Raw genomic sequence first — 144,179 nt, 5'->3', positions numbered from 1 at the left:
GAGAGAGTGGGGGGAGAGTGGGGGGAGAGAGTGGGGGAGGGAGAGTGTTAGGGAGGGAGGGAGAAAGAGGGAGCAAATTAGGTGACAGAGTGGGGGAGGGAGTTAGTGAAGAGAGAGGGGAGAGAGAGAGAGATAGCGTAGAGAGGGGGGTGAGAGAAAGGTGTAGAGAGGGGTTGAGAGAGACGGTAGAGAGAGAGGGAGAGAGGGGGAGAGAGAGGGCGAGAGAGGGATGTGGAGAGAGGGTGGAGCGAGAACGAGTCATGGAGAGAGGGGGAAGAGAGAGGAGGTAGACCGAGATAGAGACAGGGGAAGAGAGATGGGGAGAGGGGAGGGGGGAGAGTGAGGGGGAGAGAGAAGGGGAGAGAAGGGGAGAGAGGGGGAGAAAGAGAGGGGGTGGAAGGAGGGAAGTGTAGAGGGTGAGTGTGGGTGTGAGCGAGGGGAGTGAGAGAGTGAGAGGTAGAGAGGGGGTGAGAGAGAGAGAGGTGTAGAGAGAGGGGTTGAGAAAGAGATGGTAGGGAGAGAGAGTGGGAGAGAGGAGGGGAAAGATGGTGAGAGAGGGGGCGAGAGAGGGGTAAGTAGAGAGCGGGGAGTGAGAGAGAGAGTCGTAGAGAGAGGGGGAAGAGAGAGGTGGTAGAGCGAGATAGATACTGGGGAAGAGAGATAGGGAGAGGGGAGAGGGGGGACAGAGAGGAGGAGAGAGGGTGAAGAGAGAGGGGGAGAGAGGGGAGAAAGAGAGGGGGTGGAGGGAAGGAAATGGAGAGGGGGAGTGTGGGTGTGAGAGAGGGGGAGAGAGAGGGGAGTGAGTGGAGGAAATAGAGGATCGTGAGTGACAGGGTGAGAGAGAGAGGGAGGAAGAGAGGGAGGGAGTGAGAAAGGGGGGCAGAGTGAGGTGACAGAGTGAGGGGAGAGAGAGAAGACAGAGAGAGGTGCAGAGAGAGGGGCGAGAGAGGAAGGGTGAAAGAAGGGATGGAGATGAGGCAAGGGAGAAGGCGCAAGGGAGAGGGGAAAGAGAGTCAAAGAGAGAGGGGGAGAGAGACAAGCGACAGAGAGGGGGCAAGGGAGGGGGAGAGAGGGGAGACGGGAGGTGGTAGAGAGAGATGGGGAGATGGAGAGAGGCATTAGAGAGTGAGAGGGGGAGAGGCGGGCAGAGAGCGGGCGAGAAAGAGGGGGAAGAGAAATGGGGAGAGTGAGGGGGAGAGTGAGGGGTGTGAGAGAGCGGAGGTGAGAGAGCTGGGGAGAGTGAGGGGATGAGAGAGAAGGGGAGAGTGAGGGGTGAGAGAGAGAGGGGGAGAGAGTGGGGAGAAAGGGGGGGAGAAAAACTGGGAGAAATAGGGGGAGATGGGGGAGATAGAGTGGGAGAGGGGGCAGAGAACTGGATGAGAAAGAGAGGAAGAGAGTGAGGGGAAGAGAGTGAGGGGTAGAGAGGGATGGGGAGAGAGGGATGGGGAGAGAGGGAAGGGGAGAGAGGGAAGGGGAGAGAGGTGGGGAGAGAGGTGGGGAGTGAGATGGGGAGATATATGGGGAGATAGACGGGGAGAGAGATGGGGAGAGAGATGGGGAGAGAGTTGGGGAGAGTGGGGAGAGAGTGGGGAAAGAGAATGGGGAGAGAGAGTGGGGAGAGAAAGTGGGGAGAGAAAGTAGGGGGAGAAAGTGGGGGGATAGAGATTGTGGAGAGAGAGTGGGGGAGAGTGTGGCTGGTGAGAGTGGGGGGGAGAGAGTGGGGAGGGAGAGGGTTAGGGACGGAGGGAGTGAGACAGAGAGAGGGGAGACAGTTAGGTGACAGGGTGTGGGAGAGAGTTAGTGAAGAGAAAGAGAGGGGAGAGAGAGTGAGGGGTAGAGAGACGGGGTGAGAGAGACAGTATAGAGAGATGGGGAAAGAGGCGGTGAGAGAAGGAGAGAGGGAGAAAAGGGTAGAGAGGGGGACAGAGGGGGAGAGCGATGGGGAGATTGAAGGGGAGAGAGAAGAGCGAGAGAGGGTAGAGGGAGAGAAGTAAAGAGACGGGGGAGTGTGTGTTTGAGAAAGGGGAGAGAGAGGGGGCAGTGAGTGGGGGAGAGGAATGATAGTGAATGACAGGGTGAGAGAGGGAGGAAGGGAGAGAGGGAGGGAGTGAGAGAGGGAAGGAAAGTGAGGTGACAGAGTGAGGTGAGAGGGAGGGGCAGAGAGAGGGTCAGAGAGAGAGGCGAAAGGGAGGAGGGAGAGGAGGCAAGAGAGAAGGGGAGTGAGGGAAGAGGGAGGTGGAGAGAGAGGGAGGGGGGAGACAGAGGGGTGAAAGAGAGTGGGGAGAGAGGGGGAGAGTGTGCAGGAGAGAGGGGGCAGAGAGCGGGGGAGAAAGAGGGGGAGAGAGAGGTGGAAAGTTTGGGGGAGAGTGAGGGGGAGAGTGAGGGGGGCTGAGAGAGAGAGGGAGAGAGTGGGGAGAGAGGGGGAGACAGACTGGGAGAAAGAGGGGGAGGGGGGAGATAGAGTGGGAGGGGGGCAGAGAACGGGGCGAGAAAGAGGGGTAGAGAGTGAGGGGGGAAAGAGAGTGAGGGGAGAGAGAGGGGGAGAGAGAGGGGGGAGAGGGGGGAGAGAGTAAGGGGGAGACAGAGAGGGGGAGAGAGTGAGGGAGAGAGAGAGGCGAGAGGGGGAGAAAGAGAGGGGGAAAGAGAGGGGGGCAGAGAGAGTGGGAGAGAGAGGGGAGAGAGAGAGGGGAGAGAGAGAGAGGGAGAGAGAGAGGGGGAATGAGAGAGGGGGAGATAGAGTGGGAGAGAGAGAGGGGGAGAGATAGAGGGGAGAGAGGGGGGAGACGGGGGAGTGAGAGGAGAGGGTGAGGAAGGGGGAGACGGTGTGGGGAGAGAGGGGGAAAGAAAGGGGGTGAGGGAAAGAGAGCGGGAAGAGAGAGAGGGAGAGCGGGGGGTCAAGTGAGAGGGTCCAGTGAGGGGGTTAGATTGAGTGGGTTTGAATGAGAGGGTTCAAGAGGGGGAGAGAGAGGAGGAGAAAGAGGAGGAGTGAGAGGAGGAGAGAGACGGGGAGAGAGGGGGAGAGAGGAGTGAGAGAGGGGGAGAGGGACAGAGGGGGAGAGAATGGGGAGAGAGAGGGGCAGAGTAGGGTAGATTGGGGGAGAGAGTAGGGTAGAGGAGGGAGAGAATGGGAGAGAGGGGAGAGTGGGGAGAGAGGCGGGAGAGACGCGGGAGAGAGAGTGTATAGACAATGGGATATCGAGAGAGTGGGTCGAGTGAGGGGGGGGGCAAGTGAGATGCGGTTGAGTGAGGGGTTCGAGTGAAGGGCTCGAGTGAGTGGGGTAGAGTGAGGGGGGTCGAGTGAGGGAACTGAGAGTGGAGTCAAGGGAGGGGGTTTGAGAGAGGGGGAAAGAGGTGGAGAGAGGGGATTAAGAGAGGGGGAAAGAGAGGGGGAGAGAGGGGATCATGTGAGAGAGAGGTGGAGAGCAGGGGAGAGAGAGGGGTTTCAAGTGAGGCGGTTCGAGTGAAGGGGTCGTGAGGTGGGGTCGAAAGAGGCGGGTCGTGAGAGGGTGTCGAGAGATGGTGTAAAGTGAGGGGGTTTGAAAGAGGGGAGGTCGAGAGAGGGGTATCAAGAGAGAGGGATGTCAAGTGAGAGGGAGAGAGGGGGAAAGAGGGAGGGGGAGAGAAAGGGGGAGAGAGGGGAGGAGAGAGACGGGGAGAGCGACGGGGGTGAGAGAGGGAGAGACAGGATTAGTGAGAGGGGGAGGGTGAGGAAGGGGAGAGGGAGTATGGAGAGAGGGGAACAGAAAGGGGGTGAGTGGGGAGAGAGAGTGCTTTCTGAGAGGGGGAAGAGAGAAGTAGAGAGAGGGGTGAGAGAGGGAGTCGAGAGAGGGGGTGGAGTGAGGGGATCGAGTGAGGGGGTCGAGTGAGGGGGTTGAGAGAGGGGGGAGGGGGAGAGATGGGGAGAGAGGGATGAGAGAGAGGGAGTCGAGAGAGGGGGTAGAGTGAGGGGGTTGAGAGAGGGGGAGAGAGGGAGGAGGGGGAAAGGGGGTGGAGGGGGGATAGAGGGGTTGGGAGAGTGAGAGGGAGTCGAGAGAGGGTGTCGAGAGAGGGAGTTGAGAGAGGGGTAGAGTGAGGGGTTTGAGAGGGGGAGAGATGGGGAGGGGTGAGAGAGAGAGTGGGGAGAGAGGGGGTGGAGAAAGGTGGGTAGAGAGAGAAGGGTTGAGAGCGCGGGGTCGAGAGAGGGGCTCGAGTGAAGGGGTCAAGTGAGGGGGTCGAGAGAGTGGATCGAGAAAGTGGGGGAGAGAGAGGGAGAGAGGGGTGAGAGAGAGGGGTGAGGTGGGGAGAGAGAGAGGAAAGAGAGGGGGGTCGAGAGAAGGGGTCGAGAGAGGGAGGTCGAGAAAGGGGGTCGAGAGAGGGTGTGACAGAGGGTGTCACAGAGGGGGTGAGAGAGGGGTGAGAGAGGGGTGAGAGAGAGGTGTGAGAGAGGGGTGAGAGAATGGGTAAGGCGGGGAGAGAAAGGGGAGAAAATGGGGAGAGAGGGCGGAGAGAGAGTGGGCAGAGAGAGGGGGAGAAAGTGATGGAGAAGGGAGAGAGAGTGAAGGGAGAAAGAGGGAGAGAGCGAGGTGTGAGCAAGAGAGACGGGCGAGAGATGGGGCGAGCGAGAAAAAGAGAGAGTGAGTGAGTGGACAGAATGCGAGAGAGAGTCTGGGAGATCGAGAGAGCGAGAACGATAAGGGATTGAGAGAGAGAAAGAGAAAGAGAGTAAGATAGAAAGAGGGGAGAGCGAAATAGGGAGAGATACAGGGCGGGCCAGTGAGAAAGGGACATAAGGGAGAGGCACGCGAGGGAGAGAGAGAGAGGTGCAAGTGTGAGTGAGCGAGGGGACGAAAATGAGAGACAGACTGAGAGATCGAGAGAGAGCATGAAGAGGGGACAAGAGAGAGAAAGAGAAAGAGAGTAAGATAGAAAAAGGGGGAGAGCGAGCTAGGGAGAGATACATGGTGAGCCAGAGAGAGAGGGATGTGAGGGAGAGGCACGTGAGGGAGAGAGAGAGAGTTCGGTGAGAGACAGGAATGAGGTGGAGAGTGAGTGAGGGGGTGGGAGCAAGAGTGAGTGAGAGGGTGAGAGAGAGAGAATGAGTGAGGGGAAGAGATTTGGAGAGAGAGGGTGAGAGGGGGTGAGAGAGAGAATGAGAGTGGGTGGGTGAGAGAGGGGATAGAGAAAAAGAGACAGAAAGTCAGAGAGATATGTCTCAGGGAGGACCAGTCCAGCAGAGGTGAAAGCAGGTCCCTCACAAGATGATGTGAATGAAGCCTAGAATGTAGCTGTACCTTACCCAGCTCTGTGTCTATGTCCTGTCTTCCAGGTCTGAATACAGAAGCTCACTAACTCCTCCCTGAGCTGTTTACTGTGAGTGGTCTTACCGGCTGCAGGATTTACTGAAGGCTCCAGATCTCCCTCTCCATGTCTCTCTGACTGACTAAGCGTCTTTGATGTGGTTATGGCCGAGACAGGAGTTAGGAATTCGGCTGAGACAAGAACATCCTGATGACCTACAGGAGACAGAGAAACAGACAGAATGGGAAATTAGACTGATGCAGTGAGGGTTACACAGAATCCCACAGAGATCTGGAAAATCCCAGGCTCCATCCCTGGCCTGTGCTACTGCGTCTCTCTGGAATGGGGAATTCCATTGGCTCAGGATCTAGAGAAGCTGCAAGTGTGAGGGACACTGACAGAGACAGCAATTAGACCCACACAGTGAGGGATACCACATGGAGAGAGACTGAGTGATATCACCAGAGTGCAGGAAGGTATCAGGATCACACAATGGTCATGATGAAAGGGTTGGGATTCATGGTGCACGGGGATCCGTACTCAGTGACAGGTGAGCTACGAGTGGGACAGGTGATGGCCTCGTACTATTCTCACCCGACTGTTCATCCAGATGTTAATGCCGGCGTCCAGTATAACCCATCTAACTGCTTAATATCCTTTTAGGAAGGAAATCTATTATAGACAGCTGGTCTGGTCTACACATGATCCAGACCCAGAGCGATGGGGTTGACTCTAAACAGCTCTCTGTAATGATCCAGCAAGGCACTCAGCTCAAGGGCAGCTCGGGGTGGGCATGCGATGCTGACCAGCCAGAGACAGCAACATCCCATGAGTGAATTAAACACAACACTGCTGGGAGCAGTGTCCTAGACAACCATGTCGGTAAGCTCATGGGCAGGACTTTAAACTGACAGAGAGGATGCAGGGCCAGGGTTCAGGTGAAAGGAGCTTTCCAAATCCAAAGAGAAATGGCAATGTAGCTGAAGACAAGCAGAAAGGAACAGGAAGAGACAGAGTTTAACTGAAACTGTACATCAGTGAATTGGACTGTGACAAGAAATTGTGGAAAGAGTCAATCGTAATGTTCTTTTTTGGAATGGACAAAGTCTCTGCAATAAGGTGGATGGACTGGGGCACAGAGATAAATGAGATTTAGTGGTGACAGGGTGAACAAAAGGTGGAACATGAATATTTTATTGTCCACCTCCTTGAGGGGTGTCAGGGAGTGCAGGATGGGTAACCCTGACAGTAATGGGTAACAAAGTCATTACAGAGAAAGCATTTGGCCTCAGATGATGAAGCTGAATCAGTCTGAATGCAGATTCTGGGTAACGTGTGTCAAAAACACAAGCAGGAGAACATTTTAGAGGCTGCCTAACAGCATTTCATTGCTCAGACCCTGTTACACATTCCAATGTATTCCTGTGTAATACAAAGGCACTGTGATAATTCTGGGAGACTTCAGTCTTTGTATAATCTGGGACAGTCACATCGGCAAAAGGGATGTTCTCCGAACTCCTCTTTGGATGTTTCTGTCAGTGTTTCTTTGAATAACACGTTGTGCAAACGGCCAGGGAGGTGACTATCTCAGATCGACCGTTGGGTGATGACGCTGAGGGAAGGAGTAATGTCACACTGAGATATCCTCTGGGAAATTGTAGTGTAGTGGAATTCAGCGAGATGATGGATTTTTAAAGTGACCATAAAGCACACCCTACAATCACAACCAAAGCCATTGACATGTGTTTGAGAGGAGAACTGACCAAGGTAAACAGGGGAAACAGTGAAGTGTTTGGCTGGAAATGGACAGTACAAAACATTTACAGTCAGAGAGATGTCCGGCACAGAAACAGGGCCTTCGGTCCAACTCATCCACACCACCCACATATCCTAACATAATCTCATCACATTTGCCAGCACTTGGCCCAAATCCCTCTCAACCCTTCCTGTTCGTATACCCATCCAGATGCCTTTTAAATGCAGTAATTGTACCAGTCTCCACCACTTCATCTGGCAGGTCATTCCATACACGCAACACCCTCCACATCAAAACGTCCTTTACGCTCCTTTTATATCTTTCCCCTCTCATCCTGAACCTAGGCCCTCCAGTTCTGGACTACCCCACCCCAGGGAAAAGACCTTGTCTGTTAAACCTAACCATGCCTCTCATGGTTTTATAAACCTCCATATGGGTTACCCCTCGGCCTCAGACATTCCAGGGAAAACATCCCCAGCCCATTGAACCTCTCCCTTTTGCTCAAATCCTGCAATCCTGTCAGCGTCTTTGCAAATCTTTTCTGAACCCTTTCACTTTACACAACATCATTCCGATAGGGAGGAGACAAGAATTGCACGCAATATGCCAAAACTGGCTTATCCAATGTCCTGTACAGCCACAACATGACCTCCCAACTCCTCTACTCAATGCACTGATCAGTAAACACAAGCATACCAAACACCTTCTTCACTATCCTATCAACCTACAATTCTCCTTTCAAGGAACAATGAACCTGCACTCCAAGGTCTCTTTGTTCAGAAACACTCCCTGGGACCTTAACATGAAGTGTATCAGTCCTGCGAAGAGTTGCTTTCCCAAAATGCAGCCCCTCCCATTTATCTAAATTAAACTCCATCTCCCACCCCTCAGCCCATTGGCCCATCAGTTCACTATCCCATTGTAATGTGAAGTAACATTCTTCACTGTCCACTACACCTCCAATTTTGGTGTCATCTGCAAACTTACTAACTATATCTGCTGTGTTCACATTGAAATCATTTATACAATCAATGGAAAGTAGTGGACACAGCACTGATCCTTGTGGCACTCCACTGGTCACAGGTCTCCAGTCTGAAAAAACCACCCTCCACAACCACCCTCTGTCTTCTACCTTCGTGCCAGTTCTGTATCCAAATGGCTGGTTTTCCCTGTATTCCATGAGATCTATCCTTGCTCTCCACTCTCCCATGTGGAAACATTTCGAATACCTTACTGAAGTCTATACCACTCACATCCACCGCGCTGCCCTCATCAATCCTTTTGTTACTTCTTCAAAAAACTCACTATCTTGAGCCATGACTTCCCACGTACAAAGCAATGCTGACTATCCCCAATTTGACATTGCCTTTGTAAACACATGTAATTCCTGTCCCTCATGTATCCGTCTCTCAACGTGTCCACGACTGATGTCAGGTGAACCAGTCTGTAGTTCCCTGACTTGTCCTTACCGCCTTTCTTAAACAGTGGCACCATGTTAGCCCAACCTCCAGTCTACTGGCACCTCACCTGTGAATATCGATGATACAAATATCTCAGTAAGAGGCCCAGCAATCACTTCTCTAGCTTCCCACAGAGATCGAGAGTACACCTGATAAGGTCCTGGGGATTTATCCACCTTTAACCATTTCAAGACATCCAGCACCTTCTCCTCTGTAATGTGGACATTTTGCAAGATGACACCATCTATTTCCCAATGCTATTTCCCAAACCATCATTCTATTCTTTATCTTCCTGGTCCTCCTCTACAGGAAATGTTTGTTCAGTTTCTCCCCCATCTCCTGCAGCTCCACGTGCAGGCTGCCATGATAATTGAGGGGCCTTATTCTCTCCCCAGTGACCCTTTTGTCCTTTATGGATTTATAAAAACATTTTGGATTCGCCTTAAATCTCTTTGCCAAAGCAATCTCATGTCCCCTTTTTGCCCTCCTGATTTCCCTCTATCCCTACACAACACTACACTAATCCCCTCCCTGACTGATCCCTACCCAACACAGCAATCACCCCCTCCCTGACTGATCCCTACCCAATACTGCAATCTCCCCCCTCCCTGACTGATCCCAACCCAACTCTGCAATCACCCCCTCCCTGACTGATCCCTACCCAATACTGCAATCTCCCCCTCCCTGACTGATCCCAACCCAACTCTGCAATCACCCCCTCCCTGACTGATCCCTACCCAATACTGCAATCTCCCCCTCCCTGACTGATCCCAACCCAACTCTGCAATCACCCCCTCCCTGACTGATCCCAACCCAACTCTGCAATCACCCCCTCCCTGACTGATCCCTACCCAACACTGCACTCACCCCCTCCCTGACTGATCCCTACCCAACACTGCAATCTCTCCCTCCCTGACTGATCCCTACACAACACTGCAATCTCCCCCTCCCAAGGAAAAAAATAATAACTAGAGAGAAAATAGGACCCTTCAAGGACCAAAGTGGACATGTGTTGCAGAATCGCAGGAGTTATTTCCCCTCTGTGTTGACTGTGGAGAAGGACATGAAGGCCTGGGAACTTGGGAAAGTTAGTGATGATCTCTTGGGGTCAGACCATATCACAGGAGAGGATGTGTTGAATGCATTAGAATGTATGAAGGTGGATAAATCTCCTGGACCTGACCAAACATATCCAACAGCACCTCAAGAGGCGAGGGAAGTACTTGTGGGGTCCCTGCTGATCTTTTTGCCTCACCTTTAGCCACGGGTGAGGTCCCGGAAGACTGGAGGACAGCATATGTTGCGCCCTTATTCAAGAATGGCTGCAAAGATAAACCTGGGAACTATAGATCAGTAAACCTAACATCCGTGGTAAGTAAGTTACTTGAGAAGATGCTGAGAGATTAGATAGACATGCATTTGGAAATACATTTGATTGGGAGTAGTCAGCAAAGCCTTGTGCATGGGAGACCATGCCTCACAAATTTGTCAGCGTTCTTTATTGAAGTGATCAGGAAGTTTGACGAGGGCAGGCCAGTACATGTAGACTCTACAGATTTCAGGAAGGCCTTTGATAAGGTTCCACATGGTACCTTGCTCTGGAAGGTTACATCGCATGGAATCCAGGGGGCGTTGGCAAGCTGAGTACACAATTGGCTTGATGGTAGGAAGCAGAGGGTAACAGTCTGACTGCAGGCCTGTGACTAATGGTGTGCGTCAGCGGTCATAGAATCATAGAATCCCTCCTCTGTGGAAACAGGCCCTTCGGCCCAACAAGTCTACTGGTCCTCTGATGATTATTCCACCTAAACCCATTCCCCTACTTTATTACTCTACATTTACCCCTGAGTAATGCAACTTACTTACATATCCATGAACATTTTCGGCAATTGAGCATGGCCAATTTACTTGACCTGCACATCTTTGGATTGTAGGAGGAAACCGGTGCACCCAGACAAAACCCACGCAGACATCGGGAGAACGTACAAACTCAGTTGGGGTGGCATGGTGGCTCAGCGGTTGGCACTGCTGCCTCACAGCGCCAGGGACCCGGGTTTGACCACAGCCTCGGGTGACTGTGTGGAGTTTGCACATTCTCCCTGTGTCTGCGCGGGTTTCCTTTGGGTGCTCTGGTTTCCTCCCTATTCCAAAAATGTGCAGGTCAGATGAATTGACCAGGCTAAATTGCCCATAATGCTAGGTGCATTCGTTAAGGGTAAATGTTGGGTTGGGAGAATGGATCTGGGTGGGTTACTCTTCAGCAGGTCGGTGTGGTTTGTTGGGCCAAATGGCCTGATTCCATACTGTAGGAAATCTAACCCTAACAGGATCTAACCCACACAGACCATCCTGTGAGGTTGGAATTGAACCCAGATCGAGAGTGCTATAAGGCAGCAGTGCTAACCACTGGGCCATTGTGCCGCTGAGCTGGTTAGTGCTCGGCCCATTGCTGTTTGTTATCTATATCAATAATTTGGATGCGGGTGTTTAAGGGATGATTAGAAAGTTTGCAGATTACACTAAAATAAGTGAGGAAGGTTCTCAGCAATTGCAACAGGGCCTTGATCAGCTGGGGAATTGGGCTGAGAAACGGCAAATGGAGTTTAATACAGACAAGGGCGAGATCTAGCATTTTGGAAAGTCACATCAAGAGAGAGGTTTCATGGTGAATGGTAGGGCCTGAAGGAGTGTAGTGGAACAGAGGGACCTTGGATTCCAGGAGCACGGCTCTCTGAACTCAGGGAGACAGGGCAGTGAAGAAGGGTTTTGGCACAATGAGCCCTTCACCAGTCAGGGCATGGAATATCGAAGTTAGGAAGTTCTGTTGTAGTTGTGCAGGATGTTAGTGAGGCCGCACTTGGAGTATTGTGTTCAGTTTTACCCACCTTGCTATAGGACGGATGTTATTAAACTGGGAAGAGTACAGAAGGATGTTGCCAGAACTCAACTAGACAGATATAGAGAGAGGTTGGACAAGAAAGGACATTTTCTTTCGTGTGTAGGAGACTGAGGGGTATCCTTATAGAGGTGTATAAGATCATGGGAGACATGGATAGGGTGAATGCACTCAGTCTTTATCCAAGGCTTGGGGAATCAAGGACGAAAGGGCATCAGTTTAAGGTGAAAGTTGAATGATTAAAGGGAACCTGAGGGACAATGCTTTTACCCAGAGGGTGTTACACATACGGAATGAACTACTAGTGCAAGTGGTCAAGGAGGATACATTTAATAACATTTAAAATGCACTTGGACAAATACATGGAGAGGAACGTATTGGAAGGATATGGGCCAAGTGCAGGGAAACGGGGTTAGTGTGGATGGACCAGTTTGGGCCAAAGAGCCTGTCTCCATGCTGTAGAACTCTATGACTCTATGAGTATACCCAGGTGTCCCATAATATAGAAGCGACCAAAGCAATAGGAACACGAGCAGGGACAAATGTGGAACAGTCCTGCAGAATTTGGCAGGAAGCCAGCCTGGCCTTGCAGCGAAGGATTCCTGGTACAGGAGCTATGGTGAGATGCCCATAGAGAACTGGGGAAGGAAGCTGGAAAGCTCACTCCATTGCCGATAGCCTGGAGGACCCCCAGCTGGGATAAGGCAGCTGGGATCCGGTCACCCCAGGGAAAACTACAGGCTGTGACAGAGCTAGGTCTCCGATACAATGAGCAGGACAGAACGTTGTCGGAAAATCTCACCCAAATGGGACTACTCCAGTTCCAATTGGGAAGAGCCCAATCCAGTGAAAGGAGGGTCTCTGGGGATGGGGAGGCAGCCTCAGGTTACATTGACAATCTGGAAGGACAGTGTATGAGTTCCAAACAGCTGCATGGATCCTGTACACCTGCAACACGGAGCAACACACATCAGGCCCTAGTAGGGGGTGTCAGGAGCAAATACAATCCCTAGGGAACTAGGACCCCTCCCAGAATGGGATAATGTGTGCCTTTGGGGTTCTACCTCCCCAGGGAGATAATGACAGGCTCCACACTGACACATCCACACCCTCTCACAGATGGGGACTCCCACTGCCTGTCTCCCAGGTAACTGCACCTTTTGCCCCCAGCCCTGACCCACAGACGGACCCAGATTCCATGAATCCTGTGGTTACCAAGAGTCAAACAGCTGATGGTCTCACTCCATACACAACAGCCGTTCCAGGCACCCAGCTGGTGGGCAGCACCAAAAAGGCCACTCTGTTTGATCCTGTCTCAAACCCAGATACATTTTTGGTTGAGACAGACTGACAGTCTGTCATACACGGACTGGATGCTGACAAACAAATTAAATCAATCACCATGTGACTTTGTCCACCAGGCCATTCATCCCTCCCTGAGGGACAACAGTGAGGGGGGGGGCATCCATTATGAAATGAAGGCAGCAGTCCTCACTGCTCGAGAGAAGTCCCATCCCGGATTAGTGACAAACAGCGGAAATATTTGTTCCAGGAGAACACCCACACTAACATGTCTTACTGTCAGTTACAGCAGCTCACCAAGGGCTGGGTTAATGACAGCTGTAAGGACACTTTCGGTGGGGCACTGGGCTTGGTGCGAGGGATTCCAGTTATCCCAAGTGACAATGTTAGGATGGGGATCTTTGAAGTCGAAAGTATCGGAATTACATTAAAGAAGGTATTTGGATGGGTTATCATGATTCCCTCCCACATGCTGTGGAGATAGAGGGGACATTGACAAGGACCACACTTACGTAAATGTGAAGGATCAGGCCATACCATGGCATTCCCATCGCCTGTCATGAACGAATTCGGCTCCTCTCACATCAAGCTGTGGTCCTAACCGCACTCACCTTGATATATCTCGGGATACCGGTGGTTAGGATTGCAGGCTGTAACAGATGGGTACGATCATGGTGAATAATGCCCGGATACACCCCCAGGGACTGGAAGGTAGATGGAACTCCCCGGGTGATCACCTTAGTTTCATTCATTTGCAGTGTTTGAGTGTTCCTGTCTGGGCCCAGTATTGATTGCCTGTCCGTAGCTGCTCGGGAGCTGGTTTTGGTGGTGAGCTGCACATTGAACTGTTGCAGGTGATAGACCCACAATGTCCTTAGGAAGGGAATTCCTGGAGTTTGAGCCAGGAGGTCTCATTCACTTGCATTTATTCTGCTCACTGGATGTTGGCTCTGCATCACTATTCTCTATGGATTCTCAGAACGGAATGTGTTTTGTTGAAACAGTTTGGAGAGCCACAGTCACTCAGTGGTTAGCACTGTTACCTCACAGCGCCAGAGACCTGGGTTTGATTCCACTCCTGAGCGACTGTCTGTGTGGAGTTTGTACATTCTCCCTACATCTGTATGGGTTTTCTCCCACTGTTCAATGGTGGGCATTTTTGACAGATTGCCGGTAGTGCCGAGGGATATTCAGGTTAGCTGGAATAGCCATGGGAAATGCAGGGTTTCAGAGATATCATCAGGGGATAGATCTGAGTTGGATTCTCTTCAGAGGGTCATTGTGGTCTCGATGGGCTGAAGGGCCTGTTTCTGCTCTGTAGGGATTCTATGATATCACTTATCAGCCATATGACAATCGGTTTGACCAATGTACAAAATGGTTTTCGCTCAAACAGCAGGCTACTCTGACAACAAACATAACCAGCTTTTAAAATTAGGTTTGTAATTCATTGTATAAGCTTCTTTCTATTCAAAAGACTGGGTGGGGGAGGGGGAATGGGTGAAATGTTGCTGCCTCCTTGCTAAAACACAGATAGACAGCTAAGAGATGCTGGGTATATTGGACAAGTTATACTCCCAAATCACAAAAGCCAGACAGCAGCCAGATGGTTATCCCATCAGCATAATGTAAAAGGCAACAGTTCCCCAGGGCAGACACGTCCCTAATAACGTCTCCACCAAACAAAGGAGGGCCCAGACAGGAAGGTACCGGGTCCTGCTACACAAAGAAACTGACAGGAACAAGCCATCCAAATGATTAGCAACGCTTCAAACTATTAACTGATTCTTTGAATTGGCCAGAAGTATCGAAAGTTCTGGGAAACCATCCAGAAATGAACAAAACCAGGGATCACCTGCAGACTGATCTCTTGAATTTTCTGGAGGCTTTCTGAGGTGACCAACATGGCAAGGGACAGAGACCAGCTCACCATCCAGAGAGAGGGAGAGAGAGAGGGAGAGAGAGACAAGCTGAAGGAAACCCCAGGAGCATGGGAGAGAGGGAGTGTGAAAAACCATTGAGAGAGAGAGAGCTGGAACCAACTGGAATACTGAGTGTCACCCCTCCAGTCTGTCCATGCTTTAACGCCTGTTTGTCTCAGTCTGACTTCCCCTTCTCTCTTTGTCCTTCTCTCTCCCTGTCTGTCTCTTTCTCTCAATCTGCCTTTCTCTCACACCCTCCCTCTCACTGTCTGTCTCTGCCCCATCTTTCTCTCATCCCCCTTCTCCATCCCCACTCGCTCTACCTCTCTCTCTTTTTCTCATCCTCCCTTTCTCTTTTTCTTTATTTCAGACCTGAAAGTGCTCACCCAATTTTGACCCCGCTAAAAACATTTGCCCCTCATTTTAACTCTCCTCCCAAATTTATTCCCTTCCCCAAATACCTTCCCTCCCAAATACCTACCTTACCAACTGTGCCCCCCTCAAATATTTCGCTGCCCCCCCAACATTGCTGTGAGCCCCACTCCCTGAGGCAGAGGGATTTGAGTGGAAAAGTGTGGAGCTGGAAAAGCCCAGCAGGTCAGGCCTGACCCATCGACTCTCCTGGCTGACCTGCTGTGCTTCTCCAGCTCCACACTTTGTAACTCTGACTTTCCAGCATCTGCAGTCCTCACTTTCTCACACCAGTAAGCGAATCTGGGTTGACTGACTCGCCTGAGAGGATTTTAATGTACAGCATGATCCCAGTCCGAGAATTACAGAAGGTTTGCATCACAGATGGAGTCCTTTCTGCCCATCATCCCCCCTCACCCATTAAATGATCCTGGACCGGTTCAGGATCCTCAGGATTGGCCCCTGAATGGCCTCATTGACTATCCTTCCTCTGGAGACCTCTTCACAACCCTGTCTCAGATTTTGCATCACATGTTATCCCTCCCTCCATCTCTCTCTGACAACAGCCCCTCCTTTCTCCACCAACCCCAAAACTCCATCAAACCCTCCCCCTGTCTCTGGCTGTCCCACTCTCTCCTTGTCTCCCACTCTCCCCCTTCCCATGCAGACTCACAGTCCCTGGGCTGGAGGACATAGTGCAGAGACTAACTCACCTTTTGACTGACTGCAGTAATGCACAACAAGATCCCACTCTGAAACTATCGCCAAGTACACACACTGTCCATCTCCCTAAATATATGCCCTTCTCACTCTCTCTCTCTCTCCCTGTCTCTCTCACTCTGTCCTTTTCTCACTCCACCTCCTTGACTCTTACTGCCCATTTCTCTCTCTCCACTTTCTCCATCTCCACTCTCTCCATGTCTCTCTCTCTTTTTATCACTCTCCCTTTCTCTTTCTCTTTTTCTCTATTTCAGACACACTCAGAAAAGTACTTCATGTTCCTTCCACTCACCCCCTCCCCTACAGTGGGGGTAAAACCTAGGAGAGACCAGGCACTGAGGCAAGCTCTTCCCAATGCCCCTTCCCCCAGTCGCTAGGACAGAGCAGAGGGGTCCAGGGAGAAAGAGGGAGAGCAACTACACGAGAGAAAGAGAGATGGATGGACAGACAGTGAGAGGGAGGGAGAGAACAAGAGAAAGACAGGCAGGCAGAGGGGGGTAGAGGAAGTGAGAAGAACTGAGAGAGAGCAGACAGAGACAGACAGAGAGAGAGAGAGAGTGAAACTCCAGGAAGAGAAATACAATGTCAGACAGATACAAGGAGAAAATGGGATGAGAAAGACAGGGAGAGTTCAGGCAGACAGCAAGACAGAAATCCCAGGGAGAGATATAGGACAGAGAGAGAGAGGAGTTACAACAGCAGAGAGATAGAGCTGAGAGAGTGGGGTGGTAGTGGGGGCTATGATGTTGCTAGAGTGATGTACAGACAGGAATAGCAAGATCCCACAGAGCTGAGAGACAGATGCAGAGAGAGATGAGCAAGGTGTTAGTTTTGTGAAAGACTGAATGATTAAGCATTCCTGAAAAACCAGGTGAGGTGACAAAGGGGGAAGGGAATCTACTGGGAAATGTAAACAGGACAGAGATGTGAAGGATGGTGAGAGATAGGGATTGAAGGAAAGATGTGGGAGAGAGAACTGGGAAAAACAAAAACAGACATGAGAGCTGCAGAGAGAGAGGGAAGGAGTGAAATCTGTGGGATCAGATCCCTCTCCAGCATTATGCTCCTTTGTCTCTCCCCGTTCCCACAGACGGCCTGAATCCCACAATTTGTGTGTGTGTGTGTGTGTGTGTGTGTGTGTGTGTGTGTGTGCTCTCGTCTGATAATTCCGTATTGCAGAATAATTTGATTCTCTGTCTCTGTACTGTCCAGGTTTCAGCTCCCAAATCAATACTAAATCATTCACGATTCTATTGGATAGTAGAGCAGGCTCGAGGGGCAGAATGGTCTCCTCCTGTTCCTATTTCGGATGGTCTTATGTCCTTAACACTACCTCCCAGCTCTTGGCCCCCACACTGGAGGTTATGACTCCACAAGGCCCTGATCTGTAGAGTGCTGCACTCTTCCGTGAGTCTCGGAGGGAACCAGCCTGATTTGGATTGGAGTTGCAGCCTCTCAGTGAGAAGTGAAATCTCCTCGAGATTCCCCTCAGTCTCTCATTGTAAGGTGGAGCAGGACAGTCTCGGGGAAGCAAACAGCAGGCCAGGTCTGCCCTGTCCTCCAGCTCCATTTCAGAAGGCCACATGGGAGGGGCTTGGTTCCTTCATCAGCTTCCCGTGCTCTCCCTTCTGGGTTAGGGTGGGGGCCGAATGGCCTTGCTCCTGGCTCTTATTGAGGTGCAGGCTGGCTATGATTGGGTTATACAGGACATGCCCGTGGAGTGAGGTTGGTTACCTGAGTTGGCTGGTCAGTTAGCTTACCACACTAGCTAAAGTTACTCTGAAGGACTCTCCTTCCCAACCTCTCCCCTCAGCTGGGCCATGGTGACCCTCTGATTAAATCCCCACCAGACCCCACTCTGTAATTAGGAGCTGTCCCATGCTCTGGTAAGACTATGGTGACATTACATTGGTTTGTACCTGGAGCTCTGTGTGCAGGACTAGTCACTGCATTACCAGAGGGGTGTTAGTGTGTGGGGAAGGTTTACTGGATGAATCCCCACTGGAATGAACAGCACTCTCCCCCAGTTAAGCCACCCTGACAGGTTTTGTGTCTTTGGAGACACAAGGACCAATTCACCTGAACCAGCAGCTGGATTTTATATTCATGGGCACCTGATAGATTGGCTAGTTTACACACACACACACACACACACACACTCTCTCTCTCTCTCTCACAGACACTCACTCTCTCAAACATACACACACTCTCACTCCCTCAAACACATACACACACACTCTCTCACAAACACACACTCAGACAGACACGTACAAAAACACATAATCCCTCTCTCACACACACAGACACACAGAGATACACACACATGGACTCTCACACACACGGACAGACACTCGCTTTCTGTGTCTCTCTCTCACAGAGATAAACACACAAAACCACGGTTACTGTACAAACGTGGAGGGTACAAACGTGGAGGAAGGTTCAATGGAGAGATCACTTTCCTAGGACTGAACCCTGATCTCGCATGATGACTGCTCTAGGGAGACAGACAGCAACTGTAAATGACTTGTTGGATCTTCCTGTGCACCGCATCTTGCATCGACAGCATTGGTTTGTTTGGGTGCCTGCTTTTCTAGAGAGTCTCCAAGCATCAAGTGACCATACATTGACAACAGTTTTTCTCCAATCCATGTTTAAGACACATGGTGATGTGATTTTTCACTGATTGTTTAAAAAGATCTGAATCTTCTAAAATGGACGTGGCCTCCATCCCAAACCATTTCCACAAGCCATGCTGACCATCCCTAATCAATCCTTGCTTTTCGAAATGCATGTAAATTTTCACTCAGAATGCCCTCCAACAGCTTACCCCCCACTGCCATCAGGCTCACAGCTCCATAGTTCAATGGCTGTTCCTTGCAGCCTTACTTCAATAATGGCCCATCATTAATCACCCTCCAGTCTTCAGGCACCTCACCCGTTGTTACTGATCGGTCCATCTGACAAGGTCATCTCCATCGTTCTGTAATCTAAGGCTATCCTCCTCAGTATTTATCACGCAACCAATCTTCATATCATTCATGAACCCAATGATTAACCATCCACCATTCAAACCTAAATCTTTTCTATCAACCACATCAGTAAGACCCCAACAGTGAGACATGAATAGACAGAGATTTCTAATTGGGCCATCACTGTCTACTTCCTGCCACTCAGCATTCTGCGCCAAATTCCTTGGATCTTGAGTTTTTATGTTCACTATCAGTTTCCAGTATGGATCCTGATAAAAGCCTTACTGACCTCCAAGCAGGCGACAGGAAAATATTGCCCTTGTTTACACACGGGGTCACATCCTTAAAAAGTGCAATCCCATTGGTCAGACCTGACCTCTCCTTAACATAACAATTCTGACTGGTCTTCATGAACTCCAGTCTCTTTAAATGCTGATTAATTCTATCTCCCAAAATTGCTTCCAACAGACGTCCCACCCACGATATTAGCCTGACTGGCCTGTAGCTGCCTGGTATATCCCATGCTCCTTCTTGAATAACAGTACCACATGGTCAGTCCGACGACACCTCTCCTGTGGCCAGAGGGGATTTGAAAATGTTTGCAAGTGTACCTGCTACTTCCTCCATCACCTCATTCGGTAAACTGAGATACATTTCCACCGTCTTTGGAGATTTATTGGGTTGTACGAAGGCCACACCACTCAGAACCATCTCTCTCTATATATATGCTCATTCATTTAATTGTATCACAGAGCATCTTCACAATTTCATATCAACACTGTGCCAATGAGCATTGACAAAATGAATCCATTCACTGTAGCCTCTGGGTCCATGCACAAATTCGCACTGTGTTCCACAACCTACTCTTTCTATCATTATCAATTCACCCTTAATGTCACTGTAAAGTCATTTCAGATATTTATTTCCTCTCTTCGCACTCCTCTCTCCCAGGCAATTAGCCTGCGATACGATTTGGAGGAGTGTGGATTTGCAGTGGGAAGCTCAGAAATAAGGAATACCTGAGTGTGGGGCAGTGGGATTCATTTGGGATAAGCACATGGAAGCTGAGGAATAAACCTCAGTCCTGCAGCATGAAAATATCCCTTTGAGCTGGCAGGTCAGTCACACGAAACGAAAACTCCAACACTGGGAAAAGAGGGTGGTAACCAAATGAAGACGGTCTGTTTGAACACAGTCTCTGGAATCTGGACGTGGGAATCATTGCTGAGCAGGGTATGTAGGAAGCAGATGCAGAAATGTACTGAACAATTTCAGATATTCCTCTTAGGCCACAAGCTATGGGAGCAGAAATTAGGCCATTCAGCCCATCTGATAGTGTGGAACTCACTCAGTGCTGACTCTCTCACAATGCAGGTATCCCCCAAACTGATGCGCTGACAGTGCAGCACTGCCTCAGTAATGATCCTCTGACAGTGCAGCACTCACTCAGTACTGACTCTCTGACAGTGCAGCACTCCCTCAGTACTGACATTCTCACAGTGCAGCACTGCCCCCAGATTGACCCTCTGACATTGCGGCAATCCCCCATTACTGACCCCCTGATAGCGCAGCACTCCCTCAGGAATGACCCTCTGACAGTGCAGCATTTCCACAGTACTGACCCTCCGACAGTACGGCTCTCCCGCAGTGCTGACTCTCTGACAGTGCAGCCCTCCCTCAAACTGACCCTCTGACAGTGCAGCAGTCCCTCAGTACTGACCCTCTGACAGTGTGGCACTCCCTCAGTAATGACCCTCTGACAGTGCAGCATTTCCTCAGTACTGACCCTCTGATAGTGCAGCACTCCCTCAGTACTGACCCTCTCACAGTGTAGCAATCCCTGAGTACTGACCCTCTGACATTGCGGCGCTCCCACAGTATAGACCCTCTGATAGTGCAGCACTCCCTCAGTACTGACCCTCTGACAGTGCAGCACTCCCTCAGTACTGACCCTCTGACAGTGCAGCACTCCCTCAGTACTGACCCTCTGATAGTGCAGCACTCCCTCAGTACTGATCCTCTGACAGTGCAGCACTCCCTCAGTACTGACCCTCTGACAGTGCAGCACTCCCTCAGTACTGACCCTCTGACAGTGTGGCACTCCCTCAGTAATGACCCTCTGACAGTGCAGCATTTCCTCAGTACTGACCCTCTGATAGTGCAGCACTCCCTCAGTACTGACCCTCTCACAGTGTAGCAATCCCTGAGTACTGACCCTCTCACAGTGCGGCGCTCCCACAGTACAGACCCTCTGTTAGTGCAGCATTCCCTCAGTACTGACCCTTTCACAGTGCGGCGCTCCCACAGTATAGACCCTCTGATAGTGCAGCACTCCCTCATTACTGACCCTCTCACAGTGTAGCAATCCCTGAGTACTGACCCTCTCAAAGTCCGGCACTCCCACAGTATAGACTCTCTGATAGTACAGCACTCCCTCAGTACTGACCCTCTGACAGTGCAGCACTCCCTCAGTACTGACCCTCTCACAGTGCAGCACTCCCTCAGTACTGACCCTCTCACAGTGCAGCACTCCCTCAGTACTGACCCTCTGACAGTGCAGCACTCCCTCAGTACAAACCCTCTGACAGTGCAGCACTCCCTCAGTACAGACCCTCTGACAGTGCAGCACTCCCTCAGTACTGACCCTCTGACAGTGCAGCACTCCCTCAGTACGCTTCCTATGACACTGCAGTACTCCCTCAGAACTGACCCTCTGACACTGCAACAGCTCCTTGGCCCTGCGCCCCTGACGGCGCTGCAATCCCTCAGTACTGTCCCTCTGACAGTGCAGCACTCCCTCAGTACTGACCCTCTGACAGTGCAGCACTCCATCAGTACTGACCCTCTGACAGTGCAGCACTCCCTCAGTACTGACCCTCTGACAGTGCAGCACTCCCTCAGTGCTGACCCTCTGACAGTGCAGCACTCCCTCAGCACTGCTCCTTTGACACTGCAGCACACCCTCAGAAATGACGCTCTGACACAATAGCATTCCCTCAGTACTGACACTGACTCTGCAGCACTCTCTTTACACTGACATTTCTACAGTGCAGCATTTCCTCTGTACTGATACTCATACAGTGTGGCATTCCCTCAATACTGACCATCCGACAATGTAGCCCTCCATCAATATAGATGCGCTTCCAGTGCAGCACTCCTTCGGTACTGACCCTCCGATAACGTGGCATTTTCTCAGTACTGACTCTCCGACAGAGCAGAACTCCCTCAGTACTGACACTCTGACAGTGCAGCACTGCCTCAGTCCTGCACTTCTGATAGTCCAGCACCCCCTCAGTATTGACCCTTTGGCAGTGCAGCTCTCCCTCAGTACTGACCCTTTGGCAGTGCAGCTCTCCCTCAGTACTGACCCTCTGTAACAAGACTCACTCAGAACTTACACCCTGACCGTGTAGGGCTCCCTCAGTAATGACCCTTTGAGTGTGCATCACTCTCTCAGTACTGACCCTCTGGCAATGCAGCAATCACTCAGTACTGACTGTCCGACACATAGTGTGGAGCTCCCTCAGTACTGAACCCCTCACAGTGCAGTCATCCCTCAGTACTGACCCCCTCACATCGCGGTGATCCCTCAGTACTGATCCCCTCACAGCACGGTGATCCCTCAGAACTAATCCCCTCAGAGTGTGGTGCTCCCTCAGTACTGACCCCCTCACAGCGCAGTGATCCCTCAGTACTAATCCCCTCAGAGTGTGGTGCTTCCTCAGTACTGATCCCCTCACAGCGCGGTGATCCCTCAGTACTAATACCCTCAGAGTGTGGTGCTTCCTCAGTACTGACCCCCTCACAGCGCGGTGATCGCTCAGTACTGACCCCCTCACAGCGCGGTGATCCCTCAGTACTGACCCCCTCACAGTGCGGTGATCCCTCAGTACTGACCCCCTCATAGCGCGGTGATCCCTCAGTACTGACCCCCTCACATCGCGGTGATCCTTCAGAAGTAATCCCCTCAGAGTGTGGTGCTCCCTCAGTACTGACCCCCCTCACAGCGCGGTGATCGCTCAGTACTAATCCCCTCAGAGTGTGGTGCTTCCTCAGTACTGATCCCCTCACAGCGCGGTGATCCCTCAGAAGTAATCCCCTCAGAGTGTGGTGCTCCCTCAGTACTGACCCCCTCACAGCGTGGTGATCGCTCAGTACTAATCCCCTCAGAGTGTGGTGCTCCCTCAGTACTGACCCCCTCACAGTGCGGTGATCCCTCAGTACTGACCCCCTCATAGCGCGGTGATCCCTCAGTACTGACCCCCTCACATCGCGGTGATCCTTCAGAAGTAATCCCCTCAGAGTGTGGTGCTCCCTCAGTACTGACCCCCCTCACAGCGCGGTGATCGCTCAGTACTAATCCCCTCAGAGTGTGGTGCTTCCTCAGTACTGATCCCCTCACAGCGCGGTGATCCCTCAGAAGTAATCCCCTCAGAGTGTGGTGCTCCCTCAGTACTGACCCCCTCACAGCGTGGTGATCGCTCAGTACTAATCCCCTCAGAGTGTGGTGCTCCCTCAGTACTGACCCCCTAACAGCGCGGTGATCCCTCAGTACTAATCCCCTCAGAGTGTGGTGCTCCCTCAGTACTGACCCCCTCACAGCGCGGTGATCCCTCAGTACTAATCCCCTCAGAGTGTGGTGCTCCCTCAGTACTGATCCCCTCACAGCGCGGTGATCGCTCAGTACTAATCCCCTCAGAGTGTGGTGCTCCCTCAGTACTGACCCCCTCACAGCGCGGTGATCCCTCAGTACTAATCCCCTCAGAGTGTGGTGCTCCCTCAGTACTGACCCCCTCACAGCGCTGTGGTCCCTCTGTACTAATCCCCTCAGAGTGCGATGATCCCTCAGTACTGACACCCTCACATCGCGGTGGTCCCTCAGTACTAATCCCTTCAGACTGCGGTGCTCCCTCATTTCTAACCCTTTCACAGTGCAGTGCTCCCTCAGTAGTAACCCTCTCACAGTGCGACACTCTGACAGCATGGCCATCCATTAGAACTAACCGTCAGAGAGTGCGCACTTCATCATTACTGACCCTCTCACTGCACAGCAATCCCTCCATCTGACTCACTGACAATGCAGCACTCCCTCCACACTGATCCTCTGACAATGCTGCACTCCCTCCATACTGACCCTCTGACAATGCTGCACTCCCTCCACACTGATCCTCTGACAATGCTGCACTCCCTCCACACTGATCCTCTGACAATGCTGCACTCCCTCCATACTGATCCTCTGACAATGCTGCACTCCCTCCACACTGACCCTCTGACAATTCTGCACTCCCTCCACACTGACCCTCTGACAATGCTGCACTCCCTCCACACTGATCCTCTGACAATGCTGCACTCCCTCCACACTGATCCTCTGACAATGCTACACTCCCTCCATACTGATCCTCTGATAATGCTGCACTCCCTCCACACTGACCCTCAGACAATACAGCACTCCCTCCATACTGACCCTCTGATAGTGATGCACTCACTCAGTACTAACCCTCTGACAGTGCAGCACTCCCTCAGTACTGACCCTCTGACAGTGCAGCACTCCCTCAGTACTGACCCTCCGACAGTGCAGCACTCCCTCAGTACTGACCCTCTGACAGTGCAGCACTCCCTCAGTACTGACCATCTGACAGTGCAGCACTCCCTCAGTCATGACCGTCTGACAGTGCAGCACTCCCTCAGTACTGACCCTCTGACAGTGCAGCACTCCCTCAGTGTTGACCTTCCGACAGTGCAGCACTCCCTCAGCACTGACCTACTTTTTTTCTTTTTCACAGAGTCTTGTGGAAATTTGGAGACATAGGGTTTGCAGATTCTGAGGAAGCATGAGAGAGACACACAAACCAAACCCTGTCTGAAACTCTCTGCAATAGACTATTCAGAGGCACAGAGTCACAGAGATGCACAGCTTGGAAATGGACACTCCTGTCCAAGTTGTCCATACCAACCAGATATTCTCATCTCATTTCATTCCATTTGCTAGCACTTGGCTGATATCCCTCTAAACCCTTCCTATTCACATACTCATCCTGATACCTTTTAAATGTCGCAATTATCCCAGCCCCCATCACTTCCTCTGGCAGCTACCTGCATGCCCTTGAATAAGTGCTCAAACATTCATACTGTCGATACAAACTCTAATAAACACCAACCTACGAAAGGATATCATTGTCATTTTCAACCGACCCTTAGCTTCTTCATTACGCTGATTTCAACAGAGGTAAAGAAACAGAGTTAGTGACCATCCACCGTGACCCTGTTATAAAACTTATTTCCAAATGTGGCTTGTGTGTGATTCCCACCCCCTCTAATAGTTGCCTGGAAGGTGGGGGTGGGGTGTACTCTCTTGCTGCAGTCCTTGGGTGTCCCACAGTGATGTTAGGGAGGGAGCTCCAGGAGTTTGACCTGAACCATGTAAAGAGCTCTCTTACTGGAGTGCCCTTTTTAAAGTTGGGAAGTTATTATAGACCAGGAGGACCCGAGAGCTGCTGTCTTGTCAGAGAGAGAGGACTGGTGGGTCACACACCTCAGGTGAGGGGAGAGGTTGAGAAGCTGGGGTCTTCATGGTCATTTCAGACATGATAGAGATTGAACTAACAATGTTGGCATCACGAACCTGTTAGCTGTGGTAACTGACCGCCCTTTGTAGCTGAGGGATTCAATCCCTTTAATAGAGTAAGCTTGAGAATTCAACACTAAAATCAATCTGTACGGACGCACTAGAGACCTGAAACATCAATACAGAGATTGCTGAAGAAGCTAAACATGTCCGGCAGCATCTCTGAAGGGAGAGGGAGAAAGAGACAGAGAGAGAGTTCACCTTTCAATCCAGTGATTTCTGCGGGAAAGTTCCTTCAGAACAGACCGTTTTGAGGAAGAGTCACTTGGAATGTGAATTGTTCCTCTCTCTCTTCACCGTTGCTACCTGCTGAATTGTGCTGAATTACCCCACCATCTGTTGACTTGAGAACTTCACCTGATCCAAGTGTCACTGAGTAATTCAGTCTGTGTTCAATGCCCTGAGGCTGCTTCTGCTGAAAGTTGACAAACAGGTTTAAGGCTGTGTAAGGTATTGTATTCGGAGGGCGGGCTACATGGGAGAACAGATACAGAACAAAGGCACACTGAAATGTTAGGTCTGAGCTGTTCCTTCTGAACTAACATCACAAAGTTACATTGATCAGGATTTTTGTGAAGTGCCTTTGTCAAGTGACCCTTCCTCAAAACGGTCTGTTCTGAAGGAACTATCCCGCAGAAATCACTGGATTGAAAGGTGAACTCTCTCTTTCAGGTCAAACTCCTGGAGCTCCCTCCCTAACATCACTGTGGGACACCCAAGGACTGCAGCAGGAGAGTACACCTCACCCCCACCTTCCAGGCAACTATTAGAGGCTGTGGGAATCACATACAAGCCACATTTGAAAATAAGTTTTATAACAGGGTGACGGTGGATGGTCACTAACTCTGTTTCTTTACCTCTGTTCAAATCAGCGTAATGAAGAAGCTCAGGGTCAGTTGAAAATGACAGAGGGTCAGTACTGAGGGAGCACCATACTGTCAGAGGGTCAGCACAGAGGGAGCGCCATACTGTCAGAGGGTCAGCACAGAGGGAGTGCCACACTGTCAGAGGGTCAGCACAGAGGGAGCACCATACTGTCAGAGGGTCAGCACAGAGGGAGTGCCACACTGTCAGAGGGTCAGCACAGAGGGAGCACCATACTGTCAGAGGGTCAGCACAGAGGGAGTGCCACACTGTCAGAGGGTCAGTACAGAGAGAGTGCCACACTGTCAGAGGGTCAGTACAGAGGGAGTGCCACACTGTCAGAGGGTCAGTACAGAGAGAGTGCTACACTGTCAGAGGGTCAGTACAGAGAGAGTGCTACACTGTCAGAGGGTCAGTACAGAGGGAGTGCCACACTGTCAGAGGGTCAGCACAGAGGGAGTGCCACACTGTCAGAGGGTCAGTACAGAGAGAGTGCTACACTGTCAGAGGGTCAGCACAGAGGGAGTGCCACACTGTCAGAGGGTCAGTACAGAGAGAGTGCTACACTGTCAGATGGTCTGTACAGAGAGAGTGCTACACTGTCAGATGGTCAGTATTGAGGCACTGCTGGACTGTCAGAGGTGCAGGACCGAGCCAGAGGGTTAGTACTGAGGGAGTGCTACACTGTCAATGGGTCAGTACTGAGGGACCACAGCGATGTGAGGGGGTCAGTACTGAGGGATCACCACGCTGTGAGGGGGTCAGTACTGAGGGATCACCGCGCTGTGAGGGGGTCAGTACTGAGGGATCACCGCGCTGTGAGGGGGTCAGTACTGAGGGATCACCGCGCTGTGAGGGGGTCAGTACTGAGGGATCACCGCACTGTGAGGGGGTCAGTACTGAGGGATCACCGCACTGTGAGGGGATTAGTACTGAGGGATCACCGCACTGTTGGGGGGTCAGTACTGAGGGAGCACCACACTATGTGTCGGACAGTCAGTACTGAGTGATTGCTGCATTGCCAGAGGGTCAGTACTGAGAGAGTGATGCACACTCAAAGGGTCATTACTGAGGGAGCGCTACACAGTCAGTGTGTCAGTTCTGTGGGAGTGTTGTTACAGAGGGTCAGGACTGAGGGAGTGCTGGACTATCAGAAGTGCAGGACTGAGGCAGTGCCGCACTATCAGAATGTCAGTACTGAGGGAGTTCTGCTCTGTCGGAGGGTCAGTACTGAGAAAATGCCACGTTATCGGAGGGTCAGTACCGAGGGAGTGCTGCACTGTAGAAATGTCAGTGCTGAGGGAATGCTATTGTGTCAGAATTTCATTTCTGAGGGTGTGCTGCAGTGTCAAAGGACCAGTGCTGAGGGATTGCAGCACTGTCAGAGTGTCAGTACTGAGGGATTGCAGCACCGTCAGGGGCCAAGGGGCTGTTGCAGTGTCAGAGGGTCAGTTCTGAGGGAGTATTGAATGATCAGAGGATGCGCCTGTCTTAAAGTCAGTATGAAGGTGCGCCACACTGTGGGAGGGTCAGTGTACGTGCAATGCTTCACTGTCAGTACAGAGGGTCAGTACAGAGGGAGTGCCGCAGTGTCATAGGAACAGTACCGAGGGGAGTCTCACTGTCAGAGGGCCAATACCAAGGGAGTGCTGCACTGTCAGAGGGTCAGTACTGAGGGAGTGCTGCACTGTCAGAGGGTCAGTACTGAGGGAGTGCTGCACTGTCAGAGGATACTACTGCAGGAGTGCTGCGCTATCAGGGGGTCAGTAATGGGGAATAGCTGCAATGTCAGAGGGTCAATCTGGGGGCAGTGCTGCACTGTGAGAAGGTCAGTACTGAGGGAGTGCTGCACTGACAGAGGATCATGACTGAGGGAGCGCTGCACTGACAGAGGATCATTACTGAGGGAGCGCTGCACTGACAGAGGATCATTACTGAGGGAGTGCTACACTGTCAGCGCATCAGTCTGGGGGATACCTGCATTGTAAGAGAGTCAGGACTGATTGAGTGCCACACTATCAGATGGGCTGAATGGCCTAATTTCTGCTCCCATAGCTTGTGGCCTAAGAGGAATATCTGAAATTGTTCAGTATATTTCTGCCTCTGCTTCCTACATACCCTGCTCAGCAATGATTCCCACGTTCAGATTCCAGAGACTGTGTTCAAACAGACCGTCTTCATTTGGTTACCACCCTCTTTTCCCAGTGTTGGGGTTTCTGTTTCGTGTGACTGACCTGCCAGCTCAAAGGGATATTTTCATGCTGCAGGGCTGAGGTTTATTCCTCAGCTTCTGTGTGCTCATCCCAAATGAATCCCACTGTCCCACACTCATCACAGTCGTGTGTTCCTTATTTCTGAGTTTCCCAATGCTAATCCACATCCAGACTGACATCCCACACTCCTCCAAATCGTATCACAGGCTAATTGCCTGGGAGAAAGGAATGCTAAGAGGGGAAATAGAATTCTGAATGGACCTTACAGTGACATTAAGGGTGAATTGATAATGACAGAAACACAGTGAGAATTTGTGCATGGACCCAGAGGCTACAGTGAATGGATTCATTTTGTCAATGCTCATTGGGACAGGGTTGGTATGAAATCGTGAAGATGCTCTGTGATACAATTAAATGAATGAGCATATATATAGAGAGAGATGGTTCTGAGTGGTCTGGTCTTCTTACAACCCAATAAATCTCCAAAGACGGTGGAAATGTATCTCAGTTTACCGAATGAGGTGATGGAGGAAGTAGCAGGTACACTTGCAAACATTTTCAAATCCCCTCTGGCCACAAGAGAGGTGTCGTCGGACTGACCATGTGGTACTGTTATTCAAGAAGGAGCATGGGATATACCAGGCAGCTACAGGCCAGTCAGGCTAATACCGTGGGTGGGACGTCTGTTGGAAGCAATTTTGGGAGATAGAATTAATCAGCATTTAAAGAGACTGGAGTTCATGAAGACCAGTCAGAATGGTTGTGTTAAGTGGAGGTCAGGTCTTACCAATGGGATTGCACTTTTTAAGGAGGTGACCAGGTGTGTAAAAAGGGGCAACACTTTCCTGTCGCCTGCTTGGAGGTCAGTAAGGCTTTTTATCAGGATCCATACTGGAAACTATAGTGAACATAAAAACTCAAGATCCAAGGAATTTGGCGCAGAATGCTGAGTGGCAGGAAGTAGACAGTGATGGCCCAATTAGAAATCTCTGTCTGTTCATGTCTCACTGTTGGGGTCTTACTGATGTGGTTGATAGAAAAGGTTTAGATTTGAATGGTGGAGGGTTAATCATTGGGTTCATGAATGATATGAAGATTGGTTGGGTGATAAATACTGAGGAGGATAGCCTTAGATTACAGAAGGATGGAGATGGCCTTGTCAGATGGACCGATCAGTGGCAACGGGTGAGGTGCCTGAAGTCTGGAGGGTGATTAATGATGGGCCATTATTGAAGTAAGGCTGCAAGGAACAGCCATTGAACTATGGAGCTGTGAGCCTGATGGCAGTGGGGGGTAAGCTGTTGGAGGGCATTCTGAGTGACAATTTACATGGATTTGGAAAAGTAAGAATTGATTAGGGATGGTCAGCATGGCTTGTGGAAATGGTTTATCCAACTTGATAGAGGTTTTGAAGGGTTGACTGAGAAGATAGATGAGAAAGTTTCACATGGGAGACTGGTTAGTAAAAGGTTAGATGACATGACATCCAGGGAGAGAGAACAGCACGGTGCCGCAGTGGTTAGCACTGCTTCCTCACAGCACCAAGGATGCAACTTTGATTCTAGCTCCCAGCCACTGTCTGTGTGGAGTTTACACATTCTCCCTGAATCTGTGGGTTTCCTCTGGGTGTTCCGGTTTCTACCCACAATCCAAATATGTGCTGGTTAGGTGGGGTGGCCATGGGAAATGCAACATTACAGGGATAGAATAGAGAGTGTGAGTGTAGGTGGGATGCTTTTCAGACGGCCGATGTGGACCTGATGGGCCGAATGGCCTGATTTTACACTGTAGGAATTCAATGATTAATCAAGAGACCCAATAATGTTCTGAGGATCAGGGCTCCAATCTTGGACTGCGGTGGATGTCGGTCCTTACAATCTGAAGGGGTTTGTGGATAAATGCAGTATGAAAGTTGGGCAGGGCTGTGTTCTGAGGTGTTAAGGGTGTGAATATTTTGTGGAGGTACTGTATGAGGGGCATTGTGGGTATACACAATAGAGTGGTGCTTTCTGAGGTATGAGGGAGCACTGTCTGGTGGTACAAGGTGCAGAATGTAGGAAGGTACAGATACACTTCCCTGATCATTCCCTCAGGGTCCGCAAGGCACACTGGTGTCGCAATTTGGGATGGAGGCCACGTCCATTTTAGAAGATTCAGATCTTTTTGAACAAACATTGAAAGATAACATCACCATGTGTCTTAAACATGGATTGGAGGAAAACTGTTGTCAATGTATGGTCACTTGTCGCTTGGAGACTCTCTAGAAAAGCAGGCACCCAAACAGACCAACGCTGTCGATGTAAGACGTGGTGCACAGGAAGATCCAACAAGTCATTTGCAGTTGCTGTCTGTCTCCCTACAGCAGTCATCATGCGAGATCAGGGTTTAGTCCTAGGAGAAGTAATCTCTCCATCGAACCTTCCTCCATGTTTGTACAGTAATCGTGGTTGTGTGTGTGTATCTCTGTGTGTGAGAGAGAGACAGAGAGCGAGTGTCTGTCTGTGTGTGAGAGAGAGAGTGCATGTGTGTGTATCTCTGTGTGTCTGTGTGTGTGAGAGAGGGATTATGTGTTTATGTATGTGTCTGTCTGAGTGTGTGTTTGTGTGCGTGTGTGTGTGTGAGAGAGGAATGTGTGTGTGTGTTTGAGGAAGTCAGAGTGTGTGTTTGAAAGAGAGTGTGTGTTTGTATGTATGTGTGTGAGAGGAATGTGTGTGTGTGAGAGAGAGGAATGTGTGTGTATATGTTTGAGAGTGTGTGTTTGGGAGAGTGAGTGTCTGTGAGAGTGTGTGTGTGTGTGTGTGTGTGTGTGTGTGTGTCTGTGTGTGTGTGTGTGTGTGTGTGTCTGTGTGTGTGTCTGTGTGTGTCTGTGACACAAAGGAGACACAAAGGTGCAAAATCCTAGAGAGGGGGCAGCTGCACAGTCTGATCCCACCGATCTCACTGCTTCCCACTCCCATGAGAGCTCTTATGTATATTTCTGTGTACCCAGCTGTCTCTCCCACATTTTTCCTTCACTCCCTATCTCACAACATCCTTCATATCTCTGCCCTGTTGACATTTCCCTGCAGATTCCCTTCCTCCAACACTCTGCCCCATTGTCACCCCATCATGTTTTTCAGGAATGTTTAATCATTCAATCTTCCCCAAAACCAACACCTTGCTCATCTCTCTCTGCATCTTTCTCTCAGCTCTGGGGGATCTTGCCTTTCTTGTCTCTAAATCATTCTCATTGCATCACAGCAGCCCCCCCCCCTCACCCACCCCCACCCCTCAACTCTCTCAGCTCTATGCTGCTGCTGCAACTCCCACCCCCACCTCTCTCTCTCTCTCTCTCTCTGTCCTATATCTCTCCCTGGGATTTCTCTCTTGCTGTCTATTTGAACTTCACTCCCTGTCTTTGCCTCCCCTTTTCCCCCTTAAATCTGTCTGACATTGTATTTCTCTTCCTAGGGTTTTACTATCTCTCTCTCCTTTTCTCTCTCTGCCTCTCTCCTGCTCTTTTTCAGTTCTTCTCACTTTCTCTCCCACCCTCTGCCTGCCTGTCTTTCTCGTGTTCTCTCCCTCCCTCTCACTGTCTGTCTACCCATCTCTCTGTCTCTCTTGTAGTTTCTCTCCCTCTGTCTCCCTAGACCCCTGTCCCAGTGACTGGGAAAGGGACATTGGGAAGAGTTGGTCTCTGTGTCACTGGATGCTGTACAGTTAATGCGGGGGATCAACCTTTTCCTGGTCTCTCCCGAATGTTACCCCGACTGTGGGGAGGGGGTTAGTGTAAGGGACATAAAAGGACTTTTCTCATTGAGTCTGAAATGAAGAAAAAGAGAAGGGAAGGGTGACAAAAAGAGAAAGAGAGAGATGGAGAGAGTGGTGATGGAGAAATTGAGGAGAGAGAGAGATGGGGAGTGAGAAACAGGGAGAGGAAGAAGGACACATATGAAGGGAGAAGGACAGTGTGTGTGGCTGAGGAATGGTTGCAGAGTGGGATCTTTCTGTGCATGACAGCAGTCAGTCAAAAGTTGTGTTCGTCTCTGCACCATGTCCTCCAGCCCAGGAGCTGTGGGTCTACATGGGAAGGGGGAGATTGGGAGACAAGGGGGGAGTGGGACAGCCAGAGATGGGGGACTGTTTGATGGGGTTTTGGGGTTGGTGGAGAAAGGAGGGGCTGCTGTGAGAGAGAGAGAGATTGAGGGAGGGACAGCATGAGACACAAAGTCTGAGACAGGATGGAGAAGAGGTGTTCAAAGTTTGGGAGAAGATTTGTAGCTCGGGTGCTCGTTGTTGTGGTTCTGTTCGCCGAGCTAGGAATTTGTGTTACAGACGTTTCGTCCCCTGTCACATCGACCTGGACCCAATATACCGGCTACTGCAGCGGACAGCTGGAACTGACAACCGGAAGCAGCAGAGACAGGCCACTATACATGTCAGAGGAAACATCACAGAAGCGCTTCACAGGAGGCTCCCAAACACTGAGGATGTCACCTAGACAGGGGACGAAACGTCTGTAACACAAATTCCCAACTCGGTGAACAGAACCATAACACGGAGAAGAGGTTTCCTCAGAAAGGATAGTCAGTGAGGCCATTCAGGGGACAATCCTGAGGATCCTGAACAGGACCAAGATCATTTAATGGGGGAGGGGGGAATGGGCAGAAAGGACTCCATCTGTGATACAAGCCTTCTATAATTCTGGGACTGGGATCTTGCTGTGCATTAAAACAGCCACAGGCCAGTCAGTCAACCCAAACTCATTTACCTGTGTGAGAAAGTGAGGACTGCAGATGCTGGAAAGTCAGAGTTACAAAGTGAGGAGCTGGGGAAGCACAGCGGGTCAGCCAGGAGAGTCGATGGTTCTGGCCTGACCTGCTTGGCTTTTCCAGCTCCGCACTTTTCCACTCAACTCCCTCTGCCCCAGGGAGTGGGGCTCACAGCAATGTTGGGGGGACAGCAAAATATTTGAGGGGGGGGGCACAGTTGGTGAGGCAATTATTTGGGAGGGAAGGCATTTGGGAAAGGGGATAAATTTGGGAGGACAGTGAAAATGAGGGGCATAGTATTTTTGACGGGGTACAAAATTGGATGAGATCTTTTAGGTCTGAAATAGCGAAAAACAGAAAGGGAGAGTGAGAAAAAGAGACATAGAGATGGAGAGAGTGGGGATGGAGAAGGGGATCGGAGAAAGATAGGCAGAGAGAGACAAGGAGAGGGAGAGAGTGAGAGAAAGAGTGTGTATGTGTGAGAGAGAGAGAGACAGACAGAAGGACAGAGAGAGAGAGGACAGAGAGAGGGAGAGAAGGGGAAGTTAGACTAAGACTAAGGAGTTAAACCATGGACAGACTGAAGGGGTGACACTTGTTATTCCAGTTGGTTCCAACTCTCTCTCTCAATTGATTTTCACATTCCCTCTCTCCCATGCCCCTGGGGTTTGCTTCAGCCTGTCTCTCTCTCTCTCCCTCTCTCTCTGGTTCTGCCTCTGGGTCTGTGAAACTGTTTTCTCTTGCCCTCTCTCTCTCTGGATGGTCAGATGGTCTCTGTCTCTTGCCATGCTGGTCTCCTCAGAAGGTCTTCAGAGATTCAGGCAATCAGTCTGCAGATAAACCCTGTTTTTGTTCATTTCTAGATGGTTTTCCGGAACTTTCTATCGTTCCGGCCAATTAGGTGAATCTGTTAATAGTTTGAAGCATTGCCAATCATTGGGATGGCTTGTTGCTGTTAGTTTCTTTGTGTAGCAGGAGCCGGTGCCTTCCTGTCTGGGCCCTCATTTGTTTGGTAGATACGTCTGTCCAGAATAACTGTTACCTTTTACATTATGCAGTGTTTGCGCTGTGCCTGGTGTGCGGGTTTTGTGATTTGGGAGATTTCTTTGGCCAATACACCTTGGCTGTCTCTCTGTGTTTTAACCAGGAGTTTGTGACATCTCCCCCAACTCATCCACTTGAAAGGAAAGAAAAGAAGCTTATGCAATAAATTACAAACCTAATTTTAAAAGCTGGTTATGCTTGTTGTCAGAGTAGCCAGCTGTCTGTGCAAAAGCCATTATGTACGTTTTCCAAACCGATGGTCTTATAGCTTCACTTGGAGGTCCCCACTGATGATGCTACCCAGCCAGGTAACGAAACGTCTGGATATCAAACCTATCACCGAGCAAACCTACACCCTAAGTCTTAGAGCTGATAAGTGATATCATAAAATCTTGAGAGAACAGAATCAGACCGTTCGGCCCATTGAGTCCACAATGACCCTCTGAAGCGAATCCAACTCAGACCCACTCCCCCCAAAATATCCCTGAAACCCTGCATTTCCTATGGCTATTCCAGCTAGCCCGAATATCCCTTGACAAAATGGGCAATTTAATATGGCCAATCTGTCGTAATGGCAACTTCAGACAGGCAATCAATACTGGGCCCAGCCAGGAACACTCAAACACTGCAAATGAATGAAACTAAGGTGATCACCCGGGGAGTTCCATCTACCTTCCAGCCCCTGGGAGTGTATCCGGGCATGATTCACCATGATCGTACCCATCTGTTACAGCCTGCAATCCTAACCACCGGTATCCCGAGATATATCAAGGTGAGTGCGGTTAGGACCACAGCCAATGTGAGAGGAGCCGAATTCTTGGATAACAGGCTATGGGAATGTCATGGTATGACCTGTTCCTTCCCATTTACGTAAGTATGGTCCCTGTCAATGTTCCCTCTATCTCTACAGTAAGTGGGAGGTAATCATGATAGCCCATCCAAATATCTTTTTTATACAACTCCGATAATTTGGACTTCATCCTACCTTTGGTCAATTGGGTTAAATAGAATCTCTCATACCAAGCCCAGGTGTTCCACCGAGAGTGTCCTTACAGCTGTTATTAACCCAGCCCTTGGTGAGCTGCTGTCACTGACAGTGAGAGAACTTGGTGTGGGTGTTCTCCTGGAACAAATATTTATTCTGTTTGTCACTAACCCGGGATGGGACTTTCCCTTGGCTGGCCTGCCTGAGCTCCTCCCTCAGCTGTTCCAACATCCCGTTACTGCACAGGGTGTGGTTTTACTGCTCACCATAATCTCTGATTGGGCCGTGGATGATCTGGTTAATCGTGTTGGCCTGACCCTCCAGTTTGGTCACTAAGTGATGGTTAGCCTGATTTTCCACGAATTGTCCCATGGTCTCCTCTGTGTTTTCTGTATTCAGTCTTTCTCAGGCTCATTAGAGAGTTGTTGGGTCAGGATCCTGAGTTTATTCTCCAAATTAGCCAAGTCAGGTGTACTGACCTGTAACACTCCTGCCCTGGGAGTGGACTCGTATACTGTGGCTAAATCATTAAGGAGTTCCCTTTTCTTTTGTCTGTTAATTACTTTTCTGCGTTCTGTGTTTTCCCTCAAATATCCCTGTCCATTGTCCCATTATCATGTGGTCAGTTGGGAACATGATTATTTTAATGGGGAAGGACACCACTGTGATTACTGTATCCCTGATACATTCATTATGATTAGTGTCAGGTTGTGATAAATGTTCGTGAACAAGGAATTCCCTGTGAGTTTAATGCCCAGTCCATTGCGAGAGCCTCGTATGTGTGGGACAAGCTGGAGGAGGAGCCTTCCCTCCTGGTCACAGCCCGTTTTTAATTTTGTTTCTGAGGAATCCTCCCTGGTGGACTTCCTGGGATATTACTGTCCGAAAATGACCCCGAGTCCAGGCAGGGATCTTGGTATCCTACTACCATGCACCCATTCTCGGGGAAACCCTAACAATCGCTTCTGATCCCTGAGCTCCTTTAACACAATGTGGAAATCCCTATTTCATATTCAGCAATTAATTAGCAGAGAGCCCAAGCCTCATTACGGGCACGATTTTGGGTCGAATCCCAGGTGTCCCTCCTCCTTTCTGAGACATGGGAGACAAAGGGTCGGGCCCAGTTTCTCATCGCTAAGAGAGGTGCAGGTCATATCCCCAAAAATCCAGACAAATTGGAACTAGAGTCTCTGGGTGAAGTTGACAGGGGGGAGGGGGGAGCATTCCCCTGGTTGTTGTTCTGCAGTTATGTAGCGCCTCTGCAGGTTATGCCTTATCCTGCCCTCGAGCAGTGAGGATCACTGTCTTCATCTCATCATGGATACCCCTCCCTAGCTGTTGGCCCTCAGGGAGGGCTGAATGGCCTGCTGGACTAAGGCACATGGCGATTCATTTGGTTTGCTCCTCAGCGTCCACTCTGTGTATGACAGACTGTCAGTCAGTATCTGTGACAGAGACGGGACCTTTTTGGTGCTGCCCACCAGCTGGGTGCCTGGAATGGCTGTTGTGTACGGAGTGAGACCATAAGCTGCTTTACACTGGGTAACCACAGGATTCATGGAATCTGAGTTCGGCTGTGGGTCAGGGCTGGGGGCAAAAGGTGCAGTTACCTGGGAGACAGGCAGTGGGAGTCCCCATCTGTGAGTGGGTGTGGATGTGTCAGTGTGGAGCCTGTCAGTATCTCCCTGGGGAGGTAGAACCCCAAAGGCACACATTATCCCATTCTGGAAGGAGTCCTAGTTCCCTAGGGATTGTATTTGCTCCTGACACCCCCTACTAGGGCCTGATGTGTGTTGTTCCATGTTGCAGGTGTACAGGATCCATGCAGCTGCTTGGAACTCCCTACACTGTCCTTCCAGATTGTCAATGTAACCTGAGGCTGCCTCCCCAACCCCAGAGACCCTCCTTTCACTGGATTGGGCTCTTCCCAATTGGAACTGGAGTAGTCCCATGTGGGTGAGATTTTCCTGCAACGTTCTGTCCTGCTCAATGTGTCAGAGACCTAGCTCTGTCACAGCCTGTAGGTTTCCCTGGGGTGACCGGATCCCAGATGTCTTATCCCAGCGGGGGGTCCTCTAGGCTATCGGCAGTGGAGTGAGCTTTCCAGCTTCCTTCCCCAGCTTCTCTATGGGCATCTCACCACAACTCCTGTACCAGGAATCCTTCACTGCAAGGCCAGGCTGGCTTCCTGCCAAATTCTACAGGACTGTTTCACATTTGTACCAGCTCGTGTTCATGTTGCTTTGGCCGCTTCTGGATGATGGGACACTTAGGTATGTTCATAGAATTCTACAGCATGGAGACAGGCTCTTTGGCCCAAACTGGTCCATCCACACTAACCCCGTTTCCCTGCACTTGGCCCATATCCTTCCAATACTTTCCTCTCCATGTATTTGTCCAAGTGCATTTTAAGTGTTCTTAAATGTATCCTCCTCGACCACATGCACTGGTAGTTCATTCCGCATGTGTACCACCCTCTGGGTAAAAGTGTTGTCCCTCAGGTTCCCTTTTAATCTTCCCCTTTCACCTTAAACTGATGCCCTTTCATCCTTGATTCCCCAAGTCTTGGATAAAAACTGAGTGCATTCACCCTATCCATGCCTCCCATGATCTTATATACCTCTATAAGGACACCCTTCAGTATCCTACACACTAAAGAAAATGTCCTTGCTTGTTCAACCTCTCTCTATATCTGTCTAGTTGAGTTCTGGCAACATCCGTGTAAGTTTCTTCAGCACTCTTTCCAGTTTAATAACATCCTTCCTATAGCAAGGTGGGTAAAACTGAACACAATACTCCAAGTGCGGCCTCACCAAAATCCTGCACAACGACAACAGACCTTCTCAACTTCGATATTCCATGCCCTGACTGGTGAAGGGCCCAGTGTGCCAAAAGCCTTCTTCACTGCCCTGTCTCCCTGAGTTCAGAGAGCCGTGCTCCTGGTATCCAAGGTCCCTCTTTTCCACGACACTCGTTCATGCCCTACCGTTCACCATGAAACCCCTGTCTTGATGTGACTTTCCAAAATGCAAGATCTCGCTCTTGTCTGTATTAAACTCCATTTGCCATTTCTCAGTCCAATTCCCCAGCTGATCAAGTCCCTGTTGCAATTGTTGAGAACCTTCCTCACTTATTTTAGTGTAATCTAAAAACTTACTAATCATGCCTTAAACATCCTCGTCCAAATCATTGATATAGATAACAAACAGCAATGGGCCTAGCACTGACCAGCTCAGCGGCACAATGGATCAGTGGTTAGCACTGCTGCCTTATAGCACTGTCGATCTGGGTTCAATTCCAACCTCACAGGATGGTCTGTGTGGGTTAGATCCTGTTAGGGTTGGATTGCCTACAGTATGGAAACAGTCCATTTGGCCCAACAAGCCACACCGACCTGCTGAAGAGTAACCCCCCCAGAATCATTCTCCCCACCAATGTTTACACTTGACAAATGCACCGAGCACTGTGGGCAATTTAGCCTGGCCAATTCATCTGACCTGCACATTTTTGGAATGGAGAGGAAACCAGAGCACCCAAAGGAAACCCACGCAGACACAGGGAGAATGTGCAAACGCCACACAGTCACCCGAGGCTGGGGTCGAACCTGGGTACCTGGCGCTGTGAGACTTCAGTGTCAACCACTGAGCCACCATGCCACACCAACTGAGTTTGTACATTCTCCCCATGTTTGCGTGGAATTCCTCTGGGTGCACCGGTTTCCTCCCACAATCCAAAGATGTGCAGGTCATGTAAATTGGCCATTCTCAATTGCCAAGAATGTTAATGGATGTGTAAGTAAGTTGCATTACTCAGGGGTAAATGTAGAGTAATAAAGTAGGGAAATGGGTTTGAGTGAAATAATCTTCAGAGGGCCAGTGGCTAACAGTGAGGCAAAAAGATCAGCAGGGACCCCACAAGTACTTCCCTCATCTCTTGAGGTGCTGTTGGATATGTTTGGTCAGGTCCAGGAGATTTATCCACCTTCATACATTCTAATGCATTCAACACATCCTCTCCTGTGATATGGTCTGACCCCAAGAGATCATCACTAACTTTCCCAAGTTCCCAGGCCTTCATGTCCTTCTCCACAGTCAACACAGAGGAGAAATAACTCCTGTGATTCTGCACACACATGTCCACTTTGGTCCTTGAAGGGTCCTATTTTCTCTCTAGGTATTCTTTTTACCTTGGCAGGGGGAGATTGCAGTGTTGGGTAGGGATCAGTCAGGGAGGGGGTGAGTGCAGTGTTGGGTAGGGATCAGTCAGGGAGGGGGAGATTGCAGTGTTGGGTAGGGATCAGTAAGGGAAGGGGTGATTGCAGTGTTGGGTAGGGATCAGTCAGGGAGGGGGAGATTGCAGTGTTGGGTAGGGATCAGTAAGGGAAGGGGTGATTGCAGTGTTGGGTAGGGATCAGTCAGGGAGGGGGAGATTGCAGTGTTGGGTAGGGATCAGTCAGGGAGGGGGAGATTGCAGTGTTGGGTAGGGATCATTCAGGGAGGGGGAGATTGCAGTGTTGGGTAGGGATCAGTCAGGGAGGGGGTGATTTCAGTGTTGGGTAGGGATCAGTCAGGGAGGAGGAGATTGTAGTTTTGAGTAGGGATCAGTCAGGTTGGGGGAGATTGCAGTGTTGTGTAGGGATCAGTCAGGGAGGGGAGAATGGCAGTGTTGGGTAGGGATCAGTCAGGGAGGGGGAGCTTGCAGTGTTGGGTAGGGATCAGTCAGGGAGGGGGTGAGTGCAGTGTTGTGTAGGGATCATTCAGGGAGGGGAGATTGCAGTGTTGTGTTGGGATCAGTCAGGGAGGGGGGATTGCAGTGTTGTGTTGGGATCAGTCAGGGAGGGGGAGATTGCAGTGTTGGGGAGGGATCAGTCAGGGAGGGGGATAGTGCAGTGTTGGGTAGGGATCAGTCAGGGAGGGGGAGATTGCAGTGTTGGGTTGGGATCATTCAGGGAGGGGGTGATTGCAGTGTCGGGTAGGGATCAGTCAGTGAGGGGGATATTGCAGTGTTGAGTAGGGATCAGTCTGGGGGAGGGGTGACTGCAGTTTCGGTGAAACTGGTTTTTTGGTGACAGTAAAGATGGATGTACAGTCTGTATCTGGAACTGTAACCAACGAATCCACATTGTTCCAAAGCCAATAGAGTGTATGTTGGCTGCAAGATAGAAAGTGCTTTTTGAATTTAAGCACAGCCTCACCTGCCATCTGAGAGATGAGCTGTTCCAAAATAGATAAATGTTCTTGAGGTTTGGCTGCTGTTTTGACCACAATTCCAATTTACCCAATTAGTTTAAGTTGTGCCCAGGATACCAGCAACCACTGGCATTTGGTTTGATTGTTTTGACACCTTGATACTGATTCTAAGAGTTTATTTAGTCGTGGGTGTTATATAAACCCGGTATTTTGAAAGTATGAGGGAGAGCAACTGCCATCGAATAGCGAGCAACTGCTGCCGAGCCCGAGAGCGAAATGGCCATCTCACATCTTCCTCTCAAAGAAATTAGAAAACAATTTTAACCAAAGTACATTTTCATGTAAAACCTTCAAACAGTGAAAAAAACGAAACAAGATTGCCCAGCGAGATCAGCAGCCAGAGGATTGAATTCAGAGGAACCTGTTTGGTCTTAAGATTAAGTTAAAGCAATGCTTAATAAGTGTCGAGTTTAATAATTGGAACAGTGTACTTTTGTGGTGTTGGAGTCAGATACTAAGTAGGTAAAAGAAGACGACTTGGATTTGTGAACAGTTGTTGTTTAGTGTTTAGTATTAGAGCTAAGAAAATGATTATAATTTTCTTAATGTATTGGAATTTTAGAGTTCTCTGTCCCTTTTACTTTAACAGATTACAGAGTGAACCAAGACTCTCTGGGTGTTTGGTTTAATTAACAGAGACGTTCGACCTCTGCATCGTAACCAATGGCAGGAAATTTCTGATGAGACTGCAATGGATAAGCAGCCCAAAGAAACTGAAAGCTTGATGCTGAAAAATCGAGGCCAGCCATTTCTTTGGTGAGTGGGTTCTAATAATATTATGTAATCACCTGCCACGATTTCTCACTTCACAACAGCTCATAGGTCGCTATTTGGGACATTAGTATAGGGTTGGTTGACATGGAATATTGACAGATTAACTCGTCTGTTTAACTGGCTCAGTACCCATTGAAGAATTTGATTTTTGATGGACACTTAGAGGGTTCCAAGCTGATAGGACTTACCCAGTAGGAAATTTCACTTTCCTGGACAATTCCTTTGGATTATGCTAAGATGGGGAATCTGCTGGTTCCCAGCTCAAACCTGCCTCTACACTGGGATAAAGATTCTCTGTAGGATGTGATGGAATATGCTCCACTTTCCTGTATGAATGCAGCTCCAATAAACACTCAAGAAATTTGACACCATCCAGGACAAAGCAACCTGCTTGATTGGCACCCCACCCACAAATATCCACTCCCTCCACCAAAGATGCTCAGTAGCAGCAGTGTGTCCCACCTACAAATGCAGTGCAGATATTCACCAAAGATCCTCAGACAGCACCTTACAAACCCACAGCCACTTCCATTCAGGATAATGGCAACAAATACATGGGAACACCACCTAGTGTAAATTGCCTTGCAAGCTTCTCACCATCTTGAAGAGGAAATATATCCCTGTGTCAAATTCCTAGAATTCCTTCCCTAACAACGTTATGGGTTGACCTACATGGACAATAGCGGTTCAAGAAGGCAGTTCACCACCAACTTCTCAAGGGGCAACTAGGGATGGGTAATAAATACTGGGCCTGGCAGTGATGCCAACATCCCATGAATGAATTTGAAAAATTGTTTCATGTCGGGAACAACAGGACTCTCCTGTGGCTTCACTAAGGAGTTTTATATATTCATTATGCAAGGAATTTGTGTAAGTCGTTCCTTTGCTGTGTTAGTGATCTTCACTCTGAACCGAGATAATGTTGCTGCAAAAATAAACTTGTTTGTGCACCAACTTAGGGTCTGCAGCATATAACCAAGTTTTGTGAAGTTATGCAGGAAAAGTGAGTCATCTTCAGGATGGACTCCTTGAATAACATAATGTAAGAAACTTAAAACAGAGATGAACAACAGGAGGATGAAGCTCCAAGAGATGATAAGGAGCAAAATCACAGATTTCCTCCTGTTCTCCATCTTTGGGTCTCTGAGCTGTAGATACTCCACAGAATGCAGTTCTGTTGCCCACCGTCATTATTGCTGGTTCACTCTGTGCAGTATCTGCAGTAACAGGATGAGGGAGGAGTTCAGACAGGCCAGCCAAGGGAAAGCCCCACAGCAAATTTGTGACAAATAGTGTAAACATTTGTTCCAGGAGAAGACCCACCCCAATATCTCTCACTGTCAGTTTAAATTACATTCCCTATAATATGGAAACAGGCTCTTCAGCCCAACAAGCCCATACTGGCCCTCTGAAAAGGAACCCACCCAGACCCATTTCCCTACCCTATATTTACCCCTGCCAAAGCACCTAACACTATGAACAATTTAGCATGGCCAATTCACCGAACCTGCACATCCTTGGCCTGTGGGTGGAAACCCATGCAGACACGGGGAGAATGTGCAAACTCCACACAGACAGTCGTCCAAGGCTGGAAATGAAGCCATGTCCCTGATGCTGTAAGGCAGCAATGCTGACCACTGAGCAACCATCCACCCCAATTACAGCAGCTCACCAAGGTCTGGTTTAATGGCAACTGCAAGGGCACTCTCAGTGATAGGGGCTCCAATTATCCCAAGTGACGAAGTTAGGATGATGTCCAAATTAACGGAATTATATTTTTAAAAATGTATTTAGATGGCTTATCATATCGTCCTCCCAGATAATGTGGAGATAGAGGGGACATTGACAGGGACCACCCTTAAGTAAATGTGAGGGAACAGGCCATGCCATCACATGCCCATAGCCTGTCATCCATGAATTCGGCTCCTCTCACATCCAGCTGTGATCCTAACTACACTCCCCATGAAATATCTCGGGATAGTGGTGGTTATGATTGTAGTTTGGAAAAGGCACCTATCCCCACACATGGGTATGATCCTGATGAATACAGACCAGGGGCTATAAGGTAGATCGAACTCCCAGTGTTATTATCACTTTATTCGTATCCATTAATGGGATGTGGGCATCACTGGCTGGGCCAGTTTATTACTCATCCCTAGTTGCCCTTTGGGAAGGATGGAGAATGACAATAAGAGTGACATCAGTGATACCTCCATTGTTGGAAGCCCATCTTGTTCACTCAATCCCCTTCCTCCAGGAAAGCCCTTCATGTACCCCTGGAACCTGGGCCATTAGGGATGAGGAATAAATGCTGACCTCGGCAGTAAGGCACACATTCAGTGTGTATGAAGAATCACATTTCAATCAGTGAGTGAAATGCTCTTGTTTGAAGAGGGCAGCTCCTACTCTAGAGAACAGAATAACAGCTCTGAGATATATTTTCACACATGGAATAAACTGGCTCGATGCAGCATTGGTTGAAATTATTTGTGATCTCGTGATGGGGCTCGCGGTATTTGTGTGGGCAGCATTATTGCTGGGAAATTCCAGGTTCTGTTTTTTGCTATTTCATTATGATATACTAAACAACAACGCTCCTTCATAATTGGGATTAAACTTGTTATTGTAATGAGTTTGTTCATTGTCAGAGTTTTGACACAAAGCTGAGCAATGCTGTCGTGTCAATCTCCCAAAGGAGCTTTCAGACAGTATAAGGCAGCATCTCTGGGAATACATCAGCCCAGAGTTTCAAACAAGGAGCTTGTCAGCTGCCTGAAGGGACAGATCACCTCACATGAAAACATGCATTGACCAACTCAGCAGGTGGAGAAGGTGTCCTACACCATCCTTGTTATTATTGTTGTTCTTGGTGTGGCATAAAGACATTTTGGACTTACTTTAATCTGCTGCTGATCTGCTCTCTGGTTTTACCTTTTGAACAACAACGTCACCATCTCATTGACTGGTCAGCCATATCCAGACCCCAGAACAGTGATAACAATCCAGTGAGCAGCGTTCATGGTACAATTTTCCATTGACGGAGACTCTCAAAGTCACTGCTGCTGCAGAATGTCCTGACTTAAGTATTCTCTCCTCTGTTCTGGTTTCGTATATTCTGAAGGTATGAAGAGAAATCATGCAACTTAGTTCTGAAGAAGGGTCTCCGGACATGAAACATTTACTCTACTTACTCTCTCACAGATGCTTGCCAGACCTGCTGAACAATTTCTGTTTTTTGATATACAAACGAAGCCTGTGTTCACAAGGATCTTGAAGGTTAAGGGCTGATCTGAGTGAAGTCCTCCAAAACATTAACAGAAAAAGATAAATGATTTCCATTGGCTGGCAATTCTCTACCGAGGAGGCACAGTCTGAGAATGAGAGCCAGAGCGTTCAGGAGGAATGTTAGGATGCACATCTACACACAAAGGATGGGAGAGGTTTGGAACTCTCTTCCACAAACGACAGTGCATACTGGAACTGTTAGTCAGTTTAAATGAGGAAGTTTTTTTAACAAAGGAACTGAAGGATACACGTATTTTGATTTGTGAAGCTACATCCATCTACCATGCCACCCAGAAATGTACTCGTTCTCACAGTCTCTGATTAGAGAATTCAAGTCTTGACAGATTGCCCTCCTGGTCTCTGTACGTTGAGGTGTTTGTCATGTACAGATGTGTAGATTTAGAGTGTAAATATCACCACAGTGCAAACACACCCTTGTTGTCACTAAGGGAGCCCTAAATGCTCTGATATACTACACTTAGTCATAGAGATGTACAGTATGGAAACAAGCCCTTCGGTCCACCTCATTCATGCCAACCAGATATCCTAACCTAATCTAGTCTCTATTGCCAACACCTGGCCTGTATCCCTCTAAACTTTACTATTCATATACCCGTCCAGATGCCTTTTAAATGCTGTAATTGTACCAATCTCCACTACTTCCTCTGGTAGCTCATTCCATACACACACCATCCTCTATGTGAAAAAGTTGTCTCCTTTGGTCCATTTTACATCTTTCCCTCTTACTCTAAGCCTATGCCCTCCAATTTGGGACTCTCTCACCCCAGGGAAAAGACTTCGTCCGATCCATGCCCCTCGTGATTTTATGAAACTTGAGTAGTCTCCAACACTCCAGGGAAAACAGCCCCAGACTATTTCAGCCTCTCCCTATAGCTCAAATCCTCCACCCTGGCAATATTTTTGTAAATATTTTCTGAACCCTTTCAAGGTTCACAACATTCTTCGTTTGGAAGGAGACCAGAATTGCACGTGGCCTAACCAATGTCCTGTACAGCCACAACATGACCTCCTAATTCCGATACTCAATCATCTGACCAATGAAGGAAAGCATGCCAAATGTCTTCTTCATTATCCTATCTGCCTGCAACTCTACTTACAAAGAACTATGAACTTGCACTCCAATGTCTCTTTGTTCAGCAACACACCCTTACCTTTAAGTGGATATGACGTGCTCTAACTTGCTTTTCCAAAATGCAGTACCTCGTATTTATCTAAACTAAACTCCAACAGCCACTGCTCGGCCCATTGGCCCATTTGATCAAGATCCCATTGTACTCTGAGGAAACTTTCTTCACTGTCCACTGCACCCCCAATTTTGTTGCCACCTGCAAACTTACTAACTGTACCTCCTATGTTTGCATCCAAATCATGTATATAAATGATGAAAAGTAGTGGACTCAGCACCGATCCTTGGAGCACACCACTGGGCATAGGCCTCCAGTCTGAAAAGCAACCTTACACCACTACCTCTTGCCTTCGAGACAATTCAAATGGCTAATTCTCCCTGTATTCCATATGATGTAACCTTGCTAACCAGTATTCCATGGGGAACCTTGTCAAGCACCTTACAGAAGTCCATACGGATCCCGTTCACCGCTCTGCCCTCATCAATCCTCTTTGTTACTTCTTCAAAAAAATCAGTCAAGTTCGTGTGACATGATTTCCCACAGAAAAAAACCATTGCTACTTTAAAATTAATCAAATTTTGGTCACGGAAGAATGGGGACCACACAACAATCAACAGACAGGAGGGTTTCCTCCCAGTTCGGGAACACTTCAGCGGTCCAGGACATTCAGCCTCTGACCTTCGGGTGACCATCCTCCAAGGTGGACTTCGGGACAGGCAGCAGAGGAAAGTGGCCGAGCAGAGGCTGATAGCTAAGTTCAATACCCATAGGGAGGGCCTCAACCGGGACCTGTGGTTCATGTCACATTACAGGTGATCACCAGTGCACTACACCCACACACAGATATTCCTACACACACACCCTCACATGCACACGGACACACGTACACACAGACGCACACACAGACACCCACACACACCCTTATAGACACACATACTCCCAAACATGCACCCCCTCACAGACTTAAGACGCTCTGCACTCACTGCACACACACACACACACACACACACACACTTTCTCACACTCACAACCCCCACCCCAGACAGACACACACACAAAGACCCACATGCACACATATACTACATGTAGTTTGTTCAAAAGCTGCATACATTCATGTAGAACTCTGAGCTCAAAAATGTATGAATTTATGGAAAACTCTGTTATCTCACTTTTTAGATTAGAATCAATCTAAACATCAGGTCATAGACAGAGAACACAGGGGGCTAACACCTTCAACATATTGTCTAGCTATCACCATTGTTAACAGCTAACCCGAGAATGCAACTTTAAACAAAAGGGTTTTGTGATTTACACATGACAGAAGTGAAACTATCACTGTATTCTAACAGATGTTAGGCTGAACAGACAATCAATTTTTAAATGTATAATTTCAGTTAGATCACACTGTAAATTTTTGCTATAAATTCTGTGTTACGATCGAGCCCTCCACTATCACCTGATGAAGGAGCGTCGCTCCGAAAGCTAGTGAGCTTCCAATTAAACCTGTTAGACTATAACGTGGTATTGTGTGATTTTTAACTTGGTACACCCCAGTCCAACACCGGCATCTCCGAATCTTAACCAAACAAAGTTGCCTTCTTTAAGACTTAAGAAATCAAGTGTCTTCCGGCTCTTGTCTCAATTTTAATGTTTCTTACAAGGAGTCACCCATGAAGGAAGCGTTGCTGCAGCTGTTCCCAGTTTTACTGAGATCACAGCTGGAGGACTGTATCGGGCTTTTTAAAATCTCTTTACCTCAGAATGAATTTAATTACACGAGAAGGTGTATGGACATAGCTCACTCAGTTGATTCCTGGGATGACAAGTTCATCCCACGTGGAAATGTTGCGCTGTTTGGATGTATACCCTTTGAAGTTCAGCAGAAATAGGCATGATCATATTGAGACATAACTGAACCTGAGAGGACTTCACAGGCTGGATGCTGAGAGGATGGATCCCCACGTGTGGGTGTGTCGAACTAGGGGAACTGGAGAATGTTTGAAAATGTGGCCTCTTCCATTTCAGACTAAGATAAGGATGGATCTGATAATGTGTTGCCCAGAGAGCAGTGAAGGCTGAATTTGATAGATATTTGATCAACTAGACAGCCAGTGCTTATGTGGGTCAGGTTTGTTGTGGTTGAATGGTCTACATCTGTTCTGATTTGTTGCGCATCATGTCACAAATAGGAGGTGATTTGGTCCAAGGACAATCGCTTTAAATGTAAGGGTGCTCCCATTTCAGATTGAGGTGAGGATGCTCCTTTGTCCTGAGGGATGTGATAACTGTGGCATTCTCATCTGCATGGAGCAGTGAAGATATTCAAGGCTGAGCTCAGTAGCTCCTTGATGGTCGAGGAAGCCCATGTTTATTGGGAACAGAGATGGACAGGGAGTTCAGCCACAGTCAGATGAGCTCTGATCTGTCTGAATGGTGTATCAGAGACCGAATGGCCAACTGGAGCTCATAGCTCCCATGTAATGTCACACAACACGTCTCTGACAGAATTCCTCATGGCTATTACTGAGGCACAGGAATAAACCATTCAGCCCCTCTAAAGAGTTGCAGAGAATCTTGTATTCAACACTTAGAACGTACTGCACAGTGTACCAAGGAGATGATTTAACTCTTTTAAACAACTCCTCCTCATCTGACCAGATTCTGTGTATGTGTAGGGTTTGTCCATAGGGTCAGGCTGTTTTAATATGTTTTGGGTGGAAGCTGGAGAAGTGTAGCATTGTGAGGTTATCTGCGGGTTTGCAGTAGAGTAAGGTGCCCATCCTTGATGGAGATACATGTGTCCAAAATGAGACAGTAGAGAGTAGTCCATTGTGAGTGTGATGATGGGATGAAATTTGTTGATATCACTGTGTAGTTTTATCAGTGACTCCTCGCCATGGGTCCAGAGGAAGAAAATGTCGTTGATGTACCTGGTGTATAGTGTTGGTTGGAGGTCCTGCGTAGAGAAGAAATCTTGTTCAGACATGTGCCTAAAGATGTTGGCATATTGGGGTGCAAATTTGGTCCCCGTGGTTGAACCATGTGTCTGGATGAAGAACCTGTTGTCAAAGGTGAAGACATTGTAATTGAGGATAAAGCGGATGAGTTGTCGGACGGTGCTCGGAAATTGGCAGTTGTTGCTCGGCTTTAAAGAACTCCCAAACCTCAAACAGGTGAAGGGGTAAATGTAGGGGAATGGGTCGGTGTGGACTTGTTGGGCCGAAGGGCCTGTTTCCACACTGTAACTAATCTCATCTAATGTAAACTATAGAGGAAACAGAGAGTAATGAATAACGAACAGTACAGCACAGGAACAGGCCCTTCAGCCCACCAAGACTGTGCTCACACTTGATGCCTTTCCAAATGAAAAACCATTTATCTTTTCATGGTCCATATCCCTTGATTCCCTACCTATTCAAGAAATTGCTATTGTATCCACCTCCACCATTACCTTTCAGAAGCACATTTCAGGTACTTATCACCATCGGTGTAAAAAAGCTGTCTCACATCTCCTTTAAATTTTCCCTTCTTACCTTAAAACTATGTCCCCTTGTTATTGAGATGAGTATCCTGGGAAAAAAGGCTCTGACTATCCACAGTAATAGCCTGGGGCTCTGATTGCAAGTGTAGTGATATTATCACAATCCCACTGACTCTCCTGAAGTCAGCACCTTTCAGGGAGAACACACAACATTTCTGGTCAAAGTTTGTGAGAAGATTTGTAGCTCGGATGATCGTTGTTGTGGTTCTGTTCGCCGAGCTGTGAATTTGTGTTGCAGACGTTTCGTCCCCTGTCTAGGTGACATCCTCAGTGCTTGGGAGCCTCCTATGATGCGCTTCTGTGATGTTTCCTCCGGCATTTGTAGTGGTTTGAATCTGCCGCTTGCGGTTGTCAGTATAACTACTGTTATAGGACAAGCCAAAAAGAGAACAGACAAGGAATTCCTAGAGGCATGGCACTCATCCACAGATTCAATCACTAAGCACATCGACCTGGACCCAATTTACCGGCCACTGCAACGGACAGCTGGATCTGACAACCGGAAGCAGCAAATTCAAACCACTACAAATGCCGGAGGAAAGATCACAGAAGTGTTTCACAGGAGGCTCCCAAGCACTGAGGATGTCACCTAGACAGGGGACGAAACGTCTGTAACACAAATTCCCAACTCGACGAACAGAACCATTTCTGGTATAATTATTTTTGGCAGGAAGAGAATAGGAACAGTTGAATCTGGATATAACAAAGGTGCAGATGATGGTTTATTCAGCAGGTAGACTGAGACAAAATGGTAGACCTGAGATATTGCGGAGTTGATAGTGAACAGGATTGATGCTGGAGAGAATATGGAAATAGATATCAGCTTAGAGCCGAAGTACATGTTGGAGTTATACGCAGTTTGATTCCACTTCAGATATTGGCTTTAAAATTGCTTGGTTAGGAATGGAGTTTGTGGACAGAAGTCATGGCAACAGCTTCCTATTTCTCAGTATTTAAATTATGAGGACAGTAAGTTAGTTCAACAAAGATTGATGAATTCATAGTCAGATAGAAAGACTTACCAGGAATAATAGTGAGGAGAGGATAGAAATCAGCTTGAATCAGCCAAAGCACACTTAAGGTCCACCCAATCTTGAGGAAGATTGTGAAGACCCAAATGTAAACCCCTGGTCAGTTTTGGAACATTCCAGTCTATTGTTCCCATATTCTGGTCCATTGTTGGAACACTCCAGTGCATTGTTCTCAGACTCTGATCTCTTCTCTCCCTCACTCTTGAACTGTGGATCCTGGGTAGTGCTGCAAGTGAAGTTCCTACGGATACTATGTGATAATATTGTAAGACCCCCTTATTCATAGGAAGTAAACCTTTTAGTGAAATAATTTGATGCATGGAGAATGACATTAACTACAATCACTGAACGAGCAGGTTCACTTAACCCCATTCAAACCAATTTGTTTTATACCATGGTAAATTAATACATTTGATCAGTCTGGATGGGATGTCTGAGTGTTTCTGAGGAATAGACACAACAGCAAAGTGATTGATCTTAACTATTTAATGCTCCATAGATATGGAAATGTTGTCAGAGGACTGAAGAGTTTTCAATTATCATCTCTTTTCATAAAAGAAGAGACAAACCCTGTAATAAAGAACAACCAATATAATATAATTAAAATATTGAGGAGACGTCTAGAGTCCACCATTTGGGGAGAATAATCTGTTCCTCAGAAACATTGGATTTACACAAAACAACTAGAATAGAGACGCAAATGGAAAACACATGTATCGACAAGAAAGGTCAGTTTATTAAGCTAGTATCAGAGCAGATCAATGAAGATGGTGCTGTAGATTTTCTCAACTAAAATACAATCAAGGGTCATTGTCGTGGAAATTAAATCTACTCAACTCTTAGCAGGAGCAAAGAAAGGTCTTTATTTTGAATCCTGCAGGATTGACTCACTACGCTACGCCAGATGCCTTAATACAAAGAGCACTGAAACATTGTACAGATGCTTGCCATATAGTGTTCCTTATCACACTCTCAAGGTCAACTCCCTGGTCTTTCAGACATAATGGTTCTTCAGCCTTCACTGAGTTCGACTATCGCAAGGTCAAGTAGAATGTTTACAGAATTCACACAGAGTTAAGCTGACTGCAACCCTTCATCAAAGCATCGTTTACAAAGATCAGTACAGCATTGAATTAAAGAAAAGCATTCTCTTTAAATTTCGCAGCAAATGGATAATTAATTTCACAGTAAATGGATAATTTCCTATTTCATTTTCCCCCTTTTTGTCATTTTATGACATCAAGCCCAACTACAGCAACAACTACAAAGAAATACAGAGCCGTAATAGTTATACATCAAAAAAAGTTTAGGAAACACCAGGCCTTTCCTCAGATACCACCTACCCGAAACACAGCTTTGTGGTGGTATCTTCCCTTGCTCTGGTGTGCCCTGTACACAGCCCATGTGTGAGCTGCGGCAGCTCCATAACCGTATGAGGCTTCTAATCACTACTTGCACTTAATTGGTTCTGGTGCTGTCCGATATCTCCTCGGGCCCAGCTACACGCCTATAATGGCTGGTGTGTATCCACTTGGTTTTCTGCGATCTTAACTGCTGTCTGTGTTGTGAGGAGCACTTGAAATGGTCCAAGCCACCTCTTCGGCATACACATGTCAATCTGCTCAGTTGGCAGCTGCTGGGCTGCCGTTCTTGCTGCTGAGTCTGCCCTCGCATTGCCTTGGGAAATAAGATCATTATTTTTTGTGTGAGCTTCACACTTATACACAGCGATTGATTTAGGCAACAGGACTGCTTCCAGGAGGTCGGAAATCAGGTCGCAGTGTGTGATGGGCTTTCCGGTGGAGGCCAAGAATCCCCTGTGTTTCCACAGGGTTCCAAAATCATGTACAACCCTAAAGGCATATCTGCTATCGGTGTAAATATTCACTGTCCTTCCCTCAGGCAACTTACAGGCCTCAGCCAAGGCAATCAGCTCCGCTGCTGGCACTGACAGATGAGAAGGGAGTGATCCCACTTTGGCTACCTCGTACATAGTCACTGCATCATACCCAACACAATTCTGGCCTGTCCCCTTGCTCCTGAATGCTGACCCATCCACAAAAAACTCCATATCTGGATTCTGACATGGTCAATCCTGCAAATCTGATCTAGGGCTGCAAATTTCATTAGTTACAGCAACAGAATCATGTGGGTCTGTCTCCTTCTGTGGGGAGAAGGCTAGCAGGGTTAAGGGCGTTACATCGCTTTATTAAAATTGTTAGGCGTCTCCAATAACACAGTATTGTATCGGAGCCAACGTGCTGCTGAAATGTGTGCGGTCGTTTGCTCGGAAAGCAGTCAGGATCCTGCATGTGGGACCAGAAGGGTTAATTCACCACAGCCGACTATATCCCTGGATGCTCCAACAGCCTTTTCAGCTGCGGCCACAGCTCACAGGCATTGAGACAATCCTGCTGCTACAGGGTCAAGTTTAGCTGAAAAATATGCTCCCGGCCTCAATCTTCCCCAATGATCCTGGAACAGCACAGATGTCATGCAGCCACGCTAATCATCTACAGTTTGTACAAAAGGCTGGTTTGGGTTCAGAATCCCAGTGTAGGTGTAGTTTGGAGAGCCCCTTTTTAATTCAGCAAAGGCACTCTCGGCCTCTGGGGTCCACTGTAATGGACTCCGGTTCTGCAACCCTTTTCCATGGGCTATGTCACTTAGGGAGCCTCAAGGGTTGTGTAATGTGCGATAAACATCCTACAGTAGGAGCATATACCCAAAAAGGAGAGCAATTGTCTCTTCGTATGAGGCTTTGGAATTTGCTGGATTGCTTGACCTCTGTCTTGACCAATAGCCTTCCCTTGTTCAGATATTAGGTGACCTAAGAACTTCACCTGTTGTTGCATAAATTGTAGCTTTGTGAGACTGCCTTTGTGCCCTTCCCGCGTTAGATGGCAGAGCAACGGAAGGGTCTACTTCTCACATTGTTCCTTTGTTGGTGTCGCAGTCAAGCAATCATCTCCATCCTGCAGCAGCACTGACCCCGGGGTTTGAACAAGAGTCTCCAGACTCCTGTGTAGAGCCCCATTATATATGGTGGGAGACTCACAGTAACCTCGCGTGAAGGTATATGATTTCCCTTTGAATGAAAAAGCGAACCAGAATTGACTATCTGGGTGTACCGGTACACTAAAGGAGGCATTTGTTAAATCCACAACAGGGAACCATTTCCTGTCCGGTGGAATTTGAGCCAATATAGTATAGGGATTGGGAACGTTTGGGGCATGTGGAACAACAGCGTCATTGACAGCCTGCAGGTCTTGAACAAATCTCCATTCCTCCGGTTCACCGGGAATGTTTGTCTTTTTGAACGGATAAATGGGGGTCCTCACCGGTGAGTTTACACAAAGGATTATCACTCCAGCTTTTAGGAGGGATTCAAAGACTGGAGTAATTCCTTCTTTGCCTTCGGGTTTTAACAGGTATTGTGCTCTACAAGGACGATACTCAGACTTCGGGGTTATCCTTATGGGCTCACAGTCCCATATGAGTCCCATATCATGTTTGCCCTTTGTCCACAACTCAGTAGGGACCATTTTTAATCTTGGGTTTGAGACTTCAATCTTAGGGAAATGCCAGGCTATCTCCCTAGGCTTCTCAGGGCTAGCGGGCCTTACCTGGACTGTCCTATCTGCCTGATTTTGCCAGTTTAATTTATTCTTATATGTCCGCATATCTGCATTTAACTAGATACCCACATCATCCCTGAAGACCCAACCTTTCATTCTTTGTGCCTTTAGCACCCATGCTCCTCAATCCTACCACCTATCACTAGACGCCTTCGCCAGTGACACGTGAGACCAGAACCTTCCACATCAACAAGATAGGGTCTACTTGCCGTCGCAGATACTTTAGATAAGTTCCAATAAAATTCACACAATAACAACTGATCTGGTTTCACCAATCTCCTGAAACAATCCTTCTCATATGGTTCGTCAGGGCCAACGTTATGTATGTGTGCTGTGCAGTGCAGCATGTCTCCAGCAAGAAAATTGGTGTTAAATAGGATTAATATAATTACTTGCTTCCAGTGCGAGGGAATTGCTCACTGAACTTATCGCTCTCTGTATTAATAGCCACTCATAGACATACATCAGGGGTCGTAGGTCATATTTTACAGCCTCCACTGGGTAAATCGTTTCTTTGAATTATCTACAAGCCCGTCGGAGTACGGATCAAATCCAATCCCAGTCTCTGTATGAGATCCCAGCCCATCAAATTTAAAGGAGAAAATTCCGATAACAAGAAGGAGAATTGGAATGTTTCCCTTTTACTAGAGGTGCAGAAAATCTCTCCCGCATCATGACTCCTGATGCACCCATTGTGTTCAGGAACCTTTCACTCATCTTTATTTGTGTCGATTGTCTAAACGGGCCTAAGGTAAGGACTAAGTATGTTGCCCTGTATCTACCAAAAAGGTAACTGATGTACTTTCACATATAATATAGAGGTGTGCATCAACTTATACACATCATTGTGATATTGGACATACTGTCCACACTTTGCAATCTCAGTGCTGAACATTGAGTTGTGATATGTCTCAATGTGTGAAAGGTTAGTAGAAGAGATTAGCATAAGCGAGTCTTCGTTGCCAAGCATAAAGGAAAGAGGCTTACCTGTACCTTGTGGTCTACCCACCTCCACCTCAGCCTTCCCCTGTTAGTCACCCTCATGTCCCACCTCTAGGGCCGAGTGAGGCTGTCTGTGTGGGCACCATCTCACCCAGTGGTCCATTACTCTGCAAACAAATCACCCACCAGATCTCCCTCTATCAGTGCCTCTTTTGTGACCTCTTCCTCTTCAGTGACCTCCCCCTCTGCCTCTCTCTCTTCCTGCAGCACCTCCCTCCAACAGCTGGGTGACCATTTGCATCAGAGTAAGCTGAGCTTTATGTGTTTGCTGTTCCATCTTTAGTTTCTGATTATCCTTCTCTTGGGTAAGCAATATTTCAGCATGTATTGCATGTTGTTCTATCAAATTCAGCTTTCCCGTGTCCCAGGTCTTTTACCTTTTTCACTATTTCTTCCTTCTTTCCATTGATGAAGCTGTTCCTCAGGTGTGCCTCATACAGTGTGATTTCTGCCGTCGTTATGTCCTCATCTCGTCTCAGTGCACTATGGGTGTTATGGACTTCAGTGAGATACTGGGACACTCTCTCACATTCCCATTGTTTTCACATTGCTGTTTTGGTCATGTCCATTCGCAATGGGAATGCCTCCCTACAGGCGGTTGCCAGCGCTGCAACAAAAGCATTAAAGTCTCCCTTCTCTTCCACTTGCGGGTTGGCTGCTCTTGCATGGACGTTTGCAGCTGGCCAGTTATACTTGTGTTTGGTGACATTGGCACCTAGTTTTCATCCCAGGAGACCTCTCATCTCTTGTGACGTGGGACGGAACTCAGTACAGAACTTTGTCACTTCTTATTAGCTCCAACCTCGCGTGGGTCAGGCAACTGCCCACAGGCACTTTCCAGATCCTTCATGGTCCATGGCTGGTGGGCCAACACTGGTCACCCTTCTGGACCTGCAACTTCAACCATTGGGTCTTGCAGAACGACCTGGTTAGATGATCGTACGCCAGTACCCTCACCGCGTGACTCATCATCCGTCGGGGGGTGATCATGGACAGGCCTTGGATGCCTTTCCACCTTGGAGTGGTCGTCCTTCTTTTGGCCTTCTTGCTTCGGTCTGTTGTGGGTATGATGTGCTCTCGGTGATCCAGCAGGCCCCGAGGCGGTGGCCGCTGACGTGGAACTTTCACCAGGCAGATCCCGTAGGGGGGGCTGCAGGTCTCGGAGGGCAGTCATCAAGGTCAGGGTCTGAAACAGATTTAAGACACTGTACAGCTTCGTTAGGTTGTTTCCCACATGGGCACTGGTGGTTGTACGTGTATTTGATCTATCCTTTACTTGAGAATTCCTTTCTCTGATATCAGCCTCAGCCTTCCACATACAAGAAGCACTCCGATTCATAGCTTCGATCTTTCCGACCCTTTTCTCCTTCTCTCTCTCCTCCTACCTCAACCTTAATATTTCCAGCTGTTTTTTTACTAAAACTTCCTCCCTCCGGAAAACCACATTCCTTAATCCACAATTCTAACTGCTTTACACATTCTGGGCGGTACTTATTTAGCATGTATTGTAATTTTGGTTGGCCATTCCAAATTTTGTGTGGACTCCCCCTTTGTTTGCTCTTGCTGGAGCCCATTTCTAGTGTAACTGGAAAAGTGTTCAGCTCTCTCTCTCTCTCTCTATCTCTCTCTCTGTCTCTCGCTCTCGTGGTACAGTTATCTTTTCCCTTTTGACTTGTTTTTACCTCCGGAGGTCCCCTCTCACATTGAGCACGTCCGCCTCAAGGCCTTGGTTTTCGTAAACCAAGAAACCCCGTACCTGGTACGTCTTCGGCGAGTCCAACTCAGCCAGTGGTGGTTCCAAGTCTAAAACCAGCCTTAACCTTGCTGTCTCCTAAACACCCTTCAGACAGCAATCCCCTTCCCCTGGAGTTTTACTCTAATACCACGTGAGAGTTCACTGAACCCTTTTCCTGCTGTATTTATTCTCTAAGAATGACTCTCTATGTAGGATTACTTAAACCACGACTATTACCCAACCTTAATTGATTTGAAACCCTGTGCTAGGGCAATCCACAGATTCCCAGTCCTCTCATGCAAAAGGGTCAATTCAGCGCTCGAGATGAAGTGAGAGACCTTCAAGGCGCTGGCACCTGCGCTTCCTGGGAAGCTTCAGAATCTCATCCAGTCGCGGAGTCCCAGGACGAGCCCCCAAGTTTACTGTCATGGAAATTAAATCGACTTGACTTCAATAATTAGCAAGAGCAAAGCAAAGGTCTTTATTAAAAATTTTACAAGATTGACCCATTACACCTAGTCAAATGCCTCAATTCAATGAGTACTCAAACATTTACACAGACACCTGCCTTCTCGCATTCCTTATCATACTCTCAAGGGCAGAGACTGGGGAAACTCAAGTTGTTATCCTCTCATCCCCTGGTGCTAGACATAACAGTTATTCAGCTTTCGCTGAGTTCGACTATCGCAAGGTCGAGTTGAATGCTTACAGAAATCAAACAGAGATAAGCTAACTGCAACCTTTCATCAAAGCATCGTTTACAAAACTCAGCACAACATTGACTTAAATAAAGCATTCTCTTTAAACTTTACAGTAAATGCATAATTAATTTCACTGTAAATGGATAGTTTTCTATTAGAGTCACAGTGTGTTCAGAGAGTCAGAGGGTGTCACAATGTGTCTCAGAGAGAGCCACAGTGAGTCAGAGTGTCATAGTGTGTCTCAGGGTGTGTCTTAGAGAGGGTCTCAGTGGGTCCCATTGTGTCTCAGAGAGTGTCACAGTGTATCAGAGAGAGGCAGGGAATGTATCAGTGTGTCAGAGAGTGTCGCAGTGTGGCAGAGAATATCACAGTGTGTCTCAAAGACAGTCAGAGCGCGTCAAAGTGTATGTCCCAGACAATGTCAGAGAGTGTCACAGTGGGACTCAGAGAGAGTCAGATAGTGTCACAGTGTGTCACAGTCTGTTAGAGAGTGTCACAGTATGTCTCAGAGAGCGTCAGTGATTATCAGTGTCTTAGAGAGGGATACAGGATGTCTCTGAGAGTGTCAGAAAGTGCCACAGTGTCTTAGAGAGTGTCACAGTGTGTCAGAGATTGTCATAGTGTGTCAGATAGTGTCACAGTGTGTCTCACAGAGTGTCAGAAAGTGTCAGAGCATCTCAATGGGTGTCACAGTGTGTCAGGGATTGTCACAGTGTGTCTCAGAGAGAGAGTCAGAGAGTGCTTCATACAGAGTCAAACAGTATCACAGTGTGTCACCGTCTGTCAGAGAATGTCACAGTGTTTCTCTGAGAGTGACAGAGAGAGTCAGAGAGTGGCACAGTGTGTTTCAGAGAGTGTCAGAGAGTGTCAGAGACAGTCAAAATGAGTCACAGTGTGTCACAGTCTGCCAGAGAGTGTCACAGTATGTTGCAGAGAGTGTTAGAGAGGGCCACAGTGTGTTTCAGAGAGTGTCACAGTGTGTCTCAGAGAGTGTCACAGTGTATCAGAGATTGTCACAGTGTCTCACAGTCGGTCAGAGAGTGCCAACAGAGTCAGAGAGTGTCACAGTGTGTCTCTGACAGTGTCAGTGAAATTTAGATAGTGTCAAAGTCTGCCAGAAAGTGTCACAGTTTGTCTTGGAGATTTTCAGAGAGTGTCTCAGTGTGACACAGTTTGTCAGAGAGAGGCAGTGTGTCTCAGAGAGTGTCAGAGAGTGTCACAGTGTGTAACAGTCTGTCAGGGAGTGTTACAGCGTGCCTCAGAGAGTGTCAGAAAGTGTCACAGTTTGTCACAATCTGTCAGAGAGTGTCACAGTGTGTTGTGTTGTGCCTCAGAGAGGGTCAGAGAGAGTCAGAGAGTGTCACAGTCTGACTCATAGAGGGTCAGAGAGAATCACTATGTGTCTCAGAGAGAGTCACAGAGTGTCTCAGAGAGTCAGATAGAGTTAGAAAGTGTCATCGTGTGTCTCAGAGAGTGTCACAGTGTCACAGTCTGTCAGAGAGTGTCACAGTGTGTCTCTGACAGTGTCAGTGAAAGTTAGATAGTGTCAAAGTCTGCCAGAAAGTGTCACAGTTTGTCTTGGAGATTTTCAGAGAGTGTCTCAGTGTGACACAGTTTGTCAGAGAGAGGCAGTGTGTCTCAGAGAGTGTCAGAGAGTGTCACAGTGTGTAACAGTCTGTCAGGGAGTGTTACAGCGTGCCTCAGAGAGTGTCAGAAAGTGTCACAGTTTGTCACAATCTGTCAGAGAGTGTCACAGTGTGTTGTGTTGTGCCTCAGAGAGGGTCAGAGAGAGTCAGAGAGTGTCACAGTCTGACTCAGAGAGGGTCAGAGAGAGTCACTATGTGTCTCAGAGAGAGTCACAGAGTGTCTCAGAGAGTCAGATAGAGTCAGAAAGTGTCATCGTGTGTCTCAGAGAGTGTCACAGTATCACAGTCTGTCAGAGAGTGTCACAGTGTGATTCGGAGAGTGTCAGAGAGTGTCGCAGTCGGTCTCAGAGAGGGTCAGAGTGTGTCACAGTGTGTCACAGCCTGTCAAAGAGTGTCATAGTATGTCTTAGAGAGTGTCACAGTGTCACAGTCTGTCAGAGAGTGTCACAGTGTGTTAGAGAGTGCGTCAGAGAGTGTAACAGCCTTTCTCAAAGAGGGTCAGAGAGTGTTACAGTGTTTCACAACCTGTCAAAGAGTGTTATAGTATGTCTCAGAGAGTGTCAGAGAGAGTCAGAGAGTGTCAAAGTGTGTCTCAGAAAGTTTCACAGTGTGTCACAATCTGTCAGAGAGAGTCAGAGAGAGTCAGAGAGTGTCACAGTGTGTCATACTGTGTCTCAGAGAGTGTCAGAAAGTGTCAGTGTTTGTCTCAGAGAATGTCACAGTCTGTCAGAGAGTGTTACAGTGTGTCTCAGAGAGTGTCAGAGACGGTCAGCATTTGTCTCAGAGAGGGTCATAGTGTGACTCAGAGAGTGTCAGAGAGTGTCAGAGATGGTCAGAGAGGCTCAGTGTCTCTGAGAATGTCACCGTGTGTCAGAAAGTGTCATAGTGTGTCAAAGTGTGTTTCAGAGTATGTTAGAGAGAGTCTGAGAGTGTCACAGTGTGTCGTACTATATCTCAGAGAGTGTCAGAGAGAGCCGGAGAGTGTCTCAGTCTGTGTCAGAGTCAGAAAGTGTCACAGTGTGTCTCAGAGTGAGTCAGAGAGTGTCACAGTGTGTCACAATCTGTCAGAGAGAGTTACAGTGTGTCTCAGAGAGTGTGAGAGAGGCTGAAAATGTGACAGTGTGTCACACTGTATCTCAGAGAGTGACCGAGTGTCTCAGAGAGAAGCAGGGAGTGTCATAGTGTGTCTCAGAGAGTGTCACAGTGGGTCTCTGAGGGTCAAAGAGAGAGAGACAGATGTGTCACAGTGTGTCTCAGAGAGTGTCACAGTGGGTCTCAAGAGTGTCGAAGCGAGTCAAATAGTGTCATAGTGTGTCTCAAGAGTGTCAGAGAGAGTCACAGAGTGACACTGTGTCTTAGAGTGTCAGTGAGTGTCATAGTGTGTCTCAGACAGAGTCAGAGAGGGCAGTGAGTTTCACAGTGTGTCTCTGAGAGCGTCAGAGTGTGCCTCATAGTGGCAGAGTGAGTCAGAAAGTGTCACAGTGTGTCTCAGGGAGTGTCACAGTCTGTCAGAGAAGGTTACAGTGTATTTGAAAGTGTGTCATAGAAAGTCAGTGAGTGTCACATTGAGTCGTACTGTGTCTCAGAGACCGTCAAAGAGGGTCAGCATTTGTCCCAGAGAGGGTCGCAGTCTGTCAGAGAGTGTTACAATGTGTCTCAGGGAGTGACAGAAAGAGTCAGAAAGTGTCACAGTGTGTCTCATAGGGTGTCAGGGAGAGTCAGAGAGAGTCATAGACTGTCACACTGAGTTTCAGAGAATGTTAAAGAGAGACAGAGCATGTCACAGTTTGTGTAAGGAAGTGTTGGAGAGAGTCAGAGAGTGTGACAGTTTATCACAATCTGTCAGAGAGTGTCACAGTGTGTCTCAGAGATTGTCTGAGAGTGTTACAATGTGTCTCAGACAGTGTGAGAGAGAGTCAAAAGATGTCATAGTGTGTCACAGTGTGTCTGAGAGAGTGAACGAGTGTCTCAGAGAGAGGCAGAGAGTGTCACAGTGTGTCTCAGAGAGTCAGAGAGAGACAGAAAGTGTCACAGAGATTGTCATAGTCTGTCAGAGAGTTTCACAGTGTGTTTCAGTGAGTGTCAGAGAGAGTCAGTGAGTGTCATAGTGTGTCTCAGAGAGTGTCAGAGAGAGTCACAGAGTGTCACCGTGTGTCTCAGAGATGGTCAGAATGTGTCACAGTCTGTCAGAGAGTGTCAGAGAGTTTCACAGTGTGTTTCAGTGAGTGTCAGAGAGAGTCAGTGAGTGTCATAGTGTGTCTCAGAGAGTGTCAGAGAGAGTCACAGAGTGTCACCATGTGTCTCAGAGATGGTCAGAATGTGTCACAGTCTGTCAGAGAGTGTCATAGAGTGTTACAGTGTGTCTCAGAGAGGGTCAGAGAGTTTTACAGTGTCTCTTAGAGAGTCAGAGACATTCACAGTGTGTCACAGTCTGTCAGGGATTGTCACATTGTGCCTCAGAGAGTGTCAGAGAAAGTCAGCGAATGTCACAGTATGTCATAGACTGTCAAAAAATGTCACAGTTTGTCTCAGAGCGTCAGAGAGAGTCAGAAAATGTCGCAGTGTGTCTCAGAGAGTGTCACAGTATGTCACGGTCTGTCAGAGAAGGTTGCAGTGTATTTCAGAGTGAGTCAGGGAGAGTCAAAAAGTGTCACAGTGTGTCATACTGTGTCTCAGAGGGTGTCAGTGTTTGTCTCAGAGAGAGTCACAGTCCGTGAGATAGTGTTACAGTGTGTCTCAGAGAGTGTCAGAGAGGGTCAGCATTTGTCTCAGAGAGTGTCACAGTCCATGAGAGAGTGCTACAATGTGTCTCAGAGATTGACAGAAAAAGTCAGAGAGTGTCACATTGTGCCTCAGTGTCAGAGAGTGTCACAGTCTGTCTCAGAGAGTGTCAGAGAGAGACGAAGTTGTCACAGTGTGTCTCAGAGAGTGTCACAGTGTCTCAGAGAATGTTACCATGTGTCAGATAGAATCACAGTCGGGCAGAGAGTGTCACAGTGTGTCAGAGAGTGTCACAGTCTGTCAGAGAGTGTGACAGTGTGTTTCAGAGAGTGTCCGAGAGAGTCAGAAAGTGTCACAGTGTGTATAAGTGAGTGTCAGAGAGTGTCACAGTGTGTTTCGGAGAGGGTCAGAGAGAGTCGGAGAGTGTTACACTGTGTCGCAGAGAGGGTCAGAGAGTCTCAGAGAGTGTCGCAGTGTGTCGCATACAGTGTCACAGCGTGTCTCAGAGTGTCCGAGAGAGTCATTGAGTGTCATAGTGTGTCTCTGAGAGAGTCAGATAGTTCAGAGAGTGTCACAGTGTGCCTCTGAGAGCGTCAGAGTGTGCCTCAGAGTGGCAGAGTGAGTCAGAAAGTGTCACAGTATGTCTCAGGGCGTGTCAAAGTTTGTCAGAGAAGGTTACAGAGTGTGTCAGAGCGAGTCGTGAGTGTCACACTGAGTCGTACTGTGACTCAGAGTGTCAGAGAGGGTCAGCGTTTGTCTCAGAGAGGGTCACAGTCTGTCAGAGAGTATCACACTGAGTTTCAGAGAATATCAGAGAGAGAGAGAGTGTCACAGTTTGTCGAAGAGAGTGTCGGAGAGAGCCAGAGAGTGTGACAGTTTGTCACAATCTGTCAGAGAGTGTCACAGTGTGCTTCAGAGAGTGTCATAGTGTGTCTCAGAGATTGTCAGAGAGGGTCACAATGTGTCTCAGACAGTGTGAGAGAAAGTCAAAAGATGTCAACGTGTGTCACAGTGTGTCTGAGAGAGTGACCGAGTGTCTTAGAGAGAGGCAGAGAGTGTCACAGTGTGTCTCAGAGAGTCAGAGAGAGACCGAAAGTGTCACAGAGATTGTCATAGTCTGTCAGACAGTGTCACAGTGTGTCTCGGTGAGTGTCAGAGAGAGTCACAGAGTGTCACAATGTGTCTCAGAGATGGTCAGAATGTGTCACAGTGTTTCACAGTCTGTCAGAGAGTGTCATAGAGTGTTACAGTGTCTCTCGGAGGGTCAGAGAGTTGTACAGTGTGTCTCAGAGTGTCAGAGAGAGTTAGTGACTGTCACAGTGTGTCTCAGAGAATCAGAGAGTATCACAGTGTGTCACAGTCTACCAGGGATTGTCACAGTGTATCTCAGAGAGTGTCAGAGAATGTCACAGTGTGTCATAGACTGTCTGAAAGTGTCACAGTTTGTCTCAGAGCGTCAGAGAGAGTCAGAAAGTGTCGAAGCGTCAGAGAGTATCACAGTCTGTCTCAGAGAGTGTCAGAGAGAGACAGAAAGTGTTCTAGTGTGTCTCAGAGAGTGGCACAGTGTCTCAGAGAATGTCAGTGTGTCTGATAGATTCACAGTTGGGCAGAGAGTGTCACAGTGTGTCAGAGTGTCACAATTTGCTTCAGAGAGTGTCAGAGAGAGTCGGAGAGTGTTACGGTGTGTCTCAGAGAGTGTCAGTGTGTTTCATAGTGTGTCTCAGAGAGTGTCACAGTGTGTCTCAGAGGGTTAGAGAGTGCTAGAAAGTGTCACAGTTTGTCTCAGAGAGTGTCACATTGTGTCACAGTCTGTCAGAGAACGTTACAGTATTTCAGAGTGTATCAGACAGTGTCAGAGAGAGTCAGCATTTTCTCAGAGAGGGTCACAGTCTGTCAGAAGGCGTTACTGTGTGTCTCAGAGAGTCAAAAGTGTCGCAATATGTCTACGAGAGTGTCACAGTGTCACAGAGAATGTCACCGTGTGTCAGAGAGTGTCACAGTCTGTTTCAGAGAGTGTCACAATGTGCTTCAGAGAGTGTCAAAGAGAGTCGGAGAGTGTTACACTGTGTTTCAGAGGGTCAGAGAGTGCTAGAAAGTGTCACAGTTTGTCACAGAGAGTGTCACAGTCTGTCCGATAAGGTTACAGTATATTTCGGAGTGTATCAGACAGTGTCAGAGAGGGTCAGCATTTGTCTCAGAGAGGGTCACAGTCTGTCAGATGGTGTTACTGTGTGTCTCAGAGAGAGTCAAATGTGTCGCAGTATGTCTCCGAGAGTGTCACAGTGTCACAGAGAATATCACTGTGTGTCAGAGAGTGTCACAGAGTGTCAGAGTATGTCCTAGTGTGTCAGAGTGTCACAGTGTGTCACAGTGTGTTCCAGAGAGTGTCAGAGAGTGTCACAGTCTGTCTCAGAGAGTTTCATGGAGTCCACAGTGTGTCTCAGAGAGGGTCAGATAGAGCCAAAGTGTCTCACAGTGTGTCACAGTCTGTCAGAGAGTGTCACAGTGTGTCTCAGTGTGTCAGAGAGAGTCACACAGTGTCACAGCATGTCTAAGAGAGTGTTACAGAGCGTCAGGGAGTGTCACAGTCTCTCTCAGAGCGGGTCAGATCGAGACACAGTCTGCCAGAGAGTGTCACAATGTTCCTCAGAGATTGTCAGAGAAAGTCAGAGAATGTCACAATGTGTCATAGTCTGTCAGGGAGTGTCGTAGTGTGTCTCAGAGAGTGTCAGAGAGAGTCAGAGAGTGTAACACTGAGTCTCAGAGAGTGTCACAGTGTCTCAGAGAGTCAGAGTCAGTGAGAGTCAGAAAGTGTCACAGTGTGTCTCAGACAGTGTCACAGTGTGTCAGAGGAGGTTATAGTGTATTTCCAAGTGTGTCAGAGAGAGTCTCAGAATGTCACAGTGAGTCATACTGTGTCTCAGAGAGTGTCAGACAGGGTCAGCATTTGTCTGAGAATGTCACAGTCTGTGAGAGAGTGCTACAGTCTGTTGCAGAGAGGGTCAGAGTGTGTCACAGAGAGTGAAAGAATGAGGCAGAAAGTGTTACAGTGTGTCTCAGAGAGTGTCTCCGTGTGTCACATTCTGTAAGAGAAGGCTACAGTGTATTTCCGAGTGAGTCAGAGAGAGTCAGACATTGTCACAGTGTGTCATACTGTGTCTTAGAGATTTTCAGAGACAGTCAGCATTTGTCTCCAAGAGGGTCACCGTCTGTGAGAGAGTGTTATAGTGTGTCTCAGAGAGTGTCAGGGAAAGTCAGAATGTCACAGTGTGTCACAGTCTGTCAGAGAGAATCATAGTGTGCCTCAGAGATTGTCAGAGAGAGTCAGAGATTGACACAGTGTGTCACAGTCTGTCAGAAATTGTTACAGTGTGTTTTTGAGAGTGTCAGAGAGAGTCAGAGAGCGTCACAGTGCGTCGTACTATGCCTCAGAGGGAGTCAGAGAGTGTAACAGTCTATCTCAGAGAGGGTCAGAGCGTGTCACACTGTCACAGAGTATGTCACAGAGTGTCGGAGTGAGTCACAGTGTGTCTCAGAGTCAGTCAGAGAGTGCCACAGAGTATCTCAGAGCGAGTCAGAGAGAATCTGTGAGAGTCACAGTCTGTCAGAGAGTTTTACATTGTGTCTCAGAGACTGACGAAAAGAGTGAGAAAGTGTCACAGACTGCCTCAGAGAGTGTCAGAGAGAATCAGAGAGTGTCACAGTCTGTTTCAGAGAGTGTCAGAGAGTGTCACAATGTCTCAGAGTATGTCACAGAGTGTCGGAGTGAGTCACAGTGTATCTCAGAGTCAGTCAGAGAGTGCCACAGAGTATCTCAGAGCGAGTCAGAGAGTATCAGAGAGTGTCACAGTGTGTCACAGTCTGTGAAAGAGTATCACAGTGTATCTCAGAGAGTGTCATTGAGAATCAGAGAGTGTCACAGTGTGTCACAGTCTGTCAGGGAGTGTCACAGTGTGTTTCAGAGAGTGTCATTGAGAATCAGAAAGTGTCACAGTATATCACAGTCTGTCAGGGAGAGTCAGTGTGTGTCTCAGAGAATGGCAGAGAGTGTCAGATAGAGTCACAGTTTGTCTCAGAGAGTGTCACAGTGTGTCATACTGTGTCTCAGAGAGAGTCAGAGTGTGTCACAGTCTGTCTCAGAGAGTTTCAGAGAGGGTCTGAGTGTGTGACAGTGTGTCACAAAGTGTCCGAGAGTCAGAGAGTGTTACAATGTGTCTCAGAGAGAGGGAGTTAGAGAGTTTCACAGTATGTGTCAGAGAGTGTCACAGTTTCTCAGAGAGTGTCAGAGAGAGTCACAGAATCTCATAGTGTTTCTCAGAGAGTGTCAGAGAGAGTCAGAGAATCTCATAGTGTTTCTCAGAGAGTGTGAGAGAGTGTTACAGTGTGTCTCAAAGAGTGTCGTAGTGTTTCTCTAAGAGTTTTACACTGTGTCTCAGAGACGGTCAGAGTGAGGCAGAGAGTGTCATATTGTGCCCCCGAGAGTGTCAGAGAGAGTGTGAAAGTGTCACAGTGTGTCTCAGAGAGTGTCAGGGAGTGTCATAGTGTGTCTGAGTGAGTGTCAGAGCGATTCAGAGAATGTTACAGAGTGTCTCACAGAATGTCAGAGTATGTCTCAGAGTGTCAGAGATAGTCAGAGTGTCACAGTATGCCAAGGAGGGTGTCACTGTGTGTCACAGTCTGTCAGAGAGTGTCACAGTGAGCCTCAGAGAGAGTCAGAGAATGTCACAGCGTTTCATAGTCTGTCAGAGAATGTCATGCTGTGTCATAATGTGTCTCAGTGAGTGCCAATGAGTCTTACAGTGTGTCTCAGAGAGTGTCAGAGGATGTCAGAAAGTGTCACAGTCTGTCAGAGAGTGTCGCAGTGTGTCACTGAAAATGTCACAGTCTATGACAGTCGGTCAGAGAGTGTCAAAGTGTGTCAGACAGTGTCACAGTGTGTCTCAGAGAGTGTCACAGTGTGACTCAGAGAGTGTCACAGTGTCTCAGAGAATGTCACCATGTGTGAGAGAGTGTCACAGTCGGTCAGAGAGTGTCACAGTATGTCTCAGAGAGTGTCAGAGAATGTCAGAGAGTGCCATAGTGTGTCTCAGAGAGTGTGAGAGAGATTCACAAAATGTTGCAGTGTGTCTCAGAGAGTGACCGAGTGTCTCAGCGAAAGAGACAGAGTGTCACATTGTGTCTCAGAGAGTGTCACAGTATGTATCAGAGTGTCAGAGAGGAAAAGTAAGTGTCACAGTGAGTCTCAGAGAGTGTCACAGTGTCTCAGAAAATGTCACCGTGTGTCAGATAGTGTAACAGTGTGACAAAGAGTATCACAGTGTGTCAGAGAGTGACACAGTGTGTCTCAGGGAGTGTCAGAGAGTGCCACAGTGTGTCTCAGAGAGTGTCAGAGAGTGTCATAATGTGTCTTAATGAGTGTCAGAGCGATTCCGAGTGTGTTACAGCGTGTCTCCCAGAGTTTCAGAAAGTGTCACAGCGTGTCTCAGAGTGTCAGAGAGAGACAGAGAGTGTCAGTGTCTCAGAGAATTTCACCATGTGTGAGAGAGCATCTCAGTCAGTCAGAGAGTGTCACAACGTGTCTCAGAGAATCAGAGAATGGCACAGTGTGTCACAGTCTGTCAGAGCGTGTCACAGTCTGTCAGAGAGTGTCACAGTGTGCCTCAGAGAGTGTCAGAGAATGTCACAGTGTGTCAAAGCCTGTCAGAAAGTGTCGTAGCGTGTCTCAGAGAGTGTCAGAGAGGGTCAGAGAGTGTCACAATGTGTCCTAGATAGACAGAGATAGCCAGAAAGTGTCACAATGTGTCTCAGACAGCGTCACAGTGTGTCACAGTCTGTAAGAGAAGGTTACAGTGTATCAGAGAGAGTCAGAGAGTGTGACATTGTGTCATACTGTATCTCATAAAGTGTCAGACAGGGTCAGCATTTGTCTCAGAGAATGTCACAGTCTGTGAGAGAGTGTCACAGTGCGTTAAGAGTGTCAGAGAGAGTTACAGTGTGTCTCAGAGAGAGCAAGAGAATGTCACAGTGTGTCTCAGAGATTGTGAGAGAGATTCAAAAAATGGCACAGTTTGTCTCAGAGTGTCAGAGATACTCAGAGAGTGTCACAGTGTGTCTAGGAGAGTGTCACAGTGTGTCACAGAGTGTCACAGTGTGTCTCAGAGGGTGTCAGAGAGTGTCACAGTGTGTCACAGAAAATGTCACAGTCTATCACAGTCAGTCGGAGAGTGTCACAGTGTCTCAGAGAATGTCACCATGAGTGGGAGAGTGTCACAGCGTGTCAGAGAGTGTCACAGTCTGTCACCGAGAGTGTTACAGTCCGTCACAGTCTGTCAAAGATTGTCACAGTGTGTCTCAGAGAGTCAGAGAGAGTCAAAGAATGTCACAGTGTGTCAAAGTCTGTCAGAGAGTGTAACACGATGTTTCAGAGATGGTCAGAGAGTGCCACAGTGTGTCTAAGAGAGTGTCAGAAACGATCGGAGATTGTCACAGCGTGTCTGAGAGTGTCAGAGAGAGTCAGAGAGTGTCACAGCGTGCCACAGTCTGTCAGACAGTGTCACAGTGTGCCTCAAAGAGAGTCAGAGAGTGTCTCAGCGTGTCTGAGAGTGTCAGAGAGAGTCGTAGAATGTCAGTCTGTCAGAGAGTCTCACAGTGTGTCTAAGAGTGACTCAGAGAGAGTCAGAGAGTGTCACAGTCTGTCAGAGAGTCTCACAGTGTGTCTCAGAGTCAGAGAGAGTCAGTAAGTGTCACATTCAGTCTTTAAGAGTGTCTCAATGTGTCACAGTCTGCCAGAGTGTCACAGTGTGTCTAAGAGAGTGTCCGAGGGAGTCAGGTCTGTCTCAGAGAGTCTCACAGTGTGTCTGAGAGAGTCAGAGAGAGTCAGAAAGTGTCACAGTTTGTCTCGGAGGATGTCACAGTGTGAAACAGTCTGTCAGAGAATGATACAGTATATTTCAGAGAGTGTCAGAGGGAGTCAGAAAGTGTCACAATGTGTCATACAGTGTCTCAGAGAGTGTCAGTGAGGGTAAGCATTTGACTCAGCGAGGGTCCCAGTCTGTGAGAGAGTGTCACAGTGTGTCTCAGAGAGTATCAGAGTGAGTCGGAGAGGTTCACAGTATGTCATACTGTGCCTCAGAGAGTGTCAGAGAGTCAGACTGCCTCACAGTGTGTCTCAGAGAATGTCAGAGAGTGTCACAGTCTGTCTCAGAGAGTAATCGAGCGGGTCAGACAGTGTCACAGTGTGTCAGGGAGTATCACAGTGTATCTCAGACTGTGTCAGAGAGGGGCAGAGAGTGTCATAGTGTGTTCCAGAGTGTCAGAGAGAGACACAGAGTGTCACAGTGTGTCGCAGAATGTGTCAGAGAGTGTCATAGTGTGTGTCAGTGAGTGTCAGAGCAATTCAGAGAGTGTTACAATGTGTCTCAGAGAGGGACAGAGAGTGTCACAGTGTGTTCCAGAGTGCCAGAGAGAGTCACCAAGAGTCACAGTGTATCTCAGCATGTCAGAGAGAGTCAGAGAGTGTCACAATGTGTCTCAGAGAGTGTCACAGTGTGTCTCAGAGTGTCAAAGATATTCAGAGAGTGTCACAGTCTGTCACAGTCTGTCAGAGAGTGTCACAATGTGCCTCAGAGAGAGTCAGAGAAAGTCAGACAATGTCACAGTGTTTCATAATCTGTCAGAGAGTATCATAGTGTGTCTCAGAGAGCGTCATAGAGTGTTACAGTGAGTCTCAGAGAGTGTCAGACAGTGTCTCCGTCTGTCAGAGAGTGTCACAGTGTGTCGGAGAGTCTCATGTGTGTCTCAGAGAGAGTCACAATCGGTCAAAGAGTGTAACAGTGTGTTTCACAGAGGATCTGCGAGTGTCACAGTGTGTATCAGAGAGTCAGAGAGAGTCTGAGAGTGTTACACAGTGTCTAAGAGAGTGTCATAGAGCGTTAGAAGGTGTCACAGTTTGTCTCAGAGAGGGTCAGAGAATGTCACAGTCTGTCTCAGAGAGAGTCAGAAAAAGTCAGAGAATGTCACAGTGTGACATAGTCTGTCAGAGAGTGTCATAGTGTGTCTCAGAGAGTGTCAGAGAGAGTCAGATTGTGTCACAGTCTGACTCAAAGAGTGTCAGAGCGGGTCAGAGAGTGTCACAGTGTGTCTCAGGGATGGTCACAGTGTGTCAAAAAATGTCATCGTGTATGAGAGAGTGTCACTGTCTGTCAGAGAGTGTCACAGTGTTTCTCAGAGAGTGCCAGAGTCTCACAGTGTGTCTCAGAGTGTCAGAGAGAGTCACAGTGTGTCTCAGGGAGAGTCAGAGAGTGTCACAGTGTGTCTCAGAGAGTATGAGAGAGAGTCAAAAAATGTCACAATATTTCTCAGAGAGTGACCGAGTGTTTCAGAGAGATACAGATAGTCAGAGAATGTCACAGTTGGACCTAGTCTGTCAGAGAGTGTCATTGTGTGTCTCACAGTGTGTCAGAGATAGTCAGAGAGGGTCACAGTGTGTTTCAGTCTGTCAGAAAAGATTGCAATGTATTTCAGAGTGTGTAAGGGAGAGTCAGAGAGTGTCACAGTGAGTCATACTGTGTCTCCGAGAGTGTCAGAGAGGGTCAGCGTTTGTGTCAGAGAGGGACACAGTCTGTGAGAGAGTGTCATAGTGTGTTTCAGAGAAAGACAGAATGAGTCAGAGAGTGTCACAATGTGTCTCAGAGAGTGTCAGAGAATGTCACAGTGTTTCAAAGTCTGTCAGAGAGTGACACAGTGTGTTTCAGAGAGTGTCAGAGTCTGTCTCAGAGAGTGTCTGATAGGGTCCGAGAGTGTCATAAAGCGTCTCAAAGTGTCAGAGAGAGTCAGAGAGTGTCACAGTGTGCCTCAGAGAGAGTCAGGAAGTGTCGCAGTCTGTCAGAAAGTGTCACAGTGTCTCATACAGTGTCTCATACATTGTCTCAGAGAGTGTCAGAGTTTGGCTCAGAGATGGTCACAGTCTGTGACAGAGTGTCACAGTATGTCATACTGTCCCTCAGTGAGTGTCAGAGAGAGCCAGACTGTCTCACAATGTGTTTCAGAGAGAGTGAGAGAGTGTCACAGTGTGTCTCAGAGAGAGTGAGAGAGTGTCAGGGTCTGTCTCAGAGAGTGTCAGAGCGGGTCTGAGAGTGTCACAGTGTGTCTGAGAGAGTCAGAGAGAGACAGAAAGTGTCACAGTGTGTCTCAGTCAGTGTCAAAGTGTCACAGAAAATGTCACTGTGTGTCAGAGAGTGTAACAAGTGTGTCAGAGAGTATCGCAGTGTGTCTCAGAGAGTGTCAGAAAGTGTCATAACGTGTCTCAGTGAGTGACAGAGCGATTCAGAGAGTGTTACAGTGTGTCCCAGCGAGGGTCAGAGAGTGTCACAGAGTGTCACAGTGTGTCTCAGAGTGTCAGAGATAGTCAGAGAGTGTCACAGGATGTAACAGTCTGTCACAGTGTGCCACAGATTGTTTCAGAGAGAGTCAGAGAAAGTCAGAGAGTGTCACAGTGTTTCATAATCTGTCAGAGAGTGTCATAGTGTGTCTCAGTGAGTGTCATATAGTGTTACAGTGTGTTTCAGAGAGTGTCAGAGAGTGTCAGACAGTGTCACAGTGTGTCTCAGAGAGTGTCACGGTGTGTCACAGAAAGTGTCACAGTCTGTCACGGTCTGTCAAAGAGTGTCACAGTGTGTTTCAGAGAGTGTCAGAGAGGGTCTGAAAGTGTCACAGTGTGTCTCAGAGAGTCAGGAAGAGTCAAATAATGTTACAGCGTATCTAAGAGAGTGTCTGAGAGCATAGGAAAGTGTCACAGTCTGTCTCAGAGAGGCTCAGAGTGTGTCACAGTCTGTCGGAGATTGGCACAGTGTGCCTCAGAAAGAGTCAGAGAAAGTCATAAATGTCACACTGTGTCATAGTCTGTCAGAGAGTGTCACAGTGTGTCTCAGAGTGTGTCAGAGATAGTCAGAGAGTGTCACAGTGTGTTTCAGAGAGCGTCATAGTGTGTCTCAATGAGTGTCAGAGATAATCAGAGAGTGTCACAATGTGTTTCAGAGAATGTCACAGTGTGTCTCAGTGAGTGTCAGAGATAGTCAGAGTATCACAGTGTGTTTCAGAGAGTGTCACAGTGTGTCACAGTCTGTCAGAGAAGGTTACAGTGCTTTTTAGAGTGTGTCAGAGAGAGTCAGAGAGTGTCACACTGTGTTTCAGAGAGTGTCACAGTGTGTCACAATCTGTCAGAGAAGGTTACAGTGCTTTTTAGAGTGTGTCAGAGAGAGTCAGAGAGTGTCACACTGTGTTTCAGAGAGTGTCACAGTGTGTCACAATCTGTCAGAGAAGGTTACAGTGCTTTTTAGAGTGTGTCAGAGAGAGTCAGAGAGTGTCACACTGTGTTTCAGAGAGTGTCACAGTGTGTCACAATCTGTCAGAGAAGGTTACAGTGCTTTTTAGAGTGTGTCAGAGAGAGTCAGAGAGTGTCACAGTGAGTCGTACTCTGTCTCAGAGTGTCAGAGAGGGTCAGCGTTTGTCTCAGAGAGGGTCACAGTCTGTCAGAGAGTGTCATAATGTGTCTCAGAGTGGGTCAGAATGAGTCAGAGAGTGTCACAGTGTGTCTAAGAGAGTGCCAGAGAAAGTCAGAAAGTGTCACAGTTTATCACAATCTGTCAGAGAGTGTCACAGTGTATCGTGCTGTGCATCAGAAAGAGTGAGAGAGTTTAACAGTCTGTCTCAGACAGGGTCAGAGGTTGTCACTGTGTCTCTCAGAGAGTGTCAGAGTCAGTCAGAGAGTGTCACAGCGTGTCTTAGAGAGTGTCAGAGAGGGTCACAGTGGGTCTCAGAGTGTCAGAGAGAGTCAGGGAGTGCCACACTGTGTCTACGAGAGCATCAGAGAGCGTCAGAATGTGTCACTGTGTTTCTCAGAGAATGTCACAATTTCTCAAAGAATGTCACCGTGTATCAGAAAGTGTCACAGTCGGTCAGAGAGTGTCGCAGTCTGTCAGCGATTGGCACAGTGTGTCTCAGGGAGTCAGAGAGAGTCAGAAAGTGTAACAGTGTATCTCAGAAAGTGTCAGAGAGTGACACAGTGTGTCACAGTCTGTCAGAGCAAGTCATGGTGTGCCTCAGAGTGTGTCAGAGAGTGTAACAGTCTGTTAGAGAGTGTCACAGTGTGTTTTAGAGTCAGAGAGTGTCACAATGTGATTCAGAGAGTGTCAAATAGGATCAGAGAGTGTCACAGTGCGTCTCAAAGTGTCAGAGAGTCAGCGAGTGTAACAGTGTGTCTAGTTGAGTGTCAGAGAGTGTCAGCGAGTGTAACAGTGTGTCTAGTTGAGTGTCAGTGAGTGTCAGCGAGTGTAACAGTGTGTCTAGATGAGTGTCAGAGAGAGTCATAGTGTCACAGTCTGTCAGAGAGTGTCACGGTGTGTCTCAGAGACAGTCAGAGGGTGTCATAGTGTGTCATAATGTGCCTCAGAGAGAGTCAGAGAGAGTCAGACTGTATCACAGTGTGTCTCAGAGTGTGTCACAGTCTGTCTCAGGGAGTGCCATAGTGGGTCAGTCAGTCAGAGAAGGTTACAGTTTTTTTCAGAGTGAATCAGAGGGAGTCAAAAAGTGTCACAGTCTGTTTTTGAGAGTGTCACAGTGTGTTACAGTCTGTCAGAGAGCATCACGGTGTGTCTCAGAGACAGTCAGAGAGTGTCATAGTGTGTCATACTGTGCCTCAGAGAGTGTCAAAGAGAGTCAGACTGTATTACAGTGTGTCTCAGATTGTGTCACAGTCTGTCTCAGGGAGTGTCATAGTGGGTCACGGTCTATCAGAGAAGGTTACAGTATATTTCAGAGTGTGTCAGAGGGAGTCAGAAAGTGTCACTGTCTGTTTTTGAGAGTGTCACAATGTGTCTCAGATAGTGTCAGAGAATGTCACAGTGTGTCACAGTCTCTCAGAGAGTGACACAGTGTGTTTCAGAGAGTGGCAGAGAGTGTCATAGTGCCTCACAGTCTGTCAGAGAGTTTCACAGTGTATCACAGTCTGTCAGAGAGTGTCAAGGTGTGTTTCTGAGAGAGTCAGAGAGTGACACAATATGTCTGAGAGATTGTCCAATAGGATCAGAGAGTGTCATAGTGTGTCTCAAATTGTCAGAGAGCGTCACAGAGTGTCACAGAGTGCCTCAGAGAGAGTCAGAGAGTGTCACAGTGTGTCTCAGAGAGTGTCCGATAGGATCAGAGAGTGTCATAAAGCGTCTCAAAGTGTCAGAGAGAGTCAGAAAGTATCACAGTGTGCCTCAGAGAGATTCTGGGAGTGTCACAGTCTGTCAGAGAGTGTCACAGTGTGTCTCAGTTAGTGTCACAGTGTGTCTCAGAGATTCAGAGAGAGTCAGAACGTGTCAGTCTGTCTCAGAGAGTGTCACAGTCTGTCAGAGAAGGTTACAGTATATTTCGGAGTGAGTCAGAGAGAGTCAGAAAGTGCCACAGTCGGTCTTTGAGAGTGTCTAAGTGTGTCACAGTCTACGTGGGTCAGTGTTTCTCTCTGAGTGGGTCACAGTCTGTGAGAGAGTGTCACAGTGTGTCTCAGAGAGTGTCAGAGAGGGACAGAGAGTGTCACAGTGTTTTCCAGAGTGTCAGAGAGAGTCACAGAGTGTCACAATGTGTCTCAGAGAGTCACAGACAGTCAGAGAGTGTCACAGTGTGTCACAGTGTGTATCAGAAAATCAAAGAGAATAAGAAAGTTTCACAGTCTGTCTCAGACAGTATCAGATCGTGTCACAATGACTCACAGACTGTCAGAGCGTGTCACAGTGTGTTTCAGAGAGTGTCACAGTGCGTCCCAGTGTGTCTCAGAAAGTCAAAGAGAATCAGAAAGTATCACAGTCTGTCTCAGACAGTGTCAGAGAGTGTCACAATGAGTCACAGACTGTCAGAGCGAGTCACAGTGTGTTTCAGAGAGTGTCACAGTGTGTCCCAGTGTGTCTCAGAAAGTCAAAGAGAATCAGAAAGTATCACAGTCTGTCTCAGACAGTGTCAGAGAGTGTCACAGTGAGTCACAGTCTGTCAGAGAGTGTCACAGTGTGTTTCAGAGAGAGTCAGAGAGTGTCACAGTTTGTCTAAGTAAATGTCAGAGAGAGTCGGAGAGTGTTACAGTCTCTCAGAGAGTGTCACAGTATGTCACATAGCGAGTCAGAGAGTGTCAGTGTGTCATACTGTGCCTCAGAGAGTGTCAGAGAGAGTCAGACTGTATCACAGTGTGTCTCAGAGTGTGTCACAGTCTGTCTCAGGGAGTGTCATAGTGGGTAACAGTCTGTCAGAGAAGGTTACAGCATATTTCAGAGTGTGTCAGAGGGAGTCAGAAAGTGCCACAGTCTGTTTTTGAGAGTGTCACAGTGTGTCACAATCTGTCAGAGAGTGTTACAGTGTGTCTCAGAGAGTGTCAGATAGGATCAGAGAGTGTCACAGTGTGTCTCAAATTGTCAGAGGGAGTCAGAGAGTATTCCAGTATGTCTCAGCGAGTGTTAGAGTGTGTCAGAGTGTGTCACAGTCTGTCACAGTGTTTTTCAGAGAGAGTCAGAGAGTGTCACAGTATGTCTCAGAGAGTGTCCCAGTGCGTCTCAAAGTATCAGAGAGTGTCAGAGAGTGTCAGATAGGATCAGAGACTGTCACAGTGTGTCTCAGAGCGTGACTGATAAGATCAGGCAGTGTCACAATGTGTCTCAGAGAGTGTCTCAGTCTGTCTCAGAGAGTCAGAGCGAGACAGAAAGTGTCACAGTGTGCCTCAGAGAGAGTCAGAGTGTCACAGTGTGTCTCAGAGTGTGTCACGGTCTGTCTCAGAGAGTCAGAGAGAGTTAGAACATGTCATAGCCTGTCTCGGAGAGTGTCACAGTCTGTCATAGTCTATCAGAGAAAGTTACAGTATATTTCAGAGAGAGTCAGAGAGAGTCAGAAAGTGTCACAGCCTGTCTTTGAGAGTGCCTCAGTTTGTCACAGTCTGTCAGCGAGTGTCACAGTGTGTCTGAAAGAGTGTCAGAGAGAGTCAGAAAATATCACAATCTGTCTTTGAGAGTGTCTCAGTGTGTCACAGTCGTTCAGAGAGTATCACAGTGTGCCTTCGAGAGAGTCAACGAGAGTCAGAGAATGTCAAAGTGTGTTTAAGAGAGTGTCAGAGAGGGTCACAGTATGTCTAAGAGAGTGTCACAGTGTGTCTCAGAGAGTCAGAGAGAGTCATAAAATATCACAGTCTATCTTTGAGAGTGACTCAGTGTGTCACAGTCTGTCAGAGAGTATCGCAGTGTGCCTTAGAAAGAGTGAGAGAGTCAGAGAATGTCACAGTGTGTCTAAGAGAGTGTCAGAGAGGGTCACAGTGTATCTAAAAGAGTGTCACAGTGTGTCTCAGAGAGTCAGAAAGAGTCCGAAAGTGTCACAATATGTCTCAGAGAGGGTGACTGTGAGACTCAATCTGTCAGAGAATCTTAAAGTGTATTGCAGAGTGTCTCGGAGAGAATTAGAAAGTGTCACAGTGTGACATACTGTGTCTCAGAGAATGTCAGAGAGTGTCAGATAGGCTCAGAGAGTGTCCCAGTGCGTATCAAAGTGTCAGAGAGTCAGAGAGTTTCACAGTGTGTCTCCGAGAGTGTCATATAGGATCAGAGAGTGTCACAGTGTGTCATAGTCTGTCAGAGAGTGTGACAGTGTGTCTCAGAGCATGTCAGATAAGATCAGACAGTGTCACAACGAGTCTCAGAGAGTGTCTCAGTGTCACAATGTGTCTCAGAGAGTGTCACGGTGTGTCTCAGAGAGTCAAAGAGAGTTGGAATGTGTCACAGTCTGTCTCAGAGAGTGTCACAGTCTGTCAGAGAAGGTTAAGGTATATTTCAGAGAGAGTCAGGGAGAGTCAGAAAGTGTCACAGTCTGTCTTTGAGAGTGCCTCAGTTTGTCACAGTCTGTCAGCGATTGTCAGATTGTGCCTGAAAGAGTGTCAGAGAGAGTCAGAAAATGTCACATAGAGTATCACAGTGTGCCTTAGAGAGCTTCAGAGAGAGTCACAGAATGTCACAGTGTGTTTAAGAGAGTGTCAGAGAGGGTCACAGTGCATCTAAGAGAGTGTCACAGTGTGTCTCAGAGAGTCAAAAAGAGTCAGAAAGTGTCACAATATTTCTCAGAGAGTGTCACTGTGAGACATAATCTGTCAGAGAATCTTACAGTGTATTGCATAGTGTCTCAGAGAGAGTCAGAAAGCGTCACAGTGTGACCTACTGTGTCTCAGAGAGTGTCAGAAAGGGTCACAGTCTGTGAGAGAATGTCACAGAGTGTCTCAGAGAGTGTCAGATAGATCAGGGAGTATTGCAGTGCGTCTCACAGAGTGTTAGATAAGAAAAGTGCGTGTCACAGTGCGTCTAAGAGAGTGTCACAGTGTGTCACAGTCTGTCAGAGAGTGTCAATGTGAGCCTCAGAGAGTGTCTGATAGGATCAGAGATTTTCACGGTGTGTGTCAGAGACAAAAGGAGAGTCAGAAAGTGTCACAGTCTGTCTCTGAGGGTGTCACAGTGAGTGACAGTCTGTCAGAGAGTGTCACAGTGTGTCTCAGAGAGTGTCACAGTGTCTCAGAAAATGTCACCCAGAGTCAGAGAGTGTCACCTTCCATCAGAGAGTGTCATCGTGTGTCACAGAAAGTGTCACAGTCTGTCACAGTCTGTCCGAGAGCGTTACCGTGTTTCTCAGAGAGTGTGAGAGAGCGTCACAGGGTATCTCAGAGTGTCAGAGAGAGTCACAGTGTGTCTCAGAGAGAGTCAGAGAGTGTCACAGGGTGTATCAGGGAGTGTGAGAGAGAGAGTCATAAATGTCACAGTGTGTCTCAGAGAGTGTCACCGTGCTTTCCAGAGTGTCAGAGAGAGTCACAGAGTGTCACAATGTTTCTCAGAGAATCAGAGACAGTCAGAGAGTGTCACAGTGTGTCACAGTGTGTCTCGGAAAGTTAAAGTGTATCAGAAAGTGTCACAGTCTGTCTCAGAGAGTGTCAGAGCGTGTCACAATGAGTCACAGACTGTCAGAGAGTGTCACAGTGTGTTTCAGAGAGTGTCAGAGAGTGTCACAGTTTGTCTAAGTAAATGTCAGAGAGAGTCGGAGAGTGTCCGGGCTCTCAGAAAGTGTCACAGTGTGTCTCAGAGACAGTCAGAGAGTGTCATAGTGTGTCATAATGTGCCTCAGTGAGTGTCAGAGAGAGTCAGACTGTATCACAGTGTGTCTCAGATTGTGTCACAGTCTGTCTCAGGGAGTGTCCTAGTGGGTAACAGTCTGTCAAAGAAGGTTACAGTATATTTCAGAGTGAGTCAGAGGGAGTCAGAAAGTTTCACAATCTATTTTTGAGAGTGTTACAATGTGTCACAGTCTGTCAGAGAGTGTTACAATGTGTCTCAGAGAGTGTCAGATAGGATCAGAGAGTGTCACAGTGCGTCTCAAATTGTCAGAGGGACTCAGAGAGTGTTCCAGTGTGTCTCAGCGACTGTCAGAGTGTGTCAGAGTGTGTCACAGTCTGTCACTGCGTGTTTCAGAGACTGTCACAGTGTGTCTCAGAGAGTGTCAGATACGCTCAGAGAGTGTGCCAGTGCATCTCAAAATGACAGAGAGAGTCAGAGAGTGTCACAGTTTGTCTAAGTAAATGTCAGAGAGAGTCGGAGAGTGTCACAGTCTCTCAGAGAGTGTCACAGTGTGTCTCAGAGAGTGTCAGATAGGATCAGAGAGTGTCACAGTGCGTCTCAAAGTGTCACAGTGTGTCACAGTCTGTTAGAGAGTGTGACAGAGTGTCTCAGGCCGTGTCAGATAAGATCAGACAGTTTCACAATGTGTCTCAGAGAGTGTCTCAGTGTGTCTAAGAGAGTCTCTGAGAGTGTCAGAGTGTCACAGCGCGTCTCAGAGAGTCGGAGCGAGTCAGAAAGTGTCACTGTGTGCCTCAGAGAGAGTCAGGGACTGTCTCAGAGAGTCAGAGAGAGTTAGAACGTTTCACTGTCTGTCATAGAAAGTGTCACAGTCTGTCAGAGAAGGTTACAGTATATTTCAGAGAGAGACATAATGTGTCACAGCCTGCCTTTGAGAGTGTCTCAGTGTGTCACAGTCTGTCAGAGAGTATCACAGTGTGCCTTAGAGAGAGTCAGAGAATGTCAACAGTATGTTTAAGAGAGTGTCAGAGAGGGTCACAGTGTGGCTAAGAGTGTCACAGTATGTCTCAGAGAGTCAGAAAGAGTCAGAAAATGTCACAGTATTTCTCAGAGAGTATCACTGTGAGACACAGTCTGTCAGAGAATCTTACAGTGCATTACAGAGTGTCTCAGAGAGATTCAGAAAGTGTCACAGAGTGACATACTGTGTCTCAGAGAGTGTCAGAGAGTGTCAGCATTTGGCTCAGAGAGTCTCACAGTCTGTGAGAGAATGTCACCGTGTGTCTCAGAGAGTGTCAGAAAGGGTCAGAGAGTGTTGCAGTGCGTCTCAGAGAATGTTAGATAAGAACAGTGTGTGTCACAGTGTGTCTAAGAGAGTGTCAGAGAGTGTCACATTGTGTCACAGTCTGTCAGAGAGTGTCACAATGTGCCTCAGAGAGTGTCCGATAGGATCAGAGATTTTCCCAGTGTGTGTCAGAGACACAGGGAGAGTCAGAAATTGTCACAGTCTGTCTCAGAGAGTGTCACAGTGTGTCTCAGAGTGTGTCAGAAAATGTCACAGTGTTTCACCGTCTGGAAGAGCATGGCATAGTGTGTATCAGAGAGTGTCACAGTGTGTCTAAGATAGTATCAGAGATCATCAGAGAGTGTGTGAGAGAGTCACAGTGTATCTCAGAGTGTGAGAGAGAGTCACAGTTTGTCTCAGAGAGAGTCAGAGTGTCACAGTGTGTCCCAGGGAGTGTGAGAGAGAGAGTAATAAATGACACAGTGTGTCTCAGAGAGTGTCAGAGTGGGACCGAGAGTGTTGCAGTGTTTTCGAGAGTGTCAGAGAGAGTCACAGAGTGTCACAAAGTGTCTCAGAGAGTCAGAGACAGTCAGAGAGTGTCACAGTGTGTCTCAGAAAGTCAAAGAGAATCAGAAAGTATCACAGTCTGTCTCAGAGATTGTCAGAGCGTGTCACAATGAGTCTAGGACTGTCAGAGAGTGTCACGATGTGTGTTTCACAGAGAGTCAGAGAGTGTCACAGTTTGTCTAAGTAAATGTCAGAAGAGTCGGAGAGTGTCACAGTCTATCAGAAAGTGTCACAGTGTGTCTCAGAGTGTGTCAGAGGGTGTCATAGTGTGTCATAATGTGCCTCAGAGAGTGTCAGAGAGAGTCAGACTGTATCACAGTGTGTCTCAGAATGTGTCACTGTCTGTCTCAGGGAGTATCATAGTCGGTCACAGTCTGTCAGAGAAGGTTACAGTATATTTCAGAGTGTGTCAGAGGGAGTCAGAAAGTGTCACATTCTGGTTTTGAGAGTGTCACAATGTGTCACAGTCTGTCAGACAGTGTCACAGTGTGTCTCAGGGAGTGTCAGAGAGAGAGTCATAAATGTCACAGTATGTCTCAGAGAGTGTCAGAGAGGGACAGAGAGTGTCACAGTGCTTTCCAGAGTTTCGGAGAGAGTCACAGAGTATCACAGTGTGTCTCAGAGAGTCAGAGAGTGTCACAGTGTGTCTCAGAGAGTGTCAAAGCGTGTCACAGTGTGTCTCCGAGAGTCAGAGAGAGGCAGAAAGTGACACAGTATGTCTTTGAGAGTGTCTCAGTGTGTCACAGTCTTACAGAGAGTATCACAGAGTGCCTCAGAGAGTGTCACAGTCCATCTCAGAGAGTGTCAGAGCGTGTCACAGTGAGTCACAGTCTGTCAGAGAGTGTCACAGTGTGTTTCAGAGAGAGTCAGAGAGTGTCACAGTTTGTCTAAGTAAATGTCAGAGAAAGTAGGAGAGTCTCACAGACTCTCAGAGTGTGTCACGGTGTGTCTCAGAGACAGTCAAAGAGTGTCATAGTGTGACATGCTGTGCCTCAGAGATTGTCAGAGAGGGTCAGATGGTATCACAGTGTGTCTCAGAGTGTGTCACAGTCTGTCTCAGGGAGTGTCATAGTGGGTCATAGTCTGTCAGAGAAGGTTACAGTATATTTCAGAGTGAGTCAGAGGGAGTCAGAAAGTGTCACTGTCTGTTTTTGAGAGTGTCACAGTTTGTCACAGTCTGTCAGACAGTGTAACAGTGTGTCTCAAATTGTCAGAGGGAGTCAGAGAGTGTCTCAGCGAGGTTCAGAGTGTGTCACAGTCTGTCAGAGCGTGTCACAGTGTGTTTCATAGATAGTCAGAGTGTGTCACAGTGTGTCTCCTAGAGTGTCACAGTGCATCTCAGAGAGTCAGAGTGAGTCAGAAAGTGTCATAGTGTGTCTCAGAGAGAGTCAGAAAGTGTCACAGTCTGTCTCAGAGAGTGTCACAGTGTGTCACAGAGAGTCAGAGAGTGTCACCGTCTGAATCAGAGAGTGTCACAGTGCATCTCTGAGAGTCAGAATGTGTCACAGTCTGTCTCAGAGAGTGTCACAGTGTGTTTAAGAGACTGTCACAGAGTGTTTCAGAGAGAGTCAGAGAATGTCACAGTGTGTCTAAGAGAGTCTCAGAGAGAGTCAGAGTATCACAGTCTGTCAGAGACTGTCACATTGTGTCTCAGAGAGAGTCAGTGAGTGTCACAGTGTGTCACAGTTTGTCAGAGAGTGTCACAGTGTGCCTCAGAGAGTGTCAGAGAGAGTCAGAAAGTGTGACAGTCTGTCTTTGAGAGTGTCTCAGTGTGTCACAGTTGTTCAGAGAGTATCGCAGTGTGCCTTAGAGAGAGTCAGAGAGAGTCAGAGAATGTCAAAGTGTTTTTAAGAGAGTGTCAGAGAGGGTCACAGTGTGTCTCAGAGAGTCAGAGAGAGTCAGAAAATGTCACAGTATTTCTCAGAGAGTGTCACTGTGAGACACAATCTGTCAGAGAATCTTACAGTGTATTGCATAGTGTCTCAGAGAGAGTCAGAAAGTGTCACAGTGTGTCTCCGAGATTCAGAGAGAGTCAGAAAGTGTCACAGTCTGTCTCAGAGAGTGTCACAGTGTGTCAGAGAGTGTCATAGTGTGTCTCAGAGAGTGTCACAGTGTGTCACAGTGTGTCAGAGAGTGTCATAGTGTGTCTGAGAGAGTATCAGAAAGTGTCACAGTGTGTCACCGACTGTCAGAGCGTGTAACAGTGTGTCTCAGAGATTCAGAGGGAGTCGGAAAGTGTCACAGTCTGTCTTTGAGAGTGTCACAGTATGTCACAGTCTGTCTCCAACAGTGTCACAGTGTTTCTCAAAGAGTGTCAGATAGGATCAGAGAGTGTCGCAGTGCGTCTCAGAGAATATTAGATAGGAACAGTGCGTGTCACAGTGTGTCTAAGGGAGCGTCAGAGAGTGTCACAGTCTGTCACAGAGTGTCACAATGTGCCTCAGAGAGTGTCCGATAGGATCAGAGATTTTCACAGTGTGTGTCAGAATCAGAGTCAGAAAATGTCTCAGTCTGTCTCTGAGAGCGTCCACAGTGTGTCACAGTCTGTCAGAGAGTGTAACAGTGTGTTTCAGAGAGAGAGTCACAGCGTGTCACAGTCTGGCAGAGAATGTCGCAGTGTGTCTCAGAGAGTGTCAGGCAGTGACACAGTGTGCCTCAGAGATTCATAGAGAGGCAGAAAGTGTAACAGTCTGTCTCAGAGAGTGTCACAGTGTGTCACAGTCTGTCAGAGTGTAACAGTGTGTTTCCGAGAGAGTCAGAGAGTGTCACAGTGTGTCTCAGCGAGTGTCAGAGTTTGTTATAGTGTGTCACAGTCTGTCAGAGTGTGTCACAGTGTGTTTCAGAGAGAGTCAGAGGGTGTCACAGTGTGTCACAGTCTGTCAGAGAGTGTCACATTGTGTCTCAGAGAATGTCACAGTGTGTCAGTCTGTCAGAGAATGTCACAGTGTGTTTCAGAGAGTGTCAGAGAGAGCCAGAATGTGTCACAGTCTGTCTTTGGGACTGTCTCAGTGTGTCACAGTCGTTCAGAGAGTATCACAGTGTGCCTTAGAGAGAGTCAGAGAATGTCAAAGTGTTTTTAAGAGATTGTCAGAGAGTGTCACAGTGTGTCTCAGAGAGTCAGAAAGTGTCACAGTATTTCTCAGAGAGTGTCACTGTGAGACACAATCTGTCAGAGAATCTTACAGTGTATTGCAGAGTGTCACAGAGAGAGACAGAAATTGTCACAGTCTGTCTCAGAGAGTGTCACAGTGTGTCAGAGTGTCATAGTGTGTCTCAGAGAGTGTCAGAAAGTGTCACAGTGTGTCACTGTCTGTCAGAGCATGGCACAGTGTGTCTCAGAGAGTGTCACAGTGTATCAGAAAATGTCACCCAGAGTCAGAGAGTGTCACCATCCATCAGAGAGTGTCATCGTTTGTCACAGAAAGTGTCACAGTCTGTCACAGTCTGTTAAAGAGTGTTGTAGTGTTTCTCACAGAATGTGAGAGAGCGTCACAGGATATCTCAGAGTGTCAGAGAGAGTCACAGTGTGTCTCAGAGGTAGTCAGAGCGTGTCACAGTATATCTCAGAGAGTGTCAGAGCGTGTCACAGTGAGTCACAGTCTGTCAGAGAGTGTACAGTGTGTTTCAGAGAGTGTCAGAGCGTGTCACAGTGAGTCACAGTCTGTCAGAGAGTGTACAGTGTGTTTCAGAGAGTGTCAGAGCGTGTCACAGTGAGTCACAGTCTGTCAGAGAGTGTCACAGTGTGCTTCAGAGAGAGTCAGAGAGTGTCACAGTTTGTCTAAGTAAATGTCAGAGAGTCGGAGAGTGTCACAGTCTCTCAGAAAGTGTCACAGTGTGTCTCAGAAACAGTCAGAGAGTGTCATAGTGTGTCATACTGTGCCTCAGAGAGTGTCAGAGAGTCAGACTGTATCACAGTGTGTCTCAGAGTGTGTCACAGTCTGTCTCAGGGAGTGTCATAGTCGGTCACAGTCTGTCAGAGAAGGTTACACTATATTTCAGACTGAGTCAGAGGGGGTCAAAAAGTGTCACAGTCTCTTTTTGAGAGTGTCACAATGTGTCGCAGTCTGTCAGAGAGTGTAACAGTGTGTCTCAGAGAGTGTCAGATTGTGCCACACTGTGTCTTAAGTTGTCAGAGAGTGTCTCAGTGAGGTTCAGAGTGTGTCAGTGCGTCACAGTCTGTCAGAGCATGTCACAGTGTGTTTCAGAGATAGTAAGAGTGTGTCACAGTGTGTCTCCTAGAGTGGAACAGTGAGTCTCAGAGAGTCAGAGGGAGTCAGAAAGTGTCACAGGGTGCCTCAGAGAGAGTCAGAAAGTGTCGCAGTGAGTCTCCGAGAGAGTCAGAAAGTGTCACAGTCTGTTTTTGAGAGTGACACAATGTGTCACAGTCTGTCAGAGAGTGTAACAGTGTGTTTCAGAGAGTGTCAGATAGTGTCACAAATTATCAGAGAATGTCTCAGCGAGGTTCAGCGTGTCACAGTGTGTTTCAGAGATAGTCAGAGAGTGTCACAGTGCGTCTCAGAGAGTCAGAGGGAGTCAGAAAGTGTCACAGTGCATCTCAGAGAGAGTCAGAGTGTCACAGTCTGTCTCAGAGTGTCACCTTGCATCTCAGTGCGTCTCTGAGAGTCAGACAGTGTCACAGTTTGTCTTTGAGAGTGTCACAGCGTGTCAAAGTCTGTCAGAGAGTGTCACAGTGTGTTACTGTCTATCAGAGAGTATAAAAGTGTGTATCAGAGAGAGTCAGAGAGTGTCACAGTGTGTCTATGGGAGTGTCAGAGTTTGTCACAGTGTGTCACAGTCTGTCAAAGCCTGGCACAGTGTGTTTCAGAGAGAGTCAGCGAGTGTCACAGTGTGTCTCAGGGACTGTCACAGTGTGTCTCAGAGACTGTCACAGTGTGTTTCAAAGAGATTCAGAGAGTGTCACAGTGTGTCTCAGACAGTGTCAGATAGGTTCAGAGAATGTCCCAGTGCCTCTCAAAGTGTCAGAGAGAGTCAGAGAATGTCACAGTGTGTCTCAGAGATTGTCAGTTAGGATCAGAGAGTGTCTCAGTGCATCTCAAAGTGTAACAGTGGGTCAAAGTCTGTCAGAGTATGTCAAGGGTGTCTCAAAGAGAGTGGGATAGGATCGTAGAGTTTCACAGTGGGTGTCAGAGAGACAGGGAGTGTCAGAAAGTGCCACAGTCTGTCTCTGAGAGTTTCACAGTGTGTCACAGTCTGTCAGAGAGTGTAACAGTGTGTTTAAGAGAGAGTCAGCGAGTGTCACAGTGTGTCTCAGGGACTGTAAAAGTGTGTCTCAGAGACTGTCCCAGTGTGTTTCAGAGAGAGTCAGAGTGTCACAGTGTGTCTCAGAGAATGTCACAGTGTGTTTCACAGAGTGTCACAGTGTCTTTCAGAGAGAGTCAGCGAGTGTCACAGTTTGTCTCAGAGAATGTCACAGTGTGTCTCAGACACTGACAGTGTGTTTCAGAGAGTCTCAGAGAGTGTCACAGTGTGTCACAGTGCGTCAAAAAGTGTCACATTGTGTCTCAGAGAGTGTCACAGTGTGTCACAGTCTGTCAGAGAGTGTCACAGTGTGTTTCAGAGAGTGTCAGAGAGAGTCAGAAAGTGTCACAGTCTGTCTTTGAGAGTGTCTCAGTGTGTCACAGTCGTTCAGAGAGTATCACAGTGTGCCTTCGAGAGAGTCAAAGAGAGTCAGAGAATGTTAAAGTGTGTTTAAGAGAGTGTCAGAGAGGGTCACAGTATGTCTAAGGGAGTGTCACGGTGTGTCTCAGAGAGTCAGAGAGAGTCAGAAAGTGTCACAGTCTGTCTCAGAGAGTGTCTCAATGTGTCACAGTGTGTTTCAGAGAATGTCACAGTGTATTTCAGAGGGTGTCACAGTGTGTTTCAGAGAGTCAGCGAGTGTCACAGTGTGTCTCAGAGAGTGTCACAGTGCGTCTCTGTGAGTCTCAGAGAGAGTCAGAGTATCACAGTCTTTCAGAGAGTGTCACATTGTGTCTCAGAGCGTGTCACAGTGTCTCACAGTCTGTCAGAGAGTGTCACAGTGTGTTTCAGAGAGAGTCAGAGAGTGTCACAGTGTGTCACAGTCTGTCAGAGAGTGTCACAGTGTGTTTCAGAGAGAGTCAGAGAGTGTCACAGTGTGTCACAGTCTGTCAGAGAGTGTCACATTGTGTCTCAGAGAGTGTCACAGTGTGTCAAAATCTGTCAGAGTGTCACAGTGTGTCTCAGAGAATGTCACAGTGCGTCTAAGAGGGTCTCAGAGAGAGTCAGAGTATCACAGTCTGTCAGAGACTGTCACATTGTGTCTCAGAGAGAGTCAGAGAGTGTCACAGTGTTTCATAATCTGTTAGAGAATGTCACAGTGTGTTTCAGAGAGTGTCACAGTGTGTTTCAGAGAGAGTCAGAGTGTCTCAGTGTGTCACAGTCATTCAGAGAGTATCACAGTGTGCCTTAGAGAGAGTCGAAGAGAGTCAGAGAATGTTAAAGTGTGTTTAAGAGAGTGTCAGAGAGGGTCACAGTGCGTCTAAGAGTCATAGAGAGTCAGAAAATGTCACAGATTTCTCAGAGAGTTTCACTGTGAGACACAATCTGTCAGTATCTTACAGTGTATTGCACAATGTCTCAGAGAGAGTCAGAAAGTGTCACAGTCTGTCTCAGAGAGTGTCTCAATGTGTCACAGTGTGTTTCAGAGGGTGTCACAGTGTCTTTCAGAGAGAGTCAGCGAGTGTCACAGTGTGTCTCAGAGAATGTTACAGTGTGTCTAGGTGAGTCTCACAAAGAGTCAGAGTATCACAGTCTGTCAGAGAGTGTCACATTGTGTCTCAGAGAGTGTCACAGTGTGTCACAGTCTATCAGAGAGTGTCACAGTGTGTTTCAGAGAGAGTCAGAGTGTTACAGTGTGTCTAGGTCTGTCAGAGAGTGTCACATTGTGTCTCAGAGAGTGTCACAGTGTGTCACAATCTGGCAGAGAATGTCACAGTGTCTTTCAGAGAGAGTCAGAGAGTGTCACAGTGTGTCTCAGAGAATGTCACAGTGTGTTTCAGAGAGTGTCACAGTGTCTTTCAGAGAGAGTCAGCGAGTGTCAAAGTCTGTCTCAGAGAATATCACAGTGTGTCTAAGAGAATATCAGAGAGAGTCAGAAAGTGTCACAGTCTGTATTTGAGAGTGTCTCAGTGTGTCACAGTCGTTCAGAGAGTGTCACAGTGTGCCTTAGAGAGAGTCAGAGAGAGTCAGAGAATGTCAAAGTGTGTTTAAGAGAGTTTCAGAGAGGGTCACAGTGTGTCTAAGAGAGTGTCACAGTGTGTCTCAGAGAGTCAGAGAGAGTCAGAAAGTGTCACAGTATTTCTCAGAGAGTGTCACTGTGAGACACAATCTGTCAGAGAATCTTACAGTGTATTGCAGAGTGTCTCAGAGAGAGTGAGAAAGTGTCACAGTCTCTCTCAGAGAGTGTCACAGTGTGTCCGAGAGTGTCATAGTGTGTCTCAGAGACTATCAGAAAGTGTCACAGTGTGTCACCATCTGTAACAGCGTGTCAGTGTGTCTCAGAGATTCAGAGGGAGAGAGAAAGTGCCACAGTCTGTCTTTAAGAGTGTCACAGTGGGCTTCTGAGAGACTCAGAGAATGTCACATTGTGTCACAGTTGGTCAGAGAGTGTCACAGTGTGTCACAATCTTTAAGAGAATGTCACAGTGTGTTTCAGAGAGAGTCAGAGAGTGTCACAGTGTCTTTCAGAGAGTGTTAGAGAGAGTCAGAAAGTGTCACAGTCTGTCTTTGAGAGTGTCTCAGTGTGTCACAGTCGTTCAGAGAGTATCACAGTGTGCCTTCGAGAGAGTCAACGAGAGTCAGAGAATGTCAAAGTGTGTTTAAGAGAGTGTCAGAGAGGGTCACAGTATGTCTAAGAGAGTTTCACAGTGTGTCTCAGAGAGTCAGAGAGAGTCAGAAAGTGTCACAGTCTGTCTCAGAGAGTGTCTCAATGTGTCACAGTGTTTTTCAGAGAATGTCACAGTGGGTTTCAGTGGCTGCGACAGTATCTTTCAGAGAGAGTTAGTGAGTGTCACAGTATTTCTCAGAGAGTGTCACTGTGAGACACAATCTGTCAGAGAATCTTAAAGTGTATTGCAGAGTGTCTCAGAGAGAGTCAGAGAGTGTCACAGTGTGTCTCAGAGAGAGTCAGAAAATGTCACAGTGTGTCTCAGAGATTCAGAGAGAGTCAGAAAGTGTCACAGTGTGTCTCAGAGATTCAGAGAGAGTCAGAAAGTGTCACAGTCTGTCTTTGAGAGTGCCCTAGTGTGTCACAGTCGTTCAGAGAGTATCACAGTGTGCCTTCGAGAGTCAGAGAGAGTCAGAGAATGTCAAAATGTGTTTAAGAGAGTGTCAGAGAGGGTAACAGTATGTCTAAGAGAGTGTCATAGTGTGTCTCAGAGAGTCAGAAAGTGTCACAGTATTTCTCAGAGAGTGTCACTGTGAGACACAATCTGTCAGAGAATCTTACAGTGTATTGCAGAGTGTCTCAGAGAGAGTCAGAGAGTGTCACAGTGTGTCTCAGAGAGAGTCAGAAAGTGTCACAGTGTGTCTCAGAGATTCGGAGAGAGTCAGAAAGTGTCACAGTCTGTCTCAGAGAGTGTCACAGTGTGTCACAGTCTGTCAGAGAGTGTCATAGTGTTTCTCAGAGAGTATCAGAAAGTGTCACAGTGTGTCACCGACTGTAAGAGCTTGTCACAGTGTGTCTCAGAGATTCAGAGGGAGACAGTAAGTGTCACATTTTGTTTTTGAGAGTGTCACAGTATGTCACAGTCTGTCTCTGACAGTGTGACAGTCTGTCTCTGACCGTGTCAAAGTCTGTCTCAGAGAGTGTCATAGTGTGTCACAGTCTGTCAGCGAGTGTCACAGTGTGTCACAGTCTATCAGAGAGTGTGACAGTTTGTTTCAAGAGAGTGTCACAGTGTGTCTTAGCGAGTGTCAGAGTTTGTCACAGTGTGTCACAGTCTGTCAGAGCGAGTCACAGTGTTTTTCAGAGAGAGTCAGAGAGTGTCACAGTGTATCTCGGAGAGTGTCACAGTGTGTTTCAGAGAGAGCCAGAGGGTGTCACAGTGTGTCTCAGAGAGTGTCAGATAGGCTCAGAGAGTATCCCAGTGCATCTCAAAGTGTCAGAGTGTGTCACAGTGTATCTCAGAGATTGTCAGATAGGATCAGAGAGTGTCTCAGTGCGTCTCAAAGTGTCTCCGTGTGTCACAGTCTGTGAGAGAGTGTCACAGTGTGTGTAAGAGTCTTAGAGAGAGACAGAGAGTGTCACAGCCTGTCAACGAATGTCACAGTGTGTCACAGTGTGTCAGAGAAGACTGCAGTATATTTCCGAGTGAGTCAGAGAGAGTCAGAAAGTGTCACAGTCTGTCTTTGTGAGTGTCTCAGTGTGTCAGTCTGTCAGTGAGTGTAACAGAGGGTCACAGTGAGTCTAAGAGAGTTTCACAGTGTGTCTCAGAGTGTTAGAGAGAGTCAGAAAGTGTCACAGTTTTTCTCAGAGAATGTCACAGTGTGACACAATCTGTCAGAGAATCCTACAATGTATTGCAGAGTGTCTCAGAGAGAGTCAGAAAGTGTCACAGTGTGTCATACTGTGTCTCAGAGAGTGTCAGCATTCGGTTCAGAGACAGTCACAGTCCATGAGAGAGTGTTGCAGTGTGTCTCTGAGAGAGTCAGAGAGTGTCACAATGTGTCATATTGTGTCTCAGAGAGTGTCAGAGGGAGTGTCAGCATTTGGCTCAGAGATGGTGACAGTCTGTGAGAGAGTGTTACAGTGTGTCTCAGATATGTCAGAGTGAGTCAGAGTGTGTCACAGTATGTCATACTTTGCCTCAGAGAGTGTCAGATAGAGTCATACTGTATCACGGTGTGTCTCAGAAAGTGTCAAATAAGATCAGAGAGTGTCACAGTCCGTCTCAGAGAGTGTCACAGTGTGTCACAGTCTGTCAGAGAGTGTCACAGTGCTTCTCATAGAGTGTCAGATAGTGTCACAGTGTGTATCAAATTGTCAGAGCGGGTCGCAGCGTGTCACAGACAGTGTCAGAGTGTGTCAGAATGTGCCAGAGAATGTCACAGTGCGTTTCAAATTGTCAGAGAGGTTCCCAGTGCATCTCAGAGAGTCTCAGAGAGTGTCACAGTGTGTCACAATCTCTCAGAGAGTGTCACAGTGTGTTTCAGAGAATCCCAGAGACACGCCGTCACCAGCCTGTCTCTCACCGCCATCCACACACTGCCCCCTCCGCCTGAAACCCACTGTCATTAACGCATCGACCTGAGTCTGACCGTCCCCTCCGAACACATACCACCCCCTGCCTGACACCCAACGCCACCTAAAACCACCCCCAGCCTGAATCTCACCGCTGCCCAAACACCGCCCCTAGACTGACCCTCACTACTGTCCACCAACCACTACGAGCCTGACCCCACCGCTATCCACCAACCGCCCCAGCCTGACCCCACCACTGTTCAACACTGCCACAAGCCTGACCCTCACCACCACCCTCACAACGCCCAGCCTGACCCTCACCGCCACCCACACACCATCTCCAGCCTAACCCTGACTGCCATCCAACAATGACCCCAGCCTGACCCTCACCACCACCCACACACTCCCCAGCCTGACCCTCATCGACGTCGAACACACCACCCATAGCCTGATCCTCACCGCCGTCCACCAACGGCCCCATCCTGATCTCCACTGCTGTCCACCAACTGCCCCCAGCCTGACCCGCACCACTGACAAACACTGCCACAAGCCTGACCCTCACTGCCATACAATACCACCCAAGCCTGACTTTCACTGCCGCCAACACACTGACCCTTGCCCTATCCTCACAGACGTTCACACACCACCCCCAGCCTGACCTCACCACTGTCCACACACCACCCCCAGCCTGACCTCACCACTGCCCATACACCGCCCCAGCCTGACCACCACCGCCACTCAAACACCATCTCCAGCCTCACCCTCACTGTCGCCCAACAATGACCCCAGCCGGACCCTCACCACCGTCCACTTTCGACGCCAGCCTGACCCTCACCGTCGTCAAAACACCACCCCAGCCTGACCCCCACTGCCATCCACCAACCACCCCCAGCTTGACCCCCACCACCGTCCAACACTGCCACAAGCCTGACCCTCACCGCTGTCCAATACCGCCCCAGCCTGACCCTCACTGCTGCCCACACAGTGACCCTAACCTTATCCTCACAGCCATTCACACACCACCCCCAGCCTGACCCTAAATGCCTTACACACACCGTCCTCAGCCTGACCCTCACTGTTGTGCACACACTGCACCCAGCCTGACCCTCACTGCAGTCCACAAGCCAACCCCAGCCTGTCCCTCACTGCCATCCACACAGCACCCCCAACCTGACCCTCACTGTCATCCATACTCGTTCCCAGACTGACTCACAACACCACCCACACACCGCCCCCAGCCTGACCCTCACGACTGCCCACACACCGCCCCCAGCCTGACCATCAACGTCAACCACACACCATCCCCAGGCTGACCCTCATTGACGTCGAAAACACCGCCCCCAACCTGACTCTCACTGCCGTCCAAACGCTGCCCCCAGCTTGAACCCCACCATCGCCCACACACCGACCCCAAATTGACCTGCACTGCAATCCAACACCACCCCCAGCCTGACCCTCACTGCCATCCTCACACCACCCCCAGCCTGAACCTCACCACCATCCACACACCGCCCCCAGACTGACCACCACTGCCATCCACCCTCTGCGCCCAACCTCACCACAACCGCTTTCTACACATCGCTCCCAGCCTGACCCTCACCACCATCCACCAACCACCCCCAGTCTGACCCCACCGCTCTCCACCAACTGCCACCAGCCTGACCCCCAACGCCGTCTAACACTGTCACAAGCCTGAACCTCACCGCCACCTAAACACCACCCCCAGACTGACCCTCACCACCATCCACCAACCGCCATGAGCCTGACCCCACCGCTATCTATCACCCTCCCCAGCCTGACCCCATCACCGTCCAACACTGCCACAAGCCTGAACCTCACCACCGCCCACACACCGCCCCAGCCTTATCCTCACTGCCATCCGCACACCACCGCCAGCTTGACCATCACCGAGACCACACAAAGCCCCAAGCCTGACCCTCACCACTGCCCGCACACTGCCTCCAGCCTCACGCTCACTGCCGTCTAACACTGACCCAAACCTGACCCTCACTGCCATCCGCACACCGCCCCCAGCCTGACCCTGAGCGCCGTCCACACACCACCACCAGCCTGTCCCTCACCGCCGTCCACACACTGCCCCAGCATGACTCTCACTGTTGTTCACACATCGACCTGAGCCTGACCGTCCCGTCTGAACACACACCACGCCCTGCCTGACACCAACACCATCCAACAATGCCCCCAGCCTGAACCTCACCACTGGCCACACATCGCACCCAGCATCACCCTCACTGCGATCTACACACTGTTCCCAGCCTGACAATCTCCACCTTCCACACACCACCCCCAAGGTGACCCACACCACCGCCCACACACCACCCCCAGCCTGACCATCACCACCGCCCACATACCACCCCAGAATGACCCTCAATTCCGTCCACACACCACCAACAGCCTGACCCTCACCGCCGTCCACACACCACCCCCAGCCTGACCTTCACCGCCACCCTCACACCGTCTCCATCCTGACCCTCTCAGCCGCCCACGCACCAACCCCAGAATGACCCTCACTACCGCCCACACACCACTGCAAGGCTGACCCTCACCGCTGTCCACACACCGTCCCCAGCCTGAACCTCACTGCCGTCTACACACCGCCCCCAGCCTGACATTCTCCACCATATACACACCATCCCCAGCCTGAACCTCACCACCGCCCACACACTGCCCCTAGCCTGATCCTCACCACCGCCCACACACCACCCCCAGAATGACCCTCACTACCATCCACACACTGCCACCAGCCTGACACTCACCGCCGTACACACCACCCCAAGGCTGACCCTCACCACTGCGCACACACGGCCCCCAGCCTGACCGTCACCGCCGGCCAACAATGACCCCAGCCTGATCCTCACCACAGTATACACACTCCCCAGCCTGACTCTCATCGACATCGAACACACCACCCCCAGCCTGACCCTCAGCGCCATCCACACTCTGCCCCCAGCCTGTTGCTCACTGCCATCCACACACCGACCACATCCTGACCCTCCCCTCCGAACACACACCGCCCTAGCCGCCGTTCACACTCTGCGCCCAACCTGACCCCCAATGCCAAGCACACACCGCCCCCAGCCTGACTGTCACCACTGCCCACACAACGCCCCCAGCCTGACCCTCACCACCACCCACACACCACCCCTAGCTTGACCCTCAACATCACCCACACACTGCCCCCAGCCTGACCCTCACCCCTGCCCACACACTGCCCCAGCCTGACCCTCCCAATCGCCCACACACCATCTCCAGACTGACTCTCATTGACGTCGAACACACCCCCAGCCTGACTCTGACTGACGTCCAAAATTAGCACCCAGCCTGACCCACACTATCTACCACTCAACGCCCCCAGCCTGACCCTCACCACCGCCCATGCAATGCCCCCAGGCTGACCCTCACCACCATCCACTCACCACCCCCGGCCTGACACTCACTGATGTCCACGCACCATCCCCAGCAAGACCCTCATCGACGTTGAACACACTGCTCACAGCCTGACCCTCACCGCCGTCCACGAACTGTCCCCTGGCTGACCCCAACTACCGTCCACCCATCGCCCCCAGCCTGACCCCAACCGCCGTCAAACACTACCACAAACCTGACCCTCACCGCCATCGATACACCACCCCCAGCCTGACCCCTACTGCTGTCCCACACCGCCCCCAGCCTGACCCTCGCAGCCGTCCACACCCGTCCCCAGCCTGATCCTCACCATCATCAACACACCGTCCACAGACTGTCCAATTCAGTCCACACACCACTCCCAGCCTGAACTCCACCACTGTCCACACACTGCCCCCAGTCTGAACCTCACGCCATCCAACACTGACCCAGCCTGACCCTCAGCGCCGTCCGCACACCGCACCCAACCTGACCTTCAATGCCATCCACACACTGCACCCTGCCTGACTCTCACTGCTTTCTACACACCGCCCCTAGCCTGACCATCACTGCTGTCCACACACCACCCATAGCCTGAACCTCATCGCTGCACACACACTGCACCCAGCCTGACCTTCACCGCCGTCCACACACTACACCATCCCTGACCTTCACTGCTGTCCACACACTGCACACTGCCTGACTCTCACTGCTGTCTACACACCGCCCCTAGTCTGACCTTCACCGCTGTCCACACGCTGCCCCCCATCCTGACCCTCATCAACGGCAAACCCACTGTCCACAGTGTGACTCTCACCACAGTCCACTACCGCCCCCAGCCTGACAAACACCTCTGTCCACCAACTGCCCCTAGCCTGACCCTCACCACCATCCACATACCACCCCCAGCCTGACACTCACTGACGTCCACTCATCACCCCCAGCGTAACCCTCATCAACATCGAACGCACCGCTCACAGCCTGATCCTCACCGCCGTCCACCAACTTCCCCCAGGCTGACCCGCACAGCCGTCAATACACCGCCCCCACCCTGTCCCTCACTGCCATCCACACACCGCATCAAGCCTGACCCCTATCGCTGTCCACACGCCGCCCCCTGCCTGTCCCTCACTGCTATCCTCACACGCCCCCAGCCTGACCCTCACAGCCGTCCACACACCGTCACCAACCGGAACCCTCACTGCCATCCACACATTGCCCCCAGCCTGACCCTCACTGCCGTACACACATTGTACCCAACCTGAGCCTCACCTCCGTCAATATGCCGCCCCCATCCTGCCCCTCAATGCCATCCACACACCGTCCCTAGCCTGACTCTCACTGCTGTCCAGCACAACCCCAGCCTGACCGTCACCGCCATCCACACACCACCCCAAACCTGACATATTGACGTTGAACACACAGCCCCCAGCTTGACCCTCACTGCTGGCCACCAACCTCCACCAACCCGACCCACATCACCGCACACATTCAACCCTCAGCCTGACCCTCATTAATGTCGAACACACCGTCCATAGCCTGACCTTCACCGCCGTCCACCAACCGCCCCAGCCTGACACCCACCTCCATCCACACACCACCCCCAGCCTGACCCTCTCCGCCAACCACACACGACCCCAGCCTGACCTTCACCACCGCCCACACACAGCCATCAGCCTGACCTTCACTGCTGCCCAAACACCGTCCCTAAATTGACCCTCACTGCCATCCAACATCGCCCCCAGCCTGACCCTCACCACTGTTCACTTTCCGCCCAGAGCCTGACCCCCACTGTTATTCACACACAGACCCCAGCCTGACCGTCCCCTCCGAACACACACCGCCCCCAGCATGAGCCCCACCCCGGCCAACACTGACCCAGCCTGACCCTCACCACTGCACACACACTACTCCCAGCCTGACCCTCACCGACGTCGAACACACCGTCCACAGTCTGACTCTTATCGCCATACACACCACCCCCAGCCTCACATCACCATTCACCAACCTACCTCAGCCTGACCCCCACCGCTGTAGAACACTGCCACAAACCTGACCCTCACTGCCGTCCACACACTGCACCAGGTCTGACCCCTACCGTCGTCCACACACGACCCCCAGCTTGTCCTTCACTGTCAACTACACATCGCCCCTAGCCTGACCCTAACCGCCAACCACACTCCACCCCCAGCTTGACCCTCACTGCCATCAACACACCGCACACAGCCTGACCCTCACTGCCATCCACACACCGCCCCAGCCTGACCCTCACCACTGCCCACACACCGACCCCAAATTGACCCTCAGTGCTATCCAACACCGCCCCCAGCCTGACCCTCACCTCTGTCCACACAACACCCCCAAACTGACCCCCACTGTCGTTCTCACACCGAACCCAGCCTGAACCCCACCACCACCCAACATCGCTCCATCCTGAACCTCACCACCGCCCACACACCGCCCCCAGCGTGACCCTCCCCTCCACACACACACCACCCCCAGCCTGACGCCCACGGCCGTCCGCACACCGCACCCAGCCTGACCCTAAACCCGTCCACACACCGCCCCAGCCTGACCCTCAGTGCTGACTGCACACCGCCCCCAGCCTGACCCTCTCCACTGCCCACACACTGCCCCCAGAATGACCCTCACGGAGGTCCACACACCACCCCCAGCAGGACCCTCACCGCCGTCAACACACCGCCCCCAGACTGACCCTCACCACCTTCCACACACCGTCTCCAGCCTGACCCTTATCTTCGCCCACACAACGTCCCCAGACTGACCCTCACCGCTGTTCACACAGCGCCCCAGCCTAAACCTCAACACCATCTACACACTGCCCCCAGCCTGACCTTCATTGACCCTCACTGCCATCCACACACTGCCCTCAAGCTGACCCCCACCATCGTTCACAAACCGACCTCTGTCTGACCGTCCCCTCCGAACACACACCGCCCCCAGCATGAACCCCGCCGCCGCCCACACACCACCCACAGCCTGAACCCCACTGCCATCCACAAACCGCCCTCAGGCTGACACCCACCGCCAACCACACACTGACCCCAGCTTGAACCCCACCGCCATCCAAACACCAACCTCAGCCTGACCCTCACTGCCGTCCAACACACTGCCCACAGCCTGACATCCACTGCCACCCACACTCTGCCCCCATCCTGACCCCCACGGCCATTCACACACCACACCCAGCCTGATCCTCAATGCCATCCACACACCGCCCACAGCCTGACACTCACCACCACCCACCAACACACCCCAGCCTGACCCTCACCACCGCCCAACACTGCCCACAGCCCGACCTTCAACTCCGTTCAACACCACCACCAGTCTGACCCCCACCGCTATCCACACATTGCCCCCAGCCGGACCCTCACTGCCATCCACACACCGCCCCCAGCCTTGCCTGAACCACTGTCCAGGAATTCCCCCCACTTGACCCACACTTCTGTCCACACACTGCCCCCAACCTGACCCACCCCTCCGCCCAACACCACCCCCTGCTTGACCCTCACACCATCCAACACCGCCCCCAGCCTGACCCTCATTGCCTCCAGCCTGACCCTCACCACCATCCACAAACTGCCCCCAGCCAGACCCCAAACACAGTTCACACACCGCCCTCAGCCTGACCCCTCACTTCCGTCCACACAGGGCCCCCACCCTGAACGCCACCACCGTCCACACACTGCACCCAGCCTGACCTTCACCGCCCCATCCTGTCTCGCACTGCACTCAACCTGACCCTCTCCCACATAGCCTGACCCTCACCGTGTCCAACACTGCCCCAGCCTGACTCTCACCACCACCCCCAGCCTGACCCTCACTGCCGCCCACACACCATCCCCAGCCTGACCCTCACTGCCGCCCACACACCATCCCCAGCCTGACCCTCACTGTCATCCACACACCGCCCCAGCCTGACCCTCACTGCTGTCCACACACCGCCCCAGCCTGACCCTCACTGTCATCCACACACTACCCACAGCCTTACCCTCGTCGCCATCTACACACTAACCCCAGCCTGACACTCACCACTGTCAACACCGCCCTCAGTCTGACCCTCACAGCTGAAGCACACCGCCCCCAACTTTGCCCTCACTGCCATCAACATACCTCCCAAAGCTTTGCCCTCACAACCTCCACCAGCCTGGCCATCACTGCTGTCCATGCACTGCCCCCAAACTGACCCTCACTGCCCTCCAACACCGCCTCCAGCATGAACCTTACAGGCCCTCAACACACCGCACCCCACCTGCCCCCACCACCTTACATCACTGCACCCCCATCCTGACCATCACCACCATTCAATACCGCCTCTAGCCAACCCTCACCGCTGTCCACACATTGCCCCCAGCCTGACCCTTCCCTCTGCCATACACAGACACTGCCTCCAAGCTGACCCACCCCTCCGCCCAACACCACCCCCAGCCTGACCCTCACTGTCCCCAGCATGACCCACACTGCTGCTCACACACCGCCCCCCAGCCTGACCCTCACCACCACCCACACACCGGCCCTAGCCTGACCCCAACCACAGTCCACACACTGCCCTCAGCCTGACCTCCACCGCCATCCACAAACCGCCCCCACCCTGAACCCCACCGCCAACCACACACCACCCACAGCCTGACGCTCACCGCCCCAAGCATGTCTCTTACCGCACCCAACCTGACCCTCACCGCCCCCAACCCGACCCTCTCCCACTTTGCCTGACACTCACCATGTCCAACACTGCCCCAGCCTGACTCTCACCACCCCCCAGCCTGACCCTCACTGCCAGCCACACACTGTCCCCAGCCGGACACTCACTGCTGTCCACACACCGCCCCCAGCCTGACCCTCACTGATGCCCACTCACCACCCCAGCTTGACCCCCACCACTGCACAGCACCGATCCCAGCCTGACCCTCAACACTGTCCAATTCTGCCCCCAGTCTAACCCTCACCGCTACCACACGCCACCCCCAACTTTGCCCTCACTGCCATCCACACACCGACCCAGATTTGTCTTCAACGCCTTCCACAGACCTCCCCCAGCCTGCCCCTCACAACCGTCCACACACCACCCGCAACCTGACCCTCACTGCCATCCAGCACCGCACCCAGCCTGCACCCCACCACCGTCCAACTGCACCCCCAGCCTGACCATCACCACCATTCAATACCGCCCCTAGCCTGGCCCTCACCCCTGTCCACACACCGCCCCAGCATGACCCTCACCACCGTCCACACATAGCCCCCAGCCTGACACCCACTGCCATCCACACACCGCCCCCAGCCTGACCCTCACCGCCATCTAACACCGCCCCCAGCCTGACCCTCACCGCCATTTAACACCGCCCCCAGCCTGACCCTCACCGCCATCTAACACCGCCCCCAGCCTGACCCTCACCACTATCCACACACCGCCCTCAGCCCAACCCTCACTGCTATCCAAACACTGACCCGAGACTGACCCCCACCGCCATCTAACACCGCCCCCAGCCTGACCGCACCGCCATCCATACACAGCCCCCAGCCTGACCTTCACCACCATGCACACACCACCCCCAGCCTGACCCTCACCTCTGCCCACACACCGCCTCCAGCTTGGCACTCACCACTGTCCGCACACCGCCCCCAGCCTGATACCCTCTGCCATCCACACACTGCCCCCAACCTGACCCTCACCGCCATCCACACACCGCCCTGAGACTGACCCCCACCGCCGTCCAACACCACCCCCAGCCTGAAGCTCACGCTTGCACACACCACCCCCAGCCTGACACTCACAACTGCACACACATCGCCACCAGCCTGACACTCACCGCTGTCCACACGATGCCCCCAGCCTGACCAACACCTCCATCCAACACCGCCCCAGCCTGACCATCACTGCTGTACAACACTGCCTCCAGCATGAACCTCACCGCCCCCAGCCTGACCCTCACCGCTCCCAACCTGACTCTCAACACCGTTTAACACCATCCCCAGCCTGACCCTCACCAGCGCCCATACACTGCCCCCAGCCTGACCCTCACCACCTTCCGCACAGTACCCACAGCCTGACCCTCACTGCCGTACAACACCACCCCCAGCATGAACCACACTGCCGTCCAAACACCACCCCCACCCTGACCATCACCACCACCCACACAACGCCCCCACCCTGTCCCTCACTGCTGTCCAACACTGCTCCCTGCCTGCCCCTCACCGAAACCCACTCACCGCCCCCAGCCTGACCCCCACCACCGTCCAACACCGCCCATTGTCTGACCCTTACCGCTGTCCAAACAATTCCCCCAGCCTTGTCCTCATCACCACCCACACACTGCCCCCAGCCTGACCCTCACCACCGTCCAACACCACTTCCAGCCTGACCCCACTGCCATCCACACACCACTCCACCCTGATACTCACCACCATTCACACCGGCCCCAGCCTGACCCACACCGCCATCCAACAGCCACCCCAGACTGACACTCACTGCAGTCCACACACCGCCTCCAGCATGAATCTCACTTTCATCCAACACCACCCTAATCCTAATCCTAACTGACGCACACACACCACTACAGCCTGACACTCACTGCTGTCCACACACCTCACCCAGCCTGAATCTCACCGCTGTTCACACACCGCCCGCTCACCACCCCCAGACTGACTCCCACCACCGCACAACACCGCCCCCACCCTGACCCTCACTGCCATCCACACGCCGCCCACATCCTGGCACTAATCGCTGTCCAACACTGCCCCCAGAATGAACATCAATGCCCCTCCACACACCGCCCACAGCCTGACCCTCACCACCCGTTCAACACCGTCGCCAGCCTGTCCCTCACCACCGCCCACACACTGTCCCCAGCCTGACCCTCACCTCCATACAACTCCGGCCCCAGCATGAACCACACCGCCATCCACACACTGCCCCCACCCTGACCCTCACCGCCTTCCAACACTGCCCTCAGCCAGACCCTCACCACCGTTCAACACCATCCCCAGTTTGACCCTCACAGCCGTCCACACACCACCCCAGCCAGACTCTCACCGCCGTACAACACAGGCCCCAGCATGAACCACACCGCCATCTCACACTGGCCTAACCCTAACCCTCACCGCCGTCCAACACCACCCATAGCCTGACCCTCACCATCGCCCACTCACCGCCCCCAGCCTGAACCCCACCACTGCACAAAACCGCCCCCAGCCCAACCCTCACCACTGTCCAACACCGCCCACAGTCTGACCCCCACCGCTGCCCACACACTGCCCCCAGCCTTGCACTCATCCCCATACACACATCGCCCACAGCCTTGCCCTCACTGCTGTCCACACGCCGCCCTCAGCCTGCCCCTCACCACCACCCGCACATGGATACCCAGCCATAAACTCAATGCCGTCCACATAATGCCCCTAGTCTGATCCACACCGCCTTCCAACAGTGCGCCCCAGCCTGACACTCACTGTCGTCCAAATCCACCTCCAGCCTGACCCTCACTGCCACAAAACACCGTCCCCAGCCTGTCACTCACTGCCGTCCACACACCGCCCCAACCCTAACCCTCACTGCTGCCCACACACCATCCCTAGCCTGACCCTGACTGCCGCCCACACTTCTCCCCAGCCTAACCCTTAGTGCCATCCACTCACCGCCTCCAGACTGACCCCACCACTGCACAACACCGCCCACTGCCTGACCCTCACCACTGATCAACACCATCCCCAGCCTGACCCTCACAACCACCCACACACCGTCCCCAGCCTGACCATCACCACTGCCCATACACCGCACCCAGCCTGATCCTCACCGCCATCCATACACCACCCCCAGCCTGATGCTCACAACCACCCACACACCGTCCCCAGCCTGACCATCACCACTGCCCATACACCGCACCCAGCCTGATCCTCACCGCCATCCATACACCACCCCCAGCCTGATGCTCACAACCACCCACACACCGTCCCCAGCCTGACCATCACCACTGCCCATACACCGCACCCAGCCTGATCCTCACCACCATCCATACACCACCCCCAGCCTGATGCTCACCACCCCCAAACTGACTTTTACCACTATTCAACACCATCCCCAGCCTGACCCTCACCACCGCTCACATACCGCTCCCAGCCTGATCTGCATTGCCGTCTACACATTGCCCCCAGCCTGACCTTCACCGCGGTCCAACTCCGCCCCAAGCCTGACCCTCACTGTCTTCCAACAACGCCCCCAGCCTGACCCTCACCACCATCCACACAACATCCCCAGCCTGACCCTCACCTCCATCCACACACTGCCCCCAGCCTGGCTCTCGGAACCGTCCACACACCACCCCCAGTCTGACCCGCACCGCCATCCACACACCATCCCCAGCCTGACCCTCACCGCCATCCACTACTGCCCACAGCCTGACCCTCACCGCAGTCCACACAACGCTCCCAGCCGACCCTCACTGATGTCCAACACCGCCCCAACCCTAACCGTCACTGCCACCCACACACTGCCCCCAGCCTGACCCTCACTGCCGTCCACACACCGCTCTCAGCTGGAATCTGTCACCAATGCCCACTCACAGCCTCCATCCTGTCCCTCACCACCGCACAACACCATCCCCAGCTTGACGCTCACCACCGCCCACACACTGCCCCAGCCTGACCCTCACCGCCGTCCACACACTGCCCCCAACCTGACCCTTACTGCCGTCCAACACCACCCCAACCCTAACCCTCACTGCCGCCCACACTCTGCCATCCAAACCTGCACCCAGCCTGATCCTCACTAGCATTCAACACCGCCACCTGCCTGACCCTCACCAGCATTTAACACCGCTCCCAGCCTGACCCTCACTGCCATCCACACACCGCCCCCAGGCTGACCCTCACTGCCGTCCACACACTGTCCCCAGCATGAGACTTATCGCTGTCCACACACCGCCCCCAGAAAGAACCTCATTGCCATCCACACACTGCCTCCAGCTTGACCCACACTGCCATCCGCACACCGCCACCAGCCTGACCCTCAACGCCTTCCACTCACTGCCCCCAGCTTGACCCTCACTGCCGTTCACACACCGACACCTGAATGAACCTCACCACCATCCTCCCACCAACCCCAGCCTTACCCTCACCACAATCCACTCACCCCTCCCAGCCTGACCCTCACTGCCATCCACACACCACCCCAGCCTGACTCTCACCGCGGTCCACATGCCACCCCCACCCTGACCCTCACCGCCATCCACACAAAATCCCCAGCCTGACCCTCACCGCTATTCACACACCACCCCCACCCTGACCCTCACTGCCATCCACACAAAATCCCCAGCCTGACCCTCACCGCCATCCACACACCACCCGAACCTGACCCTCACCGCCATCCACACAAAATCCCCAGCCTGACCCTCACCACCCCCAGCCTGACTCTCACTGCCGTCCACACACCACCCCCAGCCTGACCACCACCGCCATCCACACACCACCCCCAGCCTGACCCTCACCGCCATCCACACAAAATCCCCAGCCTGACACTCACCGCCATCCACACACAGCCCCCAGCCTGACCCTCACCGCCGTCCACACACTGCCCCCAGAATGAACCTCATCGCCATCCACACACCGCCTCCAGCCTGACCCTCACTGCTATCCACACACTGCCCCCAGCCTGACTCTCACCGCCATCCACACACCACCCCCAGAATGAACCTCGCTGCCACCCATACACCGCCCCCAGCCTGACCCTCACCGCTGTCCACACACTGCCCCAGAATGAACCTCACCACCATCCACACACCGCCCCCAGCCTGACCGTCACCACTGTCCAACACCGCCCCAACCCTAACCGTTACTACCACCCACACACTTCCCCCAGCCTGACCCTCACCACCGTCCACACAGCACCCCCAGCTTGACACTCAAGGCCGTCCACACACAGCCCCCAACATGAACCTCACTGCCGTCCACATAACGTCCCCAGCCTGACCCTCACCGCCATCCACACACTGCGGCCAGCCTGAATTTCACCGCCGTCCACCCACACCACAGCCTGACCCTCACTGCCGTCCAACATGACCCCCGCCTCCCGCACTCAGCACCACACCCCACACCCAAATCCATGCCCACTGCTCCCATCAAACACTGCTACCCTGCTACGAATCCACTCCCCAACCCCGTCCAACACCTCCACCTCCCCAACACTGTCCCCTCCCCAACCCCGTCCAACACCGCCACCTCCCCTACACCGCCCAACACCGCCCCCTCCCACAACCCTGTCCAACACCACCCCGTTCCCCCAACCCCATCAAATATCGCCCCCTCCCCAAACCCATCCAACACCGCCCTCTCCCACAACGTCATCCAACACCACCCCCTTCCCCAACCCCATCAAATATCGCCCCCTCCCCAAACCCGTCCAACACCATCTCCTTACCCAACCCAATCCAAAACTGCCCCCTTCCCCCAACCCCATCCAACACCACACCCTCGCCAACCCCATCCAATATCGCCACCTGCCTCAAACCCCTGCCTCACACTCCATCTCCCCTCTCTCCATCCCCTCTCTCCCCCTCTCACTCTCCCCTCTCTCTCTTCCCCTCTCTCTCTCCCTCACTCTCTCGCCCCCACCTCTTTCTCACCCACCTCTCTCTCCCCCCCTCGCTCTTGCCCTCTCTTTCTCAACCCCCCTCGCTTCCCTCTCTCTCTCAACCCCCTCTCCCTGTCCAACCCCTCTCTCCCTCTCTCTCAACTCCCTCTCTCTCTCGTCCTCACTCTCTCTCTCACTCGCCCCCACTTTCGCTCCCCCGCCTCTCGCCCCCCTCTCTTTCGCCACACCCTCTTACGCCCCTCCTTTCGCCCACTCTCTCCTTCACTCCCCCTCTCTTTCACCCCCCTCTTTCGCGCCCCTCTCTTTTCCTATCTCCTCTTTTGCCCCCTCTCTTTCTCCCCGTCTCTTTCGCAATTCCTTGCCCCCACTCTCTCTCGCCCCCTCTCTCTCTCACCCACTCTCTCTATCATCCCCTCTCTCTTGCCCACCTCTCTCTCTGCCCCCTCTCTCTTGCGCCCCTCTCTCCCCCCTCACCCTATCTCTCCCTGCTCATTCACTCTCCCTGCACATTCTCTCTCTCTCGCCCACTCTCACTCTGTCGCTCTCTACCCACCATCTCGTCACTCTGTCTGTCTGTCTCCCTCTATCTCTTTCTCTCTCTGTCACTCTCTCTCTCTTTCTCTCTCACTTTCTCTCTCTCTGGAGCCATCTCCTCCCTTGCTCTCTCTCTCTCTCTCTCTTTCAAGTCACTATCGCCTCATCTCTCTCTCTCTCTCCCCTTCTCTCTCTCGTTATCGCCCCCTGTCTCGCTTTCACTTACCACCATCCCCTACCTCTCTTCCCCCCCCCGTATTGCTCAGCACCTCTCTTTCTCTCGCTCAGCCTCTCTCTCTCTCAATCTCTCTGTCGCTCATTCTCTGTCTCACCCTCTATCTCTCGACTCCTCGCCCTCTGTCTGTCCTTCTCTCTCTCTCTCTCTCCTCTCATGTCTCTCTCTCGCTATCTCCCTCTCTCACATCCTCTCTCTTGCCCCACTCTTTCACTCCCTCGCTCTCACCCTCTCTCTTCCGCTGCCACCCTCGTCCCTTCTCTTTCGCTCTCGACAACCCTCTCCCAGCCTTCTCTCCTTCTCACCCATCCTCTCTCTTTCCTCTCTCTCACCATCGCTCCATCATTCTCTCACTCACCCTGTCTCTTTATCTCTCCCCTAACTCTCTCTCTCTCTCTTTACATTGCTCTCGCTGACTCTCTTCGGTCCCCTTATTCTCTCTCTCCCGTTTCTTTTCTCCCTCTCTCTCTCTCACTCTACCTCTCTCTCTCTCTCTCTTTTTGTCTCGCCCTGTCTTGCCCCTGCGCTCTCGCTGACACCCTTTCTCTCTCCCACCCTTTCACTGTCAAGCCTCCTCTCACGGAGCCCTCTCTCTCCTTCTTGACATTCCTCTCCCTCTCTCTCGTCTCTCTCGCCCTCGCTCACTCCCAACACAACACTCTCTCTCTCATCCTCTCTCTCTCTCTCTCTCGCCCACACTCTCTTTCTTGCCCTCGCTCTCGTTCTTGCCCTCGCGCTCTCTCTCTCAACCCCTTTCTCTCTTCTTCGCGCCCTCTCTCTTACCTCCTCTATCACTCTTTTGCCTCCATCTCTCTCAAACACTGTTTTTGTCTCTTGCTCCTTTTATCTCTCTTGCTCCCTCTCCCTCTCTCGCCCCTCAATATCTCTTACCAATCTCTCTTTCTTGATATCTTAACGCCTCCCTCTCTTGCTTCTTCTTTCTCTCACCCCCTCTCTCCTTCCCCCTCCTTCTCTCTGTCTTGCCCTCCCCTCTCTCACTCCCTCTCTCTCACCTCTATGTCTCTCTCATCCCGTTTTTCTCTCTCTCACTCACCTCATCACTTTCTCACCCACTCTAACCCTCTCTTGCCCAGTCTCTCTCGCCCTCACAAACTCTCTCTCACTCGCCCTCTCACTCACTCTCCCGCCTGCTTCCTTGCCTCTCTCTCTCTCGATCCCCTCTTCTCTCTCTCGAGACCCCTCTTTCTCGACCCTTTCTCTCTTGCCGCCTCTATCTCTCTCGACCTCCCGCTTTTTTGCCCCTCCCTCTATCTTTCACACCTGCCTCTCTCTCATTCTCTCAGCCCTCATTCTCTTTCTCTCTTCCCTCTCTCCTCTTCGCTCTCTCTCGCCTCCCCATCGCTCTCTTCCACTTTCTCTCTCCTTTTCCCTCTCTCTCTAAGACTTGCCCCCTTTCTCTCTCGTTCCCTCCCTCGCACCTCTCTGTCTCTCTCTCTCTCTATTGCCTCTGCCTCTCATTATCTTCTCCCCTGTCTCTCTCTCTCTCCCTATTTCACCCTATCTCTCTCTTGCCCCCTGTTCTCTCTCTCTGCTCCTTCAAGCTCTCTCCCCGTTATCTCACTCGCGATACCCCTCCCTCGGTGTCTCTCTCTCCCCACCTCCCTCCGTTTATCTCTGACTGAATCTCTCTTCCTTCTGTCCCTCCCTCTCTCTCTGACACACTGTCTCCCTGGCCCTTCCCACTTTCTCTAACCCAGAGACTTGGGGTTAGTTGTGAGTCTGCGTGTGGGGATGGGGTGAGATGATAGAGAGATGTGGGAAATGGGAGGAGGGAAAATGGGGTAGAGAAGGAATTGCGGGAGGGAGACAGAGACGGCAGGAGAGAGAGAGTAAGGATGAGGGGGAGAGTGAAGAGTGGAGGCAGGTGGAGAATCTCATGTTGGGGATTTGAGAGAGAGAGGGGGAGGGGGATGGAGAAACAATAGTGGAGGCAGGTGGAGAAATCGGGGTTGAGGAGTGTCTGAGAGGGGACGAGAGAGTGAAAGGGAGAGGAGGTGGGAAAGAGACAATGTGCAGAAAGAGAGGGAGAGGAGGAGAAGTGATGAGAAAGAGTAGGGGAGAGGAAATGGGGAGGCCAGGTTGGAGTGGGAGGGGTGCAGAGGGAGTTAAACCCAGCTCCTGAGCTCAGGGCGCGGTGCCCTCCCCTTCCCTGAGGAACAGGACTTGGGGCTGAGTCTGTCTCTCTCCAGCTGAGCTTCTCCAACACAAAGACACACAACAACATCGGTCACTCTGCTGCTCGGCACGCTTTAATCAACATTTTTATTGATTACTAATGGAAGCAATGGATACAGTCAGTGGGATGGTGCCTTTTCTCACTGGCCCCCGCATTGTGAGAAACATTGAAATGTTTCCCTGTAACCCCCCTGTGGGATAAAGATGGACAAACCAGCGCTACCCTCAGTCTGTTACCAAAGCGACAGGCTGCTCCATCTCGCTGAAACACTGAACTGAAATGAGAAAATTCCGGATGCATTGATTAATGAAGGAATTTGATGGATGGATGGATTTGGGTGAAGGGATATTTCAGCACATTCTTCAGCTGCTGCCTGAACTTAGTCTGGGTCACGGCATAAATCGAGGTGTTTGTGCAGCAACTGAGGAGCTGCAGCATGAAGCCCAATTCCTGCACAAAGTGATCGAGATACACAGGGGTATACACAATCCACGACATCCGGAACCATAAAGAATACAGCATTAACGTTGACCATAACAGGATGAAATTGGCCGAGATCACAAACAGTAAAATGATGGATTTTTTTCGGTTCCTCATTTCAGTGTCAGACTGAGCGTCCCCATTGGTGTGAGCGCGGAGTCTCCTGCGGGCTCTGCTGGTCACTAAAATGTGTCTGACGGTGAGAACATTGAGCAGCAGAATCAGGAGAAATGGGACACACGGGGTTAGAATGTGGTGGAGGAACTCGATTGTGACCCAGACAATGGACCTTCGAACAGCGATTGTTACATCACAAAACCAGGGGGCGTTCATCAGCCAATACCGAGCCGTGAACAAAAAATACCAGGAAATGTTCTTTAAACAGCTCAGCACAGTCACTGCTCCCAGAACCACAGCCGCCGTTTTCTCACTGCAATATTTACTTTTCAGCTTCTGGCAACAAATGGCCACAAACCGATCAAAGGTGAAAGTGACGGTGAACCAGACAGAGCAGTCAGTGGCTGCATAAAGCAGGACGGCGTGGATATTACACACGGGGACGGAAAACATCAGGAAATAAAACTGTTCCCGATAAACAATGGGAATGTGTCTCAGGATCAGGTCGAGGATAATGACCAGGAGATCCACCGCTGCCATGGCCCCCAGGTAACGTCTGACACATGGATACAATCCACAATCTTTATAAAGCAGGACGTAGATGGTCACTACGTTAACTGTGAGGAAGGAAAACAAACCCATTATCCATCAGCCTGGAGGCAAAGGGACCCGTTTGATCGGGGACCCAGTGAGATTTTCAAATGTGTCCCTGTATTCAGGGATTTATTAAAATAATTGGAGCTGGAATAACAAATGGGAAGGTCGGAATTACTGACAAAAATGTGACATAAACCACAAGAAACCCTCCCTCCCCAAACACACAGAGACACATCCATCAGGACAGATGGTTTCTAGAACATTCCCACACAATCGATCGCTCGAGAGCAGACACAGGTCACTCCATCCCAGTTCCTAATGCGGAAGGTGGAAACGTTGCTGTCCTGAAGGATTCTCTCCCAGTTTCCTGAAGACAAACAGAGTTTGGGAATTTCTGTATTTTGTCTAAATTGTGGTCGATCCTGTGTCGTGGAGAAATGTAAACGCAGGGAAAACGTATTCCCCCCTTTAACTGCCTGAGGGTCCTTCGGAACAGTGTCTCCTTCTCCCTGGAACGGGATCTCTTCCCTCGGGATCTTACCGTTTGTTCAATTCACTGACGTCCGGCCGTTCACAAACAATGTCAGGGACCGAACGTTCCGGGGAATGTCAGTTATAGAATGTCAGGGACCGAACGTTCTGGGGAATGTCAGTTATAGAATGTCAGGGACAGAACGTTCTGGGGAATGTCAGTTATAGAATGTCGGGGACAGAACGTTCCGGGGAATGTCAGTTATAGAATGTCAGGGACAGAACGTTCTGGGGAATGTCAGTTATAGAATGTCGGGGACAGAACGTTCCGGGTAATGTCAGTTATAGAATGTCGGGGACAGAACGTTCCGGGTAATGTCAGTTATAGAATGTTGGTGGCAGAACGTTCTGGGGAATGTCAGTTATAGAATGTCGGGGACAGAACGTTCCGGGGAATGTCAGTTATAGAATGTCGGGGACAGAAGGTTCCGGGGAACTCCTTGACCTGTCCATGACCTTTTCCCCCTACCCACCCCGCCAACATGATTTACTGTACCTGGACACACTGTAACATTAATAGGGTGAGACACGGAGGGTCCAATGATAGGAATGGGAACTAAAGGAATTGCCAGATCAGCTGAAATGGTTAGATATACCACATTCTCAATCCACCTCCCAGAACCAGCCCGGACACCACACACCCAGAGGGAGATATCTGTTCACCGGGGAACACTGTACAGGCCAGGCCAGTGTCCTGCTCAGTACAACCCAGCAATCTGGACAGATTCATCCATTACACTGGTCAATACAACCCAGTAATGTGGCCAGAGTGATACACTGCGAAGACCTCAGCAGTGCATTGATCGATAAACTCGGACTAGATATCTGTCCAGGACGGGGAGCTGTGCAGACCACAGCAGTGAATTGATCTATAAACCCGGACTAGATATCTGTCCAGGACGGGGAGCTGTGCAGACCACAGCAGTGCATTGATCTATAAACCCAGACTAGATATCTGTCCAGGACGGGGAGCTGTGCAGACCACAGCAGTGCATTGATCTATAAACCCGGACTAGATATCTATCCAGGACGGGGAGCTGTGTAGACCACAGCAGGGCACTAATGTGTGAACCTGAAACAAATATCCATCCAGCAGGAGGGGCTGCACAGACCACATCACTGCAGAATCTATAAACCTCAAACCAGACAGTCTGACCAGCACAGGGAACTGTGCAGTCATCACCCGTGAATTAATCTGTAACCCAGGAGCAGTTACCCTCCCAGCATGTAGGACTGTGCACCCCACCCCAGTGCATTGATCTGTAACCCAGGAGCAGTTACCCACCCAGCATGTAGGGCTGTGTACCCCACCCCAGTGCATTGATCTGTAAACCAGGAGCAGTTACCCTCCCAGCATGTAGGACTGTGTACCCCACCCCAGTGCATTGATCTGTAAACCAGGAGCAGTTACCCTCCCAGCATGTAGGACTGTGTACCCCACCCCAGTGCATTGATCTGTAACCTAGGAGCAGTTACCCTCCCAGCATGTAGGACTGTGTACCCCACCCCAGTGCATTGATCTGTAAACCAGGAGCAGTTACCCTCCCAGCATGTAGGACTGTGTACCCCACCCCAGTGCATTGATCTGTAAACCAGGAGCAGTTACCCTCCCAGCATGTAGGACTGTGTACCCCACCACAGTGCATTGATCTGAACCTAGGAGCAGTTACCCTCCCAGCATGTAGGACTGTGTACCCCACCCCAGTACATTGATTTGTAACCCAGGAGCAGTTACCCTCCCAGCATGTAGGACTGTGTACCCCACCACAGTGCATTGATCTGAACCTAGGAGCAGTTACCGTCCCAGCATGTAGGACTGTGTACCCCACCCCAGTACATTGATCTGTAACCCAGGAGCAGTTACCCTCCCAGCATGTAGGACTGTGTACCCCACCCCAGTGCATTGATCTGTAAACCAGGAGCAGTTACCCTCCCAGCATGTAGGACTGTGTACACCACCCCAGTACATTGATCTGTAACCCAGGAGCAGTTACCCTCCCAGCATGTAGGACTGTGTACACCACCCCACTGCATTGAACTGTAACCCAGGAGCAGTTACCCTCCCAGCATGGAGGACTGTGTACACCACCCCAGTACATTGATCTGTAACCCAGGAGCAGTTACCCTCCCAGCATGTAGGACTGTGTACACCACCCCAGTACATTGATCTGTAACCCAGGAGCAGTTACCCTCCCAGCATGTAGGACTGTGTACCCCACCCCACTGCATTGAACTGTAACCCAGGAGCAGTTACCCTCCCAGCATGGAGGACTGTGTACACCACCCCACTGCATTCCTCATTAACTCTATATTAGATCCCTGCCCAGTGTGGGGAAAGTTGCAGACCGGGCTGGAAGTGTCAGGATGTGCAGCTCCCACCCATTTACAGCTCCATATCTCCATTGTTGCCCTGACAAGGGGGTGCTGTGGGTGTGAACATCACTGCCAGAGAGACCAGGCGGGGGAATCAGTTTAAATATCACCGCATGGGAGGGGTTTGGGGTATAGACAGAGAGGGGGAGACTGAGAGACAGTGTCATGGAAGGATGTGTTCCCAGGTTGCAGAATACTGAAATCGAGACACTTCGATAACATCCTGTAACATGAGCCTGTCTTCCCAGGAATAATGGGAAAATGGGATATTGTTGTGAGGTCAGATGATGGAGAGTTTTGGATGAGCATTTGTTCCACAGCTTTGTAAATGGTGTCCTTCATGGTTGGAGGTGCACCCCATCACCCAGATGCCCCTGGATATCCCGTGATCCCTGACAGTGGGGCCATCTTTAAAAGGCCAATGGGCACACGATTGAGCTTTCTCAGTTTGGAGCTGCCCTGGACAGTTTACCCCGAGCCTGGCAGATAAGGGGCAATTACACTATGGTTTGTCAACAGGGGCACGGAGGGCCTGGTGGATGTGCTAGTACAGAGGGGGACCATTCTCTTCCCAGAGGGGGCGACACCACCAGACCCACTGAGCATGGTCTGAGCTCACCACCCAGCTCAGTGCAGTATCTGCGGTCTGAAGAAATGTCCAGCAATACAGGACAAACATCAATAACCTTCCCCGCTCTGTCAGGATAAGGGTCACTGTATTCTCTCTGCTCCCTCACACTCACTGTATATCTGTTATAGCACCGACCCCCGAACAAGGCTCATGGTCCAACACTGTAATTGCTGCATGAAGCACCATCCCTCTCTCTCTCTGTCTCTGTCTCTCTCTCTCTCTCTCTCCCCCTCTCTCTCCCCCCCTCCCTCCACTTCACCCCCACACTAATAACACTGCATGAATACAACACTGTGGACTGGCTCCCTCCAGACACCTCACCATGCCCCCCTCCCCACCTACACCAGCACTAACAGCAGGACCACCCACTCCCACCCTCACTCTCTCCCTCCCTTTCTCCCATTCCAGGAGAAACAGCCTGGAATAGGTCAGAAATGGCCAAGCCAGGTGGTGGAGTGCCCGATATCCGTTCCCTCACCCCCCCCCCCGCGCCATGTGGGGAGGACCCTGGTAGGAGCCGGAGACGACAGGGACGCCTCATGTGGAGATTCTGAAACATCCACGTCCCACCGACCGAGTAAGGAGCAATGTTCAGTGAAGGGCAATTCTCACTTTAAACCCACTGGCAGCTCCGTTTCCCCCCGGCACAACTTAGAAGCTGTGGCCCTGATGCCATCTCCCTTTTGTGTCGAGCTGGTACAAATGGAATCCCCACGGTCTCGGTGGGCAGGAGGGTGGGCTCACATCACATCGTCACCACCACCTCCCAGGAAGGGAGCACGGAGACTCCCTCCTACACCTCCCCCTGTAAACAGCTCAGATACTGAAACTAAGTTGTGAGAGTTACTGCTCTCCCCACTTGTCCTGACATCTTCAACAATCTGTGCTCATATACACCCAGCGCTCTCTGCTCCTGCAGCCCCTTTATAATGGCACAGTCTGTTTTAAATTGTCTTTCATTGTCTTTCCTACCAAAGTGTATCACCTCAAACTGCTCTGCACTGATCCCCATCTGCCAGAAACTGAACACTGCAGCAACGTGTGATTGTCCTGTTATAATTCCACACTCTCCTCCATAGACTTCAGATAACTTCCAGGTTCGGTGCCACCTACAAACATTGAGATTGTTATAGTGTCACAGTCCCCATGAAACAACTGAAATCCTGCCCCACACACATGAGTGTGAGTAAGTGAAATACTGATATATTCCTATGGACAGAGTCGAATAATGACATGCTGTCAATGGAGCAACAAAAGTCCTGACACACACCAGACGGAGCGAATGAAATATTGACAAACCACAGAACAAGAGAAATCGGATAGGTCCCACTTATCGATATTCATCAGGGTATAATGTGATGAAGTTGGAACAGAGAGGGAATACTATTCTAAACTGAGAGCTTTCAAGCACCTGTGGTATGAGAGGATAGAAAACCCAGAAACAGTATATTGCTATAGAGCTGGAGTCGGGTAATAAGAAGTTAAGAGATAGAGGGTCCCAGAGTTGTGAATAGTTCATGTAAAATGTTCACTTTCAGAGTGAAAAAAATAAATTGATGATTTTATTTAAACAGTAGAATTTGGCAGATCTGTCCCGCATATTTTAACAGTTTACGAGACGAATTGAGTATTTCTTTTTGTTTCATTTAAGTTACCAGATGAGCTTCACGCAGTGCCCTAACCATCCCCGTGTGTGTATCTGTGTGTCTCTGTGTGGGGCAGGTCTGCCAGTCTCTGTGGTGCTTAAAGTGATGCAATGCCACCCTCTGCTGGCCTCCCCACGCTACTGCACAGGCATTGGCAGAGGGTGAAAACCAACAGGGATTCATTCAGAGAGGAGGGGGCAGAGGGCAGCTGCTCACAGCACCATCCAAACTGATGTCCTATCCATGGACTGATCTAAATGTCCTTTAAACGTTGTAACTGTACCTGCTTTCACCACTTCCTCTGGAAGTTCATTCCACACACAAGCCATCTTCTGTCTAACATAATTACCTCTCATGAATTTCGTAAATCTTTTTTCCTCGCACCTTAAAACTCCCTCAGTTTTGAATCCTCAACCCTAGAGAAAAGAGATCTATTTAACCCTCATTATTTTATAAACCTGTGCAAAGTTACCCTTTAATCTCATATTCTTCAGTGAAAAATGTCCCAGTCGATCCAGTCTCTCCTTAGAGCTCACTCCCTCCTTTCCCACCAACATCCAGGTTATTCTCTTCTCAATCCTCTCCAGCTTAATAATATCAACGTCAGTAATATCAAAGTGAATAGTCAAGGTATTTTCTAAGGATACGCGGAGCCCAAAACTAGAGGACATAGGCTTAAGGTGAGAGTGGAAATATTAAAGTGACCTAAGGGGCAGCTTTTTCACCCAGAGGGTGGTGTGCCTATGGAATGAGCGGGCAGGATGACCAGACTAGACACAGTGTTCCAGAAGAGGTCTCAGCAATATCCTGTACAACCACAACATGACATCCCAATTCCGATACTCAAAGGTCTGTCCTATGAAGACAAGTGTGTTAAACACCTTCTTAACCACACTATGTATATGAGATGCAAATTTTAAAGAATTAAATCTGACGGCCTAGGTTTCTGTTCTACAACACTGCCAAAGACCCTACTTTTAATTGTATAGGTCCTGCTGCCGTTTGATTTATCAAATCCAATATCTCGCATTAATCCAAACGAAACTCCATCAGCCACCCCTCAGCCCAGTGTGTGATATTACTGTCACCTCCCCCTCCCCCTTCAATTTTAAAATGCCCATCCCTCTCCAGGAGGCCTGCACACTCCGGCCTTGATTTTCACAAAGACCCTGAGCTTGGTTTGCCTTGTGTGGTTAGGGGGAGGAGGGACAGATTGCAGACACAGTGAGTGGGGAGGAGAGGCTAGACAGTAATCAGCGGCCTGGTGTCATTTCATGGTTTTAGGAAAAGGGGAGTCACACGTGAGAGTTGGGAAGAGTGATCGGTGTTTTGGGGCCAGAAATTAAGCTCTTCCTTCGTCTCTGGTGTTCAGTAATAAATATCTATTTGAGACCCTTCATTGGGCAGAGTGTGTCTGCAGGATTTCTTTCCTTAATATTGCATACTACAGATAATAGCACTTAAAGATGGTCATAGTTAATTTCAATGGCATAGCATATACACTCAATATCCTACAGTTGAGACAAATATCTTGCATTTGTTTAACAATACAAAGTGTTGTTTGTAATTCAGTAATGGGAACCTGATTATAATAAATCCACATCAAGCTGAAAGTGGGCACTAAAGTATGACCCAAAATCTGGGTATGGTAGTGCAGTGGGTAGTGTCCCTGTCTCTGAGCCAGAGCTCTGGATTTGATTCCAATTCCTGAACTTGTGTGGTAGTGTTCCTAGCTCTGGACTAGAAGTTCTGGATTCAGGTCCTGCCTGTTGCAGAGGTATGTCCCAGCATGTCAGGACAGTCTGATGAACAAACACACAGGAGAATACTGTTACAGCTTTATGGGTATTGTTGAGTGATGCTAGTGTCCCTACCTCCGGGCACAAAGGTCTAGGTGTAAAGCCCACAGAAGTGTCTCAGGATTATCTGAACAAACTGATTAAAGTGGATTTAGATTGTGACTGGATGGAGAAGGAAGAGGTGTCAGTATGGCACTTCAGAATTTAGGCCCAGAATGACTGAAAGTTCAGCCATTCGTGTTGATTGGGGTCGCATTTTGCAGCCGTAAAGGTTTATAAAATCAAAATGGCCATAGATAGGGTGAGTAGTCAGGGGTTTTTCCCCAGGTTTGGGGCGTCCAAAACTAGAGGGCATTGGTGGAAAGTGAGAGGGGAAAGGTTTTGAGGAGGCCTAAAGGGCACCATTTCACACAGAGGGTGGTGTGTGTATGGAATGAGCTGCCAGAGGAAGTGGTAGAGGCTGGTACAACTACAGCATCTAGGTACTGAGAGACCTGGCGAGCTTTTCCAGCAATTTCTGTATTTCTTTAAAACAATGCATTCAGTTTAACACAGGTATTCTGAATAAGTTAAACATTTTTATTTTTTAATGACGCAGGGACATATAAAAATATCTTCAAATTGACCGAGACCATTTTCTGCTCAGGGTATGGCTCTGTCTATGACAGCAGCAATGATGCACCTACATGGAACAGGGAATGTGATGGAGACATAGTGTGGACAATGTACAAGGAGACCTCACATGGTCCAGTTTGGGAGAGGATGACATTACTGTGTGATTCAGCTCAGAGAGGGAGACAATGTAATCTGCCTGAGAAGGAATGGCCTATTGCACTCTCTCTCCTTCATTGTTCCTCATCACAGCAATGTGTGCGAGCTAAAAAAAACCCTCGACAGTCATCGTTACCATTCTTATTTTTATGGAATCCCTGCAGTGTGGAAACATGCCCTTCGACCCAGCAAGTCCATACCAACCTTCCGAACCCATTCCCCTATATTTACCTCTGACTATTGCACATAACCTAGAAATCCCTGAACACTACGGACAATTTAGCATGACCAATCCACCGAACCTACACAGTTTGTGGTAGGAAACTGGATCACCCATTAGAAGCTCACACAGACAAGGGGAGAATGTGCAAACTCCACACAGATAGTCACGCAAGGCTGGATTCGCCCCCAAGTCCCTGGTGCTGTGAGGCAGCAGTGCTCACTACTGTACTACCCTTTGGATGATCCCGAACCAGAATTCACTGGAATCTCCTCACTGCCGAAAGCAAAGGGAATTCAGCCAAATCTAAACTCTCCCAGGATGAAATCCCATTGCTAGCAGCTGTGTGAGTACAATATCTTCAGAAGCAGAATAACGTTTTGGACAATCTCACAATTTTTCCTTTGTCACGAGTTTCAATAATATCTGGACCAAGTTATTTCAAGTTAAAATTGCAGAGATTTTGTGTGTGTGTGTGTGTGTGTGTGTGTGTGTGTGTGTGTGTGTGTGTGTGTGTGTGTGTGTGTGTGTGTGTGTGTGTGTGTGTGTGTGTGTGTGTGTGTGTCAGCATTTTTAGAAAGGGAAATATTGATTATATAATTGCAATACCCAAACAGTTTGCTGTTCATCTTTCCATCATAGTTTGAGTAACATTGCTCTGGATCATAAACGTGTTGTTTTAGCAGATTAAAGAAACTAGCCTGACTTGTTCCTAAAACTGACCCTGACCCAGTCTGAGACCGATATCATCGGCCATATCACCAACCTGGTCACATTTAACATTTGTTTTGAGCAGTGGAGTAGTGGGACAGGAAAAGGAAACAGTGACCCCAAAACCCGGGGAACTATAGACCGGTGAGCCTGATGTCAGTGGTGGGTAAGTTGTTGGAGGGGATTCTGAGGGACAGGATTTACATACATTTGGGAAGGCAAGGGCTGATCGGAGTAGACAACGAAGCTTTCTGCATGGGAAATCATGTCTCATTAATATGGTTGCGTTTTTTGAAGAGGTGACAAAGACGATTGATGAAGGCAATTTGGTGGACATTGTCTATATGGACTTCAGCAAGGTGTTCATTTAAAGAACAAAGACCAAAGAAAATTTACAGCCCAGGAACAGGCCCTTCTCCCTCCAAGCCTGAACCGATCCAAGTGTACTGTCTAAATCTGTCGGTCAATTCCTAAGCATCTGTATCCCTCTGCTCCCCACCAACTCATGCATCTGTCCAGACGAATCTTAAATGAATCTACCGTGCCTGCCTCTACCACCTCTGCTGGCAACGTGTTCCAAATGTCCACCACCCTCTGTGTGAGGTACTTACCGCGTGTATCCCCCTTAAACTTTCCACCTCTCACTTTGAAAGCATGACCTCTCGTTATTGAATCCTTCACCCTGGGAAAAAGCCCTATCTATCCACCCTGTCTATACCCATCATGATTTTGGAAACCTCAATCAGGTCCCCCCCAATCTCCTTTTATCTAGTGAAAATAAACCTAACCTACTCAGCCTTCCTTTACAGCTAGTATTTCATCCTGATTGGTAGACAGATTAGTAAGTTTCAGTCACATAAGATAGTCACAAATGGCGTGAAGGAAGAGGGATATTTTTCAGCCTGGAGGCTTGTGACCAGCAGTGTGCTGCAAGTATCAGTACTGAGTTCACTGCATTTCATCATTTATGTAAAGGATTTAGATGTGAATATTGGGGCAATAGTTAGTACGTTTACAGATGACATCAGAAAGGTGGTGTAGTCGATTATCTCAGAGTACAACAAGACCACAATTAGATGAGACAAAGGGTCAAGGAGTAACAGATGAAGTTTAATTTAGATAAATATGAAGCTTTGCATTTTGGGAAGGCAAATCAGGGCAGATATTATATACTTCATGGTCAGGTCCTGGGGCATGTTGTGAAACAAAGGGGCATAGGGCTGCAGGTTCATTGTTCCTTGAACGTGGAGTTGCAGGTAGACAGAGTGGTGCAGAACACATTTGGCACATTTGCCTTAATCAGTCAGAGCATTGAGTATAGGAGTTGTGGTGGTATGTTGCATCTGTACAGGATGTTGGTGAGGTCACTTTAAGAATACTGCATACAACTCGGTTTTCTGCAGAAATGACTTACACGGATGTTCCAGGACTGGAGGATTGAGCTAAAGGGAGAGGCTGGTTAGGTTGAGGTGTTTCCCCCTGGAGTGTCAGAGGCTTAGGGGTGACATTATAGAGGTTTATAAAACCATCAGGTGCATGGATATTCTGAACAGCCACGTTCTGCTCTCCAGGATTGGGGAGTCCAGAACAAGAGGGCAGAGGTTGAAGGTGAGAGGGCGAATAATTTAGAAGGGACCTGAAGGTAAATGTTTCACACAGAGAGTGGTGTGTGTACAGAAAGTGCTGTAGTGAAGTAGTGAAGTAGTGAAGGTGGTTACAATCGCACATTTAAAAAGTATCTGAAAGAAGAGGGATATTTACCAAATGCTGGCAAATGGGACTGGATCGGATTTGATATCTGATCGGAGTGAACAGATTGGACTAACTGGTCTGTTTCCATTCTGCATGACTCTCTGATTCTATAAGAGGGATGATGAAAAATTCTGTAAGGTCCTTTCAAGTCGTACTTCTCTTCTCTGGAAGTTTATCGTGCCTCTATGTTTACATTGATTGAAAGCTGCATTAGTGAAATATTTGACAAAGAAGTGAGTCACGGATAATGGGATACAGACAGGAAAGTGGGGCTGAGGCCCCAATCTGATCAGCCAGAATCTTACTGCCTGCTGGAGAAGGCTCAAAGTATCTAATGACTCACTCCTGCTCCTCAGTCCCATGTTCCTGTGTTCCATTCAGCCCCTCAAACCTGCTAGACAGGAACAGTTGGAGGCCACTTGCTCCTATAACCTGGTGCACAGAAACAGAGGAGACCATTCAGTCCCTCAGTACTGTCCCACATGCTTTGAGGTGATTTGGGAAATGTAATTGGAAAATCCAGGCTGGGTGTGAAAGAGGCCCCTCATCTTTCTTTAGAAAGCTTCCCCTATCTGCAGCTTGAGCTCCATTTGTTGATCATGTTGTAGACCCAGATTCACTGTGAAAACAGCCCACATACCTCACCCAGAGATGGCTCACAAAATCACCTGGTCTCCCTGACTGCAATATGCAATACCAGAACATTCATAAAAATAACACTCACTAACTTTCCAATAACAGAATGTGAGAGCATCAGAAACAGGGGCATGTCGTTCACTCCCCAAACTTGCCTTGCCCTTCACGAAGATCATGGCTGATCTGCTTCTGGCCTCAAATCCTCTTTCATACCCAATTCTTCATAGCCCTCACCTCTCTGACAGGTCAATATCCATCTACCTCCTCTTCAAATACTTTCAGTCATCTCGCTCCCCGAACACTCTTGAGAAGAGAAATCCTGACATTCAATCCCACCTGTTTGAAGAAAACACTTGCTGCTCCTATATCATGGTTTATTGATATGAACAAAAGAGGTTGAGACAAGGTTGCCGGTAAAAATAACTGGCCCTGATATCAAGACAATGGTTGACTTCTGTTGACATCAAGGAGCTGAACTTAATGGGAATCAGAGTAACCTCTCCAGTGTTTGGGGTCAAACCTGGCACAAAGGAAGATGTTCACCATCTCAGTCCTGGGTCACCTCTGTGGGAGATCCTCAGGGTAGCTTCCTCTTCACAAACATCTTCAGCTGCTTCATCAATGTCTCCCCGCCCCCACCTTCCCCACCATAAGATCAGAAGTGGGGATGGTCACTGAAGATTCCACAATGTTCAGAACGTTTTGTCCCCCATCAGCTCCTGAACTGGTCTGTGTCCATGTGCAACAAGACCCAGACTCCATTCAGGCGTGTGCTATTAAAGTATCAGTAACAATCATGTAACAGCACTGCCTGACACTGCACATTGCCACAGTAAAAAAAGAGTTCATTCAGCACCTCACACTGGTTTGACGGGAATATGAGGAAGCCATTCAGCCCATTGACACTATTGGAGAAGAACAGGGATAGCCCATTCAGTGCCTCCAGCTTATTACTCAGGAAGAGAAGGAGTCTAGTGTGATGGACTAGAGCCCCTCGAAAATATTTGAAGGCAACATCCTAGACCTTTATGTTTTCTTAATTTAAAGGAAATGAAAAGTATCTGTTACAGATGCAATGTGACTGGTCAAACTCCTCGGAGTGAAGCAAAATACCATCTATTTCAACATGAAAGAAGAAATAACACCACAGAAAGAGGAATTTAGAATAACGTAATTCTATTGGACAGCTTAACAGAATAATATATCTAGGAACTATTACTAATGAACTGTTCCAATATAGGGACATCCCATAAACACAGCCCTTGGCAAAAAGAAATATTCAGACACAGAATGTCACAAATATTTCTCCAATCCAGGAATTAAAAACAGCATCAAGAGAAAATTCAGAGAGAGTAGCAGCCAGGAGACATTTACTGAAGCTTCCAACTCTATGGAGACCCCAATAGTTTCTGATGTTACTGAGAAACCAAAACCCAGTGATCCTATTCTGTGAGAGCTGGCCACACCCATTCAGGCTGCATTAAAATAAACCCAAGGCCTCCCTCGCTGTTACTCAAGTGGTCTTAACTAACCAGCTTCGTAACGATCGTTCAATCTCTCTTAAAGGAAACCCGGACAAAATAACCTCTTAAAGCTGCAGCACCATCACACTTGTCACTACATCGAGCTGTCAAACAGGAACCAGGGATAACCCAGTCAGGCCTTTGGCCCTGCCCAATTGGACAAGGAAGAAGCCAGTCAGTCCCTTGAGTCACTTATACAGGAACAGCAGGAGGCCATTCCCACCTCAATACACTTACACGGGGGCAGAATGAGGAAATTGATTCTGATTCCTGATGAATGTCTTATGCCCAATACGTCGATTCTCCTGCTTCTAGGATGCTGTCTGACCCGCTGTGCTTTTCCAGCAATCGACTCTCTTATCTGATCTCCAGCATCGGCAGTCTTCAGTGTTTCCTGAATGATGCTCTAACATGATGAACAAGTGGAGCAGAGGCTGCACAGACAGAGTGCTCCACGATGTTCCTCTTGGCTCTGTTGCTTATGATACACACGTGGGACTTTAACGTGGTTTTCAAGAGGTGAGCAGGGAAGCCATATGTCTTGTGCGAAGTCTCAAGAAGGCATCTTTCATCTCTGAGAAGGCAGTCTGGTGTTCTCTATGTAGGGTGGAAGTTGGTGGGAATGTCTACCTGTTTCAGATGGAAGGTATTGTGGCTGCTGTTGGGGATTGTGAGCAATCTGACGTTCAGTACAGGGTTCACACGCCGACTGCACAATAACGTGGGGAGAGTTAATTTAGGCATATAAACTATTAGAAAGGTCACGTTAGACTGATGAATTGACTCTCTAAGATCAAATAATGGTGATCTTGTTCATGTTGACCTTGTCTAGTGCACGTCCTGTTCAGTGTAACCTGTATGCCTTACTCAGTCCAAGTCTATTTCCACCCTATGATCTGTCTGGCCATGCTTACTCTGATCTTCCTCCACTGCTCATAAACAAAGTGTTTCCCTGTACTGAGGTACACGTGACAATAAATCACACCAATCAATCCTGGGTAAAGTATGGAATTTCTCTCCCTGTCAATGTCTCTTTTGGAAATAAGTGATCGCTGCCACTCCTCGTGTTTCAGCATCACCATTTCTTCGTCTCTCACAGCTCTACAGATTAAACACTCAGCTTATTCACTCTATCCTCATGTTACCATCACCCGTGTCTGTGGTAAGGGAATCATTCCTTACAAAGGAGATCAACTCTGTAGAGAGTGCCCCAAATGCTCTCTCAGCAAGGCTCTACAACAGCCGGAAGATGGCTTTACTTATGTACTCGAATCATCTTACAATGAAGCACAGCATACCATTGACTGCACCCATTACTTACACAGGGTTTGATTCAGAGCAGTCAGCATAGACTTGTGAGTGGGAGATCATGCTTCCCAAATTTCTTAGAGCCCTTTGCTGAAGTGACCAAGAAGGTTAATGAGGGCAGAGCGGTAAACATAGTGTCTATGGATTTCCATAAGGCCTTTGATAAGGTTCCACATGGCAGGCGTGCTCTAGAAGGTTACATCATGTAGAATACTGGGGGAACTGGCCAATTGGATACATAGTTGAGTTGATGGTAGGAAGCTTGTTAGACTGGAGGTTGGGTCCATAGCTTTTTGTTATCTATGATTTGGATGAGAATATACAAGGCATGATTAGTAAGACACTAAAATAAATGGCAGCATGATCAGTGAGGACGTTTATCAGAAATTCCAGCAGGACCTTAATCAGGTGGGGAAGTGGGCTGAGAAATGACAAATGGAATTTAATATAGAAGTGTGAGGTCTTGCATTTTGGAATCTCAAATCAAGGTAGGAGTTTCACGGTGAATGGGCGGGCCTTATGGGGTGTAGTGGGCAGAGACACCTTGGTGTTCAGGTGCACGGTTCCCTGAGAGTGGAGTCACAGGTAGGCAGGGCAGTGAAGAAGGCTTTTGACACACTGGCTTTCGTCAGGCAGAATATTGAGTATAGAAGTTGGGAATTTATGTTGCAGTTACACAGGACTTTGGTAAGGCCGCATTTGGAGGATTATGTTCAGTTTTGTCAACTTGTTATAGGGAGGATATAATGTAATTAGAAAGAGTGCAGAAGAAATTTACAAGGACATTGCCAGGACCCAATGGTCCGAGTTATAGGGAGAGGTTGGACAAGCTAGGACCTTTTCTTTAGAGTGTCGGAGACTGAGGGAGTCCCTATAGAGCTGTATAAGATCATGAGGTATATGGATAGGGTGAATGCTCTCAGTCTTTTCCAAAGTTTAGAGAATCGAGTACGAGAGGGGACCAGTTTAAGGTTAAAGGGAAAGGAATAAAAGGGAACCTGAGGGACCAATTTTTTAACTTAAATGGCTGTTACGTGGATGAGCTGCCAGAAGATGTGGCTGAGGGGGAATTATTAACAACATTTCAAAAGAATTTGGATAAATATGTGGATAGGAAAGGACTAGAAGGATATGGGACAACTGCAGGGAAATGGGGTTAGTGTGAATGGACATTTACAAGGTGGAGTCGAACCTCTTTGTTAATTAAAACCAAACACCCAGAAAAGCTCGCCTCACCTCGTAATCTGTTAACATATGAGTGACACAGATCTCCTACATTCCACTATTTAAACAAAAATTAGCAAGTTAGTTTCTTAACTTTAATAGTGAACACTAAACAAAAACTATTCGCAAATACAAGCCCCTCTTTTCTTACCTACTTACTATCTGACTCCAACTCTGTAAAAAATATGCTGTTCCAACAACCCACATATTAAACGTTACAATCTCAAGACCACACAGTCTCTATCTTCCCCGCTGTGTTCACTCTTTCAGCTGCTGATCTCCCTGGGTCATGTTTTATTTAACTGCAAATATGTTTACATGAACATGTGTCTTTGACAGAGAGTGTTTGAGATGGTCAGTTAGCACTCCTGCTCTACAGCAGTTACTCTGCTGTTGGATGGCAGTGACTCTCCCTCTATTTTCAAAATGCTGGATTTATATACTCTCCATGATACAATAATTCTCATAATTTGATTGATTTCCAGGTGTATGAACAATAATATTCAAATTACATTGGCTTCAGATATTCTGAGCATTATTTAAAGTCTTTGATTGCATTTGAATTGCTGTCTAAACAGCAACCAAAACTCAGGCTTCCATTTCCCAGCTAATTGTTACATTTGGAACAGTCTGACCTTTAGCTGGCATCTGTGGCTGTACTTTCGATTCAGCAAAACCCGTCCGTTCTAAAAGTGAACAGACATTGATTAGCTTCCAGGCAGTAACTCACTCCGGGCTATCTGTTATTCTGTATACTAATCTCCTTGAACCCCTCGATTAGATTCCAGGCCGTAACTCACTCTGTGTTATCTGTTATTCTGTATATAATCCACGCTGAACACCTCGATTCGATTCCAGGCTGTAACTCACTCCGGGGTATCTGTTATTCTGCATATAAACCACCCTGAAACCCTCAATTAGATTCCAGGCTGTAACACACCCCAGAATATCTGTTATTCTGTATATAAACCACCCTGAACCCCACGATTAGATTCCAGGCTGTAACTCACTTCGGGCTATCTGTTATTCTGTATATAACCCACCCTGAACACCTCTATTCGATTCCAGAATGTAACTCACTGCTTGCTATCTGTTATTCTGTATATAACCCACCCTGAACCCCTCGATTCGTTTCGAGGCTGTAACTCATTCTGGGCTATCAGTTATTCTATATATAAACCACCATGAACACCTCGATTCTATTCCAGGCTGTATCTCACTCTGGGCTATCTGTTATTCTATATATAAACCACCATGAACACCTCGATTCGATTCCAGGCTGTAACTCACTCTGGGCTATCTGTTATTCTATATATAAACCACCCTGAACCCTGCGATTAGATTCCAGGCAGCAATCTCCTGTCAGGGTTGAAAGGGAAGGCTGGTAGTTATCGGGAATGCTGGCTGACTAAAGAAATTGAGTGTTTGGTTCAGAAAAAGAAGGAAGCATATGTCAGGTATAGACAGGATACATCGAGTAAATCCTTAGAAGAGTATAAAGGAAGTTGGAGTATACTTAAGAGGGAAATCAGGAAAACCAAACGCGGGCATGAGATTGCTTTAGCAAATAGAATTAAGGAGAATCCAAAGTGCTTTTACAAATATATTAAGGACAAAGGGTAATTAGGGAGAGAATAGGGCCCCTCTAGGATCAGTAAGGCGGCCTTTGTGTGGAGCCACAGAAAATGGGGGAGATTTTAAATGAATATTTTGCATCAGTATTTACTGTGGAAAAGGATATGGAAGATATAGACTGTAGGGAAATCGATGTTGACATCTTGCAAAATGTTGCAGATATGCAGAGGAGGAAGTGCTGGATGTCTTGAAATGGTTAAAGGTGGATATGTCCCCAGGACCTGATCAGGTGTACCCGAGAACTCTGTGCGAAGCTAGAGAAGTGATTGCTGGGCCTCTTGCTGAGATATTTGTATCATCGATAGTCACAGGTGAGGTGCTGGAAGACTGGAGGTTGGCAAACGTTTTGCCACTGTTTAAGAAGGGTGGTAAAGAGAAGCCAGGGAACTATAGACCAGTGAGCCTGACCTCGGCGGTGGGCAAGTTGTTGGAGGGAATCCTGCGGGACAGGATGTACATGTATTTGGAAAGGCAAGGACTTATTCGGGATAGGCAACATGGCTTTGTGCGTGGGAAATCATGTCTCACAAACTTGATTGTGTGTTTTGAAGAAGTAACAAAGAAGATTGATGAGGGCAGTGCAGTAGATGTGATCCATATGGACTTCAGTAAGGTGTTCGACAAGGTTCCCCATGGCAGACTGATTAGCAGGTTAGATCTCATGGAATACAGGGAGAAGTAGCCATTTCGATACAGAACTGACTCAAAGGTAGAAGACAGAGGGTGGTGGTGGAGGGTTGTTTTACAGACTGGAGGCCTGTGACCAGGGGATTGCCACAAGGATCACTTTTGGGCCCTCTACTTTTTGTCATATATATAAATGATTTGGATGCGAGCATAAGAGGTACAGTTAGTAAGCTTGGAGATGACACCAAAATTGCAGGTGTAGTGGACAGCGAGGAGGGTTTCCTCAGATTACAACAGGATCTGGACCAGATGGGCCAATGGGCTGAGAAGTGACAGATGGAGTTTAATTCAGATAAATGCGAGGTGCTGCATTTTGGGAAAGCAAATCTTAGCAGGACTTCTACATTTAATGGTAAGGTCCTAGGGTGTGTTGCTGCACAAAGAGACCTTGGAGTGCAGGTTCATCGTTCCTTGAAAGTGGAGTCGCAGGTAGATAGGATAGTGAAGAAGGCGTTTTGTATGCTTTCCTTTCTTGGTCAGAATACCAAGTACAGGAGTTGGGAGGTCATGTTGTGGCTATACAGGACATTGGTTAGGTCACTCTTGGAATATTGCATGCAATTCTGGTCTCCTTCCTATCGGAAAGATGTTGTGAAACTTGAAAGGGTTCAGAAAAGATTTACAAGGATGTTGCCAGGGTTGGAGGGTTTGAGCTACAGTGAGAGGCTGAACAGTCTGGGACTGTTTTCCCGGGAGTGTCGGACGCTGAGGGGTGACCTTATCGAGGTTTACCCTGGGATAAGGGAGTCCAGAACTAGAGGGCATAGGTTTAGTTTGAGAGGGGAAAGATATGAAAGAGACCGAAGGGACAACTTTTTCACGCAGAAGGTGGTACGTGTGTAGCGTGAGCTGCCAGAGTAAGTGGGGTGGAGGCTGCTACAATTGCAACTTTTAAGAGGAATTTGGATGAGTATATGAATAGGAAGGGTTTGGAGCTGGGTGCTCGCACGTGGAACTAGATTGGGTTGGGACATCTGGTCGGCATGGACAAGTTGGAGTGAAGGGTCTGTTTCCATGCTGTACATCTCGATGATTATGTAACTCTATAACTCACTCGGGCTACCTGTTATTCTGCATATAAACTACACTGAAACCCTCGATTAGATTTCAGTCTGTAACACACTCTGGGGTATCTGTTATTGTACACAAAATCATCCCGAATCCCCTTGATAAAATTCCAATCTGTAACTGACTTCCAATTTTAAAGGACTCTGCACATTAGCCACTTCAATCGTTTGATTAGATTCCAGTCTGTATCACACTCCCGGGTATCTGTTAGTTTGTATATTAACCATCCAATCCAAACCCTGTTAAAATTGCCCATAGTGTTCAGGGATGTGTATGTGAGGTGCATTAATCAGGGGTATATGTGGGGAAATGGGTCTGGATGGGTTATTCTTCTGTGGGTCAGTGTGGTCTTGTTGGGCTGAAGGGCTTGATTCACCACTGTCGGGATTATATGAATCACCCGGAACCCTCTCGATTAGATTCCAACGTGTAACTCACTTCCATCTATGTGTGACTGGCATGTTTCAAAAACACCCCAAAACCTTCAATTCTATTCCACTTCGATAAACACGAGGCGCTGCATTTTGGTAAAGCAAATTTGAGCAGGATTTATACACTTAATGGTCAGGTCTGAGGGAGTGTTGCTGAACAAAAGAGACCTTGAACTGCAGGTTCGTAGCTCTGTGAGAGTAGAGTGGCAGGTGGATAAGATAATGAAGGCAGCATTTGGTATGCTTTCCTTTATTGGTCAGTGTTTTGAATATAGGCATTGAAAGGTCATGTTGTGGCTGGAATGGACATGGGTTAGGCCACTGTTGGAATATGGCGTGCAATTCTGGTCTCCTTCCTATCGGAAGGATGTTGTGAAACTTGGAAGGGTTCAGAAAAGATTTACAAGGAGGTTGCCAGAGTTAGAGGATTTGAGCTACAGGGAGAGGCTGAATAGGCTGGGGCTGTTTTCCCTGGACCATCAGAGGCTGAGGGGTGACCTTATTGAGTTTTATAAAATCATGACGGGCATTGATAGGATAACTAGACAAAGCCTTTTCCTTTGGGTGGGGAGTCCAGAACTAGAGGGCATAGGTTTAGTGTGAGAGGTAATATGAAAGAGACCTAAGGGGCAACTTGTTCACTCAGAGGGTGGTACATGAATGGAATGAACTGTCAGAGGAAGTGGTGGAAGCTGGTGCAATTGCAACATTTAAAATGCAGCTTGATGGGTATATGAATGGGAAGATTTGGAGGGAGATGGGCTAAGTGTTTGAAAAAGAGTCTAGGGTAGGTTAGGATATCAGGTCGGCATAGACGGGTTGGACCAAAGGGTCTGTTTCCATGCTGTACATCTCTATGACTGTATGACTCCGCGATTTTGTGACTCACGACTTGTTATCTGTTATGCTGTATGTCAACCACCTCAAACCTCTCGATTAGATTCCACTCTGTCCCTCACTCCTGGGTATCTCTTATGCTGTATGTAAACCCTTAACCCCTCTATTAGATTCCAGTCTGGAACTCACTCCTGGGGATCTGTTATTGGATCTATGAAGTGATCCTTGTTGGATGTTAGACCGAAGACAAGATAAACTAAATGGTCAAATGTTACATTGGGAGCAGGAACACAGAAAGCTGCTGGTTCATTTCTGTCCTGTTACATATCTCCAAGTTTCAGATTGGGGCTGAATTTCTGACACAATGGGGAAAGTCTCAAAAGCTGTTTACTGTCCTGCATGAATGCATCATCATAACATGAATTCTCTGGCAAGATAGGAAATGGAGACAGCTTCTGGAAGGTGTCTGTATCCCTGTGTGTGTGATTCGGTGTGTCTGTGATTCTGTGTGCATGTTCAATGTTTTATATATTTTCAAACTGTATTGATGTCGCCAGTCTCTCTTGCTTTTCCTTATTTATAAACTCAATGTCATCGTTTTGCTGATATAAAATGGTGGCTGTGGACAAATCTAAAATGTCTGCCTGACTGATTTGTGTCAGGAATACTTTCAGCAAGGGAGAGGGGGCAATGTGTCAAAAGTCATTTCCATTCATTGATGCCAGCAGAGATAGGAAATGGAGACAGCTCTTTGAAGGTGGTTAAAATGTAAATCCCAGAACCTGTTTACAGTGAATGCGGAGAGACAATGTGACATTCCAGTAAGGTCTGCCTTACTTTCCAAGCTCCTAATATATTAGAGAAACATAATATACAAAACCTGATAGAGCTCAGCCACTGAATTGTAGATTTGCAGCGTTGGATCAGAATTTTGCCTGGCCAGGCCTCATCCCAAATTGAAGGGTTTCTCAAATCCCACACTGACCTTTTGTGGGTTCAAATTGTGTGCCGTCTACAAATAAAAGAAAATAATGCACCTGCAATTGAACAAAGCTCTTTCTGGAACATTGTGCATCTCCTGTTTAAGTATCTTTCAACAGGATTGAAGATAAATGAGACAGTGAGAGATAGGTAGCACGATAACCAGAATGGCAGTGCAGTATAAAAGGTATAATAATAATTTCAGTGAAAGGGGAAAACAGAGGAGGAAAGTCCTCAAACAAGGAAAGTTGGGATTCAGTAAAGTTTTGTAGTTTGTGACTGCATTATGTTTATGTGAGTCAAGATTTCAAAGCACTTGGCCAATAGTACACTTTGTGACTCACTCCCAGTTACAAGTTATTTCACATAACAAGGTTAACATATCCCTCGATTAGATTCCAGGCTGTAACTCCCTCCGGGCTATCTGTTATTCTGTATCTAAAACTCCCTGGACCCCTCGATTAGATTCCAGGCTGTAACTAACTCCAGGGTATCTGTTATTCTGTACATAAACCATCTTAAATCCCCCGATTAGTTTCCAATCTGCAACACACTCCAGGCTATCTGTTATTCAGTAAGTAAATCACCCTGAACCCCTCGATTAGGTTCCAACCTGTAACACATTCCAAGCCATCTGTTATTCTGTATATAAACCACCCTGAACCCTGCAATTAGATTCCAGGCTTTAACTTAATGCGGGCTACCTGTTATTCTGTATACAAACCACCCTGAAACCCTCGATTAGATGCTAGGCTAGGCTGTAACTCACTCCGGGGTATCTGTTATTTGTATATAAAGCACACTGAACCCCTCAATTAGATTCCAGATTGTAACTCACTCCGGGGTATCTGGTATTCTGGATATTAACCATCCTGAACCCATTGATTTGATTTCCCTTCCTGACATGTTAAGCTCATGTTCCCAACACAATCTAATCTCAATAATGATCAATGTATCACTGGTCCTCCAATCTGCTGGCACTACCATCATGTTAACTTACTGATGTTTACGTACATGATCACCTGTAGCAGTGAGTCGCAGGTCGACAGTGTGGTGCTGAACACATTTGGCACATTTGCCTTAATCAGTCAGAGCATTCAATATAGGGGTTGTGGTGGTATAGTGCATCTGTACAGGATGTTGGTGAGGCCACTTTAAGAATACTGCGTACAACGCGGTTTTCTGCAGAAATGTCTTACACGTATGTTCCAGGACTGGAGGTTTGAGCTATAGGGAGAGGCTGATTAAATTGAGGTGTTTCCCCCTGGAGTGTCAGAGGTTGAGAGGCAGCATTATATAGGTTTATAAAATCATCAGGGGCATGGATATTCTGAACAGCCACGTTCTGCTCCCAAGGATAGGGGAGTCCAGAACAAGATAGAATAGGTTGGAGGGGAGAGGGCGAATCATTTAGAAGGGACCTGAAGGTAAATATTTCACACAGAGAGTGGTGTGTGTACAGAAAGTGCAGTCAGAGGAAGTGGTGAAGGCGGGTACAATCACAGGAGGAATATTGGCCAAATGCTGGCAAATGGGACTAAATCAGATTTGATATCTGATCGAGTGAACAGATTGGACTAATGGGTCTGTTTCCATTCTGCATGACTCTCTGATTATATAAGAGGGATGACGATTAATTCTGAAAGGACCTTTCAAGTCGGAATTCTCTTCAGTGGAATGGTATCGTGTCTCTATGGTCACATTGATTGAAAGCTGCGTTAGTTAAATATTTGTTAAAGAAGTGCACAATGGGACACAGACAGGAGAGTGGGGCTGAGACCACAACCTGATCAGCTACAATTTTAGTGCCTGGTGGAGAAGGCTCAAAGTATCTAATGACCGACTCCTGCTCCTCAGTCCCATGTTCCTGTGTTCCATCCAGCCCCTCAAACCTGCTGGACAGGAGCAGTTAGAGGTTACTTACTCCTATAACCTGTTGCACAGAAACACAGGAGACCATTCAGCCCCTCAGTACTGTCCCACGCGGTTTGAAGTGAATTGGGAAATGTAATTGGAAAACCCAGGCTGGGGACAAAACAGGCCCCTCATCTCTCTTCAAAGAGCTTCCCCTCTCTGCAACTTGTGCTTCATTTGTTGGTCATGTTGTACACCCAGATTCAGTGTGAATACAGCCACCATACCTCACTCAGGGATGGCTCACAAAATCCTCTGGTCTCCCTGTCTGCAACATTCAATAACAGAACATTCATGAAAATAACAGCCACTAACCTTCCAATAACAGAATGGGAGAACATCAGAAACAGGGGCATGTTGTTCACTCCCCAAGCCTGCCTTGCCCTTCTTTAAGATCATGACTGATCTGCTCTTTGTCTCAAATCCTCTTTCATACCCACTTCTTCATAGCCCTCAACTCTCTGGCAGGTCAATTTCCATCTACCTCCTCTTCAAATACGTTCAGTCATCTAGCTTCCCGAACACTCTTGAGAAGAGTAATCCTGACATTCAATCACACCTGTTTGAAGAAAACACTTGCTGCTCCTATATCATGGCCTATTGATGTGAACAAAAGAGGTTGTCACAAGGGTTCAGGCAAAAATGACTGGCCCCGATATCAAGGCAGTGGTTGACTTCTGTTGACATAAAGGAGCTTAACAAATCTGAACTTAATGGGAATCAGAGTAACCTCTCCAGTGTTTGTGGTCAAACATGGCACAAAGGAAGATGTTCATCATCTCAGTCCTGGGTCACCTCTGTGTGAGATCCTCAGGGTAGCTTCCTCTTCACAAACATCTTCAGCTGCTTCATCAATGTCTCCCCTCCCCACCCCCACCATAAGATCAGAAGTGGGGATGGTCCCTGAAGATTCCATAATGTTCAGAACATTTTGTCCCCCGTCAGCTCCTGAACTGGTCTTTGTCCATGTGCAGCAAGACCCAGACTCCATTGAGGCTTGTGCTGTTAAAGTTTCTGTAACATTCATGTAACAGCACTGGTGGGCACTGCACATTGCCACAGTAAAACAAGAGTTCATTCAACACCTCACGCTGGTTTCACAGGAATATGAGGAAGTCATTCAGTCCATTGACACTATTGGAGAAGAACAGCGACACCCCATTCAGTACCTTCAGCCTATTACTCAGGAAGAGAAGGAGTCTAGTGTGATGGGCCACACCAGAGCCCCTCGAAAATATTTGAAGGCGGTAGCATAGATTCTAATTTTTTTTTACTTTAAAGGAAATGTCAAGTGTGTGTTCCAGATGCAATGTGACTGGTCAAACTACTCGGTGTGAAGAAAAAAACACTATCTACTTAAACAAGAAAGTGAAAATGAAACCAAAGAAAGAGGAATTTAGAATAACGTAATTTCATTGGCCAAGTTAACAGAATACTAGATCTAGGAACTATTACTCATGAACTGTTCCAATATAGGAAACTCCCATAAAGACAGCCCTTGGCAAAAAGAAATATTCAGACACAGATTGTCACAAATATTTATCCAATCCAGGAATTAAAAACAGCATCAAGAGAAAATTCAGAGAGAGCAGCAACCAGGAAACATCCACTGAAGCTTTCAAATCTGTGGCGACCCCAATAGTTTCTGATGTTGCTGAGAAACCAAAACCCAGTGATCCTAATCTGTGAGAGCTGGTCACACCCATTCAGGCTGCATTAAAATAAACCCAAGGCCTCCCTAGCTGTTACTCAAGTGGTCTTAACTAACCAGCTTGGTAACAATCGTTCAATCTCTCTCATAAAAGAAGCCCGGACAAAATAACCTCTTAAAGCTGCAGTATTGTCATACTAGTCAGTACAATGAGCTGTCAAACAGGAACCAGGGTTAACCAGTCAGGCCCTTGGCCCTGTCCAATTGGACGAAGAAGAAGCCAGTCAGTCCCTTGAGTCACTTACACAGGAACAGCAGGACGCCATTCCCACCTCAATGCACTTACACGGGGGCAGAATGAGGTAAATTTTGCTGATTCCCGATGAATGTCTTATGCCCGAAATGTCGATTCTCCTAGTCCTCGGATGCTGCCTGACCCGCTGTGCTTTTCCAGCAATTGATGCTCTACTCTGATCTCCAGCATCGGCAGTCTTAAGTGTCTCCTAAATGATGCTCTAACATGATGACCAAGTGGAGCAGAGGCTGCACAGACAGAGTGCTCCACGTTGTTCCTCCTGGCTCCGTTGATTATGATACACACGTGGGACTTTAACGTGGTTTTTTTTTGTGGTGAGCAGGGAAGCCATATGTCTGGTGTGAAATCTCAAGAAGGCATCTTCCATCTCTGAGAAGACAGCCTGGTGTTCTCTATGTAGGGCGAAAGCTGGTGGGAATGGCTACCTGTTTCAGATGGAAGGTATTGTGGCTGCTGTTGGGGATTGTGAGCAACCTGACGTTCAGTGCAGGGTTCACTCACCGACTGCACAATAACGTGGGGAGAGTTAATTTAGGCATATAAACTATTAGGTAAGCTACGTTAGACTGATGAATGGACTCTCTAAGTTCAAATAATGCTGATCCTGTTCATGTTGATCTTGTCTAGGGCACGTCCTGTTCAGTGTAACCTGTGTGCCTTACTCTGTCCAAGTCTATTTCCACCCATATGATCTGTCTGGCCATGCTTACTATGATCTTCCTCCACTGCTCATAAACAAAGTGTTTCCCTGAACTGAGATACACGTGACAATAAATCAAACCAATCAATCCTGAGTAAAGTATGGAATTTCTCACCCTATCAATGTCTCTTTTGGAAATAAATGATCGCTGCCACTCCTCGTGTTTCAGCGTCACCATTTCTTCATCTCTCACAGCTCTACAGATTAAACACTCAGCTTATTCACGCTATCCCCATGTTACCATCACCCGTGTCTGTGGTAAGGAGATCATTCCTTACAAAGGAGATCAAATCTGTAGAGAGTGCCCCAAATGCTCTCTCAGCAAGGCTCAACAACAGCAGGAAGATGGCTTTACTTATGTACTCGAATCATCTTACAATGAAGGACGGCATACCATTGACTGCACCCATTACTTACACAGGGTTTGATTCAGAGCAGTCAGCATAGACTTGTGAGTGGGAGATCATGCTTCCCAAATTTCTTAGAGTCCTTTGATGAAGTTACCAGGACACTTGGTGAGGGCAGAGTGATAGACGTAGTCTCTATGGATTTCAGTAAGGCCTTTCATTAGGTTCCACACGGCAGGCTGCTCTGGAAGGTTCCATCACGTGGCATGTGGGGGTGGGGGAGCTGGCCAATTGGATACATGGTTGTTTTGATGGTAGGAAGCAGAGGGTTTAGTGGAAGGATGTTTGTCATACCAGCGGCTTGGTCCATTGCTGTTTGTTATCCATGATTTGGTTGAGAATGTACAAGGTATGATTAGTAAGTTTGCAGATGACACTAAAGTAATTGGGAGCATGATCAGTGAGGAAATTTATCAGAAATTGCAGCAGGACCTTAATCAGGTGGAAAATGAGCCGAGAAATGGCAAATGGAATTTAATATAGAAGCGTGAGGTCTTGCATTTTGGAAACTCAAATCAAGGAGGAGTTTCATCGTGAATGGGAGGGTCTTAAGGGATGCAGTGGGTAGAGGGACCTTGGGGTTCAGGTGCACGGTTCTCTAAGAGTGGAGTCACAGGTAGACAGGGCAGTGAAGAAGGCTTTTGGCACATTGGCCTTCATCAGGCAGGATATTGAGTATAGAGGTTGGGTCCTTATATTGCAGTTACACAGGACTTTGGTAAGGACGCACTTGGAGTATTGTGTTCAAATCTGTCAACTTGTTATGGGGAGGATGTTATTAAATTAGAAAGAGTGCAGAAGGAATTTACAAAGACGTTGCCAGGACCCAATGGTCTGAGTTATAGGGAGTGGTTGGACAAGCTAGGACCTTTTCATTAGCGCGTAAGAGACTGGGGGAGTCCTTATAGAGCTATATAAAATCACGAGGGGTACGGATAGGGTTAATGATCTCTGTCTTTTTCCAAGGTATAGAGTTTCGAGGATTAGAGGGGATCATTTTAAGGTTAAAGGGGAAGGAATGAAAGGGAACCTGAGGGGCCACTCCTTTACACAAAGGGCTGATACATGGATGATATGCCAGCAGATGTGGTTGAGGGGGGTACATTAACAACATTTCAAAAACATTTGGATAAATATGTGGATCGGAAAGGACTGGAAGGATATGACCCAACTGCAGGGAAATGGGGGGAACGTGGATGGACATTTACAAGGTGGAGTCGAACCCTTCTGTTAATTAAACCCAAACACTCAGAAAAGCTCGCCTCACCTTGTAATCTGTTAAAATATGAGTGACACATATCTCCTACATTCCACGATTTAAACAAAAATTATCCAGTTAGTTTCTTAACTTTAATAGTGAACACTAAACAAAAACTATTCACAAACACAAGCCCCTCTTGTTTTTGCTTCTTACTATCTGTCTCCAACTCTGTAAACATATGCTGTTCCAACAACCCACATATTAAAAATTACAATCTCAAGACCACACAGTCTCTATCTTCGGCGCTGTGTTCACTCTTCCAGCTGCTGATCTCCCCGGGTCATTTTTTTTATTGCAAGTAGGTTTACATGAACATGTATCTTTGATAGAGAGTGTTTGAGATGGCCAGTTAGCACTCCTGCTCTCCAGCAGTTACTCTGCTATTGGATGGCAGTGGCTCTCCCTCCAGTGTTCAAAATGCTGGGTTTATATACTCCCCATGATATAATAATTCTCATAATTTGATTGCTGTCCAGATGTCCAAACAATAATATTCAAATTCTGTCGGTTTCCGATATCCTGAGCGTTATTTAAACTTTTTGGTTGCATTTGAATGACTGTCAAAACAGCAACCAAAACTCAGGTATCCATTTCTCAGCTAATGGTGACATGTGGAACAGTGTGATCTTTAGCTGGCATCTGTGGCTTTAATTTCTATTCAACATACCCGATCTGTCTTAAAGTGTCCATAATTTTTTTTTGCTTCATTATATCTCCCCGCTTCAGAAAATAAAATGAACCAGCAGAATGAAAAGATGGCATCATTCCTTTTCCTCTAATTCTTAATCCCAACTATATGAAATACAAAAGTATTAATCTCAGTTATATCATTCATATTAATTCTGCACACCAACACAACACTGGTATAAGTCAAATCTTATCTACACTGCTTTCCTTTAAATCCGCGAAAACCCATCTGCTATCACATTGTAGGAGCCACAGCCTGTACATTTTGTGAGTTTAAAGTCGGTAAGGTAAGACTCCAATTAAATAGTCTCATGTTCTGGTCTTTAAATATTCGAAAACATGCGAGAGATTTGTCGTTGTCCACAACCATCTCCGACAATTTGTTTGTCACATAAAAATTAAAATATTGTCAGGCCAGTGTGAAACTTAATCATTCTTGTTCAATAATGGAGATTTTGTATTTTTTTTCTGGTGGATATTGAGTTTTTTCGACAAGTAGCCAATTAGCCATTCAATTCCATCATCCTCTTTCTGTATCAATACACCTCTGTCCCCTATATACCGAGCATCAAACACAATTTTCAAAGGGTTTCAGAATATTTGGTGTCGCTAAAGCTTGCGCGGTGATTAATCCTGCTTTAAATTTCTCAAATGCCTCCTGGCATTGTTCTGTCCACCACAATTCTGTGTTCTTCTTTAATAAATCCATCAGTGGTGACAATACGCTGCTGAAGTTTGGAACAAACTTCCAATAGAATCCACTCAGTTCCAAAAATCGAAGCACCCTTTTCTTCGAGGATTGTCGTGGAAATTCCTCAAATTCCTTCGTCTTTGTGTTCCATGGGGGTCAACCTTCCATGTTCAATGTAATGTCCCAAGAACGTCACCTCTGCCTTCGCGAATTCTGTTTTCTTTAAGTTTATTCATAAGTTTGAATCTTGTAAATGTTCAGCATGCTTTGCCAGCTGTAACAGGTGAGCTTTCAATCACTTGCTAAAGATCACTATATCATAGAGATAAGGTGCACAATTTGTTCATATGGCCACAACTCTGTTTCTGAGTCTTAAATGTGGCTGGTGCATTATTCATCCATATGAAATACTCGATGAAGTTTTTTGTCATCTCTGGTATCTTTACTAGATAGTTTAACTGACTCCACATTTTTTAAAAATTTGAATGGGGCCACTAAACCTGGCTTTGAAGGGATTTCCTACCGCTGGTGGCGATACTGATACGTCATTCCCACAGGAAATCTTCAAAGTTTCAGAGTTTTTATCTGCCACCTGCTTCACTCTATGCGATGCTCTTCAGATACTGTTTAGCAAACTCGCCTACTCCATCTACTCTCTCCTTCACCTCACGCACAGAATCCAGGTGTGAGATTTTCAACTTCGGATCTGTCAATTTATGTTTAATTAATTTCAAAGGACCTCTCACATCATGTACGAATATTAACTCAATGGAAGTAAAGTGAGTAGATTTATTTGGGACATCTCTAATGGCAAACAATTTAATGGGGCACCTTTATCCCAAACATTTGGCCAACCCTGACAGTACGCTGTTAACATAGTCTTCAACGTCTGATGCTAACTTTCCAAGGCTCCCTGGGATTCAGGATGGGACGCCCTTGATTTGAAGTGCTGTATGCCTAAGCCATCCATGACTTCCTTAAACAGCTGAGTGGTAAAATGAGACCCTTGGTCTGACTGAATCTCTCTGGGCAGCCCACAGCGAGTAAAGAAAGCTACCAACTCCTCCACTTCCCTTTTTGCCTTGACACTCCAATAATTGAATTGCCTCTGGAAATCTGATAGACACATCCAATATCGTCAGCGAATATTGGTTTCCACTTTTACTTTAGAAAGGGGAGCGACACAATTAATCATAACCCACGTGCAAGGTTCTTTGAATGCAGGAATTGGCAAGAAAGGTGCTGGTTTTATGACTGCCTGTTATTTACCTACCATTTGGTATGTACGTCATGTAGAAGAAAAATTAACAGCGTCCCTGTGCATTCCAGGCCAGTGGAAATGCTTCTGTACCTTAGCCTGAGTCTTCTGCACACCTAGGTGACCGCCTGCAGTTAGTTTATGTGCTACCTGTAACACTGTCCATTGCTGCTAATACAATCTGGTGCACTTCAGCCCATTTCCCTTCTGCACGAACCTTTCGGGGTCTCCATTTTAATTTTATGATTCTATCTTTAAGTTAATAACGTTCAACAATATATTCTGATTCCTTTTCTGTGTGTGTGTGTGTGTGTATGTGTGTGTATATATCTGTTGTCAGTCCATTAGCCTTTCAGGACTAAACCCCTCTGCCTGATCCTCTGCCTGTTCAGGTTTTTCCTGCACCGTTACATCAAACAGGGGGTCAGTTCACTGAGCATCAATCCATTTGTCTTTTTCGTTCGTTTTTCTTCCTGCTGTAACTTATGACAGTGGGATCTTGTTACTACACAGTCTGGAAATAATTCCTGGGTAATTTTCTTTTAACTCCCCAATTCCCTAGTCTTCCTTTGGCTTCTCCACCACAAGGGGTGCCTATCCCTCCTCACCTCCTGCTAAATCGTTCCCAAGAACAAACTGTATTCCTGGAACTGACACTCTGTTACTCACTCTCACTGTTACTTCCCTAATCTTGATTTGGCATTCCATCCTGATGTTACACAAGGGAATGCTTAATTTCTGTCCCCTTTCCACAAATTAACACGCTCTTGCTTAACACGTCAGAAAGAGTGAAAAAACTTTCATCTCTTCCTTTTTAAGGGTGAGAGAAATTGAGGGCTGCAGATGCTGGAGATGAGAGTTGAAAAGTGTGGGGCTGGAAAAGCACAGCACGTTGGCAGCATCTGAGGGGCAGGGGCGTTGACGTTTCAGGCATAAATCCTTCATCAGGAAAGTGGGAGGTAAGGGAGGGGGAAGGAGGTTGAGAAATAAATGGGAGAGTGGGGGTGGAGCTGGGTGGAAGGGAGTTTGGAAGGCGATAGGTAGATGCAGGGAGGGTGTGATGGTGATAGGTTGGACAGGAGGGTGATAGGACTCCTATCGGTGGTAGGACAGCTGAAACCCTCAAACTGTACAGCATCAATGTTGACTTCACCAAATTTCGAATCTCCCCTCCACCAACCTCTCCCAGATCCAACCGTTCAACCTAGCACTGCCCTCTTGGACTGCCCTAACTAGCCATCTTCCTTTCCACCTATCGACTCTACCTTACCCTCCGACATATCACTATCACTCCCACCTATATCATCTTATTGCCTTCCCAGCGACCCTCCCACCACCTCAGCTATTACCCTCGTATTTATCTTTGAGCCCCCTTGTCCCCCCACCATGTTCCTGACGATGGGTTTCTGCCTGATATTCGATTGTCCTGCTGTTTGGATGCTGCCTGATCTGTTGTGCTTTTCTGGCGCCTCACTTCTCAACTATTAGAGTCTGAGCAGATCCCATATCTTACAAAATTATAACTTCTTGTCCTTCTCCCCCTGTTCTTTCTGAGTAAACTTTATCTACAGAGGTGAATTCTTTAGAGAGATCAGGCACTGCCTCCATACCCAGCCCTTGCCGAGGCTGTGCAATTTCCTGCAGCTCCTCGGCTCTACTTGGGGTCTCCTTTAGCAGTTTCACTAATGCCACTGGGCTTAGCCTCTTCTACCACATCTTTCCCCAAAGTGTCTTCCTTTAACGCCCAGCACGGTGTGTCCCAGCTTACTGTAGTGAAAACAACTTTTTCCCTGTGCCCTTCTTAAACCACCAACACTGTAATTTTATGTGTTCCACTCCCTTATAGTGAGAGCACCTGAGGCCTTTCACCACCTTTCAACCCCCTTGGGCTTCTGTTTTCACCTGTGGTAAACTATTGTGAGCTACTGTTCGCTTTGTAATGTGTGATCGTCCCTTCTCCCAATTTCTATCCCTCACAGGATGAAATTCCTCCCAGAAGCTAAATTTCATCACATGTCCCAGTGCATATTTACCTGCCATTTCTGCCGTGCTTCTCACTTCTTGAACTTCCTATTCAGTCACATGAATTCTTACTATCTCTGAAAGTGAGTCTTTTAACTTCTCCAGCAGATTAGTCTCTCTTCAAGCCTCACAGGTCTTATCCGTTTTTAAGGCCAGCACCCACCTGTCAAAATGACTGTGGTTAATTCTTTCAAACTCAATATAAGTCTGACCTGGTTCCGTCTCTATTTTTTGAACTTCTGTCTATATGCTTCTAGTACCAATTCATAACCAATCAAAATAACTAATTTGACATCTTGATAATCTCTTGATCCCTCATCTGACAGCGCTGCGCATACCTCACCAGCTGTGCCCACCAGCTTAGTCTGAACTGGTATTACCCACAAGTTCACTGGACATGTCATCTGCCTAGCCATTTTTTCAAATGAAATGAAAAAGGGTTTGACAATTTTCTCAACGAAATATGGCAAGTTACTAACCTAGTTGTATACATCCCTACGTTCTCCCTTCATCTCCATCCTGTTAATTTAAATTTCTTGTCTAATTCCCAACTTCTGAATTTCAATTCCCCTCTCTCTTCCTTTTTCCTGTCTTTCTCTTTCGTCTCTCTCTGTTTCCATCCCTTTATTTATCTTCTAACTCCAGTTGCCACATTTGCAATTTAAGTTTTTATAATACTTCTGCAGTTGCCTATTTCTCTGATGCATCAAAGTGCTTAACCAACTCCATTACAATTTCAGCTTCCCTTTTGTCCCTGGTTAAACCCAATTCCAACCTATTTGCTAATTCTAAAAAATGTCCTCCTTCTGTCTTTCTAAACTTCCTTCGAAAATTTGGGAACCTCTTCAGTAATGTTAAAAGCAATTTCCCTCACTTTTCATTTAACTAACCACAAGTAACAAAATTAAACAAACTTTCCCACTGGTTTTATTTGAAGATCAAAGTCACTAATTGCAATGAGTTGGAATTTGCTGGGACCTGTTGTATCTCAAATCTGTTCAAGTCGGTCCAAGTGCCACACAGCAAGGCCCCAAACTGTTATGACATCAATGTTGAACCCCTCTGTTAATTAAAATCACACACCCAGAAAAGCTCACCTCACATCATAATCTGTCAAAACGTGAGCGACAGAGAACTCCTAAATTCCACTAATAAACAACAAATAACAATTCATATGTATGCAAGTTAGCTCACTGAGATTGAAGGTTTGTTTTCAGAAGTTTCGTCACCATGACTTGGTGACATCATCAGTGAGAGTATCTGCTGAAGTGCTGGTGGTATGTCCCGCCTCTTTATTTATTGGTCTTGGTTTCTTAAAGTGGGTGATGCCATTTCCGGTTTTTTAACAAGGATCTAAATTGATGCGTTTATTGATGGACTTCTGGTTATAATACCATTCCTCTAGGAAGGTCCTTGCGTGTCTTAGTATGTGTGTGTGCTTTGTCCCAGTCAAACTGGTGCCCTTCTTTGTCTGTATGTATGGAACATAGTGATAGTGGATCATGTCTTTTGGTGGCTAGTTGGTGTTCATGTATCCTCGTAACACAACAACAGGACAGTTTCAATGGTGGAAAAATGATTTTATATACACTGTTTAATCAATGTGTGTGTGCAGATAAGTCGCATTTTTCATATGTGCACAACACATTGTAAATGAACAACAGAGACACAGTTAACGAAAAATGATGCATATGATGTATACAATTGATAAAACATTAAAACATGATTTGATCCTCTCAATGTTCCCTCCTTTTCTGGAATTCCCTACTCTACTCTCTCATTCTAACCAGGATGTGTGCTCCAAATTCTTGATTCTAGTGTCCCAAATTATTCCAGTTAACCCCCTTCAATATATTGGCCTGTTGGGTTCTTTCCAAAGCTAGTGTCTGTCATATTACTGGAGATAAATATTCTGGCATCAGACTTAGCATTTGAACATATTACTCTGTTGTACATGCACTGGACCAAGGACCACAGCACACAGGCATTGCCAAAACATTGGGGGATGTTCATCTACTTCTTTCGACAATGTAGCTTTCTCTCTTTTCCACATCTCCAGATCCCTATCCTCTCTCCCTTTCTCCCTTTGTATCTAGTTAAGAAATCCACCAATTATTCTTCGTGTCCCGTCTCCCAAAATTCCTTCTTTCGGTTTATATCTAATGCTCTTTCAAGATGTCCCAGCAAATTCCCTGCAGAAACCTCCTTCCTAACATCTGAGAGCTTGTGACAACATTTACAGAGCTTTCCCACAGACTGCACAGAAACATCGGTAATGGAAAACACATTGAGCCTCCCCATTCTAGTTCATGGACAATCTCTCCTCAATGCACTTACCCCACATGATATACATATCCATTAATGTGAGTAACCTTGGGAAGCTATAAAATAGGCGGTGCAGTAGTACGTTTGGTCCATCGAGTTTGCTAACCAATTCAATATAATGATGGTTGGCCCTTCATTTCCATACCATACTCCTGCTCTCCTACCATCCCTTTACTGTCTCGAAATCCTTATTTATAATCAGTGTCTCAGTTTCCAGGTGCGAGAGAATTCCCCAGGTTCCCCAGTCATTGAGAGCAGACATTTATTATCATCTCAATGCAGAGTGACTGCCTGTACCTAATACTGTGGTCCCTTGTTTTACAAGTCCCAGGCAGAGGAATTATCAACCCTGCTTCCAATCTGTCTCACCCTGTCAGAGTTTTATATATCTCACTGAGATCTCCACTCATTTTCCTAAAACCATGGAATACTTGCCCAGTCTCCCAAAATCTGCTCCCACAACAAGCCCGTCATCCCAGAGATCAGTCTGGTCATCCTTCACTGCTCTCCATCAATGTCAGGTTTGTCCTTTATTAGGTAAGGAGACCAAAACTCCCCACAATAGTGCACAATGTTCAAGATGATATCTCACCAAGTCCCTGTACAGCTGCAGGAAGACACCTTTTCTCCTGGACTCACATCCCCGTGAAATGAAGGTCCACACATCATTTATCTTCCTCACTGCTTTCTGTTTCTGCAATATTCCTTTCAGCGACTGGTGTACAAGGAGATGCAGATCCTTTTCAATGTTACAGCTCCCACTTGTTGGGTCTGTGTACACTGGGCAGCATGACAATGCCATGCCCAGTATTGACTTCTGGTTACAGAACTCACTGCACTGCAGGGGTCTCAGAGGTTTATGCAGAAGGAAACAACAAAAAGGAGCATACGTCCCTTTGTATATCAACATGTTTCAACCAATCCTTTCCAAATGGTAGGCTGACAATTTATCGTTTCCACCAAAGGGCACACCGTCACCTCTATCCACATTGTTCTCCATCTGTCACGTATTTACCCATTCACTCCACTTGTCTTAGCCTTCTCGGTGCTTTTTTATAACCTCCTCACCCACTCACAATCCCATATCCGTTAGTGATGTCAGCAGGCTGGGATATATTGTATCTGATTCCAGTAACCAAATGTTTAAAGGGCATTGTGAACAGCTGGGCCCCAAGCACCGATCCCTGCGACACCTCAGCAACCGTCCTCTGTTAATTTCTATTAATTTATTTCGTGAATCTCGGAGTCACTGGCTGGGCCAGCATTTATTGCCCGTCCCTAGTTGCCCTCGAGAAGGTGGTGGTGAGCTGCCTTGTTGAACGCTGCAGTCCACCTGCTTGGTTGACCTCAAATGCCATTAGGGAGGGAATCCCAGGATTCTGACCCAGTGACTGTGAAGGAGCGGTGATAAAATTCCAAGTCAGGATGGTGACTGGCTTGGAGGGAACCTGAAGATGATGGTATTCCCATACATCTGTAGCCCTTGTCCTTCTAGATAGACATGGGAGTTGTGAAGATGGTCTCTAAGGATCTTTGGTGGATTATTTTATTGCAGCATGTAGATAGTAAAACACTGCTGCTGCTGCTGAGCGTTGATGGTGGAGCATTGTGGATGAAGGGACAGTCAAACTGGCTGCTTTGTCCTGGATGGTATAAAGCTTCTTAAGTGTTTTTTCTATTTTTTTAAACAGACAACACAGTGTCAGTGCTCTGATCAGAGGAGACTCTAAATCTCCTGGTTATATATATTTAACCAGCCAGTACAGAGTCAGTTCCTTGACTGAGGAGACTGTAAATTAGATTAGATTACTTACAGTGTGGAAACAGGCCCTTCGGCCCAACAAGTCCACACCGCCCCGCCCAAGCGCAACGCACCCATACCCCTACATCTACCCCTTACCTAAGACTACGGGCAATTTAGCATGGCCAATTCACCTGACCTGCACATCTTTGGACTGTAGGAGGAAACCGGAGCACCCGGAGGAAACCCACGCAGACACGGGGAGAATGTGCAGACTCCACACAGTCAGTCGCCTGAGGCTGGAATTGAACCCAGGTCCCTGGCGCTGTGAGGCAGCAGTGCTAACCACTGTGCCACCGTGCCGCCAGCTTCTTAAGTGTTATTGGGGCTGCACTCATCAAGACAAATTGGGAGTCTCC

General features: G+C 48.6%; 1 long non-coding RNA gene across 2 annotated transcripts; it reads left to right on the top strand.

Moving 5' to 3' along the window:
* The first annotated feature begins 25,967 nt into the window (after positions 1-25,967).
* On the top strand, positions 25,968-107,867 carry LOC140453865 (uncharacterized). Of its 2 annotated transcripts, none has more exons than XR_011952522.1 (3): positions 25,968-25,992; positions 41,034-41,200; positions 107,760-107,867. It is a non-coding gene; the product is annotated as an uncharacterized lncRNA (long non-coding RNA). The 2 variants fall into 2 exon arrangements; XR_011952523.1 differs by lacking the exon at positions 25,968-25,992 and adding an exon at positions 40,826-40,906.
* Positions 107,868-144,179: the final 36,312 nt, after the last annotated feature.

The sequence above is a fragment of the Chiloscyllium punctatum genome, chromosome 28, assembly GCF_047496795.1.
Source record: "Chiloscyllium punctatum isolate Juve2018m chromosome 28, sChiPun1.3, whole genome shotgun sequence".
Taxonomy (NCBI): Eukaryota; Metazoa; Chordata; class Chondrichthyes; order Orectolobiformes; family Hemiscylliidae; genus Chiloscyllium; species Chiloscyllium punctatum.
Note: the sequence above shows the minus strand (reverse complement) of the source record. Positions and strands in the feature narration are given on the sequence as shown.